The sequence below is a fragment of the Nelusetta ayraudi genome, unplaced genomic scaffold (assembly GCF_046127955.1).
Source record: "Nelusetta ayraudi isolate G7.1 ecotype Tasmania unplaced genomic scaffold, CSIRO-AGI_Nayr_v1 ptg000042l, whole genome shotgun sequence".
Classification (NCBI taxonomy): domain Eukaryota; kingdom Metazoa; phylum Chordata; class Actinopteri; order Tetraodontiformes; family Monacanthidae; genus Nelusetta; species Nelusetta ayraudi.
In genome coordinates, this window is record NW_027466092.1 from 15,537,494 (window position 1) to 15,664,288 (window position 126,795).

Here is a 126,795-nt window from a genome sequence, read left to right on the forward strand (position 1 = left end):
TGGGATGGATGCAAGCGGTACAAACTAGCAAATATGAAAAATCCATAAATAAATTAAGACAAATGTGCCTCGTGCCCCCCAATTGACATGCAATAAATGCAAGGTATGCCAGACTGGAGTGCAGAAAAAACTTCTTTCTTGAGAATTTCTATAGTTTCCTTGCACTTGAAAGTCACACTTTCACAGTTTAAACCATTAAAACATTTTCTCACCCCCAGTTTTCCCTGCAAAATGTCTCATCCAAGTCTGGTTCAGCTGCATGTGTGAATGCAGGAACAAGTCCAGGCTAAATCACAGCAGGTGGGCATAACCCGAATGTTCCATCCTACTCATAATTACTGCTTTGATCAGCTGTTAATCAAAGGTCCAAAGCAGCCTTTCTGTGTGGAGTTTGCATGTTCTCCCCGTGTCTGTGTGGGTTTTCAAGGTACCCCAGATTACTCCTACGCTCCACAGACAAGCACATTAGACTAATTAAGAACTCATATGATTGTGTATGTTTGTCTCTGTGGCCCAGTGATAAAGCGACTACTTGTCCAGGAGGTAAATCTGCCTTGCGACTGGCTCCAGCACCACTGCTGCCAGGAGCAGTAGTAGTGGTTCCGCTCGGTAGTGTAGGTGGTGTTGTGATAAATGGATGATCTATTCAGATTCAAATTTTTCATAAATCACAAGGACCATCAAGTTGCATAGACAAATGACATGATTCACTGCAGGTTATAGCCTTGAGTTAATAACCCTTTATTCATACGATTTCAACATCCAATTTAACATACAAAATTTGCTTTTCTCAAAGTCCAGTTTCAGTTGAATTATTTAAGTTGCCAAATATTTTGTTGAACTACTGACTTTGCAAGAAACAATATACAAAGAAAATATATATATACTTTTAAAAAATATATTAGTTCATTTAGTTGGGTTTTTCAGTCTTCAAAAACCTCTATTACTTCTTAAAAAGATAAAAATTACTTTGTGAATTTCGTTATGCCATACATTTCATTTTAAATTCAACGGTCCGCCTCCACCTGCATATCAAAATGACATAATAAATGCATGATATGGAATTTTCAAGAAAAATAAAAGGAGACAAACAATGGTTCCCTATTCAGCAGCCTTAGGATTGTGCTCTGCCTTCGCTGACAACAATGCAGAGAAAAACAAATCACTGTTTGCCACTTTGTGAGGTCAGTTTGATGCTATGCTAAAAGTTACAAGGATTACAAGCACCCACGTGATGAAAACGCAGTTGGCATATCTGCACACCGACACCAAACAAAATGTCTTGACAACATTGATTGTTTCTGGGGTTTTTTTGTTGTTGTTGTTTTTGTTTTTTTTTTTGTTTTTTTTTACAGTGATTGGATAAGGTAGTACGGAAACCTGCATTATCAAACAATTCCATCAACAATGCCCTGTATACAAATGGATGTCGCACGGTCGAGAAGAAATTAATACAAAACTGGCAAGAAATACACAGAGGAGATTCTCGAAGCAGCAGAGATGATCAATTATCAATATTAGTATTAAAACAGAAGAGACATAAAGACATGAAGGCATTAACGGTATCAATAATAATAATAATTAGAATAAATCTATTTTTTCTCCCATTTAGAAAAAAAACAAAAAAACTCCTGTAAACACATTTTTCAAATAAAATACCTAATCAATAATGTTTCAGATTTCACAGAATTAATCAAGTTTATTTGAACGATTGTTGTAATAATTAAAAAAAATAAAATAAAATAAAATAAAATAAAATAAAAAATCCCACGTCTGGATATGACGAACACATTGGTACTGCAGAGTGGTTCTGCTCTGGCGTAAGGGCGGCCAGGAAGGGGAGGATCTCCAGTGGCACACAGACGACGGTGCACTAGCTTCACGGGTGAGAGACACCATTTACAGTAGATTATCTGAAAACACTCCTCACCTGAGTTATGGAAGCGTCACCTCTCTGCGTCATTCACCCAGTGTGTGGAAAGACGACACCCACTTGCAGTTATCGCCCGCGGAACACCGGACTGCACAGGAGTCCGACCGTCTGAATAAACAGTGAAGCCACCACTACATCGTAATAATAATAAATTAAAAAAAATAAAAATAACAATAATGACATGAATTCATTCAGTTGCCGTTTTCTCTCTTAAGCATTCCGTCCTTCTCCGGTGAGTCTATTCACAGATCAGTAAAGCAGCATCTTCTTACAACAACTTAAAAAAAAACACCCCAGGCAGAGATATATTGCTCAAGAAAAATAATTGATTTAAAAAGGACCCGCTTTTTCTACTATTGGCTCAGGTTGAGATACATTTTGACTTCAAGTCAGTGTTTTGCTCGGGGAAATGGTACTAACATCCACGTACTTTTGCACTTTTTTTCTTTTTTTTTGATGATCTATTTTAGGTTGCAACTTGTAATGGTACCATTTTTTTATTTTTTTTTTTGAACTGGGACAAAAGGATGGGCAAGCACAGCCGGGCCTCAGTAAGGAGTGGTGCTTTGGCAGTAGAACAGTAAAAACAAAAGAAAAAAAATGATGGCAATAGAGAACATCACAGGCAAGGTCATTTTAGGTGAGGTTGTGTAAAAACAGGATTCAATTATCAAGAAAAAAAAAATCCCCATCAAATGAGATTAGCACTGACCATATAAAGTATCTCCTTTCTTTTTAGGAAGAAAACTGAACTTAATAACCACACAGCATAAGATTCACTCCGATGAGATGTAAGGACTTACAGAAATTTTACCTGAGTTAGTTACCTTTAGACAGTGGGTTTGAACAAAAACAAATCACAATAAGTTAAACAAATGAGTCAAAACATAAAATCAAAACACAATATTGAATATTTGTTTTGTTATACGCAGCATAAAGAAAACCTTTAGTCTGTTTAGCCCCCAAGCTGCCACCTTCCACTGCCAATAGACTGTCCTCTCTACCCAGCCCTACTCCCTGGTTGAGAGTAATTACAATGTCTTGATCTGAAACTTTTAAGCAGAAGTTCAGAATGTGCACAAAGGAATAAGTGTGTTGCAGTGGGATCAATTGTGCCATTGCTAATTTATTTGCGCATAGACGGCTCTAGTCAAACCATCAAACAGCACAACTTATCTAAACCAAAAGATCCTATTAAGTCTCCAGCTGATCATGTTTTTTTGGTTGTTTTTTTTTTATAAATAAGCCAAATTAAAAATGCTCAGCGTTACAGCATTCATCCAAAATGCTCTAAATGTTGACGTTCACATCCTCACAAATAAATGTGAACGTACAAAAGATTATGTTATTCAAAGTTCTGTGACTTCAAAAATACTTATGTTCACAGTTGCTCCATGAAGTGATGCAGCTGGATGGCTGGAGTTGCACGTAAGAAAATGGATGGTGGTGGGACTGCTGGAGACTTTGCGCAAGAACGACAAAATGCTGGTGATGTGATGGACTCAGAACTAGCTTCTTGAGTTGGAGTCACCAACACGGATTCAGTTTCAGTATGACACTGTATAGCTCAATTGAGAGATTGATAAAAGGTATAGTGCGTCTCCTGAGGTCAACATTGCCAGCCCTCCCCAAAAAAACAAAAAAAACAAAAACAAAAAAACCCCCCACATATATCAGCCAGTGTTCGATTCATAGAACTTCATAAAACACTAAATATCCCAATTTAGAGGATCACAAATTGGGAGTGAGCGGGACCTGAAGGCTAAACTAGACATTTCCCAGAATTTCTCATGGCGTCTGGAACAGCTGTGCTTCTTACCATCATTTCAGAAGTACAAGGAAACATAGAAAATGTTCTATTGTACCGTTCAAAAGAAAAATCTGGGGGAGAAATCTACGAAATTAAACTTTTCTCCAAACATATTTTATATATATATGTATATATATATACATATATATATATATATATATATATATATATATATATATGTACAGCACAAACCTACTGTGGGCAAAGTCATTTGACACTGCAGAGGTTGGTTGTTAAGGGATTTGTAATGCCTTCATGGGTTTAATGACTGCAGGGAGCGCTGTTGGCCGGGGAGTGGGGGGTTGAACACAGCCTCTCTTGGACACACGCGCCTATATACAGAACCGATGGACAATCACAGGAAGCCAATATGATGATTCTGTCTTTGCTCTTTAAAAGAAGGGAGGTTTGGGGGAAGCTGTGCAGGTCAAGGAGTGTGAGGTCCAGGTCAGGGGCCCAGCGAGGCCTCGCACAGGATCTGCTCCAGCACCCTCAGCAGGTGCCGCAGGCCGAAGATGTAGCCGCGGTCGGGGCTCTCGCTGGGGAAGACGTGAGCAAAGTCGATCATTCTCACCTCCACGCCGGCCTCGCCGGGGTCCCCCCCTCGCCCTGTCAGCGTCTTCCCCTCCTCTTTCCTGCGCCCCTCCCCCGCCCCGTCCGCGTCCTCGTCCCCGAGCAGCTTGTTCCCGTTGCGGCAGGGCGGCCGCTTCCACGCCGAGTTGTCCTGGGCGTAGTGGCCTTTGTCCCCCTGCGCGAGCTTGGCGTAGACGGCCGGGAGGCTGCCATCCCACGCCGATGACACCTGGAAGTTGTTGTTGTTGTGCTCGACCAACTCCTCCTCCTCTTCCTCCTCCTCCTCCTCCTCCTCCTCCTCCTCTTCCTCCTCTTCCTCCTCCTCCTCCTCCTCCTCGTGCCCCGCCACTGTCCTCGTTTTCCCCTCCCCGCCGTGGCACCTGTCGCCCGCTGTTTTGCCCTCGCTGGAGCTGATGGAGCTGATGTTGGAGGAGATGGAGAGCGCCGAGGGGCAGTGGAGGCCCTCGTAGACGAAGAGGAGGGAGCTAGCGTAGAAGTTGAGCTGCTGCTGGGACTCGAACCAGCGGAGGATGCGTAGCACTCGGCGGACGCTCGCCGACACAGCGTCTTTTCTCAGGCAGACGCCGTTGTGGAAGAAATTAGCCAGGCCTGAAAAATCAAGGACAGCGAGCGAGGTGGGAGTGAGAGAGTCGTTGAGCAAAGACCAACACATCCAGTAGCTCCTACAGACAGAGATCAACTAGAGTTCTCTGGCCTGCATCTTCATAATCCAGTGGAAAACTTTTGATTCCTCGAATTTTGTGACATAAATTAGAATGGCGACTTCCAGCCTACTTTCAATAACTTTTAGCTCATCCATCCTTTTTCGGTCCCCACTTCATCCTGAACTCAGGGTTGCGGGGGTCTGCTGGAGCCAATCTCAGCTGTCATAGGGCCATGGCAGGGTGACAAGTTGCCAGTTCATCGCAGGGCCACATAAGCTGCGTTTCCATTACAGTTTTTTTTCCCGCAAAATTAAAGAAATATTTTTACCATTTAAAGAAAGTACAATTGTGATACTAGTGTTTCCACTGAATGGTGTGAAGCGCATAAACCGTAACTCTCATCAAATCTTGTGGAACGAGATTTTACTACAATTACGTTTGCTTTTGTTTGTCTGCGTTTTCTTGCAGTCAAGGTTGTTATATTTTTATCTTTGATTACTCCAGTCTCCTCCTCTGGCCATTTTCACTTGAAGTGAACTGTTCATGTGACCCCCGTGCTTCACGTCCGGTGATGTGTAAATGCGAAAAAAAAATGTTTCCATGACACTTTTGCGATATACCTCTATATCGATACATCTGGAAAAACCACCTCAGGAGTGCATCAAAACCTTTTAGCCATATTTGAGAGGTTTGTCGAAGTTTTGGGGTTTCCATGACCACTTTTTTTATTGCGATATTTAGGTTTTGGGCAATTCTGGGGGTAATGGAAACGCAATTATTGAGACAAACAAAGACAAAGAACCATTCACATACGGTCAATTAGAGTTCCCAATTCACCTCACATGAATGTTTTTGGACAGTGGGAGGAATCTGGAGAACCCGGAGAGAACCCAGGCAGACACAAGGAGAACATGCAAACTCCACACAGTTTGCATGTTCTCCTTGTGTCTGCCTGGGTTCTCTCTGGGTTCTCCAGCTTCTTTTGCATGTTCTCCTTGTGTCTGCCCGGGTTCTCTCCGGGTTCTCCAGCTTCCTCCCAATTTTAGTTCAACTTCCTGTTACTTTTTCAAAATGCTATCAAGTATTTGACAGTGCCACGAAGCAACCATCCGATCTTGGTGAGCTGGATAAACAGGTGAGGCTGACAGCAGTGAGGACTTTGCTCACCCAGTTAGAGTAAACCAGCAACTTCTACATATACTGTATATAAAGGCGAGTCTAATATATTTTATGATAAGTAAAGTACAACTGTCTATTTTTACAAAGCGTTATGATTGGACGAGAGCCATTCATTCCGTGAGCGCTGATAACAGACCCACGCCTCAGGGGGTTTTATCACTGTATGTTTGGCTGGCTGTTTTAATCACTTATTTACGTCAAGCGTCAGCAGCGCAGGCCGGTTTTTTGGAGACTTGCCGGCAGCCGCATGGGGCTGCGATAACGGCTGAAGTCTCTCACGTGTGAGAAAACTAAAGCTGCAGCAACAGCGACAGTGCAGACGGCCGTCTGTGTCCCATTGAAAATTAATGAGGAACTGTTTTGTTTTTCTGCAGCAGAGTCAATGGTTGAAGCTCCAATCCCCATCAGTGGGATTGTTGCTGCAAGTGGAGTCACGTGAATGATTAAATAAACCAATCATAAGGGCTTTTTCTTTATGACTGCATTAGTGCCGATTTTAATACGGTCAACTAAGTGTTGTGTAAAAGCCACATTACACTCCAGGTTATTGTTTATATTGACTGCTTAGGTAGTGCTGATTGTGGTGATTATATATGTTCGGTGAGATAAGTAACAATGCTGAACTACTAAACTACTAAACCAAATCACTGTGTTTTGAGTAGGGTTACTGCTGTGCTATCATTGCAGTACAACCACGTACATGGTCAACATTCTGTATATATACCTGTTAGTGAAGGACCTTATTGATGGGAATCCTGACACAGTTGGTTATTGTGGAAAAAAATAAAAGTCGAATGTGGGTGGGGAAAAAACTGTCTTACAACATAACATGTGTGGTTGGAGGATTCAGGATTCCTGGCAAAGTTTTTTCATATCCTTCAACAGTTTTATTACAATCTAATGAAACAATAAAACATGATATTTAGAAACTGATTATGCTTCTCAAACAGTGTTCTTCTGTATCTGTTGATGTTTAAATGATGTCAACTTCATTTCCCCAAAATATATTTTTTCTCTTAAGAGCACTTGATGGCTTATGTAGTCAAACATTTGTGCATGTCTAAATGTCCAATGTGAAAAAGAAAATGAACATCTAATTGAGTTCACAATCAGATGAAACTGATTTGCTTTCTTGCTGAGCCCCCTTTTACTTGGACAGCTATTTAGGCCCAAAGTCCTACTAGGAATGTGTTGTGTCACTTTCATGGCTCTTTCTGAATTGTTGGCATTCCGACAGCTTCCTTCCAAGGCCAAGCTAAACAGACGCCACTCTCACAACATCTACACACTTAGTTTGAGTTCATGTCACAGTATTACAGTACTACACTATTTTTTTTTTTCCACTATGAGTTGCTGTTTCAGACACTGGTAAATTTCACTGTCAAATGCTGTTCAAAATGCACATTTTTTTCCATTATTTTATTTTACTACAATGGATTTTTACATTTTTTATTAATTTAAAATGATCGGTTGTTGAACTAAAAGTTCAACTAAACTACAACAACAGAAAAGTTCAACAGTAAAAGTTATTGAAAGTCCTGATACTAATTTATGTCACAAAGTCAAGAATTTGAATATATGTTGTTGAAATATCCAGATGTAGACATTAAAGAGATAGTTGCGCTTTAAGCAGGTCACCTGTGAATTATTCCTTCCTTGTTCCTACTAACAGCTACTTGCAAAATATTAACCTTAAACTTGAACCTCTGCCAAAAATGTAAATTAGCAAGGGTTGTTATGTTGTTCTTTAATTATTCCATATTTTCTAAAGACACGCCTGAATAGCCACGTACCATCTTTGATTGTGTCCTTAACCAACCCTCTTCCATAGTGCTGGTCATACGAGTCAAAGGTGTCACTGCACACATTGTAAACCTGCAAAACGAGAAAGCATCTACATTTAAGACTGGTTAGTGAATTTGTTTGTGGGTAAATTACATTTTTTGCACATGACAAATTTAATTATGGCATTCTGAACATTTTTTTCTTTCTTTTGTAGTTGTATTGCACAGTATTTTCCAGGGGAAAATTGCACAATATGCTTCGGTGAATACCTGGATAAGAGAGACTGCACACCTGATAATAGCTCTAGTGTTGTCAACGCATACAGGGGTGCAGCGGCCAATCCTCTACGATACAAGCTAAGCAAACATTTCCTAAGCTGCTGTCTACTCTAGTTGATAAAACTACAAAAGAGCCTCAGTTGAAGCCTTTAGAAATCATCGATGAGTTCATTCAGCAAACTCTGACTTGGATGAAAAGCTCAGTTCACACATTTACTCAAGTTTTCTGCTCTGTTGCTCCTCTGATAAGGCAATAATGGAACATCAAGACAACAACATGTCTGTTTGAAAGCAGAAAATGCGGCATAAATTCCACTCTCAGGATACTCAACTCAAAGATTGCTCTATGAAGTGCAGGAGGTCTCACTCACCCTCATGCCGAGGACCAGGAAGCCCATCTCCTCCATCAGAGGGTACTTTCTGATCTGCTGTTCTCGTTTCTCTTGGGAGGCAAATGGATCGTAGCTCTGTTGGCCCAGCTTCACATCCATGATGCATGGCTTCACAAAGCGTCGCGTGACGTCCTCCAGCTTCAGGTACAGGTCTGTGAGAAAATACGGGCGGTAAAACGGTGAATGGCCATTTTACTAGCACCTCCTAATTTTAGATTAATCCAAAGAATTTGACCAGACGACTCCTAATTTATGTTAATCTTTTTTCTTTTACATTTTCTTTTCGAGAATTCTCATTGACATTACACACACATTTTTGTTAAATAGTTAAATAGTCATTTCCTACATCAAACAAAGTGCAACTGGAAACAAAGGAAGGACTCACACCACCTGTTTAATACCTGTTAAAATAATTTTACTCGTTATTGGATCTGACGCCACTACTAGATTGGGTCAGGCTCATCTCTAAAAGTTAAAAACATACGTGCATTACATATGTAAGGCGACAAATAACACGTTAACCTATAAACATAAAAAGGCAGTAGTGGGGTAGGCCCAAGTGAACACATAAACAGCATTTTACCTTTATGCCCCAATATTTATGATACTCAATTATGACATGCATCATTGCAATAATTTGAAAAGAACCCACACAGACACAAGGAGAGCATGCTAAGTCCACACAGAACAGCCACAGACTCGGGGGTCGAACCTGCGACCTGCTTGCTGTGGGGCAACTGTGCGAGTGCGCCTTGTCAAAAAAGTTCAGTGTCTCACCGTTCGGGCTGTCAGGAGGAGACCAGGTGCCATAGTACTTGGGCAGATGGTTCTGCAACTCCAGGAAGCATGGATCACAGCAGTCCTCTGCATACACCTGCAGGAAACACACACACAGGCACATATCCACATGTAACAGGCTGAAAGGCTCGGCAGCCACCATGTGTTTGCACTGCACTTATAAAACCTCTTTTAAAATTGATCTCATTAGTTGTCGTTAACCGCGGTTATCAAATACGGGCTTAATGTTGCCACATTTGCTCATGTTTGACAAATAAGCACACAGAGGGAATAGAGGGCACACCCTCATTACAGATCTTTCATTATCAGTTCTGCTGTGCAGGATACAATTAAATTTCACGCTAGTTCTTACACTCACGTACGGGATAGTGCTTACTGCTATATTACTTACATCCGTGTTGTAAAGGCACGAGGCGAGGCAGGCTAAGCCAAGAATAAACAGGTGTGTGTCATTCAGAGACGATCCGATTTCTCCATTTCAACCGCCACATTTATCAAGAGGAGGTCATTAGAAAGCTGCAGCTGCAGCCAGACACACAAGTTTCACCAACCACACACTGAATTTGGCATGGATGACGCCTGCTAAACCTGAATCTGGACCATTTATGCCTTTATGTTTGGTAAATGAATTAGAGCGCAATTAGAACCTGCAGAGACTCATCTTGGATCATTACTGTTAAAAGTCAGGCAGGCCTGGCACCGCGCGCGCACACACACACACACACACACACACACACACACACACACACACACACACACACACACACACACACACACACACACACACACACACACACACACACACACACACACACACACACACCTTTCAGTAAGGTGAGCATATTTTCTCTACACATCTTATGAAAATAATCTGGATCAGAAAAAACAGCAAATATTTATGTTAACACTGAGTGATGTCAGTGTTTTTTTTTTATTTTTCACACTTTCATGATGGCTAAAGAACACTAATAAAGCCCCTGTATGACACTGACTCTACTGAATGCTTCTGCAGGTAATCAACAACAAAATGTGTGCAAATCAGACAGTGTTCAATACATTTTAAAAATTAAGCGGAAGAATTTAATTTGTTAGCGAAGATCTTACCATACTGTAGAACTGCAACTCTCTTGGACCTCTGGGAGGAGGCTGGAGCTGCTTCAGGACTGTTCCATCTGGATGTTGTAAGATTCCTGCAAATAAACACAAAGTGAACGCTCAAAGAATGTCCAGCGTTTCACTGATTCTGATTTCGAAGCAGTTAAGCGACAGGAAGTGTGTGTGTGTTTTTTTTTTTTTAAATGTGCGTTTTATTTTGGACTTTTTTTTAATTTTTTTTTTTTACTTTTCCTCTTCCCGACAAGACCAGTTGATTATTAACCATCAAGATTTATTGTAGCCTATTAATTAACAGACAGTACAGAAGGCTGAGTGTGCGGTAGGTCACTTGCCTCACTCCTGACGCAGCAAAACGAAATGCTCTCGTTTCCTTTTTTATAAACGTTCAACCTTTACTTCACTGTTGCATTTTTCTGACCAACGTCTGTCAAACACGCACGGGTACACACACACTTCTGCAAGTTGGTGCATGTGATGCTGCGTCAAGTGCTGCATCCGCCTTTCTGTCATCAGCTGAAAGCACAGCAAATACTTCAAATGCAGAGCTTTTTTTTTTTTTTAGTCACACAATGGACCGCAAAGTGACATCACAGACGACCCCACACGGTTGCGCGTTCTGTTGAAATTCACGGTTTTGACATAAAGGGCCACGCGGCCAGAGAACAAGAGCGAGAGAAAACAGAAACTGACCTTACGTCAGTTTTGCTCTGCTCAACAATGACGCGCATTTTTGGAACAATCTGATCATTTTTGGAATTCCCTACGACCGTAATGGCCCGAATGTCAAGTTGGGGAGGAGTAATTGATGGTAAAAGTTCATGTTTTAGACCTCTGGCATTACCAGTAGACCAGTGACTTCAATCATAGGCCTAAAGGGACAGTTAGTGCTGCCCATGACATCAGGCTCTGGCGCAGTCCTTCCTGACGTTCGTAATTTGCGGACAAATCAGACACGCGGCGTGAAACGTTACTTTCTTTGATCATGTTGTGTTTTGGCATAACCCGACAACAACCGCAATGGCTCTTGCGTCATGCGAGTATGATGTATTACATGGCAAAATTACACGTTGTCAATCTTTCATTTAAAAAGGAATTACAACTTGTGGTTTGGTGAGTGGCTGAGGAACTTATTCAACTGCACAGATGTTTACACAAACATGGAAAATGATAATCCGCTCTTCCAATTATACATATCACACATTTTCTGTGTCCACTCTACTTAGGTTGACTTTACTATAACTAAAATGGGCGTAGTGAGGTTTTAAAATACAATAATTGCCAAGACTTTAAATGGTGGAATGTACATGGTTCTACTTATAACAAATCATCCTACTCAAAAAAAAGAATCTGATTCAGACAAATCTGAGAGGGACATTCCTTAGCGAGGGTGATTGAATCATGTTACTCTGTTACTGTACTGAGAATAAATGTGTCATCAAGTGTTTGACATGACTGTTGGTACGCTGATAGTTTTTCGCAATGTTAATGTATCGTAAAGCAGAACTCAGTGATTAAGCAGAAATGCGTGCGCTGAAATGTTTATACTCCGCCCTGAATACAAGGAGATTTTTGAAATGTAATTTTTGAGAAATCCTCAAACATGACAGCAAGTTATTTTTGGCTGGTTTTCAGTCTAGAGAGGACATTGTGCCAGTCCCTCAATATGCAAAGTCGCTACTTTCTGGAACTGAGAGTGTTGAATGATTTGATCAGGAGTCCCCCATGTAATTTACATAACAGGGCTGCGCTGGGAGAAGCGGGAGGCAGCCACAGCAAAAATACAAAATGTGGCGGCTGAAAAGTTGAACCCGTCTCAACTTCTGTCGCAGCAGAAGTCTGTGTTCATTCTGGATGCCAGCGGTGGGGGAAAACTGCTCCATCAGTAACACCGGGAGCTCACTGAAAATGAATGGGAAATGCTGCAGCGCCAGATTGGGTGTGTGAACCCAGCCTTCATCCATGTAACTTGTTCGAAATGCATACACTTCACGTGAACAGACAATTGAGTTTCATGTTACAAAGAAGGCGCGTGCGTCATCGCCTGCCGCAGAAATCGCAGTTAAGAAACGCTCTTAATCGTCATGTTGCTCATGTAAAAGCTGAAATCAGAGCTGTAATAAATTAATTTGCGACAACATACTATAAAAAACAAGCACTGTTTGTACGTGGGAGAGAAGCCACGTGTCCGCTTCTTATCACTTTGGGTGGGAAGGGCAGGAGATTTGCTTCAGCTTCGTTACTTCAGTTGTATGATGCAATACAGGTAAGAATGAATTTGAATACACATCTATTATCCATTGTCAATAATCCACTCTGATGTCTTCTGTAAAATTGCTAAAATTATATGTAAACAAACTGGACCTGATTATTTCACTGTCAATAAACCAAGACCATATGAGTGAAACAGTGATCAATTCAATGAATAAGAGCAACACCTCGCAGCCTAAAGATTTTGCTCCATAAGCAGTTTAGAAAACTCTCCATGGTGTTTAAAACACTGGTACAGCGACAAAGTCTTACTTCCCTCCATCAGAAAGCATTCTGGGGGGATTCTGAGGAGGGGTGATCAGCCCTTCCCATCCAAAGTCCACAGAAACCCCTGCTACAGGAAAGAAATGCAGGCATTGTGGATGGACAGGTTTGTCCTGGTTGCCTTGAAAGCTGGAAGCCACCTGTTTCAATGGCTTTTCTCTTAATGTGTCTCTTACATAACATTAAGATGGCGTGATTTCAGACGGCCACACCGTCAATTCATAGAGCTGATGCTGATGCTATAATAAAAAAAAAAAAAAGCCTCCTGATGTCTCATGACGTGTCAGCATCACGTCGGTGTGGGTCATCTTCCAGCTGTAGTTTGTTGTTCGGTTTTGATCTACATTTTTTTTTTTTTTTAAACAACTTTGCTGCTCTGACAGGTTCCATCCACCTGATACGTGACAGGTGGATTGGGTGGATCGCGTTCAGTTCCGGTGTTTGCATGGAATGTGGTTAAACATTGAGGAAGGGCTGCGCAGCCTACTCACCCACTTTATCCACGCCGTACTTGTGACCCGCCACCTGATGTGTGAGAGGGACACATCCGTTCAGGTGAGCCTGGCCCTGCGGAGCCAGGGACCTCTGGAGGCATTTCTCTATTGCCGGGGGCCCGCCGGAGATCCGGGGTGCAAGACTGACCCCGATATCAGCTGGACTGGGGTTCACCTCCAGGCGCCCGAGAGATTCCATAAATACTTGACGCTGAGTTGTGGACATTTGTAGAATTTACAAAGGGGCGAGGGGGAGAAAGGCAAAGTCCTTGTCCAGCGATGAACAAAAAAATAAATAATAATAAAAAATAAAATAAGTAAGCGACGCACTGGTGTCGATTTACATCAGTTCCACGTTAACCTGTAACCCCATAAACGGTGTGATTGTCCAGGTGTGCCGTTTCGGGAATGTAGGACAATCCGGACAACAGCGACTTCAGCGCGACCTCGTTCCGGCTAAAACGCGCACGGCGGCACAGGCTAGCATCGCCGTTCCTCCCGTCGTGTTCCTCGGTGAAGACTGGCCCCTCCAGCCGAACCGATTCAATGGTCTTTATGTACCGACTGGCAGCGCAAAGACATCTTGGCCACATCCCTCTTCCAAGCAGTGTCGGAGACATACAACCCGAAACAAGTTCTTCACTTCGGAGCTAACAAAATAAAATGAATGAACCCGGTTGGTAGACCGCAGGGAGGTGACACGGCGATGGGGTAAACTTTGTTCCGGCGCTAATATAAAGAGAAACTGGCGACTGGTTCTAAAGGGAGATTGTCATTTCTCTCCTGACATGAATATCCATTCTGAATTTAAATAGGCGGTACCTTTATTGTGAAGGGAAATAAACCAACGTCCGATCGAAGTTAATCTGGTTCGGCCAGTATGACGCAGCTCCACTTCCTTGCTTCAGAGAAACAAACACCGCCGTCTGTCAATAACGGCGCCGTTACGACACACTCCGGAATGATTCTCACCAGCAGTTCACCCACACAGGATCATAACGCAGGGCAACACGAGACGTCTGCTGAAATAAAACACAATCAAGACACTCGGACAGGTCTTGGTTGCGAACGTTGCACTTGCATATCGATTCCTTGCGTCACAATCCAACAGACCCCAGAGGCATTTTCGCCATAGACGCACAACAGTCGAGGTGCCTGGCGTTGAACGTCAACGCGACGACGATGTCGTGATGAAATCCATGGTTTTCAACGATGCCGCTGGTTCCTCTCTGCGGCCACACGTTATGGTCAGCGGCTACATATCGAACGGCGCCCCCGGTACAATACCTCCCACACATTTCCGACACATGCAACTGCTGTCGCAAACGCTGACAGCCCTCTCTCTCGTTTACGGCAGCCACCCCTGCCTTCCTCAGATTTTCTTCTTCTGTTGCTTTCCGACAGACGAAGGGATGCTAGTACATTGCTGTCACCTGCTGGTGACGTTAACTGTGATTTGTGGCACCTCCTCGAATGACTGTATCGTTGAATGATTTTCCAGTGGGTTTGTTTGCTTGGACTGAGTAGAAGGGGAACTAGTGGGAAGGTTTTATTGTCTTTTAAAGATTATTTGAGTAACACAGAGGAGTGACCGTTAACGGTAAAATACACACGTTTAGATATTTGTTTTTTGAGGGGTAAAATTGTCTAGTAATACGTGCTGCTAGCATAATTATAGCAATTGTAATAATATGTATTAATTGTATAAATGTGTGTGTGTGGGGGAGCTAAAGTACAAAAAGTACATGACTTGCAGACACATCAAATTTGCAACTGTATTCCCCCACTCAAAATCTTTATATAATCATAAAAAATATTTATATTGCTACAATATTATATAATATATGCAACATTATATATTATATAATATTATGTAAGATATAATATTATATAATAATATAAATTGATCCTTCAATGCCACCTTCTTTTTTTTCTTCTTCTTTTTTTTTTTTAGTACAAAAAAGACTCAGCTGAGCAAGATGAGGACATGATGGCAATTCTGGGTCGGGAGCAAAATCTGGGGCATGGGATATCAGACGTGCCCTAAGCCATAAAGAATTGCACACACTGCACACAAATGATGATCCAGAGCCCCATTTTAAATGATGTAAAACTTGAAACCCATCATCAATGTTTTCTTTTTATATTGCTGTTACTGCATCTGCTAACACTCATTTTGTGTGTGTGTGTGTGTGTGTGTGTGTGTGTGTGTGTGTGTGTGTGTGTGTGTGCAACTTTATTGCGTTCTATTTAAAAATAGACCCAGAAAATTGCACTTATCTCTATGTGGCAAGTGGGACATTTTGCAGGAAATGCAGACGTGTATTCTGATTGAGAAATATTTTCAGAAACACACGGAAATACAGAATTTGCATGTTCTGTGAATATAATATAGAGTTTAATATAAGGAAATAACCAAGTGGCTCATTTGGTCATTTGATCTAATGTATTCTAATTTAAATTAACTGTACATAATGTAACTTTATATTCATATATTAATGACTTAAATCTAATCTAATCTTATCTATGACTTATATGACTTAAAACCTATACAACTAAATATTAGAGTGCTGTATCAAATTTGTCATATGTCCATCTTTGTATTGGTATTGAAAATATTTTCCATGTCAGCCTCTCAGCATACTGTCTAAATATGTGTCAGATGTTCTAAAATTCCAATCATTATCATAAGCCTCTGTTCTACTAAAATTAGCGGGATGTCACCATGTTTTTGGACGCAATTATTATTATTATTATTATTATTATTATTATTATTATTATTATTATTATTATCAATAATAATAATAATAATAATAATACTATTATTATTATTATTATTAATAATAATAATAATAATAATAATAATAATAATAATAATAAATTATTATTAAACATAGTTGCAATTATTGTGTCCTTTGCACCATTTCCTTAGACACCTTTATTATTACGCTGTTCTCTGTTTAAACATCCAGAACACACATCAAGCCACTCATGCAATCATAAACCAATTAATTAACACAAAAAACTTAAATCTTTTAATCATGCGTCCATTTTCTGTTACTGCTTCCGTTACTGCCCTGGACAAGTTGCCAGTTTATCGCAGGGGGCCACAATAAACAACCATTCGTACTCACAGTTCCCAATTCACCTCACGTGCATGTTTTTGGACTGTGGGAGGAAGATGAAGTACCATGAGAAAACCCACACAGACACAAGGACAACATGCACCCGAACCTATGACATTCTTGCTGTGAGGCAACCGCGCTAATTACTGCACCACTGTGTTGCCCCCTTCGTTGGATACCACAAAATCATTTTTTTGTTTAAAAAGTCAACATCAATACATACTTGATGCCACCCACCACAGTTGTACCTATGCCAACAACCATTTGTTTGTTTGTTTGTTTTTGTATTTTTTTAACTACAGCAAGCAATATAACTACTGACAGAAATTCTCTGGAATGGAATAATAGTTTTAAGTTTAGGATACTTTTTGTGTCTTATAATCTGTGATCTCTATTCTGTATATGGCTGTATGCATGGGTGTCTCCAGCGAAAGGCGCATGTCATTTAAAGTGCCTGTAGTAACAATGCAACCACACAAACTTTCAGCAATTAATTCCTTGGACCTACATTTTACCCAGTGCTTTCCCCTGAAGGGATCAGGTGGCCAAATGCAGACAACATGGCCAGAGGCAGGCCTAAAGGCTGAGCCACCACACAGCATGAGCAGAGCTCAGTGACTCATGGCACAGCGCACCCTAGAGCAGCCTAGAACAGTATCTGGAACCAAACTGAACAGAAACTGAAGAGCTGAAGACCCACCAAGATGAGTTTCCCTGAGAAAGCGCTGGGCCTTTAGCACAGAGGACACTCACACATCAAGCCTGAGGAGAGATTTACAGGGTCCCCTGGCCAAAGATCCTCTTCCAGTGAAGATGCAACAGACAGGTAGAAGAGAATAAATTCCTCATACAACCACATGCCATACCTCAGTGAATTTACCCCCCTTGTTAATTTCCCCAGAGGCTGAATAAAGAATCTATCCAAACTATCTAATCATCATTCATCAAGCCTCAGGTAAAAACATTTGAAACGGAGAGGGATCGTCTCCCATACTAACCTTGCACAAGACTGGACTTGTTTAGAGCCAGGTAGAATGCAGCCATGTGACAGGTTTTGCAGGTTGAGTCCAATCCCAAGTCAAGTCAGATATTTCTAATGGACAACACTGCGGTTTCACCAGCAGTATCAGGTCCTTTAACCACAGAAGGATATTAGTACCTTTCTACTAATAAAAAAATAAGACAATTTAAAAGGCAATTTTACAATGATTTTACAATGCCCTGAATGTATGTGATGTTTTCAATATTAAAATAATAAATGTGATCTGTGAAATATGTTATATTTATTGTACAAATGCTGAACGTGTAGTCTGTAGTATATTTGAATATGATTTTAGTGAAGCAACAGAAAATATTCACATCAAACTTTACAAATCACACAATTTATTGGCAGCTGTAAGATAAGATTAAAAAAAAAAAAAGCTCTTAAAATAATTTTCCTAAAAATAATTGTTCAACTACTTTTTATTCTTTATCATGTGGCAATATGGAAGCTGGACTTTGCTATAACTGAGGTGACTTTTTTTTCTTTTAAACTGCAGAAACCTTTCACTCTTTAAAATCAATAACTGTTCTACTACAGTAGGTCAAGTGGGTCAGTGGGATTGTTTAAGAACATGGTCGTGCCAGCTAGCCAGGATGATGAACTCAGGTTACCCTCAAAAGTCAGGCGAGCCTCCCTGCTACGTCATCACTTGTGCCCCTCCTATTAATCACCCTATCTCCCAACATCACGTTCCTTACACCTTTATTGGACGAGTAACAGCTCTGCCGCCCCGTGATTGGACGAGCCTGCTGTCACTCAAAGCACCCTAGCCTTCACGTGCGGTACCGTCAGTCTGCTAGTTCTAAAAGGCAGAGTTACGTAATGTCTGAACACGACAGCGGTGCCAAAGTAAATGTTAGCGCTTTGACCCAACAGCATAGAGATATTGAGGAGGTCGGCAGGTCTAAAATATCCATTGGTTCGAAGAGAACAAGAGATAAGAGAACAAGTCATGCGATGGCATGCGGTTCACGCACCAACATCTCTGTCGCAGCTTATCAAGTGAAAGACACTGCATCAGTACTTGCAACAGTGACATAGCTAGCGGTGTAGCGGCATAGTGGGACGAAACAATGGAAGTGAAAAAAGCATAACGCGTTCAAAGACAGCAAATGATATCAACAAATGTTTGTTCGCGGCATGCAAGGAAACCCACAACTGTGTTGGTTTTATTTTAGGGAGTTGTGACGTATGGGCTTTCTGTCTTAGCGCCGGCGTTGTGTGCTGGGCGGAGGAAAAGGTAGGTAGGTAGAGGAGAATTTTTTGAACTCCAATAACCCGGTCGCAACACTTTTTTCCTCTCCCATAGCGGGGCGTTCAGCGAAGCTCTCAATGGCCGGGTAGCTGAGCCCTGCCTCTTCCCTCATTGGACTGTGAGACCATCCCAAGCTGTCAGCCCATGTGGCGTGGCTCGGCATAAAAACACATTTAAATTCATCAGAAGAAAGAAGACTACGAAAGGCACGAAGGCCAATGGTTACCTTATAGACAAGCGAGACGGCGGAAGCGGACCCTTTTCTTTAACAGCAGCGTTGGGAGCATCATCTCCGAGAAAGTCGTGGGAACATATATTGTCAAGAAACACTTGGACGCCTTTTTATTCGAGCAAGTTTGTTGTTTCCAGGAACCAAGCCGGTCCGTGAATCACAAGTAAGTTAATAAGCATGACTGCGGTATTAAGTAGGTGACGTTGTTACTGTTGTGGAACATCCGAATTAAAAGAAAAGAAAATACATATGTAGAGCTATATGAAAATTGTGTTTGCTGTTTGTGTTTTCTAAAATGCCAAATCTGCGTAGGATAATGAGATTTATTTATTTATTTATTTTTAAATATATATATATATGTATAATTTTTTTCCCCTTGATTGTTATTAAAGGCTAAAATCAACTAGTTTTAGTCGTAGTGTGGTTACCGGTATTTGAAAAAAAATAAAATAAATATATATATATAATCTTTTGGAACTATAGTGAAAGATTGAAAGCATGGCTGTACAGGCTCATAGTTAATTTTGTATTTCACAACGTATAAAACAAGGAAATTTGATTTAAATTATGCCATCATAATACCAAACAAGTACGTTAACACTTACATGTCGTGCTATTGTGCAGATCTACTGCACATGACAATTACTGTCTGCAAGCTATAATTTCCTCTTTCATTTTTTTCTAGTACATTTTCACTACACGAACACACATTTAGCAAAATATAAAGTACACATAACAAGGACAGATTATCTGGAAAAAAAAACAACCCAAAAAACAACATTTATATGAAGATGCTTGGTTTACTTTTTTGTTCATGTAGCAAACTGTTCAGAATAGATTCTTCCTGTTAAGATTCTTTATGAGCTAATTCCTACATTAGTTCTTGCACAAGAGCAACAAATTTAACGCTAACTGCATGTGTATGCATGTTCCATCACTTCTTTACAAGCACATGAATGTGTTTCACATCAGGCCTCATGCTAGAGAGACAGCCAGCCTAGCATTCTGTCCAGTCACGGCCAGTTGAATTAGAGGCCTAAGGGAGATTGCAGCCTTGGCACTCAAGAGCAGATTTAAAGGAAAAAAACAAAACAACGAGGAATCCTTTCATAGGAGGACAACATACAATGTACACTATACTGAACGTGCAGTGAAACTTAACAGTTAAATAGTACATTGCTGATAGATAGATAGATAGATAGATAGATAGATAGATAGATAGATAGTAACTGGCATGTGAGGATCTGATTTATGTGCCTTTACTTGTCTTTTAGATTATTTGGCCACTTCTTTTTTTAACCTTCCAAAGCCAATACTTTCATTTACATAGTGCGTTAAAACTCTCTGCTTTAATGAAGAGAATGTTACCTCTTTCATCTGTCCAATTAGTGATAGTCTATGTCAGTCAAAACACTTGATTCTTTTATTATTTAAGTGTCCATTGAACATGAACACACCTCTAAACACACACAGCAAAACATGGTGTCTACAACCAACCACGATAAAAGTGCAAGTTTAGCATTTAATGTAGTACCGTGGTAAATTTAAAAGTGGGGATTGTCTGATGCTTATTTGTATTAACACCTACTCACACTACAATTTTGTATTTTTAATGCATGCAAGCACTAATTGGCCCTTACGTTTTCCCACAGAAATTCAGCATGGAGGAGATAGTAATAGCAGGGATTTCAGGCCGTTTGCCAGAATCAAATAACCTTGAAGAATTCTGGGAAAACCTGATAAATGGAGTAGACATGGTGACAGAGGATGACAGAAGATGGAAACCAGGTAAGAGAGTCCCAATACTTGATGCTAATTGTCCATAGGTCAGAAGTCCAATTTTGGGCTGCTTAAAGGTATTCCTTCTGAGGCGGTTGTGAAGTTATATCCAGTGCCATATATTTGGTCGTGTTCTCATCTGTTACCAGCCACAGAAAGTCGGTACATGTGTGCTGGGATGGGCGATGTTTTGAAAAGCTCTTTCACACGTAACTGTCCTTCGGGGGCCAGTTGGGGGAACTAGAACTCCCCCTACAGTCATTTAACGAGCCATATAGTGTTAAGCATCTCTGTGCTGAAAACCTTTCAGATTATTATTACCAAAGCTTGAGGTCTAGTTTTGCAATACCCACATTTAGTACACATTTTAAAAAAAGGGAAGCAAAGTAAGATATTTTAATGTATATCTTCTCAGTGTGTCTTGCTGAATAGAAAGGTTTTGCAAAATGGCTCATTCAGTTTTGGTGATTGGGCTTTGAGGGCACATTTTTACAGTTTGTTACTTGGAGGCCCAGTGCTTGTTGAGCAGCAGATGCACTTTTCATTGTCTGCATGTCTGCCTGGGAAACTGATGTGAGGCAGCGAGGCAGCTGAGAGCTTTTCCTCCACTCTTCGTGTTGTGCAACAATCTGTTCTAATCAGCTGATGAGCAGATTAGTCTCAGCCGGTACAGAACTATAAACAGTTTTGATCTATTTATTTTCCCTTCTTACACAAAGGAAAACTGCAAATGTTTATTTTTTAGCCAACGCTATTTTACAACTAGCAGTTTAATACTAGTTTGCATTGGTATTGCTGAACCAATTGCTGGTCATTCTCGTGGTGGTGTTCTACCATGAGCATCACCATGCAGAAGAGAGGAGAAAAGTTAATGTTGATATTCTGGCCTGATTATTGGATATTATTTTACACTGCGTGAGTGAGACTGACAAAGTGTGATATAGTATATGAAAAATTCAATCACAGGCCAACATTTACTCTCTTTTTCATCCCTGTCAAAATCAGGAGTGTGATTTTGCGTAACCGTAGACATTTTCCTCATGCAAAAAATGCACATGTAAATTAATCTGTGTTCAAGTGGGTCAAAGTAATTTCACCCAAATAATGAATGTTACATTGTTGGAAAAAGTAACCCTTTTATTTTTGAGATTGAGGTCAATTTTTCCGAATTGTTGCACTGCAAACAAATGCATCAACTAATCACAATGGCTGTACTGTACAGACATATGGTCCATCTCCCACAGCAACAGCTTCAGCAGCAGTGACTCACAAGCTCTTCGTCTTTGTCTTATCTCATTTTTGTTACTTAGCTTTGCTGGTTGGGTTAGTTGCTGACGTCTTTCAAATGACAAAGACATTTTTAGAAGTGTTTCAAACTGTCCCACTCACAAAGGAGGAGCTGGAATAAAACCTTTGGACTTCCTGTCGCGCCCAGTGTTTTCAGTATTGTCAACCGTTTTCACCGAGTTTATACGGTTGACAAGCAACTTGGAGTCTGTGTATTTACTTACCCGTCTCTAGTAGCCCTTCCTAGGTGTCAGTCCTTAACTTAACCCATCCCAAATATTTGTTGTTTATTAAACCAATCTTGAGAAAATAGTTCCTGTCAGTGCATGTACACCATTCTGAATTTGCTCAAGACTCAGAATGGTCTTTATTCGGGGAGGCTGAAGTTACTTACACAGTAATAACCAAATTAATTTCCCTCAGTTTTGTAGCGTTTGAGTGTCTGATTTATATCATGTAGAGACAATGAAAGTTGGCAGTTCTACTTGACGGAGGACTGCATGGCAAACACTGATTAAAGCCACATGAGTCAATGTTTTTAGTAATGTGATTGTTTTGCTGTTCTCTTGGTTTATACAAGCAAAAGGTTAAAAGGTCAGTCAATTGATACTACTCTGCTTTTACTGCTAGTGTGCCTCATTGTTTCTGTAGTATATTTGGAGATTCTATATTCTGATAGATACAATGATGGACTCTCGCTTCCATGCGTGCAACATGTATATGGCATAAATATTTGCATAAAAAGGATTTTAGACAATTATTACAGACAAATATGTCTTTATTATGAATTGAATTGTTTGCCAGTGCGGTATGAAATTGTCAGAGGGTTCCGTTTATCTAGGCTGAGTCTTGAGGTACGCATTATTCATCACATTCTGTTGACCTACATAGAAGTAAATCCTTCTCATGCCTGTTAGCACACACACAAAAGTGTTTTACAAACTTCCTTGCAAAAAAGTAAGCAGTTAATAACCAATACGTTGGACAAAATGTTTAACTGATAACATTTTTATTATTTTATTTATTTTTGGTCTGTTGAGTTGCATGCATGCGCTTTCACTCTCTCTTGCTCATGCTTAATTTACTTAAATACTTAGCTAAGTTTAAGCTACTAAATGTGGATTCTCCTGGTGGTGGCAACCGCCCTGGAAGAAAAGATGCTTTTATTGTGTGATTTCTTCCTTTAAAAATAATCAGTTTCATGGGGTACTATGTTACACCCATTAATTAAATAATGTTTTTTTCATCTGGGACTCATAGAAAGTAGCTGCATATCAATAATGATCTAAAATTGCTTGATTTCTAAAAAAAAAAACAAGCATCTTTACACTTGTTTTAAATCTCTCACCGAAATGCTCACTCAGTTTTAGCTTCCCCCTGAAGCTGGTGTTTTTTTCTTCTTCTAGGTCTTTATGGTCTTCCAAAGAGGAATGGTAAACTGAAGGATATCAGTCACTTTGATGCCTCCTTCTTTGGAGTTCACCCCAAGCAGGCCAACACCATGGATCCCCAGCTCCGTCTCATTCTGGAAGTTGCCTATGAGGCTATTGTTGATGGAGGTAAAAAATAAAATAAAATAAAAAAAGAATACAAAAGCAAAGCAAATATAGCACTTCTTGGGGAGGTGTGATTTCATAAGTCAATGTTGGTAAAACATTATAAAAAAAGAAAATTATAAGAAGTAAGCAGTAAGCAATCTTAAATGTTTAAAGGGGGAAAAGGCTGTCTTAACACAAGAAAAGCCAGTTAAACAAATACAGACTAAAAGCCTTCATAACTTTTTCTTTAATTTTAGGTCTGAATCCAACTGCAATGCGTGGCAGTAAAACAGGCGTCTACATTGGTGTGAGTGGTTCAGAGGCTGCTGAGGCATTTAGCAGAGACCCTGAGGAGCTGCTTGGCTACAGCATGACTGGCTGCCAGCATGCGATGTTGGCAAACAGACTCTCCTACTTCTTCGACTTTACAGGTATGCACACACTTTTATAGTTACATCCTATTCCATAAAACAATACAGAATGATAAATAGTGTAATGCGCTGTTTGTATGTAAAAATAAATATGGTCTGCTCAAAAAGTAAGATTTCCTCCATCAGAAGATAATGTTCAAGTGATTTCAGGTGATTTTTTTCATCAGCACTTGTTTCCTAAGTCTGTTTTCTGAAACTGTTACCACACTTGTTTGCTTGGGCACAAAAGCTCTGCTTGCACACAACAACAATTCTTAACAGGAATCCATCACTAGCAATTGCAAACCTTCCTTTCTCTTGAACATTATAAATGATGTTAATCACATGACAGCATATTTTGTTTCAGTATATAGTCTTTGCTATTGTTTGGTTGTTGAGGCTTTTAAAAGCACTTAAAGTGTTGGTAATGAAGGCAGCCTTCAGCAGTTTCTTCAGTTCTTATTCAGAATATTCCTGCGGGTAGGACGCGTGGCACAGACAATAACCATGTGCCAATTCAAGTCTTTAAGATGTCCAAATCTGAAATCTGCAGGTTGGACAGTATAACAAAAAACTGTGATTTGCCATCAGGATATGCTTATATCCCCTGTGATATCTGTTGGGAAATACTCAAAGCAAAATAAATCCTCACATTTGTTCTCGAGCTGATGGACTTTTGTCAGCTGCGGATGTAGTGAAGTGTTTGCATCCATAAAGGGTCTAACTAAAAGGCACAGTTTCAAACCCAGTCAACTCCTTTGATCAGTCCATTGGGTCAGTTTTAGTGCAAATACTATAAAATGAAATTCTTAAAACTGTTATACATGTGATACATTTACATGTGCAAACATATTCTGTGTTTACCTTCTGATTCTGTTTGTTCTACATATTCTCTATGTCCCTAGATTCTCCCCCCCCACCCTGAACTTGTTGCTTGTCTTTTCCTGCCTCTGCAGGCCCCAGTACTTCCATCGATACAGCCTGTTCCTCCAGTTTATTGGCCTTAGAAAATGCATTCCACGCCATTCGCCATGGCCACTGTGACGCAGCTCTGGTGGGTGGAGTCAACCTGATTCTCAAACCCAATACTTCCGTACAGTTCATGAAGCTGGGCATGCTGAGTCCAGAGGGGACCTGCAAATCCTTTGACTCATCGGGTAAAGTTCTAAACGTAGATTAAAAGCTTAATTTGAAAAACATCAACCAATAAAGTTGTTTTAGAGACAGATAATGTATGAAAACCCTGCTCTTTGTTTAAATGTGTATGCTTCTCTTGCCAGGAAATGGATACTGCCGTTCAGAGGCCGCAGTGGTGGCACTGCTCACCAAGCGTTCATTTGCCAAAAGGGTGTATGCCACTGTAATCAACGCTGGAAACAACACAGATGGTTTCAAAGAGCAGGGTGAGCTGCTTCGTCTTGTCGAGGAGACTGGGTCACCTCATTCATTAGAAAAATGTATGTAAATGTACAAAGGTCCACATCACCAGAAACCTCTAAGTGGGAGAAATGTGACAACATGGCAGCCTGTTTGTGGCATTTGGCTAAATTCTATATGCTAATGTTTACAAATTCAGTTGTTCTTACATTCATTTTGTTCATAATGGAATGAAGATTTTGTAAAGGTTTTGAAAGTATCATCAACGTCTTCACTGCTTGAACTCAGTAACAGTGTACCGTCAGTCCACAGGTTGTACGTCTCCTTTGGCTTTTTCACTATTTTACTTTTTGACAAAAATGTTTTCAGCAAGCTTGCTGCGATTTTGAGTTTTAAAAAAGGTCATCATGGCTCACCCTTGGTCAGTGATGTGCGCCAACTGACTCTTCACAAATAATTTTGGTGCAGGTTTGAGGAGTGACATTTGTCTTAAAGCAGTATTCTGGTGACCCATATTGCACAGGGATGTTTAACTAAGTGCCAAAACCAGTTAACGTTACAACAGTGGTATTTAAAGTAGTAGTTTACAAGCGTTCAGGAAGTTTGTCCTCCTGTCACAGCTCAGCTTTGGCAGTAGCCTCCGTGTCGGTCCTCTTTAAGGTTGTGAAAGCACCATGACTCACTAAAAATCACACAGATTGGGGCTTAACTTGCAAGAGTTCAGACTTCACTGGTGTGACTGTTTCACAAGCTTAAGAGGAATTTGGAATGCCATTGCGAAAGATCCCTTGTGTGTGTCGTATGTTTTTTTTTTCCATGGTTGGTCTAGATTTTAGTATTGACATATGATATATACATAATTTACCATATAGCAGCAGTTCAGAATATACAGTACTACATATACAGAACTTCTGACTGACACAGCAGTTCTGATGCAGCTAATGAGTGCAAAGCGTGTGAGGTTAGCAAGTACAGGAATGAAATGCCATCTCAGGTAGCCCTCCAACAAAATGGGCTCTTTATGATGCCTTTTCAGTGGAAAAACATGCCGGACAGAAGCATGAAGGCTGCCTTTCATGCAGCCCCGCTTGCTTTTTCTGAGAGATGCCCATTGTTCGCTGCCGTTCCCAACTTGCTCGCAGGGTCACAATTCTCTCACATTTTGTTCAATTGATGACCAAACGTTTTGACTTTAAGCCCTGTCCTTATTTTCAACAGCCACAACATTACAGACGCACAGAGTGTTTGTAGACAATTAAATTACATATCTTTAAGACGCCTGAGGAAAACAACATTGATACATTGTTTTAATTCTTTGTTACAGTTCCTAAATATTTTCTCTGTCTTGATTTCATTCCATTAAGGTCACCAGAAACAGTGTCTTTAGTGTATGTATTTTCACAGTAAATTACAGTTGTTAGAAGTGGACCAATGGCAAACTTTTTTTTTGTTGCACATTAACAGAAGATTCATTTAGTTTTTACATAGTCCTCATCTGAGCCAATTCTTGGTATTTTAATCGATATTTTCTACAACTTCATTACGTTTTCTTGCATTCATATCTGCGCCCATTCATTCATAATTTCCCCCAACCCTCTCATTTCTCTCTTTTCTCTCTTTCAATTTTGTATTCATGACTTTCTCTCAACCCACCCACCAAAGAAGATTGACATCCAAGTCAGCCGAAGCATGTCTCTGAGGTTCCTGCCTCCTTAAAGGCAGATTTTCTCTTGCAACAGTTGCTAAGGTCTTTTTAAGGGGTGAAATGTTGAATTTGCAAATCAGAACAGTCTTAACTGAATGAATGTGTGATCTCTACCTTCTCTATAAATTGTGTAAAAATAGCTTGAACATTTTTTTTTAAATTGCATTCCTTGAAACCAGTGGACAGCATTTATATACATGTGCATGTATGTGTATATAAATGTGTGGGCATATTATAATGCCCTCAAAACCCATCATTGTTTTTTTCTTTCCAGAGTTTAATGTAAGTTAGAAAATCGTGTTGTTTTTTTTTTTTTTTCAACCCCTTTCCTGATTTACGGTGCGTTAATTAAATTTCATCTCAAAATTTTAACAAATTTTTTCTCAATTTTAATCTAGTGGACTGAAATCTTTAAAATATACATTTTTTTTTTTTAAAACATTTTTGATTTTGTTGATTTTACATGAAGGAATTAAAATCAAAGGATTCACAATCCAATTCTGAAATCTTCATAAAATATTTGATTTGATGAACAGGACCAATTATTAGTTGAATTAGTATAATTCAATATACTGTGAAGCATACTGACAATGTTTTACTTGCTTTTTCTTCATTGCGCAGGTGTAACGTTTCCTTCTGGTGATATGCAGCAGAGGTTGGTGCGCTCTCTTTACCAAGAGGCCAACGTATCTCCAGAAGAGGTGGAATATGTTGAAGCCCATGGCACTGGGACAAAGGTCTGTGCATATGAAACATGAATGTTTCAGTGATCAATGATAAACACATTATGAAAAGCTACACATGATGGAATCTTATAATGAATCTTATAATAAAAGGTACTGAATACGTCATATTGTCTTTCTCTGCAGGTTGGTGACCCACAGGAAGTCAATGGCATTGTTGGCGTGTTTTGTCAAACGAAGCGAGAACCTTTACTGATTGGCTCCACCAAGTCGAACATGGGTCACCCTGAACCGGCTTCTGGTTTGGCTGCGCTGGCAAAGGTAAAAAGAAAACGCCTTATGCTCTGTTTTTGAAGTTTGCAATATCATATTTATTGGTGTGGGTGACAACATGGAGCAACTCGGCAAGGATACATTTGAATTTAATAAAAGGATACAATGAAGTTGAGTGGCCTCTTTCAGGATTTAGTATCTAAAAAAAACAAAACTTTTTGCCCTCTGTAAACGCTGTAAACGAAATACTTGTTTCCACCAACATTATTCAATCTACATATTAAACTCACAAAATAATGACAAACTCTTGTCATGCAGAAGTTTGTCAGTCAGCATTCAAGGTGGGAGTTGCATTAATTTAATATGAAACATTTAAACAGATATGTTTTCAGGATTAACTACCTTGGATTACTATTTCTAAATTATTTGTTAATGTTGTCTTTTGATTGGTGGATTATCTCATTTTTGCCTTGCAGGTCCTGCTTTCTTTGGAAAGAGGAGTTTGGGCACCCAACCTTCACTTCAATGATCCCAACCCTGACATTCCAGCCCTCACCGACGGCCGCGTTCAAGTTGTTGATCGACCAATTCCCATTAAAGGTGGCATCGTGGGCATCAACTCCTTCGGATTCGGAGGATCAAATGTTCACGTGATCCTTCGCCCGGCCACGAAAGAAGCGGATGCCCCCCCTGCCACTCCCGCTCCTACTCCCAGGGTGCTCCAGGCCTGTGGCCGCACAGAGGCCGCTGTGAACGCGCTGCTTGAAAAGGGCCAGGAACATGCCAACGATGAAAGTTTCCTGTGTTTGTTGAATGATGTGTCTGCAATCCCTCCAGCCAGCATGCCTTACAGAGGGTACACTCTGATTGGCTCTCAGAGTCAGAGCAAAGAGGTGCAGCAGGTGCCATCCAGTGCCAGGCCGCTCTGGTACATCTGTTCAGGTGAGACATCAAAAAAGTCAATAAATTAAAGATTATAGACTTATAGATTGAGAGTTATCTAGTTGCTATTTATTTATGCTGGTGAAATGTCTTTCATTTTGGTAGGGATGTTCTCTGTTAATGACAAACAATTCATACAGTATTTAACAGTCAAATTTACTGAACAAAAAACATAGTTTTACCAATTAGAATTTACAATGATCTCTATTTCACATGATGTTCTTAGTTTAAGCAATAGAATAAGGACATGTAGAAATCCTGGAACAATTATCTTGAAAAGCAACAGAAAATAACACCAAATCCACAGGCACCTTTTTTTTTTTTTTTTACTTTAGTTGTTATTCTTTAAGATGAAATGGGTCTTGTGAGGTTAAGGTGTTTTGGTCTATGACTTGTGTCATAGGTATGGGAACGCAGTGGGCTGGAATGGGCTGCAGTTTGATGCAGATTCCAGACTTCAGAGAGTCCATCCTGCGCTCAGATGAAGCTCTGAAGGACACTGGCCTGGTTGTGTCTCGCATGCTCATGGAAGCAGATGACTCGACTTTTGAGGACACCGTCAACTCCTTTGTTGGCCTTGCTGCCATACAGGTGTGCATTGAATTTAAGAATACTCAACCACAGGAAGGGCACCTACATCAATTGCATTGCATTTTAATTAGAAGTTTATTTAATTTGAACATGATTTGTTTACCCCGAACATGATTTGTTTACCCCGTGACCCGGAGTCTAAGTTCAAATCATCAAAGTAAAACAGTTGGCCCCGGGTTTTGTTTCAGATCGCGCAGATCGACATGCTTGCCAAGCTCGGTCTGAAACCTGATGGCATCATCGGACACTCAGTGGGGGAGCTTGCGTGTGGCTATGCTGATGGCTCCCTCAGCCTAAAGGAGGCTGTTCTTGCTGCTTACTGGAGAGGGCGCTGTATTAAAGAGGCCAGTCTTCCTCCAGGAGGCATGGCTGCTGTTGGTAAGTGAGAGTTTTTTGTTCAAAATTTAAGATCTATTATTTTGCTTAAATATCATAAACGTTACTTACTGAAATATTTTTTTCCCAACCTTGCATGTCTTTCACATTGTGGTGCACTTTTAGCAATTTGTTGTGGCACTGTTGTGTAATTTGACTTCAAGTGATTATTTTCCTGTGCTTAATGTGTTTCTGAAACCCTAAAGGAGAGTTTCCCAGTGCTGATAAAACTGCCTAAAAATAATTTAAAAAAAATCTGTGATTGTTTTGTTTCATTCCGAACCTTTATTTACATGTAATTTAATTTAATAAAATGAATATAACATTTCAACTACACAAACCAGAAACAGAAATGTAGTAATAGTGTGGTAAAATTTTGTAGTTATGTCATTTTTTTCAGTTAAGATATATGTTCACACATTTTGAGCAAATGTTTTGTGTGTCCAGGATTGACGTGGGCAGAGTGTCTGGAAAGGTGTCCCCAGGGTGTGGTGCCAGCCTGCCACAATGCTGAAGACACTGTCACCATCTCTGGTCCTCAGGTCAAACATTCTGTCAAACCTTTCAGAGCACTTGTGACAAAGACAGAGTTAACATAATCTGAAAACAATTATCCTGATTTTTTTTTTTGTTAAATCTGCTGACAGGTGATAATCTTAGTTTTGGGGGTTTACAAATTCTCCAACATAAGATAAAAATTTATTTAGGAAACACATTGTATATGAATTTACAATGATTTTCTTTTTTTTTTTAATTTGGTTTAATGTGTCTTTTTTTATTATACATAATGGTTAGATTTTACTAAGGAAACTTCTCTTTTTGTTGTAGTATTTACATGTGTTTGTTGTGTGTGTTAATTAGGAGGCAATCGCGAAATTTGTGTCTGAGCTGAAAGAAGAGGGAATTTTCGCGAAGGAAGTTCGCAGTGCTGGTGTCGCCTTCCACTCCTACTACATGGCCTCCATTGCTCCGACACTGCTGACGGCTCTCAAAGAGGTATGGCGTCCTGTCGTAGTTTAGCTGTAGCTGAAGCTCTTTTAGCGCCAGCAAACACAGTCCTATTGCTTTGTGTGACAAAAGCTTTTTTCCTGCCCATTTTTAATACCCCGAATAATAGTTTATTGGTTTTCCCTGTACTTCAAGATTGCTAAATGGAATGAAATGTACTTTTTAGGTAATTAAGGAGCCACGGCTGCGTTCGTCTCGCTGGATAAGCACCAGCATCCCTCAGCCTGAGTGGGAATCTCCACTGGCCATGTACAGTTCTGCAGACTACCATGTGAACAACCTGGTGAGCCCTGTGTTGTTCCACGAGGGCCTCTGCATGGTGCCAGAAAATGCTGTGGTGGTGGAGATTGCTCCTCATGCTCTCCTGCAGGTATACATAGCTTTTGTTTACTTATGTGTTTCAAAAATCCCAAAATGAAGAGAGAATTTTCTCTCCTACATAGTCCGTCTGTCTAATTATCAAATTATTATTTGAAATGGAGTGTTTAACTTCTTTTTTGAATCTTTTGGTCTTTTGTCTTTTATTTGTTCTTGCAATACACATTTGATCATGCATGATAACAGTTACTTAAATAATCAATGTCATTCAAATGATAGAAATAAATGCTTAAAATGCTATATTTTGAATACCTGTTGTCTTTGCAGGCCATCCTCAAGCGCAGCTTGAAGCACACATGCGCCATCCTTCCTTTGATGAAGAGAGGTCACTCTAACAACCTTGAATTCTTCCTTTCAAACATTGGGAAAATGTACATGAATGGGTGAGTTTTGCCTTACTTTGTAGGTTATTAAGCGCTGAGGTGCTTTTGAGTAGCTTGACACAGACACAGACACACAACACAAGTGTGGTGGTCGTGTCACTTTTGTTTGTTCACAGTTTCATTTTTTTATTTTTTATTTATCTTTTCAGAATCACCATGGATTGTAACAGACTTTGTCCACCAGTCAAATACCCTGTGCCAGTTGGTACCCCTTTGATTTCACCCTTGGTAGAGTGGGACCATTCCCAGAACTGGGATGTTCCCAAAGTCGAGGATTTTCCTTCCAGCTCTGGAGGATCCAGTTCCGCCACCGTCTACAACATCGGTGAGGAACTGACACGGAAAAACGCTGTTCTTCGCAACATATAAGGAAAAATGAACTTTTTGGATCAGGTCAATTGATGGCCTTCATGGGTTTTTTTCTAATCAACAATAGACATTGGCCCAGAGTCTGCAGACCATTATCTGATTGGACACTGCATCGATGGCCGAGTCCTCTACCCTGCAACGGGCTACTTGGTAATAGCGTGGCGCACTTTGGCGAGGAATCTGGGTGTTGTCATGGAAACCACACCAGTGACTTTTGAAGATGTCACCATTCACAGGGCCACCATCTTGCCCAAAAAAGGTGAGAGCAGTGCAAAAACAGTGGAGGGGTGAGAGGGCGGAACATAATTGACACAAGGATTTGAGGAAATGATTCCTGCTTGACCTCCTTATATTGTTCATAATGCGCATGCCCTTCTTCTGTCTTCCTCTGTTTGTTTCACCTGTCAGGCTCTGTGCAGTTGGAGGTCCGTCTCATGCCAGCAACCAACAAGTTTGAGGTTTCAGAGAATGGAAACCTGACTGTCAGTGGTAAGAACTTGACCGACTTGATGAGTCACCTGATTTTCATTCTCTCCAGACAATGAATACATGAATGAGTTATGCCAGAACCAACATTTGTTTGAGTTTGGCAAACAGTCTAATGCAGTGCATGTTCTTTTAGTGCATGTTCTAATCCACTTGGTGTTCTGCTTGTTACTTGTAAGCATCTGCTGTATGCGTCTCTCCGCTGCCACTGCAGCTCATACCTGCATCGTTTCCTTCACATCCGTGAAGCATAACACACTCCCATGTCCTCCATTTTTAGGTAAGGTCAGCATTCTGGAGGATGCAGTTATGGATTCATCCCAAACCAAATTAAGCGAACAAGCTGCTGGCGACGTCAGCGACACCAAGATGAAGCTAACAACGCTGGATATCTACAAAGAGCTCCGCCTGCGGGGCTACGACTACGGGAAGACTTTCCAAGGCATCTTAGAAACCAACAATTTAGGTAACAGAGTTATGACTGAAATATGATATTACTACCATTACTACCAGTATTTTTTTTAATAACAACTGCAACTTGCAGCACTTTTCTTTCTGTGCGCTAGTCTTGGTTTTCACAAAATGGATTTTCTCATTGAAAATGTGTTCTTCTTGTTTTAAGGAGACCAAGGCAAACTGCAATGGACAGGAAACTGGATTACGTTTTTGGACACCATGCTGCAGATGGTTGTGGTTGGGTTGTCAGGCCGTAGCCTGCGTTTGCCAACTAGGATCCGCTCCGTTAGTGTTGATCCACTTATGCACGCGGGGAAAGTTTGCAAGTACACTGATGATAAACAAGGTTTGTTTGATTATTTGTTTTACTGTCAGTATTCCGTCAGACTTGGTTAGAATAGTACTTAATGTACATCATGTCTCTCTGATCCCTGCAGCCATCGATGTCCATGTTAACCGCTGCCTTGATAACATTGTTGCTGGTGGAGTCCAGATCTGTGGCCTGCACGCCACCGTGGCCCCACGCCGACTGCAGCAGCAGAGTCCTCCAGTTCTCGAGGAGTTTGTGTTTGTTCCCCATGTGGAGACAAAGTGCCTCACAGCCAATGGGAAGCTTGCTGAAAAATGGAAGCTTTGCAAAGGTACATCAAAAATGGCCTCTGTTGTTCTTGCTGTGTTAGCATTGATATTTCAACAGCATTATATCCAATGCACTGGTTTTAGTATCTGAATGCCTTTTTTTGTTTTAATCTGTTTTGTTCTAAGCATGTTTAGATAACAGCTGCCTCTCATGGAAAATAATTTATCTTTTTCTATTTAGGTTTAATCTGCAAACTTAAACAAAAGTTAGCCCCCCACGGCGTTACGCTGTCCATCCCGGGGCTGGAAGGGGAATCAGAGAGCCCTCTTCACACCCCTGAGCTGGCCGAACCCGGCCTGGTGCGGCTGCTGACCCTGCTCTGTGACCTGGAGGTGAACGGCAACTTGCAGTCAAAGCTGCAGCAGGTGGTGGAGAAGGAGAGGGAGTGTCTGCTGCAGGACAACCTACTTCAGGGCCTGCTGGAAAGTGCAGCTCTGAGACACTGTCTGGATACCACCATTGAAAACGTGCTGCACGGGAAAATCAAAGTCTTGGAGGTAAGGCTGCGAGTTGGAGACAAATTACGCCTGACTCAGAGTCACTTACATTTCTCAGTACGTGATGTAGTCCACACCTTTGATCACCGCTAGGCTTTGTCCAACGACGGCCAGTTCTTTCCTCGCGTGGTGCCTCTCCTCAACATTCAGCCGACGCTGAAGCTGGATTTCACCGCCACCGCCACTCACCTGGATCTTTTGGACGTCCATCAAGCAGCCCTTGAAGACCTGGCTGTCGGTTCGGCTCAGTGGGACCCCCTGTCGGGCCCGACCCCTGCAGGCCTAGAAGGAGCAGCGGATCTGGTGTTGTGTAACCATGCCAGTGGACCGCTGAGCACAGACCCTGAAGTATTGATGGCAAACCTGGCGTCTGGTGCGAAGAAAGGGGGCTTCGTTCTCTTGCACACCCTGCTCAAGGGGGAAACCTTAGGAGAAACAATTTCCTTCCTCTCCAGCACCACAAGCAACAACAGCCAGACTGGGCTGCTCACACAGGTCAGAATCCACAGTGTCGTTAGTAGTGTGAAAGACATTTTGTCTTTGTAGTTAAGTGTGCAGGTCTACTATGGCACTGGTATTTGTCACGTGATGTTTTGCATGCATTGTCTCCTCCTTTCTAGGACGAATGGGAGACGGTGTTCTCCAAGGTTTTCCTCAGCCCAGTGGTCGTCAGGAAGTCTTTCTATGGTTCAGCTCTGTTTCTGTGTCGGCGTACATCTGAGGTTAAACAGCCCACTTTCCTGCCGGTGGACGCCGCGGACTACAAGTGGGTGGAGACTCTGAAGGTGAGTTTTACATCATTGTGACGTTGTAGACTGGTGTAGACACCAGTGTAATTTATCATAACGTCTCTGTCGGAATTAACAGGCTTGAAAGACTTGACAGTCACACCTGTGCTTTTTTATGTTGATCTGTGCTTCAGGTGAAGCTGATGGAGTCCACAGACAGCCCACTGTGGTTGACTGCCTCTCAGCCTCACTGTGGCATTGTAGGAATGGTCAACTGTCTACGGCAGGAACCAGGTGGCAACCGAATACGGTACGATTTATTGCACTTCTACGAAACCAGAACATTGGATTCAGCAAAATATAATAAGAAACACGAGGACACGTAAAATATGTCAAAAATGTATTTGTTGTATGTGCAAAAACTACAACATTGCTCCTCTGTGCTGCTACAGATTTGAACACGAGGCTGATTGTATTTTTCTGTTTTTTTCCCCCTCAACCAGTTGTGCATTTGTATCGAATCTAAATGAGTCTGCAATAACACCGAAGCTTCAGCCTGGCCAGGAGGTCATGCAGTCGGTGCTGGAGAAGGATCTGGTTATGAATGTGTACAGAGACGGACACTGGGGCGCCTTCAGGCATCAACTTGTTACTGCGGGTAACATATTTCTTATTATTACACAATAGCATGATTTTTTTTTCTGTGTTCTATTGTATTCTATTATTATATGTATTATACAATATGTGTACTATTATGTTCTATTATCTGTTTGTTGTTGGGACAGTGTGAGTGTCTCAGAAATTGTAAGAACTCTGTATGGAAAAGTTTCTAAATCATGCAGTGGTGCAAGTCCACCCTTGCATCAGTGCCCTATGTGACAACACAAAGAGCACTGAAGCTTCCCTGATACCTCAGATTGTTGTGTAAAACCTGCAGCCTGGTGTTCTGTCTGCCCTCTCAGAACTCTGAGACATAACATGCGTGTAATGTCTGTAAGGGTTTTTGAATGATTAATCCAAAAAGGCCACTCGGTCTGGAAAGAAAAATAAATCATTTAAAGTTGGGGAAAGGATTAAAATGGGATTAAGATGATGAAGAGGTGTCTGCCTCCCAGTGGTCCTGTGTTGCATGGCTTTCAACTAGAAAGACTTCTCACTTGAATTCCTTTCAGTTTGTTGATCATTCTTATACTTCTACTTACATTGACATGTGTTTTTTGGCTTCAGACCTAAATGAGGAGACGACAGAACATGCTTACGTCAATGTGTTGACCCGAGGTGACCTGTCTTCTCTCCGCTGGATTTCATCGCCACTTGGAAAGAATGTGCCCAAGAACTCAAAAGTTCTACGCTGTCGCATCTACTACAGTTCACTTAACTTCAGAGATATAATGCTGGCCACTGGTAAACTGCCACCAGATGCAATTCCAGGTATGGGAAACTGTAAAAGTGTTTGTTAGGACGGTGAAATGATTTGCCGCTTAGAACTTGAATAACTACGTTATCGTAGAAAGTTGTTTAAGGGATATATGTCATTAGTATTTAGGGTTATTACCACAGAGGAATATCATTTGAGCCATTTTTGTTACTTGTGACACACACTGCATGCACAGGAACAAACCCTACACAGGAAGTGATGCAGCGCTTTCTTTGCACTGCTGGTGCAAATCTTTGAATTACGTTCAAAGTTGGATTGTGTGGTGTGTATTCACCAAAAATATTACAATTGTAGCTTGACTCTGCTGTTTATCTCTCACCAGGTGACGTAGCTCTGCAGCAGTGTTTGCTGGGGATGGAGTTCTCTGGTCGGGACCAGGAAGGTAAACGGGTGATGGGACTTGTAGCCGCTAAAGGCTTAGCCACAAGTGTAGACGCTGACAAGCGATTCGTCTGGGACGTCCCTGCTAACTGGTGAGTGTCAAATCTCCAAGGTGATGTGAGGGGTGGAGGAGGTGAGCGTGATTATTAAAAGCTGTTATGTCTCTGTTTAGGACGCTGGAACAGGCCGCCTCAGTCCCAGTGGTCTATGCCACGGCGTACTACTCTCTGGTGGTTCGAGGCAGGCTGCAGCCTGGAGACACCGTTCTCATACACTCTGGGTCAGGAGGGGTCGGCCAGGCTGCCATCGCCATAGCACTGAACATGAGATGCAAAGTCTTCACCACAGTTGGTTAGTACTTATCACACAGTTGTTTTTACAGCATAATGTTTGTGTTTTTTTTTTTATCTTTATTACAGCTTCTAACAGTAACGGTGCACCAAGATAAGCTTTATATAATGGTACCTGCTCTGTCTGACATGTAAAGGTTCGGCTGAAAAGAGGAACTACTTGATGAAGGTTTTCCCCCAGCTGTTAGCTGAGTCCTTTGCCAACTCGAGAGACACCTCCTTTGAACAGCATATCTTACTCCAAACACAGGGCAAAGGTCAGACACCTTGTCCGTGCAAATGTGTTTTATATTAGTAATGTAATTGTTACTTTTTAAACATCTAGTAAACTTTACTCTAAAACTATGAAGATAATGGTAAAATTTACATTACTGTAATTTGTTTTTCCACAAGCTTTAATTAACATTTTTAAACCTGAAACTATCACAGAATTGCTGTATTTTTTCATATTTCACAGTGTAAAATGCATTTGTTTCAGGTGTGGATGTGGTCCTCAACTCTCTGGCTGAGGAGAAGCTGCAGGCCAGTATTCGCTGCCTTGCCAGACATGGGCGATTCTTGGAAATCGGCAAATACGACCTTTCCAACAACTCTCCACTTGGTCAGTGAGAAACCCTGTTCTCAATAATTTGACAGTCTTTGTGATTAAACTATTGTGTAATAATAAAAATAGTATTAATAAAAATAATGAATGATGAGTATTGATGTGCTCCGAGGGCCACACAAACCCACAGAGTACAGAATATTTACAACACCTGACTGTTTCAAGTGGAGGAATCTGACATACCCAAACCTTCAGGCGGGAACTTTATGCAGAATGTTAAGAGAAGTTCTAGAATCACAGCCACTCTCTGCCCCTAAAATTGTAAAGTGCTATTTAAGCCAGTTATGGTTTGATTCTACACCCTGTGTAAGGAACATTGTTTTCTACATGCATAGCTTTGAAATCGTTTGGCTTATGAGCGACTTAAACGGTCGCCATTATTGCAAATTAAGGTATTTTGTCAAAGGTTTTCTAAATGTCAGGACTACTTGAACAAGCAGTAGTAAAAGAAAGTAAATATATATTATTATTTCCAGTAATTAAAAAAAATATAAGAGATATGCCACAAAACATGTTTGGTACAGTTTATTAGTTGCTATCCTGAAGTTTAGATAGATACTGTAGATGGACAGATAGATAGATGGACTTAATTGATCTCAAGGGTTTGCACCTTCCTTTAATAGAGCTTTGCTGTTATGATGTCTCCATAGGCATGGCTGTGTTCCTGAAAAATGTTTCATTCCATGGAATCCTCTTGGATGCTCTCTTTGAGGAGGGCAACCAGGAATGGTCCGACGTCTACCGACTGCTGAAGAAAGGCATTGAGGAAGGTGTAGTGAAGCCTCTGAAGACCACTGTGTTTAAAAGGGACCAAGTGGAAGAAGCATTCAGATACATGGCCCAGGGCAAGCACATTGGCAAGGTCCTTCTGCAGGTCAGTGCCATTGCAAGGCAAATAATGTTGTAAATAAGATAAGATGATCCTTTATTTGTCCCACAGTGGGGAAATTTCCAATGTTACCAGTGTTGCTTTAACTTTTAACAGGTGTCGCCCTTCAGTGGCTTATTTACTGAGTCAAATTGTCTTTACACGGACCTGAAGTTTTTATGCAAATCTATCAGTACTGGTGTATGCGTGCTTGGCTAAGTGCCTCTTAAAAGCATCAGGATTTTGGATTGTCCACCACTGCATGAATAGTACACGTGTTGATGAGTGTATAGGCTTCAAATGAGCTATTTGAATTGAAGGTTTTTTTTCTGTTTGCCATGATTTATTAGGAAGAAAAATAACCAAACCGTGACTTTTTCACAGGTGTGTCCCGAGGAGCAGGGCGGAGCAATGTCTGCTGCCCCCGCCTCTTTCCCAGCGATCTGCCGCACCTCCTGCAGTGCCACTCACTCCTACATCATCACCGGAGGACTGGGCGGCTTTGGTTTGGAGCTCGCTCAGTGGCTGACCGAGAGAGGCGCCCGCAAGCTGGTGTTGACCTCAAGATCAGGCATTAGAAACGGTAAAAGCAAAGTGACCGAATACTTCCGAAATTGCTCATCATTGAGATGAATTAAAAAGCAGCGAGATTAGAAACCATGGCCCAATCCAAAGTGTCTTCTGAGGAACGTACTGTTCCTGTTGTGAGGCTCATTAGGCTATTTACCTCGCTGAAGGTCCCACTGACTGCAGAAACAAGAGGAAAAAGACACACAACCCCTCCTCCTTTTGTCACAGCACTGCAGGCAGAGAAAGAGAGAGAGACACCATGCTGCAAAAATGACAAATAATTCACATTTTCTATAACTAGCCTCCCTTTACAAAGTCCACTTATAAATACCATCAATTATTGTGACACCCATGACTTTTCAACTTGCCAGGTTACCAGCTGAAGCGAGTGCGTGAGTGGCAGAGTCGGGATGTGGAGGTGCTGGTGTCCAAGACTGACGTGAGCACACTGGAGGGAGCAAAGCAACTCATCAAAGAGGCCTGTGCCCTCGGCCCAGTGGGCGGAGTCTTCCATCTAGCCATGGTAACTGTCTGGACGTTGTCATTGTGTTTTTTATAGTTAAAGTCCCTACATTGCAACACTTCCAGAGAGTGTAATTGGAGGTAGGATTTATACGGAGGTACAAATGTACATAGACACAGAAAAAGTTTAGTTTTTAGTCTTAAACCAGTCATTGAGGTTATGAATTGCTCCTTAATTTACTTTTTGCTTGTTGTCTTTGTCATTTTCAGGTGTTGAAAGACGGAATGTTTGAAAATATGACTCCTCAGCTCTTCCTTGAAGTCAACAGGCCAAAAAATGATGGCATTATTCATTTGGACAAGTAAGAAAAAAACGCTCACACTTCTGTTGAAGTATAAGAACTTTATTTAGACTCTTTTTCGAGGCGTCATCTTGCTTCTGCTCGCCACCTAGGGCGACGAGAGACTTGTGTCCAGACCTCCGTCACTTTGTGGCCTTCTCGTCGGTCAGCTGTGGCCGTGGCAACGCCGGCCAAAGCAACTACGCTTATGCCAACTCCGCCATGGAGCGCGTTTGTGAGAAGCGGCGCTACGATGGTCTTCCTGGACTGGCGGTCCAGTGGGGGGCCATCGGGGACGTGGGCGTGGTCCTGGAGACCATGGGTGACAACGACACGGTGGTCGGTGGGACCCTGCCGCAGCGCATCCTGTCCTGTCTCAACGTCTTGGACCTCTTCCTGTGCCAGCAGCAGCCAGTCATGTCGAGCTTCGTGCTGGCAGAGAAGACGGTGGTCAAGAGCGACTCGGGGAGCCAGAAGAACCTGGTGGATGCTGTGGCTCACATCCTGGGTGAGGGCCAAGTCAGGGGAAAAAAAACCAAAAAACCGTCCCAGCCAGCAAAACTGGAACAGTTCATCACTTTTAGCAAGCCGGCTCTTAGATTTTGTCCGTGTGTTCTAGCGATATGTGCTCAACTCCTTCACTGTGTCCTTGGCTCTCAGGTGTGCGGGACATCAACAGCCTGAATTTCGATGCGTCGCTGGCTGACTTGGGCTTGGACTCCTTGATGGGTGTGGAAATCCGCCAGATTCTGGAGCGCGACTATGACGTTGTCATGAGCATGCGGGACATTCGCCAGCTCACCATTAACAAACTGCAGGAGGTCACCAACAACAACTCAAAGGGACCCAATGGTATTGTTAATACACATGAAGTAGTTGGGCAATAAAAAAAGTGCTGCAGGAAGTGTGGATTGAAACACTCGATGAACGTGGTGTGTATGTGTGTCCAACCTTCCAGAGTTGAACAGCGCAACAACAAAGAGAGACGCTGTTTATCCTTTGGCCAATTCTGATCCAACCCAAATGTTGGTCAGCCCCGACGGCCCCACAGTGGTACCACTCAACAGTGTTCAGAGCCAGAAGAGGCCCCTGTTCCTGGTTCATCCAATCGAGGGCTCTGTGACGTCCCTCAAGACGGTGGCTTCCAGCCTCAACATGCCGTGCTACGGCCTGCAGTGCACAAAAGGTATGAAGTGGCCCCTCTTGAAGCAAAGAAAGCAGACCATGCCGATTCTGTTGTTATGTGTCTGTGGGAAACGATTCAAATAGGAGTAGAGCATTTGAAGCCCATGTAATGTTGTCACACTTAAAGTGAAACACAAAACCTAGTTATCACAATTTTAAAAAGCTCTTCCACCCTAAAAAGATTACAAATTTTTTAACACTGATGGCAAAAGGTATTTCAAAATACGGCCGTTTAGCTGTTAAACCAACGGGTGGTGCCATTGCTATTGTGTTGACGGACATGACATCACAGATTTGGTGGCTGAACTTGTCAACCCAGCGATCTTAACTGGAAATAACTAAAGATTGACCTTGCAAGGCAAGAAAATCTCAGCAAAATACTATTTTTTTTTAACCTGCAACTTTGGGGTAATAACTCCAAGTTCAATAATAAATGTTAAAAAAAAAAAAAAATTGGTAAATGATTGCCTTTCCAAGTCCTCAGCTGAGACTGGCCAGTAGAAACATCTCTCATCAGGGCCATTTGTATCCTGATCATGTGCTTCAACCACCTCTTTCCCCCCCAGCTGCTCCTCTGGACAGCATTCAGTCCTTGGCATCCTACTATGTGAAGTGCATCAGAGAGCTGCAGCCAGATGGCCCCTACCGCATTGCCGGCTACTCCTTTGGCGCCTGTGTGGCATTTGAAATGTGCTCTCAGCTCCAGAGTCATAATCAGGCAGTGGAGCAGCTGGTTCTGCTTGATGGCTCACACTCATTTGTATCCGCATACACACAGGTTAGTGACGAGAGCCGACGCACACACAAACTAACTCTCTGTCACTTGGAACTTTCCGCCTTAACTCGCTGGATGCCTTTTTTTTCCCAGTCTTACAGGGCTAAACTGACTCCAGGCAAAGAGTCTGAGGCGGAGACAGAGGCCCTCTGCGCCTTTATCCAACAGTTTACTGGCACCGAGTACAACAAGGTACTTCACACCCCTGACCAATACCGCTTTCAGCTGCGGTGGCTTGGAATTTGGTGGCAGCTGCCAGGTCCAACTCGAAATTGCAGCAAAAGCATTTCTTTACTGAGTAAATCCACATACAGAGGTCCAAGAGCAGAGATTCATATGCACCAAAGAAAGTGTTTTTCCTTTTTTAATCTTAATCTGATCATTTGAGTAGTTTTACTGAGATCTTTGAAAGGTAAATGCAGTTGTCTGCATGGTAGGACGAGTGCATTTCGTTGTGTTCTCTCCTCTTCCATCATGACTGTGTTTCTTGTCCCGCAGCTCTTGGAGACTCTTCTCCCTCTCTCAGACCTGACAGCCCGTGTCAACAGTGCCGTGGACCTCATCATGTCCACCGACTCGTCCATCAACCGAGACTCGCTGCACTTTGCAGCCAGCACCTTTTACTACAAGCTGAAGGCCGCTGATGGCTATGCGCCGACGACAAAATACCAGGGCGATGTGCTGCTACTTCGTGCTAAATTAAGCAGCAACTATGAGCAAAATCTGGGAGATGACTACAAGCTCAACGAGGTACTGCACAATGTGCTTGATGCTGTTACTGTTAAATGAACTAGGGATGCACTGCTGTCAGTGTTGTCGTCTCGACTAAGCATAAAATACTAACAAATACTGTGATAGTGCTGTCCTCTTGTGAAAGTAGGTCTCTGACTGACTGCTGTGTTTCCTTTCAGGTATGTGATGGTAAGATAACAGTCCATATCATTGAGGGAGACCATCGCACTTTTCTGGAAGGAAAGGGACAGGAGTCCATCACCGGCATCGTACACAAGTCACTGACTGAGTAACATGTAACAACAAGCTTCAAAAACACAACTGAAAAAAATGATGACAAAAATATACTGGGAATTCTTGAAAAGTCAAATAAAGGATCAAATATATATCAGTTTGGAACTGGAACCAGTGTAGCAGCAATATAACTAATTGGAGGGATTCAATGGCTAATATTGTACACCTTTTACAGTTTGTTATTTTTTGTGTTTTTCCTCATTGTTTTAGAATCAGTTGTTCAAAAAAAAAGCTTAATTCCTTACAACAGCATAATCATCATTCCTCTTTGTCAGTGAGCGTTTGTGTTGTAAAAACTGCCCCATTGTTCAACATGGCGTGGTTTGGAAAATGTGGCTAACTGGCTATCAGCAGTTCAAGGCAAACTGCTAACCTACTGGAACCTACACTTATGTTAACATTCAAGAGGAAACAAAATGGTTCTTCTGCACTTTTTTCACTATGTCCTGTGAAACTGGATGTATTGTTATCCCCCGAACCCTCATATGCTGTAGTTAAAAACTACTGTTAGGTATGTTATCCTTATGAAATTGCTGGTACCTGTAAGGCACAATTGATGCAACGAAATCAAACACTGCATACCTTAAAAAGGTATGTCGAGGGTCAGGCGAAAGGCTGGATAGAGTGACGGTACAAGAGCAACATTATTTGATTCCAAAGTACGACATAGAGAGAAAATAAACCACAGGAAATTAAAATATCAATCTTTTTAATGTAAAACTGAGTAAGCAAAAAATGTTTTATAGCTACATTCATTGGCCAATCTTACCCAAGGTAAAAATAACAAAAAATAAAAAAAATCAAATGTTGGCAATATTTGCATTAGCTTGATTAAATTAAAATAATTGAACAAAATATAGACTTTTTTAAAATGAGTCTAATACCATTGCAGACTGGTGCTGTACACCAATCTGACTAATATTAAAATTGAAGAGATAATAAATATCTCACAGGAAGGTCAAGCCTTGTTAAAAATAAATATATAATAATATTAATAATGATAATAATACACTTTTATAGTTATTGGTATTAATACATATGGAAATTTGTTGGGAAAAAACTGCATTATTGATATTGCCTAAAAATTAACATAGTTCCTCTTGTTAAAAGTGTTATCTTGTATTGGAGCCGGGAAGAGTTTTTGTAATTTTGTTGTTTTTTGTTTTCTATTCACTTTGAACATAGGTATTTGATAGTCAGTGTTCTTAACCAGCTGCAAAATAGTTCAGCAATTAACTGCATTTATGTTTCATTTGTTTTTTTACTTTGTCTTTTTGATGTCATGGCCCATAATAATGTATAAACCCTATTCTTTGTCTTATTTAAAAAAAAAAAATCATTCAGTTCCAAAACTCAAGGCCACACTTGCACAAAAAGTAGAATTGTATAAATGCTTGGTTGAAACACAGACTTGCTGATGTCTTTTGTTTTGGTTTTATTTTTGTTTTTTGTTTTCTGTGGGATGTTTCATTTGTGTGATTAATAATGTGTGACGGGCCTTAACCTGATTCGTAAAGAAAAGAGGTGGTTTCGGAGGTTTACAGCAACTCGCTCTCCTGTATTATAGCCTCTGTCATCGGCTCTTTGGAAAATAACTGTACAATCGTAGACCTGTCTCTAACTCCCTTTACTGTGACTAGTTTAACAGAGCTTTCCCACTGCAGCTTGACCTCTGAGACCTTGAATATGTTTATGACGAGAGAACGCAGTGTTAGCAAAAATTGTTATGAAAGCATGAAAGGAGAAGAGATCTGTATGTTTTTCTAAATTGTAATATTTTAGGAATGAAAAATAAAGCCACATAGTTAATTAGATTTGACTATTGTGTAATTTTGTGGAAATAAATGTAAGATTTAGTTGGGCATTAAGTGCATCCTCAAAAGAAGCCTCAAAAAAATTGAGAAAACATTTCATTTGGAAGAAGATTCAATTCTTTGTTTTTGGTCTTTGATGTTAGAGCTCCCAGTAGTTCGGTGGAGTTTTGATTAGTTTTTTAGGTTTTGTTTTTTACAAGATTGTTTACAAGATTTCACAAGTAAGAGACATTTCCCGACATCATCTCATTCTAGACAAAGTCGACAGGCCCAACTGTCTGCACATCCCGCCCCCTCTGGGGCTTTGCTGTTAAAGCATCCATTAGTTTGACGGACTGTGCAATGGTGTAACGGGCAGCCGAAATAGCTCAGTTGGGAGAGCGTTAGACTGAAGATCTAAAGGTCCCTGGTTCAATCCCAGGTTTCGGCAAGTTGGTCCGTATTTTAGGTCAGAGCCAACATAGGAATGGCTGTTTTATCCCCTGGCTGAATGAGAAGAAAAGAACCGAATGAACTGACGTGTGTGTGTATATGTGTTTGGAGCGGGGTTCTGTGATTGAAACTGCTGAGAAAAACGTTGAAAAAGAATTTCCAGGCACGCAGGGAAGAAAACAAAATCCGAGTTCAATGTCCAATTTTGGTGCTTCAACATTTTGTGATCCGGACATTGAAATTGTCTCAATGTTAGTGAAGCAAAAGACAGAGTGGAATTCTGGACCTACGTTGGGCAAGAAATACATCCCGAAAAGAACCTTGAAGAAAGGGATGAAACCTTTTACTGCAAGTAGTTGTCGCCATTCTTTTATATCTGGAGCAGATTCCTTGTCCCATGGGCCTGGGTAGCTCAGACGGTAGAGCATCAGACTTTTAATCTGAGGGTCCAGGGTTCAAGTCCCTGTTCAGGCGATGCCTCTTTGCACTGCATGCACACAGTTCTTTCAAAGAACGGTGCAGCGATCGATGTTACCTTTCAGCTGTGTTGGGATTTTTAGGTTTTGTTTTCACGAGAGATGCCATATGTGCCAAGCATGAAAGAGGATTTCACAAGTAAGAGATATTTTCCCACTTCATCTCATTCTAGACAAAGTCAACAGGCCCAACTGTCTGCACATCCCGCCCCCTCTGGGTCTTTGCTGTTAAAGCATCCATTAGTTTGACGGACTGTGCAATGGTGTAACGGGCAGCCGAAATAGCTCAGTTGGGAGAGCGTTAGACTGAAGATCTAAAGGTCCCTGGTTCAATCCCGGCTTTCGGCAAGTTGGTCCGTATTTTAGGTCAGAGCCAACATAGGAATGGCTGTTTTATCCCCTGGCTGAATGAGAAGAAAAGAACCGAATGAACTGACGTGTGTGTGTATATGTGTTTGGAGCGGGGTTCTGTGATTGAAACTGCTGAGAAAAACGTTGAAAAAGAATTTCCAGGCACGCAGGGAAGAAAACAAAATCCGAGTTCAATGTCCAATTTTGGTGCTTCAACATTTTGTGATCCGGACATTGAAATTGTCTCAATGTTAGTGAAGCAAAAGACAGAGTGGAATTCTGGACCTACGTTGGGCAAGAAATACATCCCGAAAAGAACCTTGAAGAAAGGGATGAAACCTTTTACTGCAAGTAGTTGTCGCCATTCTTTTATTTCTGGAGCAGATTCCTTGTCCCATGGGCCTGGGTAGCTCAGACGGTAGAGCATCAGACTTTTAATCTGAGGGTCCAGGGTTCAAGTCCCTGTTCAGGCGATGCCACCTTCTCCTTGCACTGCACGCACACAGTTCTTTCAAAGAACGGTGCAGCGATCGATGTTACCTTTCAGCTGTGTTGGGTTTTTTAGGTTTTGTTTTCACGAGAGATGCCATATGTGCCAAGCATGAAAGAGGATTTCACAAGTAAGAGATATTTTCCCACTTCATCTCATTCTAGACAAAGTCAACAGGCCCAACTGTCTGCACATCCCGCCCCCTCTGGGGCTTTGCTGTTAAAGCATCCATTAGTTTGACGGACTGTGCAATGGTGTAACGGGCAGCCGAAATAGCTCAGTTGGGAGAGCGTTAGACTGAAGATCTAAAGGTCCCTGGTTCAATCCCGGGTTTCGGCAAGTTGGTCCGTATTTTAGGTCAGAGCCAACATAGGAATGGCTGTTTTATCCCCTGGCTGAATGAGAAGAAAAGAACCGAATGAACTGACGTGTGTGTATATGTGTTTGGAGGGGGGTTCTGTGATTGAAACTGCTGAGAAAAATGTTGAAAAAGAATTTCCAGGCACGCAGGGAAGAAAACAAAATCCGAGTTCAATGTCCAATTTTGGTGCGTTCAACATTTTGTGATCCGGACATTGAAATTGTCTCAATGTTAGTGAAGCAAAAGACAGAGTGGAATTCTGGACCTACGTTGGGCAAGAAATACATCCCGAAAAGAACCTTGAAGAAAGGGATGAAACCTTTTACTGCAAGTAGTTGTCGCCATTCTTTTAATTCTGGAGCAGATTCTTTGTCCCATGGGCCTGGGTAGCTCAGACGGTAGAGCATCAGACTTTTAATCTGAGGGTCCAGGGTTCAAGTCCCTGTTCAGGCGATGCCTCCTTGCACTGCACGCACACAGTTCTTTCAAAGAACGGTGCAGCGATCGATGTTACCTTTCAGTTGGGTTTTTTAGGTTTTGTTTTCACGAGAGATGCCATATGTGCCAAGCATGAAAGAGGATTTCACAAGTAAGAGATATTTTCCCACTTCATCTCATTCTAGACAAAGTCCACAGGCCCAACTGTCTGCACATCCGCCCCCTCTGGGTCTTTGCTGTTAAAGCATCCATTAGTTTGACGGACTGTGCAATGGTGTAACGGGCAGCCGAAATAGCTCAGTTGGGAGAGCGTTAGACTGAAGATCTAAAGGTCCCTGGTTCAATCCCGGGTTTCGGCAAGTTGGTCCGTATTTTAGGTCAGAGCCAACATAGGAATGGCTGTTTTATCCCCTGGCTGAATGAGAAGAAAAGAACCGAATGAACTGACGTGTGTGTATATGTGTTTGGAGGGGGGTTCTGTGATTGAAACTGCTGAGAAAAATGTTGAAAAAGAATTTCCAGGCACGCAGGGAAGAAAACAAAATCCGAGTTCAATGTCCAATTTTGGTGCGTTCAACATTTTGTGATCCGGACATTGAAATTGTCTCAATGTTAGTGAAGCAAAAGACAGAGTGGAATTCTGGACCTACGTTGGGCAAGAAATACATCCCGAAAAGAACCTTGAAGAAAGGGATGAAACCTTTTACTGCAAGTAGTTGTCGCCATTCTTTTATTTCTGGAGCAGATTCCTTGTCCCATGGCCCTGGGTAGCTCAGACGGTAGAGCATCAGACTTTTAATCTGAGGGTCCAGGGTTCAAGTCCCTGTTCAGGCGATGCCACCTTCTCCTTGCACTGCACGCACACAGTTCTTTCAAAGAACGGTGCAGCGATCGATGTTACCTTTCAGCTGTGTTGGGTTTTTTAGGTTTTGTTTTCACGAGAGATGCCATATGTGCCAAGCATGAAAGAGGATTTCACAAGTAAGAGATATTTTCCCACTTCATCTCATTCTAGACAAAGTCCACAGGCCCAACTGTCTGCACATCCCGCCCCCTCTGGGGCTTTGCTGTTAAAGCATCCATTAGTTTGACGGACTGTGCAATGGTGTAACGGGCAGCCGAAATAGCTCAGTTGGGAGAGCGTTAGACTGAAGATCTAAAGGTCCCTGGTTCAATCCCGGGTTTCGGCAAGTTGGTCCGTATTTTAGGTCAGAGCCAACATAGGAATGGCTGTTTTATCCCCTGGCTGAATGAGAAGAAAAGAACCGAATGAACTGACGTGTGTGTATATGTGTTTGGAGGGGGGTTCTGTGATTGAAACTGCTGAGAAAAACGTTGAAAAAGAATTTCCAGGCACGCAGGGAAGAAAACAAAATCCGAGTTCAATGTCCAATTTTGGTGCGTTCAACATTTTGTGATCCGGACATTGAAATTGTCTCAATGTTAGTGAAGCAAAAGACAGAGTGGAATTCTGGACCTACGTTGGGCAAGAAATACATCCCGAAAAGAACCTTGAAGAAAGGGATGAAACCTTTTACTGCAAGTAGTTGTCGCCATTCTTTTATTTCTGGAGCAGATTCCTTGTCCCATGGGCCTGGGTAGCTCAGACGGTAGAGCATCAGACTTTTAATCTGAGGGTCCAGGGTTCAAGTCCCTGTTCAGGCGATGCCACCTTCTCCTTGCACTGCACGCACACAGTTCTTTCAAAGAACGGTGCAGCGATCGATGTTACCTTTCAGCTGTGTTGGGTTTTTTAGGTTTTGTTTTCACGAGAGATGCCATATGTGCCAAGCATGAAAGAGGATTTCACAAGTAAGAGATATTTTCCCACTTCATCTCATTCTAGACAAAGTCAACAGGCCCAACTGTCTGCACATCCCGCCCCCTCTGGGTCTTTGCTGTTAAAGCATCCATTAGTTTGACGGACTGTGCAATGGTGTAACGGGCAGCCGAAATAGCTCAGTTGGGAGAGCGTTAGACTGAAGATCTAAAGGTCCCTGGTTCAATCCCGGGTTTCGGCAAGTTGGTCTGTATTTTAGGTCAGAGCCAACATAGGAATGGCTGTTTTATCCCCTGGCTGAATGAGAAGAAAAGAACCGAATGAACTGACGTGTGTGTGTATATGTGTTTGGAGGGGGGTTCTGTGATTGAAACTGCTGAGAAAAATGTTGAAAAAGAATTTCCAGGCACGCAGGGAAGAAAACAAAATCCGAGTTCAATGTCCAATTTTGGTGCGTTCAACATTTTGTGATCCGGACATTGAAATTGTCTCAATGTTAGTGAAGCAAAAGACAGAGTGGAATTCTGGACCTACGTTGGGCAAGAAATACATCCCGAAAAGAACCTTGAAGAAAGGGATGAAACCTTTTACTGCAAGTAGTTGTCGTCATTCTTTTATTTCTGGAGCAGATTCCTTGTCCCATGGGCCTGGGTAGCTCAGACGGTAGAGCATCAGACTTTTAATCTGAGGGTCCAGGGTTCAAGTCCCTGTTCAGGCGATGCCTCCCTGCACTGCATGCACACAGTTCTTTCAAAGAACGGTGCAGCGATCGATGTTACCTTTCAGCTGTTTTAGGTTTTGTTTTCACGAGAGATGCCATATGTGCCAAGCATGAAAGAGGATTTCACAAGTAAGAGATATTTTCCCACTTCATCTCATTCTAGACAAAGTCCACAGGCCCAACTGTCTGCACATCCCGCCCCCTCTGGGGCTTTGCTGTTAAACCATAAATTAGTTTGACGGACTGTGCAATGGTGTAACGGGCAGCAGAAATAGCTCAGTTGGGAGAGCGTTAGACGGAAGATCTAAAGGTCCCTGGTTCAATCCCGGGTTTCGGCAAGTTGGTCCGTATTTTAGGTCAGAGCCAACATAGGAATGGCTGTTTTATCCCCTGGCTGAATGAGAAGAAAAGAACCGAATGAACTGACGTGTGTGTATATGTGTTTGGAGGGGGGTTCTGTGATTGAAACTGCTGAGAAAAATGTTGAAAAAGAATTTCCAGGCACGCAGGGAAGAAAACAAAATCCGAGTTCAATGTCCAATTTTGGTGCGTTCAACATTTTGTGATCCGGACATTGAAATTGTCTCAATGTTAGTGAAGCAAAAGACAGAGTGGAATTCTGGACCTACGTTGGGCAAGAAATACATCCCGAAAAGAACCTTGAAGAAAGGGATGAAACCTTTTACTGCAAGTAGTTGTCGCCATTCTTTTATTTCTGGAGCAGATTCCTTGTCCCATGGGCCTGGGTAGCTCAGACGGTAGAGCATCAGACTTTTAATCTGAGGGTCCAGGGTTCAAGTCCCTGTTCAGGCGATGCCTCTTTGCACTGCATGCACACAGTTCTTTCAAAGAACGGTGCAGCGATCGATGTTACCTTTCAGCTGTGTTGGGATTTTTAGGTTTTGTTTTCACGAGAGATGCCATATGTGCCAAGCATGAAAGAGGATTTCACAAGTAAGAGATATTTTCCCACTTCATCTCATTCTAGACAAAGTCAACAGGCCCAACTGTCTGCACATCCCGCCCCCTCTGGGTCTTTGCTGTTAAAGCATCCATTAGTTTGACGGACTGTGCAATGGTGTAACGGGCAGCCGAAATAGCTCAGTTGGGAGAGCGTTAGACTGAAGATCTAAAGGTCCCTGGTTCAATCCCGGGTTTCGGCAAGTTGGTCCGTATTTTAGGTCAGAGCCAACATAGGAATGGCTGTTTTATCCCCTGGCTGAATGAGAAGAAAAGAACCGAATGAACTGACGTGTGTGTATATGTGTTTGGAGGGGGGTTCTGTGATTGAAGCTGCTGAGAAAAACGTTGAAAAAGAATTTCCAGGCACGCAGGGAAGAAAACAAAATCCGAGTTCAATGTCCAATTTTGGTGCGTTCAACATTTTGTGATCCGGACATTGAAATTGTCTCAATGTTAGTGAAGCAAAAGACAGAGTGGAATTCTGGACCTACGTTGGGCAAGAAATACATCCCGAAAAGAACCTTGAAGAAAGGGATGAAACCTTTTACTGCAAGTAGTTGTCGCCATTCTTTTATTTCTGGAGCAGATTCCTTGTCCCATCGGCCTGGGTAGCTCAGACGGTAGAGCATCAGACTTTTAATCTGAGGGTCCAGGGTTCAAGTCCCTGTTCAGGCGGTGCCACCTTCTCCTTGCACTGCACGCACACAGTTCTTTCAAAGAACGGTGCAGCGATCGATGTTACCTTTCAGCTGTGTTGGGTTTTTTAGGTTTTGTTTTCACGAGAGATGCCATATGTGCCAAGCATGAAAGAGGATTTCACAAGTAAGAGATATTTTCCCACTTCATCTCATTCTAGACAAAGTCAACAGGCCCAACTGTCTGCACATCCCGCCCCCTCTGGGTCTTTGCTGTTAAAGCATCCATTAGTTTGACGGACTGTGCAATGGTGTAACGGGCAGCCGAAATAGCTCAGTTGGGAGAGCGTTAGACTGAAGATCTAAAGGTCCCTGGTTCAATCCCGGGTTTCGGCAAGTTGGTCCGTATTTTAGGTCAGAGCCAACATAGGAATGGCTGTTTTATCCCCTGGCTGAATGAGAAGAAAAGAACCGAATGAACTGACGTGTGTGTATATGTGTTTGGAGGGTGGTTCTGTGATTGAAACTGCTGAGAAAAACGTTGAAAAAGAATTTCCAGGCACGCAGGGAAGAAAACAAAATCCGAGTTCAATGTCCAATTTTGGTGCGTTCAACATTTTGTGATCCGGACATTGAAATTGTCTCAATGTTAGTGAAGCAAAAGACAGAGTGGAATTCTGGACCTACGTTTGGCAAGAAATACATCCCGAAAAGAACCTTGAAGAAAGGGATGAAACCTTTTACTGCAAGTAGTTGTCGCCATTCTTTTAATTCTGGAGCAGATTCTTTGTCCCATGGGCCTGGGTAGCTCAGACGGTAGAGCATCAGACTTTTAATCTGAGGGTCCAGGGTTCAAGTCCCTGTTCAGGCGATGCCTCCTTGCACTGCACGCACACAGTTCTTTCAAAGAACGGTGCAGTGATCGATGTTACCTTTCAGTTGGGTTTTGTAGGTTTTGTTTTCACGAGAGATGCCATATGTGCCAAGCATGAAAGAGGATTTCACAAGTAAGAGATATTTTCCCACTTCATCTCATTCTAGACAAAGTCCACAGGCCCAACTGTCTGCACATCCCGCCCCCTCTGGGGCTTTGCTGTTAAAGCATCAATTAGTTTGACGGACTGTGCAATGGTGTAACGGGCAGCCGAAATAGCTCAGTTGGGAGAGCGTTAGACTGAAGATCTAAAGGTCCCTGGTTCAATCCCGGGTTTCGGCAAGTTGGTCTGTATTTTAGGTCAGAGCCAACATAGGAATGGCTGTTTTATCCCCTGGCTGAATGAGAAGAAAAGAACCGAATGAACTGACGTGTGTGTGTATATGTGTTTGGAGGGGGGTTCTGTGATTGAAACTGCTGAGAAAAATGTTGAAAAAGAATTTCCAGGCACGCAGGGAAGAAAACAAAATCCGAGTTCAATGTCCAATTTTGGTGCGTTCAACATTTTGTGATCCGGACATTGAAATTGTCTCAATGTTAGTGAAGCAAAAGACAGAGTGGAATTCTGGACCTACGTTGGGCAAGAAATACATCCCGAAAAGAACCTTGAAGAAAGGGATGAAACCTTTTACTGCAAGTAGTTGTCGTCATTCTTTTATTTCTGGAGCAGATTCCTTGTCCCATGGGCCTGGGTAGCTCAGACGGTAGAGCATCAGACTTTTAATCTGAGGGTCCAGGGTTCAAGTCCCTGTTCAGGCGATGCCTCCCTGCACTGCATGCACACAGTTCTTTCAAAGAACGGTGCAGCGATCGATGTTACCTTTCAGCTGTTTTAGGTTTTGTTTTCACGAGAGATGCCATATGTGCCAAGCATGAAAGAGGATTTCACAAGTAAGAGATATTTTCCCACTTCATCTCATTCTAGACAAAGTCCACAGGCCCAACTGTCTGCACATCCCGCCCCCTCTGGGGCTTTGCTGTTAAACCATAAATTAGTTTGACGGACTGTGCAATGGTGTAACGGGCAGCAGAAATAGCTCAGTTGGGAGAGCGTTAGACGGAAGATCTAAAGGTCCCTGGTTCAATCCCGGGTTTCGGCAAGTTGGTCCGTATTTTAGGTCAGAGCCAACATAGGAATGGCTGTTTTATCCCCTGGCTGAATGAGAAGAAAAGAACCGAATGAACTGACGTGTGTGTATATGTGTTTGGAGGGGGGTTCTGTGATTGAAACTGCTGAGAAAAATGTTGAAAAAGAATTTCCAGGCACGCAGGGAAGAAAACAAAATCCGAGTTCAATGTCCAATTTTGGTGCGTTCAACATTTTGTGATCCGGACATTGAAATTGTCTCAATGTTAGTGAAGCAAAAGACAGAGTGGAATTCTGGACCTACGTTGGGCAAGAAATACATCCCGAAAAGAACCTTGAAGAAAGGGATGAAACCTTTTACTGCAAGTAGTTGTCGCCATTCTTTTATTTCTGGAGCAGATTCCTTGTCCCATGGGCCTGGGTAGCTCAGACGGTAGAGCATCAGACTTTTAATCTGAGGGTCCAGGGTTCAAGTCCCTGTTCAGGCGATGCCTCTTTGCACTGCATGCACACAGTTCTTTCAAAGAACGGTGCAGCGATCGATGTTACCTTTCAGCTGTGTTGGGATTTTTAGGTTTTGTTTTCACGAGAGATGCCATATGTGCCAAGCATGAAAGAGGATTTCACAAGTAAGAGATATTTTCCCACTTCATCTCATTCTAGACAAAGTCAACAGGCCCAACTGTCTGCACATCCCGCCCCCTCTGGGTCTTTGCTGTTAAAGCATCCATTAGTTTGACGGACTGTGCAATGGTGTAACGGGCAGCCGAAATAGCTCAGTTGGGAGAGCGTTAGACTGAAGATCTAAAGGTCCCTGGTTCAATCCCGGGTTTCGGCAAGTTGGTCCGTATTTTAGGTCAGAGCCAACATAGGAATGGCTGTTTTATCCCCTGGCTGAATGAGAAGAAAAGAACCGAATGAACTGACGTGTGTGTATATGTGTTTGGAGGGGGGTTCTGTGATTGAAGCTGCTGAGAAAAACGTTGAAAAAGAATTTCCAGGCACGCAGGGAAGAAAACAAAATCCGAGTTCAATGTCCAATTTTGGTGCGTTCAACATTTTGTGATCCGGACATTGAAATTGTCTCAATGTTAGTGAAGCAAAAGACAGAGTGGAATTCTGGACCTACGTTGGGCAAGAAATACATCCCGAAAAGAACCTTGAAGAAAGGGATGAAACCTTTTACTGCAAGTAGTTGTCGCCATTCTTTTATTTCTGGAGCAGATTCCTTGTCCCATGGCCCTGGGTAGCTCAGACGGTAGAGCATCAGACTTTTAATCTGAGGGTCCAGGGTTCAAGTCCCTGTTCAGGCGATGCCACCTTCTCCTTGCACTGCACGCACACAGTTCTTTCAAAGAACGGTGCAGCGATCGATGTTACCTTTCAGCTGTGTTGGGTTTTTTAGGTTTTGTTTTCACGAGAGATGCCATATGTGCCAAGCATGAAAGAGGATTTCACAAGTAAGAGATATTTTCCCACTTCATCTCATTCTAGACAAAGTCAACAGGCCCAACTGTCTGCACATCCCGCCCCCTCTGGGTCTTTGCTGTTAAAGCATCCATTAGTTTGACGGACTGTGCAATGGTGTAACGGGCAGCCGAAATAGCTCAGTTGGGAGAGCGTTAGACTGAAGATCTAAAGGTCCCTGGTTCAATCCCGGGTTTCGGCAAGTTGGTCCGTATTTTAGGTCAGAGCCAACATAGGAATGGCTGTTTTATCCCCTGGCTGAATGAGAAGAAAAGAACCGAATGAACTGACGTGTGTGTATATGTGTTTGGAGGGGGGTTCTGTGATTGAAACTGCTGAGAAAAATGTTGAAAAAGAATTTCCAGGCACGCAGGGAAGAAAACAAAATCCGAGTTCAATGTCCAATTTTGGTGCGTTCAACATTTTGTGATCCGGACATTGAAATTGTCTCAATGTTAGTGAAGCAAAAGACAGAGTGGAATTCTGGACCTACGTTGGGCAAGAAATACATCCCGAAAAGAACCTTGAAGAAAGGGATGAAACCTTTTACTGCAAGTAGTTGTCGCCATTCTTTTAATTCTGGAGCAGATTCTTTGTCCCATGGGCCTGGGTAGCTCAGACGGTAGAGCATCAGACTTTTAATCTGAGGGTCCAGGGTTCAAGTCCCTGTTCAGGCGATGCCTCCTTGCACTGCACGCACACAGTTCTTTCAAAGAACGGTGCAGCGATCGATGTTACCTTTCAGTTGGGTTTTTTAGGTTTTGTTTTCACGAGAGATGCCATATGTGCCAAGCATGAAAGAGGATTTCACAAGTAAGAGATATTTTCCCACTTCATCTCATTCTAGACAAAGTCCACAGGCCCAACTGTCTGCACATCCCGCCCCCTCTGGGTCTTTGCTGTTAAAGCATCCATTAGTTTGACGGACTGTGCAATGGTGTAACGGGCAGCCGAAATAGCTCAGTTGGGAGAGCGTTAGACTGAAGATCTAAAGGTCCCTGGTTCAATCCCGGGTTTCGGCAAGTTGGTCCGTATTTTAGGTCAGAGCCAACATAGGAATGGCTGTTTTATCCCCTGGCTGAATGAGAAGAAAAGAACCGAATGAACTGACGTGTGTGTATATGTGTTTGGAGGGGGGTTCTGTGATTGAAACTGCTGAGAAAAATGTTGAAAAAGAATTTCCAGGCACGCAGGGAAGAAAACAAAATCCGAGTTCAATGTCCAATTTTGGTGCGTTCAACATTTTGTGATCCGGACATTGAAATTGTCTCAATGTTAGTGAAGCAAAAGACAGAGTGGAATTCTGGACCTACGTTGGGCAAGAAATACATCCCGAAAAGAACCTTGAAGAAAGGGATGAAACCTTTTACTGCAAGTAGTTGTCGCCATTCTTTTATTTCTGGAGCAGATTCCTTGTCCCATGGCCCTGGGTAGCTCAGACGGTAGAGCATCAGACTTTTAATCTGAGGGTCCAGGGTTCAAGTCCCTGTTCAGGCGATGCCACCTTCTCCTTGCACTGCACGCACACAGTTCTTTCAAAGAACGGTGCAGCGATCGATGTTACCTTTCAGCTGTGTTGGGTTTTTTAGGTTTTGTTTTCACGAGAGATGCCATATGTGCCAAGCATGAAAGAGGATTTCACAAGTAAGAGATATTTTCCCACTTCATCTCATTCTAGACAAAGTCCACAGGCCCAACTGTCTGCACATCCCGCCCCCTCTGGGGCTTTGCTGTTAAAGCATCCATTAGTTTGACGGACTGTGCAATGGTGTAACGGGCAGCCGAAATAGCTCAGTTGGGAGAGCGTTAGACTGAAGATCTAAAGGTCCCTGGTTCAATCCCGGGTTTCGGCAAGTTGGTCCGTATTTTAGGTCAGAGCCAACATAGGAATGGCTGTTTTATCCCCTGGCTGAATGAGAAGAAAAGAACCGAATGAACTGACGTGTGTGTATATGTGTTTGGAGGGGGGTTCTGTGATTGAAACTGCTGAGAAAAACGTTGAAAAAGAATTTCCAGGCACGCAGGGAAGAAAACAAAATCCGAGTTCAATGTCCAATTTTGGTGCGTTCAACATTTTGTGATCCGGACATTGAAATTGTCTCAATGTTAGTGAAGCAAAAGACAGAGTGGAATTCTGGACCTACGTTGGGCAAGAAATACATCCCGAAAAGAACCTTGAAGAAAGGGATGAAACCTTTTACTGCAAGTAGTTGTCGCCATTCTTTTATTTCTGGAGCAGATTCCTTGTCCCATGGGCCTGGGTAGCTCAGACGGTAGAGCATCAGACTTTTAATCTGAGGGTCCAGGGTTCAAGTCCCTGTTCAGGCGATGCCACCTTCTCCTTGCACTGCACGCACACAGTTCTTTCAAAGAACGGTGCAGCGATCGATGTTACCTTTCAGCTGTGTTGGGTTTTTTAGGTTTTGTTTTCACGAGAGATGCCATATGTGCCAAGCATGAAAGAGGATTTCACAAGTAAGAGATATTTTCCCACTTCATCTCATTCTAGACAAAGTCAACAGGCCCAACTGTCTGCACATCCCGCCCCCTCTGGGGCTTTGCTGTTAAAGCATCCATTAGTTTGACGGACTGTGCAATGGTGTAACGGGCAGCCGAAATAGCTCAGTTGGGAGAGCGTTAGACTGAAGATCTAAAGGTCCCTGGTTCAATCCCGGGTTTCGGCAAGTTGGTCCGTATTTTAGGTCAGAGCCAACATAGGAATGGCTGTTTTATCCCCTGGCTGAATGAGAAGAAAAGAACCGAATGAACTGACGTGTGTGTGTATATGTGTTTGGAGGGGGGTTCTGTGATTGAAACTGCTGAGAAAAATGTTGAAAAAGAATTTCCAGGCACGCAGGGAAGAAAACAAAATCCGAGTTCAATGTCCAATTTTGGTGCATTCAACATTTTGTGATCCGGACATTGAAATTGTCTCAATGTTAGTGAAGCAAAAGACAGAGTGGAATTCTGGACCTACGTTGGGCAAGAAATACATCCCGAAAAGAACCTTGAAGAAAGGGATGAAACCTTTTACTGCAAGTAGTTGTCGTCATTCTTTTATTTCTGGAGCAGATTCCTTGTCCCATGGGCCTGGGTAGCTCAGACGGTAGAGCATCAGACTTTTAATCTGAGGGTCCAGGGTTCAAGTCCCTGTTCAGGCGATGCCTCCCTGCACTGCATGCACACAGTTCTTTCAAAGAACGGTGCAGCGATCGATGTTACCTTTCAGCTTTTTTAGGTTTTGTTTTCACGAGAGATGCCATATGTGCCAAGCATGAAAGAGGATTTCACAAGTAAGAGATATTTTCCCACTTCATCTCATTCTAGACAAAGTCCACAGGCCCAACTGCCTGCACATCCCGCCCCCTCTGGGGCTTTGCTGTTAAAGCATCCATTAGTTTGACGGACTGTGCAATGGTGTAACGGGCAGCCGAAATAGCTCAGTTGGGAGAGCGTTAGACTGAAGATCTAAAGGTCCCTGGTTCAATCCCGGGTTTCGGCAAGTTGGTCCGTATTTTAGGTCAGAGCCAACATAGGAATGGCTGTTTTATCCCCTGGCTGAATGAGAAGAAAAGAACCGAATGAACTGACGTGTGTGTATATGTGTTTGGAGGGGGGTTCTGTGATTGAAACTGCTGAGAAAAACGTTGAAAAAGAATTTCCAGGCACGCAGGGAAGAAAACAAAATCCGAGTTCAATGTCCAATTTTGGTGCGTTCAACATTTTGTGATCCGGACATTGAAATTGTCTCAATGTTAGTGAAGCAAAAGACAGAGTGGAATTCTGGACCTACGTTGGGCAAGAAATACATCCCGAAAAGAACCTTGAAGAAAGGGATGAAACCTTTTACTGCAAGTAGTTGTCGCCATTCTTTTATTTCTGGAGCAGATTCCTTGTCCCATGGGCCTGGGTAGCTCAGACGGTAGAGCATCAGACTTTTAATCTGAGGGTCCAGGGTTCAAGTCCCTGTTCAGGCGATGCCACCTTCTCCTTGCACTGCACGCACACAGTTCTTTCAAAGAACGGTGCAGCGATCGATGTTACCTTTCAGCTGTGTTGGGTTTTTTAGGTTTTGTTTTCACGAGAGATGCCATATGTGCCAAGCATGAAAGAGGATTTCACAAGTAAGAGATATTTTCCCACTTCATCTCATTCTAGACAAAGTCAACAGGCCCAACTGTCTGCACATCCCGCCCCCTCTGGGGCTTTGCTGTTAAAGCATCCATTAGTTTGACGGACTGTGCAATGGTGTAACGGGCAGCCGAAATAGCTCAGTTGGGAGAGCGTTAGACTGAAGATCTAAAGGTCCCTGGTTCAATCCCGGGTTTCGGCAAGTTGGTCCGTATTTTAGGTCAGAGCCAACATAGGAATGGCTGTTTTATCCCCTGGCTGAATGAGAAGAAAAGAACCGAATGAACTGACGTGTGTGTGTATATGTGTTTGGAGGGGGGTTCTGTGATTGAAACTGCTGAGAAAAATGTTGAAAAAGAATTTCCAGGCACGCAGGGAAGAAAACAAAATCCGAGTTCAATGTCCAATTTTGGTGCATTCAACATTTTGTGATCCGGACATTGAAATTGTCTCAATGTTAGTGAAGCAAAAGACAGAGTGGAATTCTGGACCTACGTTGGGCAAGAAATACATCCCGAAAAGAACCTTGAAGAAAGGGATGAAACCTTTTACTGCAAGTAGTTGTCGTCATTCTTTTATTTCTGGAGCAGATTCCTTGTCCCATGGGCCTGGGTAGCTCAGACGGTAGAGCATCAGACTTTTAATCTGAGGGTCCAGGGTTCAAGTCCCTGTTCAGGCGATGCCTCCCTGCACTGCATGCACACAGTTCTTTCAAAGAACGGTGCAGCGATCGATGTTACCTTTCAGCTTTTTTAGGTTTTGTTTTCACGAGAGATGCCATATGTGCCAAGCATGAAAGAGGATTTCACAAGTAAGAGATATTTTCCCACTTCATCTCATTCTAGACAAAGTCCACAGGCCCAACTGTCTGCACATCCCGCCCCCTCTGGGGCTTTGCTGTTAAAGCATCCATTAGTTTGACGGACTGTGCAATGGTGTAACGGGCAGCAGAAATAGCTCAGTTGGGAGAGCGTTAGACTGAAGATCTAAAGGTCCCTGGTTCAATCCCGGGTTTCGGCAAGTTGGTCCGTATTTTAGGTCAGAGCCAACATAGGAATGGCTGTTTTATCCCCTGGCTGAATGAGAAGAAAAGAACCGAATGAACTGACGTGTGTGTATATGTGTTTGGAGGGGGGTTCTGTGATTGAAACTGCTGAGAAAAATGTTGAAAAAGAATTTCCAGGCACGCAGGGAAGAAAACAAAATCCGAGTTCAATGTCCAATTTTGGTGCGTTCAACATTTTGTGATCCGGACATTGAAATTGTCTCAATGTTAGTGAAGCAAAAGACAGAGTGGAATTCTGGACCTACGTTGGGCAAGAAATACATCCCGAAAAGAACCTTGAAGAAAGGGATGAAACCTTTTACTGCAAGTAGTTGTCGCCATTCTTTTATTTCTGGAGCAGATTCCTTGTCCCATGGGCCTGGGTAGCTCAGACGGTAGAGCATCAGACTTTTAATCTGAGGGTCCAGGGTTCAAGTCCCTGTTCAGGCGATGCCACCTTCTCCTTGCACTGCACGCACACAGTTCTTTCAAAGAACGGTGCAGCGATCGATGTTACCTTTCAGCTGTGTTGGGTTTTTTAGGTTTTGTTTTCACGAGAGATGCCATATGTGCCAAGCATGAAAGAGGATTTCACAAGTAAGAGATATTTTCCCACTTCATCTCATTCTAGACAAAGTCCACAGGCCCAACTGTCTGCACATCCCGCCCCCTCTGGGGCTTTGCTGTTAAAGCATCCATTAGTTTGACGGACTGTGCAATGGTGTAACGGGCAGCCGAAATAGCTCAGTTGGGAGAGCGTTAGACTGAAGATCTAAAGGTCCCTGGTTCAATCCCGGGTTTCGGCAAGTTGGTCCATATTTTAGGTCAGAGCCAACATAGGAATGGCTGTTTTATCCCCTGGCTGAATGAGAAGAAAAGAACCGAATGAACTGACGTGTGTGTGTATATGTGTTTGGAGGGGGGTTCTGTGATTGAAACTGCTGAGAAAAACGTTGAAAAAGAATTTCCAGGCACGCAGGGAAGAAAACAAAATCCGAGTTCAATGTCCAATTTTGGTGCGTTCAACATTTTGTGATCCGGACATTGAAATTGTCTCAATGTTAGTGAAGCAAAAGACAGAGTGGAATTCTGGACCTACGTTGGGCAAGAAATACATCCCGAAAAGAACCTTGAAGAAAGGGATGAAACCTTTTACTGCAAGTAGTTGTCGCCATTCTTTTATTTCTGGAGCAGATTCCTTGTCCCATGGGCCTGGGTAGCTCAGACGGTAGAGCATCAGACTTTTAATCTGAGGGTCCAGGGTTCAAGTCCCTGTTCAGGCGATGCCACCTTCTCCTTGCACTGCACGCACACAGTTCTTTCAAAGAACGGTGCAGCGATCGATGTTACCTTTCAGCTGTGTTGGGTTTTTTAGGTTTTGTTTTCACGAGAGATGCCATATGTGCCAAGCATGAAAGAGGATTTCACAAGTAAGAGATATTTTCCCACTTCATCTCATTCTAGACAAAGTCCACAGGCCCAACTGTCTGCACATCCCGCCCCCTCTGGGGCTTTGCTGTTAAAGCATCCATTAGTTTGACGGACTGTGCAATTGTGTAACGGGCAGCCGAAATAGCTCAGTTGGGAGAGCGTTAGACTGAAGATCTAAAGGTCCCTGGTTCAATCCCGGGTTTCGGCAAGTTGGTCCGTATTTTAGGTCAGAGCCAACATAGGAATGGCTGTTTTATCCCCTGGCTGAATGAGAAGAAAAGAACCGAATGAACTGACGTGTGTGTATATGTGTTTGGAGGGGGGTTCTGTGATTGAAACTGCTGAGAAAAACGTTGAAAAAGAATTTCCAGGCACGCAGGGAAGAAAACAAAATCCGAGTTCAATGTCCAATTTTGGTGCGTTCAACATTTTGTGATCCGGACATTGAAATTGTCTCAATGTTAGTGAAGCAAAAGACAGAGTGGAATTCTGGACCTACGTTGGGCAAGAAATACATCCCGAAAAGAACCTTGAAGAAAGGGATGAAACCTTTTACTGCAAGTAGTTGTCGTCATTCTTTTATTTCTGGAGCAGATTCCTTGTCCCATGGGCCTGGGTAGCTCAGACGGTAGAGCATCAGACTTTTAATCTGAGGGTCCAGGGTTCAAGTCCCTGTTCAGGCGATGCCTCCCTGCACTGCATGCACACAGTTCTTTCAAAGAACGGTGCAGCGATCGATGTTACCTTTCAGCTGTTTTAGGTTTTGTTTTCACGAGAGATGCCATATGTGCCAAGCATGAAAGAGGATTTCACAAGTAAGAGATATTTTCCCACTTCATCTCATTCTAGACAAAGTCCACAGGCCCAACTGTCTGCACATCCCGCCCCCTCTGGGGCTTTGCTGTTAAACCATCAATTAGTTTGACGGACTGTGCAATGGTGTAACGGGCAGCAGAAATAGCTCAGTTGGGAGAGCGTTAGACTGAAGATCTAAAGGTCCCTGGTTCAATCCCGGGTTTCGGCAAGTTGGTCCGTATTTTAGGTCAGAGCCAACATAGGAATGGCTGTTTTATCCCCTGGCTGAATGAGAAGAAAAGAACCGAATGAACTGACGTGTGTGTATATGTGTTTGGAGGGGGGTTCTGTGATTGAAACTGCTGAGAAAAATGTTGAAAAAGAATTTCCAGGCACGCAGGGAAGAAAACAAAATCCGAGTTCAATGTCCAATTTTGGTGCGTTCAACATTTTGTGATCCGGACATTGAAATTGTCTCAATGTTAGTGAAGCAAAAGACAGAGTGGAATTCTGGACCTACGTTGGGCAAGAAATACATCCCGAAAAGAACCTTGAAGAAAGGGATGAAACCTTTTACTGCAAGTAGTTGTCGCCATTCTTTTATTTCTGGAGCAGATTCCTTGTCCCATCGGCCTGGGTAGCTCAGACGGTAGAGCATCAGACTTTTAATCTGAGGGTCCAGGGTTCAAGTCCCTGTTCAGGCGGTGCCACCTTCTCCTTGCACTGCACGCACACAGTTCTTTCAAAGAACGGTGCAGCGATCGATGTTACCTTTCAGCTGTGTTGGGTTTTTTAGGTTTTGTTTTCACGAGAGATGCCATATGTGCCAAGCATGAAAGAGGATTTCACAAGTAAGAGATATTTTCCCACTTCATCTCATTCTAGACAAAGTCAACAGGCCCAACTGTCTGCACATCCCGCCCCCTCTGGGTCTTTGCTGTTAAAGCATCCATTAGTTTGACGGACTGTGCAATGGTGTAACGGGCAGCCGAAATAGCTCAGTTGGGAGAGCGTTAGACTGAAGATCTAAAGGTCCCTGGTTCAATCCCGGGTTTCGGCAAGTTGGTCCGTATTTTAGGTCAGAGCCAACATAGGAATGGCTGTTTTATCCCCTGGCTGAATGAGAAGAAAAGAACCGAATGAACTGACGTGTGTGTATATGTGTTTGGAGGGTGGTTCTGTGATTGAAACTGCTGAGAAAAACGTTGAAAAAGAATTTCCAGGCACGCAGGGAAGAAAACAAAATCCGAGTTCAATGTCCAATTTTGGTGCGTTCAACATTTTGTGATCCGGACATTGAAATTGTCTCAATGTTAGTGAAGCAAAAGACAGAGTGGAATTCTGGACCTACGTTTGGCAAGAAATACATCCCGAAAAGAACCTTGAAGAAAGGGATGAAACCTTTTACTGCAAGTAGTTGTCGCCATTCTTTTAATTCTGGAGCAGATTCTTTGTCCCATGGGCCTGGGTAGCTCAGACGGTAGAGCATCAGACTTTTAATCTGAGGGTCCAGGGTTCAAGTCCCTGTTCAGGCGATGCCTCCTTGCACTGCACGCACACAGTTCTTTCAAAGAACGGTGCAGTGATCGATGTTACCTTTCAGTTGGGTTTTGTAGGTTTTGTTTTCACGAGAGATGCCATATGTGCCAAGCATGAAAGAGGATTTCACAAGTAAGAGATATTTTCCCACTTCATCTCATTCTAGACAAAGTCCACAGGCCCAACTGTCTGCACATCCCGCCCCCTCTGGGGCTTTGCTGTTAAAGCATCAATTAGTTTGACGGACTGTGCAATGGTGTAACGGGCAGCCGAAATAGCTCAGTTGGGAGAGCGTTAGACTGAAGATCTAAAGGTCCCTGGTTCAATCCCGGGTTTCGGCAAGTTGGTCCGTATTTTAGGTCAGAGCCAACATAGGAATGGCTGTTTTATCCCCTGGCTGAATGAGAAGAAAAGAACCGAATGAACTGACGTGTGTGTATATGTGTTTGGAGGGGGGTTCTGTGATTGAAACTGCTGAGAAAAATGTTGAAAAAGAATTTCCAGGCACGCAGGGAAGAAAACAAAATCCGAGTTCAATGTCCAATTTTGGTGCGTTCAACATTTTGTGATCCGGACATTGAAATTGTCTCAATGTTAGTGAAGCAAAAGACAGAGTGGAATTCTGGACCTACGTTGGGCAAGAAATACATCCCGAAAAGAACCTTGAAGAAAGGGATGAAACCTTTTACTGCAAGTAGTTGTCGCCATTCTTTTATTTCTGGAGCAGATTCCTTGTCCCATGGGCCTGGGTAGCTCAGACGGTAGAGCATCAGACTTTTAATCTGAGGGTCCAGGTATCAAGTCCCTGTTCAGGCGATGCCTCCTTGCACTGCACGCACACAGTTCTTTCAAAGAACGGTGCAGCAATCGATGTTACCTTTCAGCTGTGTTGGGTTTTTTAGGTTTTGTTTTCACGAGAGATGCCATATGTGCCAAGCATGAAAGAGGATTTCACAAGTAAGAGATATTTTCCCACTTCATCTCATTCTAGACAAAGTCCACAGGCCCAACTGCCTGCACATCCCGCCCCCTCTGGGGCTTTGCTGTTAAAGCATCCATTAGTTTGACGGACTGTGCAATGGTGTAACGGGCAGCCGAAATAGCTCAGTTGGGAGAGCGTTAGACTGAAGATCTAAAGGTCCCTGGTTCAATCCCGGGTTTCGGCAAGTTTGTCCGTATTTTAGGTCAGAGCCAACATAGGAATGGCTGTTTTATCCCCTGGCTGAATGAGAAGAAAAGAACCGAATGAACTGACGTGTGTGTGTATATGTGTTTGGAGCGGGGTTCTGTGATTGAAACTGCTGAGAAAAACGTTGAAAAAGAATTTCCAGGCGCGCATGGAAGAAAACAAAATCTGAGTTCAATGTCCAATTTTGGTGCGTTCAACATTTTGTGATCCAGACATTGAAATTGTCTCAATGTTAGTGAAGCAAAAGACAGAGTGGAATTCTGGACCTACGTTGGGCAAGAAATACATCCCGAAAAGAACCTTGAAGAAAGGGATGAAACCTTTTACTGCAAGTAGTTGTCGCCATTCTTTTATTTCTGGAGCAGATTCCTTGTCCCATGGGCCTGGGTAGCTCAGACGGTAGAGCATCAGACTTTTAATCTGAGGGTCCAGGGTTCAAGTCCCTGTTCAGGCGATGCCACCTTCTCCTTGCACTGCACGCACACAGTTCTTTCAAAGAACGGTGCAGCGATCGATGTTACCTTTCAGCTGTGTTGGGTTTTTTAGGTTTTGTTTTCACGAGAGATGCCATATGTGCCAAGCATGAAAGAGGATTTCACAAGTAAGAGATATTTTCCCACTTCATCTCATTCTAGACAAAGTCCACAGGCCCAACTGCCTGCACATCCCGCCCCCTCTGGGGCTTTGCTGTTAAAGCATCCATTAGTTTGACGGACTGTGCAATAGTGTAACGGGCAGCCGAAATAGCTCAGTTGGGAGAGCGTTAGACTGAAGATCTAAAGGTCCCTGGTTCAATCCCGGGTTTCGGCAAGTTTGTCCGTATTTTAGGTCAGAGCCAACATAGGAATGGCTGTTTTATCCCCTGGCTGAATGAGAAGAAAAGAACCGAATGAACTGACGTGTGTGTGTATATGTGTTTGGAGGGGGGTTCTGTGATTGAAACTGCTGAGAAAAACGTTGAAAAAGAATTTCCAGGCACGCAGGGAAGAAAACAAAATCCGAGTTCAATGTCCAATTTTGGTGCGTTCAACATTTTGTGATCCGGACATTGAAATTGTCTCAATGTTAGTGAAGCAAAAGACAGAGTGGAATTCTGGACCTACGTTGGGCAAGAAATACATCCCGAAAAGAACCTTGAAGAAAGGGATGAAACCTTTTACTGCAAGTAGTTGTCGCCATTCTTTTATTTCTGGAGCAGATTCCTTGTCCCAAGGGCCTGGGTAGCTCAGACGGTAGAGCATCAGACTTTTAATCTGAGGGTCCAGGGTTCAAGTCCCTGTTCAGGCGATGCCACCTTCTCCTTGCACTGCACGCACACAGTTCTTTCAAAGAACGGTGCAGCGATCGATGTTACCTTTCAGCTGTGTTGGGTTTTTTAGGTTTTGTTTTCACGAGAGATGCCATATGTGCCAAGCATGAAAGAGGATTTCACAAGTAAGAGATATTTTCCCACTTCATCTCATTCTAGACAAAGTCCACAGGCCCAACTGCCTGCACATCCCGCCCCCTCTGGGGCTTTGCTGTTAAAGCATCCATTAGTTTGACGGACTGTGCAATGGTGTAACGGGCAGCCGAAATAGCTCAGTTGGGAGAGCGTTAGACTGAAGATCTAAAGGTCCCTGGTTCAATCCCGGGTTTCGTCAAGTTTGTCCGTATTTTAGGTCAGAGCCAACATAGGAATGGCTGTTTTATCCCCTGGCTGAATGAGAAGAAAAGAACCGAATGAACTGACGTGTGTGTGTATATGTGTTTGGAGGGGGGTTCTGTGATTGAAACTGCTGAGAAAAACGTTGAAAAAGAATTTCCAGGCACGCAGGGAAGAAAACAAAATCCGAGTTCAATGTCCAATTTTGGTGCGTTCAACATTTTGTGATCCGGACATTGAAATCGTCTCAATGTTAGTGAAGCAAAAGACAGAGTGGAATTCTGGACCTACGTTGGGCAAGAAATACATCCCGAAAAGAACCTTGAAGAAAGGGATGAAACCTTTTACTGCAAGTAGTTGTCGCCATTCTTTTATTTCTGGAGCAGATTCCTTGTCCCATGGGCCTGGGTAGCTCAGACGGTAGAGCATCAGACTTTTAATCTGAGGGTCCAGGGTTCAAGTCCCTGTTCAGGCGATGCCACCTTCTCCTTGCACTGCACGCACACAGTTCTTTCAAAGAACGGTGCAGCGATCGATGTTACCTTTCAGCTGTGTTGGGTTTTTTAGGTTTTGTTTTCACGAGAGATGCCATATGTGCCAAGCATGAAAGAGGATTTCACAAGTAAGAGATATTTTCCCACTTCATCTCATTCTAGACAAAGTCCACAGGCCCAACTGCCTGCACATCCCGCCCCCTCTGGGGCTTTGCTGTTAAAGCATCCATTAGTTTGACGGACTGTGCAATGGTGTAACGGGCAGCCGAAATAGCTCAGTTGGGAGAGCGTTAGACTGAAGATCTAAAGGTCCCTGGTTCAATCCCGGGTTTCGGCAAGTTTGTCCGTATTTTAGGTCAGAGCCAACATAGGAATGGCTGTTTTATCCCCTGGCTGAATGAGAAGAAAAGAACCGAATGAACTGACGTGTGTGTGTATATGTGTTTGGAGGGGGGTTCTGTGATTGAAACTGCTGAGAAAAACGTTGAAAAAGAATTTCCAGGCACGCAGGGAAGAAAACAAAATCCGAGTTCAATGTCCAATTTTGGTGCGTTCAACATTTTGTGATCCGGACATTGAAATTGTCTCAATGTTAGTGAAGCAAAAGACAGAGTGGAATTCTGGACCTACGTTGGGCAAGAAATACATCCCGAAAAGAACCTTGAAGAAAGGGATGAAACCTTTTACTGCAAGTAGTTGTCGCCATTCTTTTATTTCTGGAGCAGATTCCTTGTCCCAAGGGCCTGGGTAGCTCAGACGGTAGAGCATCAGACTTTTAATCTGAGGGTCCAGGGTTCAAGTCCCTGTTCAGGCGATGCCACCTTCTCCTTGCACTGCACGCACACAGTTCTTTCAAAGAACGGTGCAGCGATCGATGTTACCTTTCAGCTGTGTTGGGTTTTTTAGGTTTTGTTTTCACGAGAGATGCCATATGTGCCAAGCATGAAAGAGGATTTCACAAGTAAGAGATATTTTCCCACTTCATCTCATTCTAGACAAAGTCCACAGGCCCAACTGTCTGCACATCCCGCCCCCTCTGGGGCTTTGCTGTTAAAGCATCCATTAGTTTGACGGACTGTGCAATGGTGTAACGGGCAGCCGAAATAGCTCAGTTGGGAGAGCGTTAGACTGAAGATCTAAAGGTCCCTGGTTCAATCCCGGGTTTCGGCAAGTTGGTCCGTATTTTAGGTCAGAGCCAACATAGGAATGGCTGTTTTATCCCCTGGCTGAATGAGAAGAAAAGAACCGAATGAACTGACGTGTGTGTATATGTGTTTGGAGGGGGGTTCTGTGATTGAAACTGCTGAGAAAAACGTTGAAAAAGAATTTCCAGGCACGCAGGGAAGAAAACAAAATCCGAGTTCAATGTCCAATTTTGGTGCGTTCAACATTTTGTGATCCGGACATTGAAATTGTCTCAATGTTAGTGAAGCAAAAGACAGAGTGGAATTCTGGACCTACGTTGGGCAAGAAATACATCCCGAAAAGAACCTTGAAGAAAGGGATGAAACCTTTTACTGCAAGTAGTTGTCGCCATTCTTTTATTTCTGGAGCAGATTCCTTGTCCCATGGGCCTGGGTAGCTCAGACGGTAGAGCATCAGACTTTTAATCTGAGGGTCCAGGGTTCAAGTCCCTGTTCAGGCGATGCCACCTTCTCCTTGCACTGCACGCACACAGTTCTTTCAAAGAACGGTGCAGCGATCGATGTTACCTTTCAGCTGTGTTGGGTTTTTTAGGTTTTGTTTTCACGAGAGATGCCATATGTGCCAAGCATGAAAGAGGATTTCACAAGTAAGAGATATTTTCCCACTTCATCTCATTCTAGACAAAGTCAACAGGCCCAACTGTCTGCACATCCCGCCCCCTCTGGGTCTTTGCTGTTAAAGCATCCATTAGTTTGACGGACTGTGCAATGGTGTAACGGGCAGCCGAAATAGCTCAGTTGGGAGAGCGTTAGACTGAAGATCTAAAGGTCCCTGGTTCAATCCCGGGTTTCGGCAAGTTGGTCTGTATTTTAGGTCAGAGCCAACATAGGAATGGCTGTTTTATCCCCTGGCTGAATGAGAAGAAAAGAACCGAATGAACTGACGTGTGTGTGTATATGTGTTTGGAGGGGGGTTCTGTGATTGAAACTGCTGAGAAAAATGTTGAAAAAGAATTTCCAGGCACGCAGGGAAGAAAACAAAATCCGAGTTCAATGTCCAATTTTGGTGCGTTCAACATTTTGTGATCCGGACATTGAAATTGTCTCAATGTTAGTGAAGCAAAAGACAGAGTGGAATTCTGGACCTACGTTGGGCAAGAAATACATCCCGAAAAGAACCTTGAAGAAAGGGATGAAACCTTTTACTGCAAGTAGTTGTCGTCATTCTTTTATTTCTGGAGCAGATTCCTTGTCCCATGGGCCTGGGTAGCTCAGACGGTAGAGCATCAGACTTTTAATCTGAGGGTCCAGGGTTCAAGTCCCTGTTCAGGCGATGCCTCCCTGCACTGCATGCACACAGTTCTTTCAAAGAACGGTGCAGCGATCGATGTTACCTTTCAGCTGTTTTAGGTTTTGTTTTCACGAGAGATGCCATATGTGCCAAGCATGAAAGAGGATTTCACAAGTAAGAGATATTTTCCCACTTCATCTCATTCTAGACAAAGTCCACAGGCCCAACTGTCTGCACATCCCGCCCCCTCTGGGGCTTTGCTGTTAAACCATAAATTAGTTTGACGGACTGTGCAATGGTGTAACGGGCAGCAGAAATAGCTCAGTTGGGAGAGCGTTAGACTGAAGATCTAAAGGTCCCTGGTTCAATCCCGGGTTTCGGCAAGTTGGTCCGTATTTTAGGTCAGAGCCAACATAGGAATGGCTGTTTTATCCCCTGGCTGAATGAGAAGAAAAGAACCGAATGAACTGACGTGTGTGTATATGTGTTTGGAGGGGGGTTCTGTGATTGAAACTGCTGAGAAAAATGTTGAAAAAGAATTTCCAGGCACGCAGGGAAGAAAACAAAATCCGAGTTCAATGTCCAATTTTGGTGCGTTCAACATTTTGTGATCCGGACATTGAAATTGTCTCAATGTTAGTGAAGCAAAAGACAGAGTGGAATTCTGGACCTACGTTGGGCAAGAAATACATCCCGAAAAGAACCTTGAAGAAAGGGATGAAACCTTTTACTGCAAGTAGTTGTCGCCATTCTTTTATTTCTGGAGCAGATTCCTTGTCCCATGGGCCTGGGTAGCTCAGACGGTAGAGCATCAGACTTTTAATCTGAGGGTCCAGGGTTCAAGTCCCTGTTCAGGCGATGCCTCTTTGCACTGCATGCACACAGTTCTTTCAAAGAACGGTGCAGCGATCGATGTTACCTTTCAGCTGTGTTGGGATTTTTAGGTTTTGTTTTCACGAGAGATGCCATATGTGCCAAGCATGAAAGAGGATTTCACAAGTAAGAGATATTTTCCCACTTCATCTCATTCTAGACAAAGTCAACAGGCCCAACTGTCTGCACATCCCGCCCCCTCTGGGGCTTTGCTGTTAAAGCATCCATTAGTTTGACGGACTGTGCAATGGTGTAACGGGCAGCCGAAATAGCTCAGTTGGGAGAGCGTTAGACTGAAGATCTAAAGGTCCCTGGTTCAATCCCGGGTTTCGGCAAGTTGGTCCGTATTTTAGGTCAGAGCCAACATAGGAATGGCTGTTTTATCCCCTGGCTGAATGAGAAGAAAAGAACCGAATGAACTGACGTGTGTGTATATGTGTTTGGAGGGGGGTTCTGTGATTGAAGCTGCTGAGAAAAACGTTGAAAAAGAATTTCCAGGCACGCAGGGAAGAAAACAAAATCCGAGTTCAATGTCCAATTTTGGTGCGTTCAACATTTTGTGATCCGGACATTGAAATTGTCTCAATGTTAGTGAAGCAAAAGACAGAGTGGAATTCTGGACCTACGTTGGGCAAGAAATACATCCCGAAAAGAACCTTGAAGAAAGGGATGAAACCTTTTACTGCAAGTAGTTGTCGCCATTCTTTTATTTCTGGAGCAGATTCCTTGTCCCATGGCCCTGGGTAGCTCAGACGGTAGAGCATCAGACTTTTAATCTGAGGGTCCAGGGTTCAAGTCCCTGTTCAGGCGATGCCACCTTCTCCTTGCACTGCACGCACACAGTTCTTTCAAAGAACGGTGCAGCGATCGATGTTACCTTTCAGCTGTGTTGGGTTTTTTAGGTTTTGTTTTCACGAGAGATGCCATATGTGCCAAGCATGAAAGAGGATTTCACAAGTAAGAGATATTTTCCCACTTCATCTCATTCTAGACAAAGTCAACAGGCCCAACTGTCTGCACATCCCGCCCCCTCTGGGTCTTTGCTGTTAAAGCATCCATTAGTTTGACGGACTGTGCAATGGTGTAACGGGCAGCCGAAATAGCTCAGTTGGGAGAGCGTTAGACTGAAGATCTAAAGGTCCCTGGTTCAATCCCGGGTTTCGGCAAGTTGGTCCGTATTTTAGGTCAGAGCCAACATAGGAATGGCTGTTTTATCCCCTGGCTGAATGAGAAGAAAAGAACCGAATGAACTGACGTGTGTGTATATGTGTTTGGAGGGGGGTTCTGTGATTGAAACTGCTGAGAAAAATGTTGAAAAAGAATTTCCAGGCACGCAGGGAAGAAAACAAAATCCGAGTTCAATGTCCAATTTTGGTGCGTTCAACATTTTGTGATCCGGACATTGAAATTGTCTCAATGTTAGTGAAGCAAAAGACAGAGTGGAATTCTGGACCTACGTTGGGCAAGAAATACATCCCGAAAAGAACCTTGAAGAAAGGGATGAAACCTTTTACTGCAAGTAGTTGTCGCCATTCTTTTAATTCTGGAGCAGATTCTTTGTCCCATGGGCCTGGGTAGCTCAGACGGTAGAGCATCAGACTTTTAATCTGAGGGTCCAGGGTTCAAGTCCCTGTTCAGGCGATGCCACCTTCTCCTTGCACTGCACGCACACAGTTCTTTCAAAGAACGGTGCAGCGATCGATGTTACCTTTCAGCTGTGTTGGGTTTTTTAGGTTTTGTTTTCACGAGAGATGCCATATGTGCCAAGCATGAAAGAGGATTTCACAAGTAAGAGATATTTTCCCACTTCATCTCATTCTAGACAAAGTCCACAGGCCCAACTGTCTGCACATCCCGCCCCCTCTGGGGCTTTGCTGTTAAAGCATCCATTAGTTTGACGGACTGTGCAATGGTGTAACGGGCAGCCGAAATAGCTCAGTTGGGAGAGCGTTAGACTGAAGATCTAAAGGTCCCTCGTTCAATCCCGGGTTTCGGCAAGTTGGTCCGTATTTTAGGTCAGAGCCAACATAGGAATGGCTGTTTTATCCCCTGGCTGAATGAGAAGAAAAGAACCGAATGAACTGACGTGTGTGTATATGTGTTTGGAGGGGGGTTCTGTGATTGAAACTGCTGAGAAAAACGTTGAAAAAGAATTTCCAGGCACGCAGGGAAGAAAACAAAATCCGAGTTCAATGTCCAATTTTGGTGCGTTCAACATTTTGTGATCCGGACATTGAAATTGTCTCAATGTTAGTGAAGCAAAAGACAGAGTGGAATTCTGGACCTACGTTGGGCAAGAAATACATCCCGAAAAGAACCTTGAAGAAAGGGATGAAACCTTTTACTGCAAGTAGTTGTCGCCATTCTTTTATTTCTGGAGCAGATTCCTTGTCCCATGGGCCTGGGTAGCTCAGACGGTAGAGCATCAGACTTTTAATCTGAGGGTCCAGGGTTCAAGTCCCTGTTCAGGCGATGCCACCTTCTCCTTGCACTGCACGCACACAGTTCTTTCAAAGAACGGTGCAGCGATCGATGTTACCTTTCAGCTGTGTTGGGTTTTTTAGGTTTTGTTTTCACGAGAGATGCCATATGTGCCAAGCATGAAAGAGGATTTCACAAGTAAGAGATATTTTCCCACTTCATCTCATTCTAGACAAAGTCAACAGGCCCAACTGTCTGCACATCCCGCCCCCTCTGGGGCTTTGCTGTTAAAGCATCCATTAGTTTGACGGACTGTGCAATGGTGTAACGGGCAGCCGAAATAGCTCAGTTGGGAGAGCGTTAGACTGAAGATCTAAAGGTCCCTGGTTCAATCCCGGGTTTCGGCAAGTTGGTCCGTATTTTAGGTCAGAGCCAACATAGGAATGGCTGTTTTATCCCCTGGCTGAATGAGAAGAAAAGAACCGAATGAACTGACGTGTGTGTGTATATGTGTTTGGAGGGGGGTTCTGTGATTGAAACTGCTGAGAAAAATGTTGAAAAAGAATTTCCAGGCACGCAGGGAAGAAAACAAAATCCGAGTTCAATGTCCAATTTTGGTGCATTCAACATTTTGTGATCCGGACATTGAAATTGTCTCAATGTTAGTGAAGCAAAAGACAGAGTGGAATTCTGGACCTACGTTGGGCAAGAAATACATCCCGAAAAGAACCTTGAAGAAAGGGATGAAACCTTTTACTGCAAGTAGTTGTCGTCATTCTTTTATTTCTGGAGCAGATTCCTTGTCCCATGGGCCTGGGTAGCTCAGACGGTAGAGCATCAGACTTTTAATCTGAGGGTCCAGGGTTCAAGTCCCTGTTCAGGCGATGCCTCCCTGCACTGCATGCACACAGTTCTTTCAAAGAACGGTGCAGCGATCGATGTTACCTTTCAGCTTTTTTAGGTTTTGTTTTCACGAGAGATGCCATATGTGCCAAGCATGAAAGAGGATTTCACAAGTAAGAGATATTTTCCCACTTCATCTCATTCTAGACAAAGTCCACAGGCCCAACTGTCTGCACATCCCGCCCCCTCTGGGGCTTTGCTGTTAAAGCATCCATTAGTTTGACGGACTGTGCAATGGTGTAACGGGCAGCAGAAATAGCTCAGTTGGGAGAGCGTTAGACTGAAGATCTAAAGGTCCCTGGTTCAATCCCGGGTTTCGGCAAGTTGGTCCGTATTTTAGGTCAGAGCCAACATAGGAATGGCTGTTTTATCCCCTGGCTGAATGAGAAGAAAAGAACCGAATGAACTGACGTGTGTGTATATGTGTTTGGAGGGGGGTTCTGTGATTGAAACTGCTGAGAAAAATGTTGAAAAAGAATTTCCAGGCACGCAGGGAAGAAAACAAAATCCGAGTTCAATGTCCAATTTTGGTGCGTTCAACATTTTGTGATCCGGACATTGAAATTGTCTCAATGTTAGTGAAGCAAAAGACAGAGTGGAATTCTGGACCTACGTTGGGCAAGAAATACATCCCGAAAAGAACCTTGAAGAAAGGGATGAAACCTTTTACTGCAAGTAGTTGTCGCCATTCTTTTATTTCTGGAGCAGATTCCTTGTCCCATGGGCCTGGGTAGCTCAGACGGTAGAGCATCAGACTTTTAATCTGAGGGTCCAGGGTTCAAGTCCCTGTTCAGGCGATGCCACCTTCTCCTTGCACTGCACGCACACAGTTCTTTCAAAGAACGGTGCAGCGATCGATGTTACCTTTCAGCTGTGTTGGGTTTTTTAGGTTTTGTTTTCACGAGAGATGCCATATGTGCCAAGCATGAAAGAGGATTTCACAAGTAAGAGATATTTTCCCACTTCATCTCATTCTAGACAAAGTCCACAGGCCCAACTGTCTGCACATCCCGCCCCCTCTGGGGCTTTGCTGTTAAAGCATCCATTAGTTTGACGGACTGTGCAATGGTGTAACGGGCAGCCGAAATAGCTCAGTTGGGAGAGCGTTAGACTGAAGATCTAAAGGTCCCTGGTTCAATCCCGGGTTTCGGCAAGTTGGTCCATATTTTAGGTCAGAGCCAACATAGGAATGGCTGTTTTATCCCCTGGCTGAATGAGAAGAAAAGAACCGAATGAACTGACGTGTGTGTGTATATGTGTTTGGAGGGGGGTTCTGTGATTGAAACTGCTGAGAAAAACGTTGAAAAAGAATTTCCAGGCACGCAGGGAAGAAAACAAAATCCGAGTTCAATGTCCAATTTTGGTGCGTTCAACATTTTGTGATCCGGACATTGAAATTGTCTCAATGTTAGTGAAGCAAAAGACAGAGTGGAATTCTGGACCTACGTTGGGCAAGAAATACATCCCGAAAAGAACCTTGAAGAAAGGGATGAAACCTTTTACTGCAAGTAGTTGTCGCCATTCTTTTATTTCTGGAGCAGATTCCTTGTCCCATGGGCCTGGGTAGCTCAGACGGTAGAGCATCAGACTTTTAATCTGAGGGTCCAGGGTTCAAGTCCCTGTTCAGGCGATGCCACCTTCTCCTTGCACTGCACGCACACAGTTCTTTCAAAGAACGGTGCAGCGATCGATGTTACCTTTCAGCTGTGTTGGGTTTTTTAGGTTTTGTTTTCACGAGAGATGCCATATGTGCCAAGCATGAAAGAGGATTTCACAAGTAAGAGATATTTTCCCACTTCATCTCATTCTAGACAAAGTCCACAGGCCCAACTGTCTGCACATCCCGCCCCCTCTGGGGCTTTGCTGTTAAACCATCAATTAGTTTGACGGACTGTGCAATGGTGTAACGGGCAGCAGAAATAGCTCAGTTGGGAGAGCGTTAGACTGAAGATCTAAAGGTCCCTGGTTCAATCCCGGGTTTCGGCAAGTTGGTCCGTATTTTAGGTCAGAGCCAACATAGGAATGGCTGTTTTATCCCCTGGCTGAATGAGAAGAAAAGAACCGAATGAACTGACGTGTGTGTATATGTGTTTGGAGGGGGGTTCTGTGATTGAAACTGCTGAGAAAAATGTTGAAAAAGAATTTCCAGGCACGCAGGGAAGAAAACAAAATCCGAGTTCAATGTCCAATTTTGGTGCGTTCAACATTTTGTGATCCGGACATTGAAATTGTCTCAATGTTAGTGAAGCAAAAGACAGAGTGGAATTCTGGACCTACGTTGGGCAAGAAATACATCCCGAAAAGAACCTTGAAGAAAGGGATGAAACCTTTTACTGCAAGTAGTTGTCGCCATTCTTTTATTTCTGGAGCAGATTCCTTGTCCCATCGGCCTGGGTAGCTCAGACGGTAGAGCATCAGACTTTTAATCTGAGGGTCCAGGGTTCAAGTCCCTGTTCAGGCGGTGCCACCTTCTCCTTGCACTGCACGCACACAGTTCTTTCAAAGAACGGTGCAGCGATCGATGTTACCTTTCAGCTGTGTTGGGTTTTTTAGGTTTTGTTTTCACGAGAGATGCCATATGTGCCAAGCATGAAAGAGGATTTCACAAGTAAGAGATATTTTCCCACTTCATCTCATTCTAGACAAAGTCAACAGGCCCAACTGTCTGCACATCCCGCCCCCTCTGGGTCTTTGCTGTTAAAGCATCCATTAGTTTGACGGACTGTGCAATGGTGTAACGGGCAGCCGAAATAGCTCAGTTGGGAGAGCGTTAGACTGAAGATCTAAAGGTCCCTGGTTCAATCCCGGGTTTCGGCAAGTTGGTCCGTATTTTAGGTCAGAGCCAACATAGGAATGGCTGTTTTATCCCCTGGCTGAATGAGAAGAAAAGAACCGAATGAACTGACGTGTGTGTATATGTGTTTGGAGGGTGGTTCTGTGATTGAAACTGCTGAGAAAAACGTTGAAAAAGAATTTCCAGGCACGCAGGGAAGAAAACAAAATCCGAGTTCAATGTCCAATTTTGGTGCGTTCAACATTTTGTGATCCGGACATTGAAATTGTCTCAATGTTAGTGAAGCAAAAGACAGAGTGGAATTCTGGACCTACGTTTGGCAAGAAATACATCCCGAAAAGAACCTTGAAGAAAGGGATGAAACCTTTTACTGCAAGTAGTTGTCGCCATTCTTTTAATTCTGGAGCAGATTCTTTGTCCCATGGGCCTGGGTAGCTCAGACGGTAGAGCATCAGACTTTTAATCTGAGGGTCCAGGGTTCAAGTCCCTGTTCAGGCGATGCCTCCTTGCACTGCACGCACACAGTTCTTTCAAAGAACGGTGCAGTGATCGATGTTACCTTTCAGTTGGGTTTTGTAGGTTTTGTTTTCACGAGAGATGCCATATGTGCCAAGCATGAAAGAGGATTTCACAAGTAAGAGATATTTTCCCACTTCATCTCATTCTAGACAAAGTCCACAGGCCCAACTGTCTGCACATCCCGCCCCCTCTGGGGCTTTGCTGTTAAAGCATCAATTAGTTTGACGGACTGTGCAATGGTGTAACGGGCAGCCGAAATAGCTCAGTTGGGAGAGCGTTAGACTGAAGATCTAAAGGTCCCTGGTTCAATCCCGGGTTTCGGCAAGTTGGTCCGTATTTTAGGTCAGAGCCAACATAGGAATGGCTGTTTTATCCCCTGGCTGAATGAGAAGAAAAGAACCGAATGAACTGACGTGTGTGTATATGTGTTTGGAGGGGGGTTCTGTGATTGAAACTGCTGAGAAAAATGTTGAAAAAGAATTTCCAGGCACGCAGGGAAGAAAACAAAATCCGAGTTCAATGTCCAATTTTGGTGCGTTCAACATTTTGTGATCCGGACATTGAAATTGTCTCAATGTTAGTGAAGCAAAAGACAGAGTGGAATTCTGGACCTACGTTGGGCAAGAAATACATCCCGAAAAGAACCTTGAAGAAAGGGATGAAACCTTTTACTGCAAGTAGTTGTCGCCATTCTTTTATTTCTGGAGCAGATTCCTTGTCCCATGGGCCTGGGTAGCTCAGACGGTAGAGCATCAGACTTTTAATCTGAGGGTCCAGGGTTCAAGTCCCTGTTCAGGCGATGCCTCCTTGCACTGCACGCACACAGTTCTTTCAAAGAACGGTGCAGCAATCGATGTTACCTTTCAGCTGTGTTGGGTTTTTTAGGTTTTGTTTTCACGAGAGATGCCATATGTGCCAAGCATGAAAGAGGATTTCACAAGTAAGAGATATTTTCCCACTTCATCTCATTCTAGACAAAGTCCACAGGCCCAACTGCCTGCACATCCCGCCCCCTCTGGGGCTTTGCTGTTAAAGCATCCATTAGTTTGACGGACTGTGCAATGGTGTAACGGGCAGCCGAAATAGCTCAGTTGGGAGAGCGTTAGACTGAAGATCTAAAGGTCCCTGGTTCAATCCCGGGTTTCGGCAAGTTTGTCCGTATTTTAGGTCAGAGCCAACATAGGAATGGCTGTTTTATCCCCTGGCTGAATGAGAAGAAAAGAACCGAATGAACTGACGTGTGTGTGTATATGTGTTTGGAGCGGGGTTCTGTGATTGAAACTGCTGAGAAAAACGTTGAAAAAGAATTTCCAGGCGCGCATGGAAGAAAACAAAATCTGAGTTCAATGTCCAATTTTGGTGCGTTCAACATTTTGTGATCCAGACATTGAAATTGTCTCAATGTTAGTGAAGCAAAAGACAGAGTGGAATTCTGGACCTACGTTGGGCAAGAAATACATCCCGAAAAGAACCTTGAAGAAAGGGATGAAACCTTTTACTGCAAGTAGTTGTCGCCATTCTTTTATTTCTGGAGCAGATTCCTTGTCCCATGGGCCTGGGTAGCTCAGACGGTAGAGCATCAGACTTTTAATCTGAGGGTCCAGGGTTCAAGTCCCTGTTCAGGCGATGCCACCTTCTCCTTGCACTGCACGCACACAGTTCTTTCAAAGAACGGTGCAGCGATCGATGTTACCTTTCAGCTGTGTTGGGTTTTTTAGGTTTTGTTTTCACGAGAGATGCCATATGTGCCAAGCATGAAAGAGGATTTCACAAGTAAGAGATATTTTCCCACTTCATCTCATTCTAGACAAAGTCCACAGGCCCAACTGCCTGCACATCCCGCCCCCTCTGGGGCTTTGCTGTTAAAGCATCCATTAGTTTGACGGACTGTGCAATGGTGTAACGGGCAGCCGAAATAGCTCAGTTGGGAGAGCGTTAGACTGAAGATCTAAAGGTCCCTGGTTCAATCCCGGGTTTCGGCAAGTTTGTCCGTATTTTAGGTCAGAGCCAACATAGGAATGGCTGTTTTATCCCCTGGCTGAATGAGAAGAAAAGAACCGAATGAACTGACGTGTGTGTGTATATGTGTTTGGAGCGGGGTTCTGTGATTGAAACTGCTGAGAAAAACGTTGAAAAAGAATTTCCAGGCACGCATGGAAGAAAACAAAATCTGAGTTCAATGTCCAATTTTGGTGCGTTCAACATTTTGTGATCCAGACATTGAAATTGTCTCAATGTTAGTGAAGCAAAAGACAGAGTGGAATTCTGGACCTACGTTGGGCAAGAAATACATCCCGAAAAGAACCTTGAAGAAAGGGATGAAACCTTTTACTGCAAGTAGTTGTCGCCATTCTTTTATTTCTGGAGCAGATTCCTTGTCCCATGGGCCTGGGTAGCTCAGACGGTAGAGCATCAGACTTTTAATCTGAGGGTCCAGGGTTCAAGTCCTTGTTCAGGCAATGCCTCCTTGCACTGCACGCACACAGTTCTTTCAAAGAACTGTGCAGCGATCGATGTTACCTTTCAGCTGTGTTGGGATTTTTAGGTTTTGTTTTCACGAGAGATGCCATATGTGCCAAGCATGAAAGAGGATTTCACAAGTAAGAGATATTTTCCCACTTCATCTCATTCTAGACAAAGTCCACAGGCCCAACTGTCTGCACATCCCGCCCCCTCTGGGGCTTTGCTGTTAAAGCATCCATTAGTTTGACGGACTTTGCAATGGTGTAACGGGCAGCCGAAATAGCTCAGTTGGGAGAGCGTTAGACTGAAGATCTAAAGGTCCCTGGTTCAATCCCGGGTTTCGGCAAGTTTGTCCGTATTTTAGGTCAGAGCCAACATAGGAATGGCTGTTTTATCCCCTGGCTGAATGAGAAGAAAAGAACCGAATGAACTGACGTGTGTGTATATGTGTTTGGAGGGTGGTTCTGTGATTGAAACTGCTGAGAAAAATGTTGAAAAAGAATTTCCAGGCACGCAGGGAAGAAAACAAAATCCGAGTTCAATGTCCAATTTTGGTGCGTTCAACATTTTGTGATCCGGACATTGAAATTGTCTCAATGTTAGTGAAGCAAAAGACAGAGTGGAATTCTGGACCTACGTTGGGCAAGAAATACATCCCGAAAAGAACCTTGAAGAAAGGGATGAAACCTTTTACTGCAAGTAGTTGTCGCCATTCTTTTATTTTTGGAGCAGATTCCTTGTCCCATGGGCCTGGGTAGCTCAGACGGTAGAGCATCAGACTTTTAATCTGAGGGTCCAGGGTTCAAGTCCCTGTTCAGGTGATGCCACCTTCTCCTTGCACTGCACGCACACAGTTCTTTCAAAGAACGGTGCAGCGATCGATGTTACCTTTCAGCTGTGTTGGGTTTTTTAGGTTTTGTTTTCACGAGAGATGCCATGTGTGCCAAGCATGAAAGAGGATTTCACAAGTAAGAGATATTTTCCCACTTCATCTCATTCTAGACAAAGTCCACAGGCCCAACTGCCTGCACATCCCGCCCCCTCTGGGGCTTTGCTGTTAAAGCATCCATTAGTTTGACGGACTGTGCAATGGTGTAAAGGGCAGCCGAAATAGCTCAGTTGGGAGAGCGTTAGACTGAAGATCTACAGGTCCCTGGTTCAATCCCGGGTTTCGGCAAGTTTGTCCGTATTTTAGGTCAGAGCCAAAATAGGAATGGCTGTTTTATCCCCTGGCTGAATGAGAAGAAAAGAACCGAATGAACTGACGTGTGTGTGTATATGTGTTTGGAGCGGGGTTCTGTGATTGAAACTGCTGAGAAAAATGTTGAAAAAGAATTTCCAGGCACGCAGGGAAGAAAACAAAATCCGAGTTCAATGTCCAATTTTGGTGCATTCAACATTTTGTGATCCGGACATTGAAATTGTCTCAATGTTAGTGAAGCAAAAGACAGAGTGGAATTCTGGACCTACGTTGGGCAAGAAATACATCCCGAAAAGAACCTTGAAGAAAGGGATGAAACCTTTTACTGCAAGTAGTTGTCGTCATTCTTTTATTTCTGGAGCAGATTCCTTGTCCCATGGGCCTGGGTAGCTCAGACGGTAGAGCATCAGACTTTTAATCTGAGGGTCCAGGGTTCAAGTCCCTGTTCAGGCGATGCCTCCTTGCACTGCACGCACACAGTTCTTTCAAAGAACGGTGCAGCGATCGATGTTACCTTTCAGCTGTTTTAGGTTTTGTTTTCACGAGAGATGCAATATGTGCCAAGCATGAAAGAGGATTTCACAAGTAAGAGATATTTTCCCACTTCATCTCATTCTAGACAAAGTCCACAGGCCCAACTGTCTGCACATCCCGCCCCCTCTGGGGCTTTGCTGTTAAAGCATCCATTAGTTTGACGGACTGTGCAATGGTGTAACGGGCAGCCGAAATAGCTCAGTTTGGAGAGCGTTAGACTGAAGATCTAAAGGTCCCTGGTTCAATCCCGGGTTTCGGCAAGTTGCTCCGTATTTTAGGTCAGAGCCAACATAGGAATGGCTGTTTTATCCCCTGGCTGAATGAGAAGAAAAGAACCGAATGAACTGACGTGTGTGTGTATATGTGTTTGGAGGGGGGTTCTGTGATTGAAACTGCTGAGAAAAACGTTGAAAAAGAATTTCCAGGCACGCAGGGAAGAAAACAAAATCCGAGTTCAATGTCCAATTTTGGTGCGTTCAACATTTTGTGATCCGGACATTGAAATTGTCTCAATGTTAGTGAAGCAAAAGACAGAGTGGAATTCTGGACCTACGTTGGGCAAGAAATACATCCCGAAAAGAACCTTGAAGAAAGGGATGAAACCTTTTACTGCAAGTAGTTGTCGCCATTCTTTTATTTCTGGAGCAGATTCCTTGTCCCATGGGCCTGGGTAGCTCAGACGGTAGAGCATCAGACTTTTAATCTGAGGGTCCAGGGTTCAAGTCCCTGTTCAGGCGATGCCTCCTTGCACTGCACGCACACAGTTCTTTCAAAGAACGGTGCAGCGATCGATGTTACCTTTCAGCTGTGTTGGGATTTTTAGGTTTTGTTTTCACGAGAGATGCCATATGTGCCAAGCATGAAAGAGGATTTCACAAGTAAGAGATATTTTCCCACTTCATCTCATTCTAGACAAAGTCCACAGGCCCAACTGTCTGCACATCCCGCCCCCTCTGGGGCTTTGCTGTTAAAGCATCCATTAGTTTGACAGACTGTGCAATGGTGTAACGGGCAGCCGAAATAGCTCAGTGGGGAGAGCGTTAGACTGAAGATCTAAAGGTCCCTGGTTCAATCCCGGGTTTCGGCAAGTTGGTCCGTATTTTAGGTCAGAGCCAACATAGGAATGGCTGTTTTATCCCCTGGCTGAATGAGAAGAAAAGAACCGAATGAACTGACGTGTGTGTATATGTGTTTGGAGGGGGGTTCTGTGATTGAAGCTGCTGAGAAAAACGTTGAAAAAGAATTTCCAGGCACGCAGGGAAGAAAACAAAATCCGAGTTCAATGTCCAATTTTGGTGCGTTCAACATTTTGTGATCCGGACATTGAAATTGTCTCAATGTTAGTGAAGCAAAAGACAGAGTGGAATTCTGGACCTACGTTGGGCAAGAAATACATCCCGAAAAGAACCTTGAAGAAAGGGATGAAACCTTTTACTGCAACTAGTTGTCGCCATTCTTTTATTTCTGGAGCAGATTCCTTGTCCCATGGGCCTGGGTAGCTCAGACGGTAGAGCATCAGACTTTTAATCTGAGGGTCCAGGGTTCAAGTCCCTGTTCAGGCGATGCCACCTTCTCCTTGCACTGCACGCACACAGTTCTTTCAAAGAACGGTGCAGCGATCGATGTTACCTTTCAGCTGTGTTGGGTTTTTTAGGTTTTGTTTTCACGAGAGATGCCATATGTGCCAAGCATGAAAGAGGATTTCACAAGTGAGAGATATTTTCCCACTTCATCTCATTCTAGACAAAGTCCACAGGCCCAACTGTCTGCACATCCCGCCCCCTCTGGGGCTTTGCTGTTAAAGCATCCATTAGTTTGATGGACTGTGCAATGCTGTAGCGGGCAGCCGAAATAGCTCAGTTGGGAGAGCGTTAGACTGAAGATCTAAAGGTCCCTGGTTCAATCCCGGGTTTCGGCAAGTTGGTCCGTATTTTAGGTCAGAGCCAACATAGGAATGGCTGTTTTATCCCCTGGCTGAATGAGAAGAAAAGAACCGAATGAACTGACGTGTGTGTGTATATGTGTTTGGAGGGGGGTTCTGTGATTGAAACTGCTGAGAAAAATGTTGAAAAAGAATTTCCAGGCACGCAGGGAAGAAAACAAAATCCGAGTTCAATGTCCAATTTTGGTGCATTCAACATTTTGTGATCCGGACATTGAAATTGTCTCAATGTTAGTGAAGCAAAAGACAGAGTGGAATTCTGGACCTACGTTGGGCAAGAAATACATCCCGAAAAGAACCTTGAAGAAAGGGATGAAACCTTTTACTGCAAGTAGTTGTCGTCATTCTTTTATTTCTGGAGCAGATTCCTTGTCCCATGGGCCTGGGTAGCTCAGACGGTAGAGCATCAGACTTTTAATCTGAGGGTCCAGGGTTCAAGTCCCTGTTCAGGCGATGCCTCCTTGCACTGCACGCACACAGTTCTTTCAAAGAACGGTGCAGCGATCGATGTTACCTTTCATCTGTTTTAGGTTTTGTTTTCACGAGAGATGCAATATGTGCCAAGCATGAAAGAGGATTTCACAAGTAAGAGATATTTTCCCACTTCATCTCATTCTAGACAAAGTCCACAGGCCCAACTGTCTGCACATCCCGCCCCCTCTGGGGCTTTGCTGTTAAAGCATCCATTAGTTTGACGGACTGTGCAATGGTGTAACGGGCAGCCGAAATAGCTCAGTTTGGAGAGCGTTAGACTGAAGATCTAAAGGTCCCTGGTTCAATCCCGGGTTTCGGCAAGTTGGTCCGTATTTTAGGTCAGAGCCAACATAGGAATGGCTGTTTTATCCCCTGGCTGAATGAGAAGAAAAGAACCGAATGAACTGACGTGTGTGTGTATATGTGTTTGGAGGGGGGTTCTGTGATTGAAACTGCTGAGAAAAACGTTGAAAAAGAATTTCCAGGCACGCAGGGAAGAAAACAAAATCCGAGTTCAATGTCCAATTTTGGTGCGTTCAACATTTTGTGATCCGGACATTGAAATTGTCTCAATGTTAGTGAAGCAAAAGACAGAGTGGAATTCTGGACCTACGTTGGGCAAGAAATACATCCCGAAAAGAACCTTGAAGAAAGGGATGAAACCTTTTACTGCAACTAGTTGTCGCCATTCTTTTATTTTTGGAGCAGATTCCTTGTCCCATGGGCCTGGGTAGCTCAGACGGTAGAGCATCAGACTTTTAATCTGAGGGTCCAGGGTTCAAGTCCCTGTTCAGGCGATGCCTCCTTGCACTGCACGCACACAGTTCTTTCAAAGAACGGTGCAGCGCTCGATGTTACCTTTCAGCTGTGTTGGGTTTTTTAGGTTTTGTTTTCACGAGAGATGCCATATGTGCCAAGCATGAAAGAGGATTTCACAAGTAAGAGATATTTTCCCACTTCATCTCATTCTAGACAAAGTCGACAGGCCCAACTGTCTGCACATCCCGCCCCCTCTGGGGATTTGCATTTAAAGCATCCATTAGTTTGACGGACTGTGCAATGGTGTTACGGGCAGCCGAAATAGCTCAGTTGGGAGAGCGTTAGACTGAAGATCTAAAGGTCCCTGGTTCAATCCCGGGTTTCGGCAAGTTTGTCCGTGTTTTAGGTCAGAGCCAATTTAGGAATGGCTGTTTTATCCTCTGGCTGAATGAGAAGAAAAGAACCGAATGAACTGACGTTTGTGTATATGTGTTTGGAGGGGGGTTCTGTGATTGAAACTGCTGAGAAAAATGTTGAAAAAGAATTTCCAGGCACGCAGGGAAGAAAACAAAATCCGAGTTCAATGTCCAATTTTGGTGCGTTCAACATTTTGTGATCCGGACATTGAAATTGTCTCAATGTTAGTGAAGCAAAAGACAGAGTGGAATTCTGGACCTACGTTGGGCAAGAAATACATCCCGAAAAGAACCTTGAAGAAAGGGATGAAACCTTTTACTGCAAGTAGTTGTCGCCATTCTTTTATTTCTGGAGCAGATTCCTTGTCCCACGGGCCTGGGTAGCTCAGACGGTAGAGCATCAGACTTTTAATCTGAGGGTCCAGTGTTCAAGTCCCTGTTCAGGTGATGCCACCTTCTCCTTGCACTGCACGCACACAGTTCTTTCAAAGAACGGTGCAGCGATCGATGTTACCTTTCAGCTGTGTTGGGTTTTTTAGGTTTTGTTTTCACGAGAGATGCCATATGTGCCAAGCATGAAAGAGGATTTCACAAGTAAGAGATATTTTCCCACTTCATCTCATTCTAGACAAAGTCGACAGGCCCAACTGTCTGCACATCCCGCCCCCTCTGGGTCTTTGCTGTTAAAGCATCCATTAGTTTGACAGACTGTGCAATGGTGTAACGGGCAGCCGAAATAGCTCAGTTGGGAGAGCGTTAGACTGAAAAACTACCAGTAACCTCTGAGTTTTTGGCTAATGACCTACATGTCGGACCAGCCAAGTAACATGTACGCAAACTCACGTAATTTGTAAGTTTTTTTAGTGTTTTTTTTTTCTTTTCTATGATGAAAGGTAGCATTTTTAACAGGTGCACACATTTGATTTATTGGCTACAACCATAATATATGTAACAAACCAAACCGTTTTAAAATGAACACGCACACTTTGTTTAAATCGCTGTTTTTCTGACTACAGGTTTCTCTCGTCAATTCATCGTCCATTTACCGTCACCGACACAACATGGCCGCTCGTGAGATTGTGCTGTTTCGTGCTTTCCTCCTCCCTTCCGCATGATGGCGCCAGCATTCCCTCTGCTTTTACCAAGCACCAGCAAGAAGACGAAGAAGAAGAAGAAGAACCAGCAGCAGAAGAAGAAGAGGAAGAAGAAGAAGAAGAAGAAGAAGAAGAAGAAGATCAGGAAGAAAAACAGGAAGAAAACAGACAACAGTGAACTATGGCAGCTGACAGCGATGTACGTTGACACATCACCGTTACACTGTTATTTGCGTGACTGTTTCCTCCCGTAAATCGAATTAAAACCGGACATTTTTGTTTCTCTTTCAGCCCGAGTCGGAGGTGTTTGAGATCACCGACTTCACCACTGCGTCTGAGTGGGAACGGTAAGCGAGTTTGCATAAACACATTAAAATCTCATTACATGTCCATTACGTATCCATTAATTTTAATGCAACTTCAAAAGCTGTAAGTGGTCGTTAGCATTTCGAGGGCTTGCATTGGGCAATGGCTTTAGTGTGACGACAATGTAGATAGGCTGTGAAAATGCCGGACGTTTTGACGCAGAGCAGATCATGACTGGTTGTTGACATCATAGATGACATGATATTTACATCACAAGGGTGTCAAGAAACATCTTTTTACTTGAATGTAAACCTTTACCAACTGACAGCAAAATACACGCCATCGGGCCGTTTTTCATAACTGAGGCCACAGTGCTTTAAAAGTTCCTGGTACTTTTGTCAAAAGGTGGCCTACATATGTCTGTTAAATGAAAAATGTGAAAGATCTTTTGGTAAACATGCATTTGTATAATCAAGTATAAAGTTTTGCAAAGAATGTAATAAGTTAATACATGTCGGTAACGGCATCTGAGCAAAATTAGAATGAATCAGTTAAAATCCACTGGGTTGACGTTGCTGACTTCACAACAAAACAGCAAAACGGATCCAACCCTTCAAGGTTTGACTACTGATGTCATCACTGGCACTTAGACCACCTGTTTTACCTCCTTGTAGGTTTGTCTCCAGAGTGGAGGAAGTGATAAGTGACTGGAAATTGATTGGGAGTTCTCCCAAGAAGTCACCATCCGCAAAGGTATTTATGTTTCTTTAGCTCCCAAATGTTAGCCCAGATTTAACAAGACCTGTATATTACCTGTAAGCCTCAATTTGCAATTGTCCTAAAGTGTGCTGTCACCACTTGTTTTATTCACAGGGTGAATACACAAGCGGCACATGGGAGGAAAAGTCTCAGGATATTAATTTTGCAGACTTTAAATTCTCCATCACCCACTACTTCTTGAAACAAGAAGATGATGAAAAAGAAGATCAAGACAAAGTTGAAGGTCAGGCAGACAAAGTCGAGGAAGGTATGTAATGTATTGACATATATGTTAATCATGGAAACCATGTTTTCACCTGGATTTTCCTCTACATCCATTGACAAGGAAGTATTGGGAGTGGCAAGTGGCATATTGTAGTTTGTTTATATCTGCTTTGCAGTTTGTAGGAGGATTTTTTATTTTTTATTTTTTTTTTACTAAGAATAACTAACTGAAAAAAAGCTGTTTAGCTTCCCAGACTAACATTTAACACCACACTCATCTATCGAGTCAAAACTGACCTAAACAAATGGATGAACAAAGTCTTGTGTGACAGTGCTTTGGCATCCACTTAGTCTAATGTGTTTTGACTTTTCAAGTTATTTTGACATCTTCCTTTCTGTCCTGTAAAACTGTTTAATTAAAACCATCTGAATGTTGTTGTCATAACAAAAAAAACAGGTGAAAAATACTTGCTGAATATTTGACTTTGCCTTTCATGTAACTTCCTGTCCAGATTCCTTCCCCCTGGCAATGCAGGACCTTTTATGCATGAACAATGACTTCCCTCAGCGAGCCCACTGCCTGGTTAGATGGTGAGTTGTTGTTATTATAATTTTTTATTATAAAATGTAATGTCTTTTATGGAAGAAAAGGTTTTTGCTTCTTGCCATCAACCATGTCTCACTGCGACAGGTACGGTCTTCGAGAGTTTCTAGTCATCACCCCTGGTGCTAACTGTGAAGCCATCATCAGCGAGTCCAAATGCAGCCTGCTTCTCAGCTCCGTCTCCATGTGTCTGTCCAACAGTGGCTGGCAAGTCTTCTCTGTTATTAATTGTCTCATTAATATACGTAAGTGCCTCCTGCTTCCTCTCAAAGACCACCAGGCCAAAGGCGAACTGAACTTGGCCTCAGTAACTAACGCAGTCATTCACTGTCAGTATGTAGCTGTGCCGCTGCTGGGAGAGGGGGAACCTGGGACACCATCACTATTATGTAGTTGCCATTCCCAAAGAACATTGTCATTTACTTGAGCTTAGGAAGGAATAACCAATTTTAATTCTCTATAGCAGCATATGGTCTCACAGTTGAGGTCATAGATGGTACAATTTTAATTCTCCTCTCCTCTCCCCTCATCTTTTCTATTTCCCCCTCTCACATTTCCCTTTCAGCTTCCAGCTTCTTCTACAGGAATAAACTGTTGTGTCTTGCTTTCCTTTGGCCTAAATTCTACTTTCAAAGGAGTAATTTCTCTCGAGTAACGACTGCTCCTCTTTTTGTGCATTCAGCCAGGTGCCCATGTTTGTTCAGGTCCAACAGAAGTGGAGGCGTATGTACGCTGGGGAGTGCCAAGGACCGGGCGTGCGCACTGACTTTGAGATGGTCCACCTCCGCAGGGTGCCGAGTCAGTACACCAGACTGTCCGGTCTGCTTGACGTCTTCAAGTCTAAAATAGTAAGTATGGTGGAGCAAGCAGCCTTCACAATAAAGGTGGATTCAAAACGTGTACTGTCACTTGGCTCTTGGTTTAACACACTGCCAACATGCAAATAGAATCCACCAAATGTGTACAAAGTGATAAAGGATAAACTAGGATTTGTGCCTTAATGGCTTGTCATGTGAATACATGTGAATAGTTTAAGATCTTGTCAGTGTGTGGGATGGGATTCAATGTCAAGATGTCATCCTATTGTGCTCAGTATCCGTTTTGGAGTGTTGCTACTCACTAAATGCATGATTCCAGAAATGAAACATGTTCGTAAATGCTAAATATTTTTCTCAAATCATTTCCCTCTTCCCAGGGTTTTTCAATGTCTCCTTCACCTCCTGTCAGTATCGCCATCCGTTTCACCTATGTTCTCCAAGACTGGCAGCAACACACATGGCCACAGCAACCACCAGGTAGGATGTGGACATTTTTAATTAAAAAATATTCTGCTTTCATTTTTAGACCAATACTATTTTGTAATATATATTTTGCTAAAGGCAGCTGTGTTTGCTCAGTCCTGTATTGTCTGTATGCCCAAATGCCTTTATGTTTGATGACTGCCAATGCATTGCCTTCCCCCTCAGAGCCCTGCTAAACAATGACAAATGACAATAAACCCTGCATTTGTCATTTTTATGATTCTTTTTGGCTTCCTAACAGATTTTGACACACTTATTGGAGGTGAAGTGGGAGGGGTTGAGTTTGGGAAGCTTCCATTTGGGGCGTGTGAAGAGCCAGTCAGGTAAGATTATCAAGATGACAGTAGGTTGCATCTAATGGAGGTTTACAAGGTTTACTGGACTTTTGTTCCAGTTTAAACTGTAAAGGGGTGTCTAGAATCATTTAGTCATGAAAAAAGTGATTGGATTGACTCCACTTTGATCTGAGGTGTTAATACTTATCCATGAACATCCTACAGTACTACTGTATATAACACATTAATAAGTAATATGCTAGTTAAAAGAGTAAGTAGCAGCCTTGTGAGGTTTAACAGGTCAATAACATCATGGAATTCCCGTGTTTTTCTTGGCATTCTTTCTTTTTATATGCATTTTTGTTTCTATTCTATACCACATAAAGTACAAAGAAAAATAAAGTGTTAATTATTATTTATTTATTCATTTATTTTTACAGTGAGCTTCACCTTGCAGCCACATGGCCTCAACTCACAGAAGGAATAGTTGTGGATAACGATGTCTACAGGTAAGAGAGATTTCTCATGTGCATTCTCATATACACATATATTGTACCTGTCTTTCCCAAAGATGCATTTTAAGACATTTAAGAAAAACTAAACATCTGTAACATCTTTATATTCACATATGAAACTTACTGTAAAAAAAATATATATAACGTGATTTTCAACAACAATTCTAATCCAAAAAATGTTGCTGGTTTTGTGACTTTCCAGTGACTTGGACCCCCTGCATGCGCCTCACTGGTCCGTCCGAGTCCGCGCAGCTGAAAACCCTCAGTGTTTACTGGGTAAGAAGGCCGCTTGGCTTTCACACTGCAACACTGGACGCACTCAGTTTTCTAGAATTATTATCATGATCATTATTATTGTTGTTATTATGGAACCTCACAGTCAACCTTTAGAGTTAAGATCAAGCGTCCACCTGGCGAGGAGCTAATAGAAAATGTTTGTAAAAGAGATGGATGCTGATTGGACGAACGGTCTGATTCGCTGCAGCTGTTTGAAGCAGCCACTAGAACTTGTGTGAGGACTCAAACTGTTGACACATCAGCGCTGTGGAGCCACTGCACACCGCAGTGTTTAATCAAACTCCTGCAAAGCCAGTTTGTGAACATAGCAAAGCCACGTTGTCTCCTGAAAAACCAGCCACCTTTATTAAAACCTGTTCCAATCGTCTCCAACATTTCTCAGATTCTCCTCCTTCTCCTCACACAGGTGATATTTTGACAGAGTTCTTGAAGCTTGGCTCCACTAAGGAGTCAACAGAAGAGATTCTTGGAAGAGGACTGATGGAAGAAGAGGGCAAAGGTCAGGAGAGTTCTTCCCTCCATTGCTTTTGAACATCAGCAACATGGTTCCATTGAAGCCGTAATTTTGTTGTCCCATCAGAAACATGAGTTCTGAAAAATATTCGATCTTGATAAATATTATTTTGAGGTCGTAAAATGAAAAGTGCCTCATGTGATGATAAATTGTGTTTTTACCTTTGCAGAAAACGCTGATATCAGCTCTGCCTTATCAAAGCTGACAGAGCCAGCAGCAGCGGTGCCAATCTCCAAACTGTCTGTTTCCAACATGGTTCACAGTGCACGGAAGCACATCCGACGCCATCGGCGAGACGAGTCGCCGCTCAATACAAACCTGCTCAATTCCATCTTGCTGGTGAGGATCATTAGTGGTAACTATTTTCTTTCTGGGTCGTACTGGCGTTTTTGCGGATGAGTAAACAGTGTTATGGTGCTTGTGCTTAATCACATCCTTGGATTGTTTTTTTCTGGGCCAGTGAGTCAAGTAGAGTTTGGAAATGTTTGTGTTTTACTACTCACCATTTGTAACACTTGCATGTTTTTCTTTCTGGTGATGTTGTTGATGTTAATGTTGATTATTCCTATGTCATTGTACATAACTATGTGTCCCTGCTTCAGTATCTTTTCCCAGATGCCGGTGTGGAGAAGTCATCAGAAAATGACAAGACTAAAGCTGCACATTCCAATGCCAGTGGAACAGCAGGACAACAAGGAAACTCTGATGATGTATGTCTGCGTTTTTTTATGACCATATGAACACACATATGTGCGGTGATTCTTCAGAGTCAATGACCGAGGTTACTAAAAGTAACTTTACATTGGTTTGTGTACACCAAAGAAATGTACGCAACAATGCAGATAACTTCATTCCTTTTAGTCTCTTCATCTCACACACTTTAAGTCTTGTAAAGGTCATTTTATCCAAACACCAAATTAATTTCCACATTCATGTGAGTTCCTCGCTCTGCTGTGTCCTCCCCCATGTAGAACTTATTCCTCCACATGAAGTCTGCACCCAGTGACAGTCTAACCTACAGGCTGGCGCTGTGCTTGTGTCTGGTCAACTACAACCACGGTGGGCTGAGGGCCGTCGCTCAGGTTTGGCAAGAGTTTGTCCTGGAGCTGCGCTACCGCTGGGAGAACAACTACCTTATATGTGGGTGAGTACAACCAAACCACATTGAGCCACACTGCAGTTTTTCCTTAAAATTGTTGATTTTCGAATTTCACGTATGCACATGCATACATACATTGTACAACTGACTGACATGCCTCTTGATGTGTAGTCTGGCTGGTGGAGCTCCTGACCTTCGCTGTTGTCTCCTGCATCAGAAGCTCCAGGTAGCCCCTCCCCCACATCCCAGCCTCGTGTTACTGCAAGTGAAGCTTCTCTGTTTCTAATCCCCACTTACCTCTTGCTCGTTGGTGCCAAGGCAATATCCTCACTGCATGAGGTGACAACCACTCTCTATGCAAGGCTGATTTGCTCTCCACAGAACTCTGACAGATCTTTACTGTTGGTAAACAGACAAATTCTACGGTTAGAATCTCGCTCTTTTGCGAGGTTGCACAGATTTTTATTTATTTTTTATTATTATTATAACTCGTGTTGAGAAGCAGAAGCGGTGAGCCATTGAGCTGTTTGAACAGAGTTTGCCCTGGAATGACTCAGCAAGACTGGCAGTCTCAGTAAAGCAGTTTGTCCTTATTTTAAAAACATGTTGTTCTATTTCCATAAGATGTCTCACAACTCGCTTTCAGTTATTCAAATATTCAACAGCCGGCAATTAAAAAGAGAGATTAGGAAAATTTAAATAGCTGTGTCTGATAAATATGTTACAACATGTGACAATAATAGATGTCTTACAACTGGCTTTCAGTTATTTAAAAAGTCAGCAGCTGGCAATTAAAAAGAGAGATTAAGAAAATTTAAATAGCTGTGTCAGATAGATATGTTACAACATATGTTACAGCAATAAATGTGTTACAACTCGCTTTCAGTTATTCAAAAATTCAACAGCTGGCAATTAAAAAGAGAGATTAGGAAAATTGAAATAGTTTCATGTTGACAAATGCATGTTGTATAGCTTTGCATCACACATAACAGCAGCTTAAGCAAAACAATAGGAAATACTACGGAAAGTTCAATTAGCTTAGATTGTCTCTTTTGCCACCTTCTGTCTTTGGTCAGTGATGGACCCCGCAGGGCATGGGATTGAAAACGTCGAGGCAAGCAATAAGTCATAATGTCTTTCACAGATGATGAACTGCTGCATTGAGAGGAAGAGAGCGAGAGATGAAGCTCGCAAGGCGTCGGACGGAAGCAGAGACGCCGCGGCTTCACCGAAGCCGTCGTCTGATGCCGCTGCCAAGAAGTCGTGGGAGTCGTGGAGTGACAGCGAGGAAGAATTCTTTGAGTGCCTGACTGACCAGGGAGAGATGGACGCTGTGAACACTGGGGAGGAGAAAGCAGGCAGGAAAAGCAAGGCGGAGGGTCGGCTCCACCGCCACTACGACATGACGCTGCTCAACTCTGAGGAGCCTCTCTACGTCCCCGTGACGCAGGTCAGAGCCTCGTCTTCATCACAGAGCAATACACAAACTATACACTGCTGTGGAGAGCAAATGCAGCAAACAGATGGAACACATTTCATTAAAATATCTGCACAAGATGCAGCAATAGTCACTTGATCAGGCTATTATCATCATCATCAAATGTCAAATGTGCTGTAAGATATATCAAATATTTTCCCTGTATGTTGATGTCCTCCTATTGCTGTCTATGATCAATGCCAAACAATGTAAAGGCCAGGTATAAAAAATAACAACACAGTAAGCCGTGTGTGGAGTCGTAGCAAGGAAAAACGACAATCGAAAAGAGCTGATTAAAAACAAATGTTTGATAATGACCGCTGTAAATCTCATATGTTGGCACTACTCTTCAGACCGTTTAAGTATTGACTTTGCTGTTTCCTCATCAAGTTTAATGGAGAGGAATTTTAACAACTCGTCTTTTAATATTCCAAACCAATAGCCTGCCCGTCCTTTGCACGGCCTTGTCAGTCTTGTCAAACTTGAGCAGCAGAATTAAAGGTCCAGGCCTTGATTTAAAATGTTTATGTTGGTAAAAGCTCAACATCCTGCCCATCAGTACTTTGATAAACGTGTATACCCGCAGTTGTATAAAAAGTCATTTGGTTTACCTATCCTTAAAGTGGTTCTCGTATATAAGAATATACTGTATATAGAGCAATGGTCTCGCTCCTAACTTCCCTAAATATGAAAGGTGCTGTCAGGCAGGCGGCTACCTTAAATACGGGGCTTCCTTAAAACTTGTTGCACGCTGGACCTTCATAGGTCTAACAACAATACTCCAATCATTGTTGGTCTCTCAGGAGCCTGCCCCCATGACGGAGGACACGCTAGAGGAGCAGTCAGAAGTTCTCGCCAAACTGGGCACCTCGGCTGAAGGCTCCCAGCTGCGAGCTCGAATGCAGAGCGCCAGTCTGCTCTCCGACATGGAGTCCTTCAAGGTGACCTTGTTGTCGTGTGCAGTTTCATAGTGCGTTTGGTACGTCAGGATTGTGTACTGACAGAAGCCGCGCTGCGCCTCCGCAGGCAGCCAACCCCGGCTGTGTCCTGGAGGACTTTGTGCGCTGGTACTCCCCCAGGGACTACGTGGAGGAGGAGGAGCAGACTGACGGAGGGGAAACGGTGGTGAAGGGCTCGCTCAGCCCCAGGATGAAGATCCCGGGCAACATGTGGGTGGAGGCCTGGGAGACGGCCAGAGTGGCGCCCGCACGCCGCCAGAAGAGACTTTTCGATGACACCAAAGAGGCTGAGAAGGTGGTGATGATGATGATGATGATGATGATGATGATGATGATGATGATGATGATGATGATGATGATGATGATGCCGAGTTTGAGTTTGGCCAGCGTGCAAAGCAGATTTTTAAGAGGAGACAGAATGGCCTTGCATTTTTAAATTATCATTATTATTATTATTATTATTATTATTATTATTATTATTATTATTATTATTATTGTTTTACTACAGTTTTGCTCTCACCATGAGTTCCAAGCTGCAGCAGCCCACCAGGAAAACAAGTTTATTTCTTTGAAATGTGAGGCTACAGTTGTTACTCAAAGAAAAATACATGCAGCTTATTTTCATTCTGTCAAGGCGAAGTTAAGCTAGAAGTGAGTGAGGAACAAAAACATATGAAGTAGATTTAATGTCAATTGAAAATGAACAAAAGCACAAAAACATGTCTTTAAAGCCCCACTGTGTGTTTAGCTCTTTATTGAAATGACTCTTATACCACTGAAAAGACGGACGAAATACAGCTATTTTATGACCTACTTAATATTAATATCATTTCTTGAAATTGCGGATTAAAAAGCTTAACAGGCCGCATACGGCCCCCGGGCCATAGTCTGATACTGCTATATCTTTATGTGGAAAATCCAAAGATTTAAGCATGAATCTATGTGTTTTCATGTTTCAGGTCCTGCACTATCTGGCAATGCATAAACCTGCCGATCTGACCTTCCACCTCCTTCCCTGTGTCCTCCATGCAGCCCTGCTGAAGTTAAAGGAGGAAGGTGAGTCTACTTTGTTCAAGGATGGCAATGGATGGACAGAATAGAATGGTATGGAGTATTTCCACACACTGTGGTGCAGTGGCCAGCACTGTCACCTCCCTGCTGGGTAGTTCACGGTATCTTTGTTCTCCCTGCACGGCTTCACTCCGCCAACTCTAAATGGTCCTTCAGTGAGAATGTAGGTAGTCTCTCTGTGTTGTCCTGTGATGACCTGCTCAGGGTGTTTTGGTCGTCAGCACTACGGCAGCTGCAGTTTGCTCTTACCTGCGTCATCCCGCTGTGAAGAATAAGCAGTGATAGCAGACTGAACGTTTGCACATATTTTTGACATTTACATACAATAGTTGTGGCAAAAATAATCAAACATCACGTGTCAAACAGACACCAACACATGCAAATTATTATTTTTTTCAAAAATCTTCAGCACGGTCGTTATCCTGCTGAAATTTCCAGTTTAACCTCCATGGAATTGTGCTCTAAAGGGATTTGCACTTGGCCGCTTTGGGGTGACTCTTAATGTAAGATGTCACAGCTGCTTGGAGCATCTCTCGCCTCTCATCCCTCTTTGGGACTATTTGATGTCTTCCTGTAAGAATTCGCTACCTGCCTACCGTCTCATTTAAAATCTTTTGAGCCATCTTTTGCTCTTGCTTTCCTCTCACATTCTTCCAGAGTCCACGGAGGGAATCCCATCAGTGAATAAAAGTCTTCAGCAAGCTTCCAGTCACGCCAGCAAGCTTCTGCACCCGCTCGCATATGACTACAAGAGGTTAGAGGTCAGTGGCATGAAGGAGAAAACTCGCCTAAAGCTGTTCAGGATGTGTCCCTCGTGTTTTCTCTTGTGTTTACCAGCAAACTGCCGCCTTTAATCTCAGACCACAGTGAAAAATAAATCATTCAAATGCCTTTTTAACAACACAACATTTCCACAGTGTGTAATTGTGATTGCGGTCGATGTGCAGGATTTCATCAACCAGCTGATCGCCATGGAGACGGTCATCACCCAGGCTCGCTCGCTCAGGGCCAAGTTTGCCAACTGTAAGAAGGACGAGAGAGACACGGCGGAGGTGGACGAGTGAGTGACACTCATTCTACTCATTCTGCCATTGAAAGGCAGTTGCTTCATTATTCTTCTTCCAACCAGTCAAGGGAAGAAAAAAAAATAAATTCCTGAATTCCTCAAAAACAAACAAAGAGGTTTTAAAAATAAAAAGATATAGTCAAATTTAGTGTTATGGCTCATAATTTAATTCAAAGTAAGTGAATTATTGTTATTTACAGATGTATTATTGCAGATATATATTATTTACTGTTAAAAAGAACTAATGGTGAATATAAAATATTATATAAATTATACTGTACAAGTTAAAATTATTCATGTTTGATTTATATTCTATCTTACTGTAGTGAGTAATGCACCAGACTACAACTCCCAGCAGGCTTTGCGCTGGAGTCTAGAGGAAGAGAAGCACGTTTGTTCGGAAGGGAAAAAACATGAAAGTTTGCCTTTCCTCTGTGTAACATTGGCCAGTAATTAGTAGGGAGAAATGCCTCAACCTGTAAGACTGCAATCTTGTTCATATTTAAAAGAACACTTTCCTTTCATAAACCCGTTTCCTCTTTTGGTTTCCACCATTGTAAGAAGGTCATTTTAAGTCATTTTAAGACACTTTACACCAGTGTCTTAAAAAAAAGAGTCCTTTTCCACTGAGCCATTCAGACCAGCGAAAGGAGATTTAAGAGGAACTGCAAAAAAAGAAAAAGTCCAGTGGGAAAGTAAAAAAGTGACAGGCAGCCCAGTGATCAGATGGCAGTCGCAGGTGAGGTTATTGGTGATTGATGTTTTTTCTCCCTCTTCCAGGTTCGTGAGCGCCCTACTGGAGAAACCGGAAGTGGAGGTGATGGGAGCGAGTCAGGGGCCGACTGGCAGCATCATCCACAGTCTGTTTGTCAGCGCTCAGAGGGTGAGAGTTCACTGTGTCTGCTTCTCTTTCCTGCACTTACAGTCAGTCCTCAGTCAATGTGTTGACGTGGCTGCCAGTGGCCCTCCTCTTGACAGCTAGAACCCACCTTCTTCTTGAACCTTATTCGGCTTAATCATTTGGTTTTTTTTTTAAATCAAACGTTGCACCGTAAGTTCTGTAGCTGTTGACTCGGCAGCGACCATCGCTGATGCTCCCTCTGATCGCAGGCCACCGCCGTCCCGCCGGTGGAGGATGAGTTTGGGATGGAGAGGAATGTGACGGCAGGCAACGCCAAGGTCCCCGACTTCCCCAGTCCCACGGGGAGAGAAATCCTCCTGCGCACCTGCGTCCCCCGGCCGGCGCCCTACTCCAAAGCGCTACCTCAGCGGCTCTTCTGCGTCATGTTGGGCGAAGAGTTCAGGCTGGCCGGGGCCTTCTCCTCAGACACTTCCTTCTTCTGAACTCCTCCCCGTCATAGCGCTCTCCTGCCGCTGTGTGATAGACATCGAGCCAGTAGCTGGGTTATGACACTCTTAGGTTTTTGATTTGACAGAGCCCCGATGTTCTGAAGCGCTTCTTTTTTGCGTGTGTTCGCACAAGAATATTGCTTGCGAGTTGTTGTTTTAAAGGAGATGTCTTGTTTATGTTTTAACAGCCTCCGATGCCACCAAATCTCCATCACATTAGGGGTACAACGCTAGAGAGAGCGCCAGCTGATGCCGAGGAGTTTGGGGGGGGGGGGTTTGCTGCTCTTCTGGCTGCTGCTGACGCAGGAGATATTGTTTCAGGAGCTTCTCCACACTTTTCAGCCGTATGTGCGTCATATAAATCTGTTTATTCATGGAGTCATGCTAGGTTTGGTCACATAAGAAAGGCTCAAATGTGTTTTTTTGGGTCAGGTTAACTGTATTAGTTGAATTTCTGATCCCTCTTGCACGGAATAACAAATTGCTGAATGTAACAGCAGTAGGATTCAGTTCATGGTCAGAGAGGGAGACTGATCAGTGGCTTTCACATAGAGAGAAACAGTTTCTTGTGCCAAAACACTAGAAAAAGAAAATATCTCTGTGTACATACATGCATACATACATATCGCCTTCCAGGACTTCAGGGGCTCTGTAGTTTATTTTTGTTTTCACAGTCTTGCTTTGTGGCCACTTTTACAAAATCTTAACTTACTGTTTCTGCTCGAGTGTATGTTTCAGTCCCTGTCATTTTAACCATCGTCATTTCACAAAATGTACCCATCAATGCTGCGGTTAAACAACCAGGACCAGTAAAAGCTTCTCCTCCGAAATGAAGTACTGACATCGGACATTAATGTGTGATTTTTTTCCCCCCCTGCTGTTTTCTGTCCTGACTTCGGCGTACTATACAAAAACAACCACATTGTAACTGTTGGATATCAGACAGTAAAAGTGCAGACACTGTAGGTAAATTTCTTGTTTGCACCATCTTGGTAATTTTGCTTCAGAATTTGAACTGGTGACTTGTCCAGGGTGTCATCCTGCCTTCGCCCTAAGACAGCTGGGATAGGCTCCAGCAGACCCCCGTGACCCTGAGCTCGGGACTAAGCGGATATGGAAAATGAATGAATGATGAATGAATTTGACACCTCCAACATAGATTTATTTGAATTAATTGCTGACCCCTCTCTAAGGGTTTGCTGGTCCCCAAACACTAAAGCATGGCTTGTGTCAGCTAGCACATCTGGCTTCAAACCCTCTGCCAAACTCAACTCTCTGTGGCGCCCCCTGAAGGCAGCAGCCGAAAGGATTTGCCTCCTTTTTACAGAATTCTCTTCGACCCATTTTACAAAGCACCTCGAATATGAATTATAACTCGTCATGTGAACAATGTTTTTGTTTGCAAAAGCTGCGCAGATCACGCTTACAATAGACCATATTCTATCCATGTACAAATAAACACTAATTGCACTCATGGCTTATTATTTTGTGTCCAAAGTATCAGACAAGCTGATGGTGTGAAAAATTGTGTTTTGGCTCAAAAGTAACAATATAATAAAGGCAAAAAAAAGAAGCATTTTTATAGAAAAAAACGTTATATTTATTTGGTAAGTACATAACACACAAAACCAGTGTTTGCAGGCTAAATGCAGCAACGACAGTCTACAAGCAAAACCAAAGGACAAACACTGAAGCCAGTGTTGAAAGAAAACTTGGGGTTGGAGATGATTTACTGGCCAGACTCATGAAACCACCAGAAAAGAAATAAAGGACGGTTCGTGTGGACTTGAACAGCTTGGATTGAATTGAAGAGTGTGGATTTTATTGCAGGAACTACTTGGTGAAAGAGCGAGGTCAGCTGGAGCACCAGCTCACTTGATTCACAGAACAAGACGCATCTCACCGGATGCCTAAATACTTCATTTAGATGAAAAATGTGTGAGGAGAATAAGTGTCAGTCATGGATGACAGTTTTTTGCCATTTAAGGCCTCGATTGAGGCTGCAAATTGTACAAACGGGAAACAGGAGGCGAAGTCAAGTCAGTTTAGGACGCGGGCAGAAGGTCTTTGTAGCAGAAACGTGAAAGAGACACTTCCTAAAAACACTTCCCAACATTCTTACGTCTAGAAAAACGTTCACCTTATTTTTGCTTGAAGGAAATGGGCAGACCAGCGAAAAGAATGTAAAGGTTGGTTGTGATGGAACGCAGACTGGAACGTGTGACCATTTTCTGCAGTAACAGGGTCTTTGTTGCATTTGCCAAAACAGATGTGTTCTGATGCTGTCAAGTGGTTGCCCTCTAGAACTCACTGGTAGCGCACAGGAGAGCGCGGCGCTGCCAGCGGGGCTCCAGTGATCCCGAGGAGTCGTTCCATTTTCTACAGTAGATCATCACGTCGCTCTTCCTTTAGCTCCTTCTTATCGTCTTCTTGGTTGTCTTCGGCTTTGTCTTGCCAGCGCCCTTTGCCGCCGACTTACTCTTGGCTGACTTTGTTGCTACTTTAGCCACTGACTTCTTGGTGGCTAGCTTCTTTTTGGTCGCCGTCCGCTCTCGAATGAGGTCTTCTCGGCCAATTTCCACCATGTGATCCTCCCACGATTTCATTTCGTTTTTGTAGCGGATTTTGTCGTCTTCGGCCAGCTGTGTGTAGACCTGGCGTGTGAAACAGACAGGATGGAAATGTGGCCACGTGTGCAGCGGGTGAAGTGGGTTAAAGCTTTGCATGTGCGGCGGCTCTGAGGCAAACCTGCTTTTGTTGTTGGCTCAACAGATTCCTCCAGTCTTCCATCAGTGACTTCATCTTGGCCTGAGGGGAGGAAAACGCAGCAGATTTCCATGGTCAACCATCAAAATAGCTGAATACAACCATTATGTATATCAACCTCAACTTATGTCACGAGAGGAAATAAATGACAACTGTGTCAAAAGCCAATGGTTATAAATGACTCTGTGCTAAGTGCTAACCGTCTTTGAACGGGAAACGCACTCCATGCTGAAGGTACCGACCTGTGTGGTGGTTCCTCTGGCCTCCTCAAAGTGCTCCGATATGAAAATGTTGAATGGAGAGCGCGGACGCTTCGGCTTCCCCAGGCTGGTCAACTCCTAAGTCAGATACAGTCAATGAATAGGGTTTAAAACAATCAGTATTTGTTCATGCGTCGATCAGTGCACTGCTGTGTGGTGCACTCATCTTTACGGGCCACTGGTGTCCTGAACTGCACGCTGCCTTTTTGCACTTACTATTATTATCATCATTATGATTATTATGATTATTATTATTAGAAATTATTTTAATATAATTTATTCATTATCTGTTGGTTTGGTTCTTTACACTTTAGTAATGTATTTGGTAAGTTTAATCACACTCTGATTCTCAGTGTGAACACACTTTGCAAGCCTATGCACTCCAGCAGGACTCTAGGTGCTTAACTTGAGCCAAAGATCAGACAGCTGGTTGTGTGTTGGTGTTTGTGTCTGGGTGCCGGATTCCCTGCATACTCTTTTTTTGCGGATGGCCTTCCTTTTGGCCAACCTCTGCCTCTTCTCCAGGGCTTGCTGCTGCACTTGAGCAGGGCTGAGCTGGGCCTGGTACTGCTGGAGATCGATCTTGAACTTCTCCCTGTCTCGCAAAGACGCCTCTTGAAATGGCTAACATGGAGGGAGACGAACACAGCCAAGAAGACGCAATCAGAAATGACAGACAACAGACGAGTGTCAATGGTGCACGTCAACCGCTTCCTTCGTGGCTGAAAAGCCAATCTGGGCTAAAAAAAAGAAAAAAGAAAAGGAAAAGTGAATGACTGGTATACCCGCTTTTCATCTGGGCTCATTGTTCTCCACTGCTGGGCGATCTTCCTGATGATGTCTACGGACTTTATATCTAGAGGAAGAGGTTGCAATATGATACTCGCAGAGTTACGAACATTGAAGTATGGACTGGCAATGTGTTGTACACATACCTGGGTACTGTGTGGATATGATGGGCTGCTGCTTGAGAACATATTTCATGTAGCCATTCAGAGGCCTTTTCGGAGGGCCGCTGGGCTGCGAGCTCAGATAGTTCAAAGGGTTTATGTATGCGGCTGGGAGGACGGTGGTGTACCTGCATGTTGGTGCACAGAGATGAATGTGATTGAGGAGAGCGTCCGTCATTTGTCATCTACAAGTTACAACCCATCGATGATCAATGAGCATTTTCCCCCGTCACTGTTATCAATGGACAGTGCGTTGCCTATTGATGGGGAGACTTACCTTTAAAGTACAAGGAGATGATCACAATAAATTGCTACAGGAAAGCACCTACTTATTCATTCACAGTAAACAGTACGATGAGCGCTTAACTACACATTAAAACCAGCAATCAGAAACCAGAATAGAAGGCAAAAGCACAAACTGCAGAACTATGTTCCCACCATTGAAAACTGGTGTCCAGTGTACCAATCACATTTTAGCACTTAAAAAAGGAAATTAAGGAAAAATGACTAGTTCAAGCTAATATTTTCAGTTTAACCGTTTTGAATCTACTTTTCAAAGGCAACATCTTATATGTAATGTCTACCATTGAAATATTAGATCTTCAGTTTGGAATTTCAGTTTGGCCGTTTTGAATCTTGTTCTCAAAGGCGACATATTGTATAATATGTAATGCTACGTTTTGGTCCTGCATTTGATACATACAAAACCGGACGTTGCTGTAACGGTCCTGGTTAAAATCAATGAACTTGAGGGACAACAGTCAAAATCAAGGAATTTCTTTTTTCTTTCTTTCTTAAATGCGTTCAGTAACACAAATCAGACTTTGGGCATCAAACAGTAAGAGGCTTAGATGCGGCGCAACTTATCGCGAAAGAAAAACTACTATGGCGAAGAGTTCCTGGTAAATTCTTTGACCTACAAACTTTAGAAAACCGCACACAAAATAAACGACTGTCAAAATGATATAGACGGGGCATGAAAACAAGAGCTCGCCCTGGCCAGTACAGTGTGTTTTCCTGACTACAGTTGACTCCATGAACCCGAGCTGAGCCATGACAGCGAGGTGCGGACCGACTGAGAGTGGAGCTACCTTGGCAGAGGACTAGTTGTGCAGGAGACGACACTGAGGGACCTCCGAGCAAAGCAGCCCACGGCTGCAGCCAGGAAACTGAACGGCGCCATGTCGATGTCGATGTCGATTACCTTCAGTCAAAACGCGTACTCTTAAAAATAATAACCGTTGTATTTCATGCAATCGCCGTTTTGAGTCAAAACATAGCCAGATTTTTCTTGCTAGCTGTCACGCAGGGCATGAACTGCCGCCTTCTTCTGCTTCTTCTTCGTCTTAGTTTTCTTCTTCTTCTCCTCCTCGTTGATTGGCTGGTGGCGACCAGCCGCCATCGACATCGTCTTCTTCTCTATATAGGTTACGCAGTTTAGTCGCGGAAAGGGCAGATTACTGCCACCCGCTGGTCATCATTCATACATTTTTCGTTTGGTGTGTCCCCCTCCCACCGCAGAAAATGCAAAGGTGTCTTCAGGGTTGGAACTTCCTGCTTCCTGCTCCAACTAGAATATTTTTCGTCCCAGGAATGATTTCAAACGAGTGTACCCTCGTACAAGTGCCCAGAGTTGGCCAAGGAATTTGCATTCTGTACTCAAGTATAGGTTTTCACACTCAGTACTGTAAGTCCGGAAACTTGTGGAAAAAATACGATACTAAATGTAAAAGTACTGATTCAACTCTTTTACTCAAGTGAAATTAAGAAAGTACATGTTCTGAAATGTACTTAAGTCAAAACTAAAATTATTTTGTTGCAAGTATTGAAATAATATATTGCTTGATGATTTTGCAAAAATACTATAGTTTTTCCCTCCCTCTATTTACTGTAACTCAACCAAACTGTCATCACTAATAGTTATGACAAAGGAGCCATTATCGAATGTTGCTGTTTTTCTACATTTTTATTTTTCTATGTACTGAAAAACATACAGGTACTCTAAAACCATCTTCCTGTGAAATATGATTCATATTTAACTACACAAGAGCAGAGTTCACAGCTTCAAGCAACAACTATAATAAGTAAATTACTTTAAACAATATTTATGTCTTTCAAACACTTTTAAACATAACAAGCATGCTTTTCCCATGTAAATAGTAGAGAAGACCGATATTTGTGTACAAATGTAGGGAGTAAAAATGAAAAGTTCAGAAAAAGAAAGTCAATTAAAGTACATATACCTATAAAATCTACTTTATTACAGTAACAAAGTATTGGTACTTCATTACTTCAAACCTTTGCAAGAGCCCACTCCACAGCTCCAAGTGTTCATTTCTGAATGTGCTTACAATGACAGAACCGTTAGCTTCGTGGCTAAAAACACTGCCTTTGTCACTTTGCACACGATGTTTGTTCTCGTTGGTATTGCAACAAGAGAGAAAATCCATTCTAAATTATTGTGGCTTGCACTGACGTGCACCAGTTTTTCTTTTCTAAACAACAGCACCAGGTTAATGTATATTTATGTGATATCTTCTGGCGGAGGGGTGCTGGTACCGCAGCCCTGGTGGTCATGCCAACGTGCAAAGGAACTCACGTGTCTGAGTTTCACCTCTTAGGTTGAATACACACAAAGACATGGATGCACTGTCAGCACTTTAACCGCACTGCAAACACAGTACATTTGGAGGATTCTCTATTAAAGTGCAGGGTTTAAATGTTTTAAGTAAAAACAATTTTAAGAGTAATACCAAAAAAAAAAGGAAGAGAATGGAACTCTTGTGATTCATAAACACAAGAAAGTTTGTACTTCTTCCTGCTCCTTTTCGTTCATGTAATCTTAAATGCAGATTCTATTTTGTTTGATTTTTTGTGTTTTTTTCTTTTTAACCGTTTTCTTTTTTCTTTTAGCTGTTCTTTTTGTTAGAATTTACATGATCGAAATAAAGTATTCAAATCAAATCAAATCAAATCAAATCAAATCAAAATGAAAACTGAAAGTGGAAAAGATGCAAAAGCATGCATAAAGCATGCATAAAGCATGCATAAATAGAATCTGCAAATACAAAGGTTCTTTAGTTGTTTAGTTTTACCCTCACTTGAAGACTCAAGATTTTGAGAGCAGCAAGCTAACCCAAAAAAGAAAGAAAGAAAAAAAGAAAATTCAGTTTTGGTCCGTGTTTTGTTTTTGGGTCAATTTGTGGCCCAGTTTATGAGAAGCTAAAGTAAGTTTCCCCATGAAATGGCTTTCATTCAGGATGTTGTGTGTGTGTTTGTGTTCTGCAGAAAACAAACAAAAGGACAAATATTGAATGTACTGGCCTGGCCTCATGTGCACTGGCTGACATAGAAACATCATGGTGACGTACGTACATTTTTGTCACTGCTGTGCGTCAGGTTAAAGGCCATGGCTCTGCTACAGAGTTAATGATTTATTGGCCACAACATATCTATGTTGTGGTCTATGTCTATCTCCTTTAAAAAACAGACAAAATGGGAGATCTGAAATCTGGAATGGGGTCAGCTTTTGTATGTGTGTGTGTGTGTGCAATCAATGCAAGAAGTTAGCTTTTAACTCTTCCTGAGTGCACATTTTTTGTTGACATGTTGAGAAAAAATGATGGATGTGATGATTTTAATAGCTGACTTTTATATATATCTTATCATATGTAGTGAACAAGTGTTTTCCTTTTAGTAATTTTCAAATGTTTAAAACCTTGTTTGCTGATTATTGCTTGCTATGCTGTTTTTTCCTGCTCTTATCCCACAAATTTATATATTATTTTTTAAAGTTCCATATATATATATACATATATATATATTTAATACCACAGATTCCTTGGTACAGGGAAAACCTTTTCCAGCGCCTGGCAGAGCAGATGTGCAGAGACATTGCCTCTACTTTCTGGTCTAGGTGGAATTTTCCAAAGTGCTTTGGGGCCACTGACGGCACACACATAATATCACAGCACCACCAAAATCTGTGGGTCAGTACTTCTATTACAAGAAGACATTTTCCATCGTTCTGCTGGCACTGGTAGCAAACTACCGCTTCACCAACGTCTGTGGTGGAGGTGTCCACAGTGGATAGGACATTGGAATTGGCATGGAAAACCAAATGCTGCATGTTCCTGCTTACTGTCCTCTGCCAGGAGCAGACCAATAAGGGCCAGTGCCATACACCATGGTGGGAAATGCTGTCTTCCCTGCCTTCATTAAGAGGCCATTCCCTGGACACCACCAATGCACGACGCGAGCCACGAGCAATTGGCTCCTATTGCCATCAGGGAGGTCCTAGACTAGAGTCATCAAACAAAAACTGTTAGTCTCATCAAGGCCTACAATTCACACATGACAACCTTCACTGAAAACAAACAGGAAGTGCACAACTTGCATAATTTGCTTATGCATATGGTTAATGAGACGTCTTCCAGTACATACTGTATTTCACCCTCTAAACATGCTTTGAAACTCATGAAATTTGCCACACATGTCCAGACTGGTGAAACATTTCACAAACCCAGATGCATGTGAGGTCAGTGAGGTTAAATGTTGCAATAAAAATGGAGCCATTCTTACATTCAAAATATTTTTTTATTAAAAAATATTCCACACATATTCAAAAAAGAAAAACAAATACACAGAATTCTACATCAAAAACACATCGCAGTGGACACATCAGAGTTGCTGTTCTTGCCTTGAGTTTTAGAGCACCAACATCATTTTGTCCGTCGACTGAAATAGTTGTAATTATTTTGTTCATCCTGGATTGTGCTTAACGTGGTGCCACACAGTGTTCAAGAGTTCATTGCTCTGGTTTCAGCAGTTTCCCTGTCGATTCCTTACAATTCCAGCACAAGACGATCACTTGGACAAAGAAATGCGCTGAGCACCGACATGACAGTTTCTGTTTCCATCCGGAGGCGGCTTTGCCGCTCCAATATCTCTCTTTTACATTTACAGTCTGTGCGATCTGAGCTCGGCGCTCACACTCCCTTTTTGCTCGGCAGGCTCAGAGCCCCGCTCACGCAATAGGGGATAATGCTGACGGTGACCAGCGGCACAGCGGCACTCTTGCAGAAGGACAGCAGGTAGAAGAGGACGGCGGTGTGCGTGGGGGGCTTGAAGGAGTCAAAGAGGTGCAGCAGCACCAGCGAGCTGACGACGCAGCCGGCCTTCACCAGGCGGCTGCGGCTTGGCTTGGTCTCAGTGTACAGGGGTGAGTGCAGGCCCAGGCCCAGGCCGAACAGGGTGCCCATGTTGCGCAGGAGGCTGGCGAAGGGCGTGGTGTCCAGATGGACCCACTCGGGCCGCACGCACCACCGCTGGGCTTTCTCAAGGGTCCACAGCAGGTCCACTCCCACCGCTTTGAGCAGGAGGTAGAAGCCCACGGCAAAGGAGGTCAGGAAGACGGTGGTGTAGCAGTACTTCTTCATGCTGGCGTTGTAGATCCACTCGGTTCTGTTGAAGGCTTCTGCCACGATCATACCTGGAACCCATGGTGAGGTCGCCATCAGTATTAGAAAGTTATGACTGTTGATGTGTCCCTGAGGTGTGGTGCTCACCTGTGATCACACCTGCAACCACCTGGTGGGGGAAATGTGCAGCGATGAAGACCCGGGAGAGGCAGACGCACACCTGCACGCCGCAAAACATGGTCCACAGAGCAGCTTTTAGATACCTGTCAAAATGAAATCACAAATGAAAAAAGATTCATTTTTTGTAGCTTTTTGATCAGAATTCCTCAAAGTGTCTTGGAAGAAAATGAAGTCGGAGTCAATAAAATAATTATCAGAATTATTCTAAGTTTCCTGGAAGTCAAAACAACTCTTGAATAGTCAGTTCTTACTGGGCAACTGCTCTCAGAGGTCAATCATCAACCTAGTGAAGCATGCAAGATAAGCTCTCAGCGGAGGACGGTAAACAACGGCAGCGTACAGTCAGTACGAGGCACGAGGGGATTCTCAAGGCACTCACCAGCCCCTGTTGGTGTTTTTCTTGCTCCCTTGCTTCGTCTTGCTGACGGCGAGGGCGAGGATGGACGTCACCAAGGTGTAGTAGACTCCCGCAGCACCCATGGCGTGGCCTGATGGGCTGCCTAATTGAATAAAACAAATGAAAATAAATTATTTTTGCCATGCAAAGTTCGTTTTACTAATGCAGATCAACCATCAACCATCCACCAAAACCATTTAACACTTAAAAGTGACTTGGTTGTAAATATCGGCATCGTTTGTGATCAGGACCATCAGGTAAATGCAAAAAAACAAACAAAACAAAACAGTGAAGTGTAATTAAAAGCCTTAGATTAATGGTTTAGTAAGTGCTAAGTGCTTTTTTGTTGTTTTAGTCAGTGTATGAGGTTCCATTTATTTTGACAGGTCTTTTTTCAGCAATTTATATGTCACCGATGCAAGATTTCAGATTAAATATTGATGCAGCAAAAACGCAAGTGTTTATCCCTTACCTGGTCCGGTCTCGCAGGTCATGGGGTACTGCTCAATGTGAGGACGGCCAGAGTCTGAATAGTAAGGTGTCTCATGGACCCACCAGTAGGGCCTCTCCCCAAATAGAATCCTGAGGAGGATAACAAAAAAAATGCCTCAGTCTATATTTCAATCAGGTTTCAGTTGTATAGCCCAAGTTTGCCACAACAATTTATCTCAAAGGCCCTCACATTCAGGGTGCACATGCATCATCTCTCGACCCTGAGTCGAACATTTACAAAATCTAAATCTGTCAAAAAAATTAAAAAGATAAAAAGATAAACTCACCACTTGAAGACCAAGTTGAGCCAGTCCCCAATCACAGCCACCCAGATGAGCTTAATGCCCACTGAGGGCCGCAGTTGGAACCAGAGCGGGAAGAAGATGAAGAAGGTGTTCCTGAGGTCAGCGGCCCAGGACACCCACAGGAACAAACCCTGGGCGTCCTGGTAGTTGGTCTGCAGGTAGTGGGTGGTGCTCACCCCGAAGCCCTGCAGGGCATCCATGACAGCGTCCATCTTTGGGGCTCTGGAGACTTATGATTGAGTTAGACAACAAAAAGGGGATGCAGACTGAGGCTGTGACTGAGTCAGCTGCTTGGTTTTTTATACCAGGAGGACCCACTGTCCAAACGCATGCTCACGCTGATCTTTGGACCTTGCACATGTGTAATAAAACAAGCGGGAGCCAGGAGCGCTCTCCCGTGGTCTGTCACACAAACAAGGCGCACAGATAGCGGCGAAAACACAACGTCAATCAGTATCTCACCCAGCCATCTGCTGAAACGTAACGCAGACGGGAGGTCGTGCACTCTCACCTCGCAAACAAACAGCCTGCACACTATTTTTTTTTTATTTTTTTTTTTTATCAAAATTGAAGAGATTGAGTTTGGGGTATAAACTGGGTTTGAAGGTTATTGATGTCACCTCACTATGACCGTTATGTAATTGGGTGGATGTTTTTGATGATTTGGTGAGAATGTAGATTACATAAGGGGATCAATGATTAGGTGAGTTGTGAGTTGGGAGATAGTCGCTGATAACAGGCCGTGACAAACACGTTGGTGATGGGGTTCAGTGGAATCTCGTGCGAGGGTCAAGGATGATAAGAGTCTCTTACATTACGTTTGTAGGTTTGACAGTTACTTTAAAGGCAAGCGTGCTTTATTCTTTGACAGAAAAACTTGCAGGTGATTTTTGTTACCAAAAAAACCCACGTGTTCATCCATGTCTTTCTGTGTTAGCCACGGTGTAAAAACACTTCTACTTTAATTCTTTCAGTCATAACGATATTCAATGTATCTTTGAAGTGAGATTGCAGCAACAGTTTGTCTCTTTTAGTGTTTCCTGTGTAGAGAGCTGTTACGTGTCTAGCAGCTTGCCTGTCACTAGTTAAAAAAAAAAAATATCACTTCAAATCTGTTTGAAGGAAAGTCTGCAAAACTGTTGTTTGGAAAATGTAACAATATGATTCATTAAATTAGTTCAACAAGTCCTGCCACTGTTTTGTCAATATGTTCAATTCTGTTGCCTCCTAAAGAAGGCGGGGTTTTGTCAAAACTCATGTGACTAAGATCAAGGAAATCTGGACAGTTTCTGGTTATTGGTCAAGGCTTACCCGGGACCAACGGAAATGGATGTTAAGGACAGTCTCCTATTAACTTTTGACAGGATGTTTTGTGCCAAACTCTACTCTGATGCCAGAACTTTTGTACTTTTTAGGGAATTCACAGGACATCAGCACATTTTTTTAAAGAATCAGGGAGCCAAGATCAATGGATTTCACAAGCACCTGGCTCAAAATGACTTCATTTTCACAAATTACCAAACTTTCCAAGAAATATGTGATCCATTGGCGGAGCGTCGGCTGATTTATCCAGCGATGATTTTTGAGCTGGGGCAAGGGGGAGTAAAGGTTGCTACATCTGTCTGCTGCTATCCTGAAGGCAAACAAAAATGTCTAGCCTTGAATAAAGTCCACCGTGGCTCAAGCAGCGGCCGAGCAGAGGGGACAAAATGAGCCAGACCACCTCGGAGACGGTGCGGCAGGACTCGGCAACATGGATCTCGTCCACAGCTGGGGGGTCGAGCTGGCGGTCCACCTGCAGAACAAGTACAGCGGCTACCAGGATTGGTTGAGCTTGGCGTCGACGGTGGCCGATCTCCACACCACCTTCTTTGTCTTCTTCCCGGTCTGGTTCCACCTACGCAGGGACACGGGGCTCAGGCTCATCTGGGTGGCGGTCCTGGGAGACTGGCTCAACCTGGTGCTGAAATGGTAAGGATGGAGGACACACGCACGCACAGGGTAAGAGTGTCTCATTCTTGCTGCTTTGTGTCTTTGCTCCATCAGGGTCCTGTTCGGAGAGAGACCCTACTGGTGGGTCCACGAGACCCGCTTCTACGGAGCAGGACCGGTACCTGCTCTGCAGCAGTTCCCCATCACATGTGAGACTGGACCAGGTAGAGTTCTTGACACAGCGCTTAAGAATGACTCATCTGGCACAGTGAACTATCAGCCTGGTTAATGCTAAAGGGGGTCACTGCTTAGTAGCACCAAACTCTTTCAGTTGTATCAGTACCATCTGGGTTGTTAGAAACTCCAGCACACTTAAACCTTTCTTGATGTTTTCAATGATCTAACATCCACTGCTGATTGCACAAGATTAAGCAATGGACCAATTCTGTTTTGCTCAGTTTCACTCTGACTGTACAATTCCACTGTAAAGCTACTTTCATTTGGGTAATCAGAATCACGGAATGTTTTCTGTATACTACAGTATAAGTATGTATATATATATTGTGTGTGTGCGTGTGTGTGTGTGTGCAAGTCAGATTCATTCGTTCATCATTTTGTAATTTTTCAAGTGTGAAATCACAAGGATCACAATCACAATTTATTGAATGTGAGAATTTTCATTCTCACAGTGTTTCTTCTGCCTTCCTTTGTTATCTGCACAGCTCTGATATTACTTGTGAATTAACGTGTGTGTGTGTGTGTGTGTGTGTGTGTGCCTGCAGGGAGCCCTTCAGGTCATGCTATGGCGGCTGCGGGTGTCTGGTATGTGATGGTGACAGCGCTGCTCTCCATTGCCACAGAAAAGCAATGCCCACCTTTACTGTACAGGTGAGCCTCAAATTTTCTAATACTGAAATAAGTTAAAGTATTATTGTAAAAATGCTTGTGTGGTTTCTCTTCAGGTTCTCCGGGCTCTTCCCACAGTGCAAAGACAAACGCTAAGCTAATTAGCAACTCTATAGTGAGTGTGAGCGTGAATGCTTGTTTGTCTCTCTGTGTAGGCCTCACCATGAACTGGTAACTTCCCAGCTACCTCCACAGCCAGACTCCAGCGTCATCCTTGTGCTCACCAAAGCCAGTGATAGAAAAACTTCCCTATCCTGTCTGTCCTGTCTCAGCAGCTTATTTTTGTTTCTGTTTTTTACAAGATGCCGGTGTGGAAACGTCAGTAAATGAAAAGACTAAATCCGCAAAGCTGGAAAAACCATCCGTCCATTTTCCATTGTTATCTTCATAGTTTGGTAGTATTAGTGTCCTCAGTGTTTTCTCTGTGGCAGATTCCTGCAGGGGGCACTGTGGATGCTGATGATGCTGGTGGAGGTGGTGGTCTGTATGTCCAGGGTCTTCATGGCAGCCCACTTCCCACACCAGGTCATTGCCGGAGTCATTACAGGTTTGTCTTCTGAAATAGTATATTCTGTTCATTATGTTTGTGCAAGAGGTATTTATAATCACATTCCTGCCTAGATTTTCAAATGTGGATAATTTGACTGAGCTTCCTCTATTATTTTTGCCCCAGGTGTTCTTGTTGCTGAGGTTGTCTCCAAGCAAAGATGGATCTACAGCGCCAGCATGAAGAGATATTTTTACACCACACTCTTCCTGACCTCCTTTGCTGTGGGCTTCTACCTCCTACTCAAAGCAGTGGGAGTGGACCTGCTGTGGACCATGGAGAAAGCCCAGCGGTGGTGCGTGCGCCCCGAGTGGGTCCACCTGGACACCACGCCCTTCGCCAGCCTCCTGCGCAACATGGGCACCCTGTTCGGCCTGGGCCTGGGCCTGCACTCACATTTCCATATGGAGACACAGAGGCAGAAAGCAAGCACCAGTTTTAAGCTGGGGTGTATTGCTCTCTCCGTCTTCGGTCTTCAGCTGCTAGACAGATGGACATTCCCACATGAAAATCTCATGCTTTTCTACCTTCTGTCTTTTGTGAAAAGTGCTGTTGCCCCCCTAATCCCAACCACTCTTGTTCCCTGCGCTCTCCACTGGATTTGCATTGGAAAGCAAAAAGACAAGAAGTTGTGACTCAACTCCAAGTTGTTAAACGTCAAGTACAGGCTTTGGTTTAATCACATCCTGGACTTGTTTGTAGCCATAGAGAATCCTATAGGATTGTTTTTCTAAAGTTACTGTGCTCATCTGGATATTCATCCCTGAAGAATAAACTGTATGTACTGTCTGATTTGGCTGGGAAAAAATCTCATTCAGTTGCACTGATGGATGATTCAAATTAGCTTAGCTCAAAAAGCTAAAGCATTATAGCAGCAGCCACCTACCACCACGTGCAAAACGTTGATCTAATGTGTAAAATGTGCATCTTAAAAAAGAAGTGACCCTGTTCTTGATGTTTTGCTGTATTATGTTGAGTGTCTCCGTGTTCAAAGTTGGTGTATGAATGGCTGAAATTGATAGTAAAATTTTGATTTGTATATTTTTGCTTTTATGGGCCTTTGGGAGGAAATGTAGAACTAATGAGATGCCAATTGATCCTTCACATGTAAATTTATTATTTATTCATCATATTTTCTATTGGTTGGTTCAACTTCTGTACAAGTAAGATACAACAATGAACAACATTAATATAACCTTTTTTTTTTTTTTTTTAAAGCTGCAATCGTACATCCTCACTTTTACTTGTCTTTTTTCCTAGAATATCTCAGACTGATTAATTATCTAGCAGGAACAACCATTAAATATTAACCAGTGCATGCTCCTCTCACTCACCCTCATCACTATGTGGGACTTTCAAAAGGGACATGGAGGTTCAAGGGGCAGACTGCATCACAGACAACACGTGTGTCCCTATGCAGCAGAACATGGCCCGAAGGCTCGGTCTACTCTTGCACTACCACCCGTTGATTCGGACTGCACAGACATCAAAATGATGATTCATGTAAAAATCGATCTTGTCACAACCTTAGATTTCGTTAAACTCTCCCAACACTTTTCATAAACATCTACATACATGTGTCGTTATCTCTTTGTGGAAGGTTAATATTTAGTGCATGCAACACTCTGGATCGAGACGAGCCAACAGGAAATAGGTGAAGGCCCCTCCCCTCTGCCGGTGACATAATGAACTTGACTTTGTGACATTAACCACCCGCAAATCACAAGTCTTCTTTGAGGCCTACTTATCTCCAAAGCAGTCTGAACTATTCCTACTCTAATCTAGTTAAGCCTTATCAGCATATAATGCTGCATATGCAGAGCGGAGGCGGTGGTAAAAAGGTGGTACAAAAGGAGCTTTGACTGAACAATATACTTTAAATGTGATATGCCCTTGCAATATTTGTTTGTTTTGTGCTCTTTGCTGAAAACGTTTATTGGTAGAAAGTCTTCAATAATGATAATAATAATGATACAATAATAATAATAAATCACTATTTCTCCTGCACACCATGGTTTATTGAGCTGTTTGAGGCACATTTTCACAGTATAAGTGACCTAACTTCTTTGAAGTCTTTGATAATGTGTAATTCATACATTATAATTTTACCATATTATATGACAAACCTTTTTCCAGAAAGGAATACAGGGAAATACAGTTGTGCGCTTTCCTGACCAAAGTTTCATTTTGCATTCAGCCTTTTCCATTTCCAGATACTCCTGTTTCCTCATTGTATCACATCTTTGTAATAAGTTCAATTGTCTGGACATAATTCACACTTTCAGAGTGAACAAATCACCCAGTGAATGATTTGAATACTGGAATTTATTTTATTTTCAACTGTTGACAAAACAGCTGGAAGTACAAGTTCGGCGAACTGAGGATCAACAAAGGGTATATCAATGCATTATGATTATGATTCATCGCTTGTGCAGGAGCCAACACGTGGTCTTGGTGACATCTGCTGGCCATGGAGAAAATAATTCTCAAACTTCTATGTGCCAGTCTTATACACATAGAACCCTAAACTCATGCACATTTGATTTAAAACTCACTAACTAGACTAGAGTCCAATAAACAAGCTCTGCAAACACAAAATAACAGTAAAAGAAAGTTCAGTATTTAAAAATGCTTTATTCAACAGAACCAATGGCCCATCATAAATGTTGTGTAGGTGCTTGAATTTCCACTGAAAACTTATAAGCCTATGGTCCAAAACCTGTTTGATGTATATGAAATCTATGGCTGAAATGTATAAAAATTTGTGGAAACAATAAAAACTTTTTAAAGTCATCTTGAACCACAACAGTATGGATGGAGAATGAGTCAAATAAAGATAGAAACAAGTAAACATTCAGTCATCAGTGGGCAGGGGGAAAAAAACGTTTAAATGACACAACTTCACAGAATTCTGAGGACAAATGTTTAATTAAAATGAAAAAATACAAAGCGCTTTTTTTTTTATTCCCATGGTCTCTCTCCCCATATGTTGGGGATTATTTATGTTTTCAAAGGGTTTAAAATAAGAAAAAAATATTTTACAATGAAAACAAAAACATGTGTTTTGTGTCCATCTATGTAGGCTATTGTTGATTGTACTGAAGTGAGTGAACGACGTCTAGATGTAGTCCTGCTCACGAGGTCAGGCTGTGGTAGCAAGGAGACGGGGGGGTATGAAGATGGGAGGTGGAGGCTGCCGTGGCTGAATGAACATCAGTACAAGGCATCGGCGTTACTGCTTCGAGGCCTCTTGATTTTCTCAATGTTCTTCAGGATCATGTCATGTAACGTTACCTTTAGATAAAGAGAGGAAAACATTGCATTGAGTAATACATATAATGAAGTTGCAGCATAGATGTGAGCAACAACGGTCATGACATACATATTGATTTCTGAGCTCAGAAACTATTATCTTCAGACTGATGTATTCCTTCTCATCGATTTCAGTTACTGTGCGCCGATAGTCCTCCTGAGAGCAACAAAATAGAGCAGCTGTAATTACTCACAGTGAAAAAGTGGAAATATACATAATAAACATTATGACACGGCAGTAGATTACGATTAAAATTAAAGAACAAACAGTGATTAAGCCAACTTCATGGTTCATAAAGATGAGACGCGCATGGTCATCGACATTGTACGGTAACGGTTTGACTGCCCCCTAGTGGTGGCTTGCACACAGATCAAATTATTTTGGAAACCCAAAAATTTAAACAAATCTTTTTTATTGAGATTTTACAAAACCCAAAAAACCCAAAGCATCACAGCTTGTTTAGAAAAAATAAATAATCAAACGCTCCCTTGACACCAACGATACTTTTGTCTAAGTAAAGTGAGATATATACGTTTACAGTTTCTGGAAACAGTCACTTACCACATGTGGGTATTTTGCTATTTTCGAAACAAGCTTTGCCCGTGTGATGTAATATCTAAAAGTGAAAAAGATGAGATGATTAGCAATCCGAGCAAAATAGATTTTCAAGTGCAAAAAAAAAAAAAGTACATAAATCTAGTGAATTAAACCTTGATATTTGGTCGAGGTAAGATGCAGCTTCCCCTTCAACTGTTCTGAGTTCAGCTACCGTTTCTTCCTGGATGGACACCCCAAAGTTGTTGCCATCCTCTATCCTAGGGATCAGCAGCTGAACCCACATTTTGACCTGCGCAAGAACAGAACAAAAGGTCTGGGATTAAACCCATCTCTGCATCCACCATCCATCATCATTTTGAATTGTTGTCCTTTTGACCACTTACTGTGTTACATTTCTCTATGAGCGTCCTGATCTCTGGTTTGACCTTTTCAATAAGTTCAACAAGATTTCCATTGCTTTTCATCATACCACCGGGCATGACAAAGACCTTGGTGCCACTCACTGTTAAATAGCAACAATGATTACACATCAATGATAAGTAATTCAAGATGATGCATTACATGTAGCTGTTCTGACACTCACCAATGTCCTCATCACCTCCATCCTCTAACTTTCTCTTTTTGGCATTTTCCTGCTAATACAAAAGCAGAAGAGAACTTCGATGTCACCTCATAGATTTTATTGAATTTGCTCTACGCATTTATTGTCCAAATTGGAACCTTACAGATTGTAGTCCATCATGCAGGTTTGGCAGCAGGATGGGTTCTGGCACCGTCAGATTGATCTCTGAGTGAATCTCTTTCAGCTCAGTGATATTTATGGCTGGATCCTGGATAAAACAGATTATTTTTTACTTATGTGTCGGGGTCTATCAAGATTGTGGGGTAAAACAATTGCACACTTGCAGAAAAATGAGTGCCACAGTGATCTTCAGATGTTTTTTTTTGTTTTTGTTTTTAAAAACACACAACCAGACATTCAACATCAAAACCTCATTTTATGAAAACAAACAAACAAAAAAAATCAAACATGGGAGTTCATACCTACGGAAGCGTATTGCATTCACTTGGCAAATAAATAAATTTGTTTTTCAGTGTAATTATTTTTTTTCCAGCCCATTTTTTCGTGCTCATTTTTTTTTCCTGCCCTGTTTTTCGTGTAAATTTTTTTCCATCCTGGTTTTTTATTTTTATTTTGAAATACCGCAAGAAAACAGTAGACGGGTGACTCTACGGCATGGATGTGCTCTACGGTGGTGACATGTAACCAGTCTGAATGCACTTCAAATGCATCATTTTGTATCCATGGAGCATGCCATATTTATCAAATTGATCCCGGAGAAACATTGCGATGTCGAGAATATCTGAATGGGCTTTCCTTCGAAACAACCGCAAAGTCCTCAGATGCCTACGTAAAGTTGATAAACTATGTCACTTAAAGACAGGACTATTTCCCAGTGTCTCAAACCCATGTCAAAATAGAATTTGATTGAACTGAACAAGCTGGCCATGTTTGCTTCCATTATATGGAGCTCTCAATGAAAGAATGGAACTCGGGGAAAGTAAGGCGAAAAAAAAAAAAAATTCACGTTTTTTTTTTTAAATTTGCCAAGTGAATGCAATACGCTTCCGTACATACCAGGATTCATTATGAATTGAACATAAAACTGACCTTGAGAAATTGATCAAGTTCCAGTAACTTCTTTGGGAAAAAAGTAGCAACAAGATCTTCTGCCTGCAAGACATCAAAGGTGTTGTTGAAGGTCTTCCCTCTAAAACCAAATCTTTACTGCACCGTAGTTTACAATACATTTTGGTCAAATTAAAAAAAAAAAAAAAAAAAAAAAAACTTACTTCTGAAGTTATACGTTCTCTGAAAGCATCAACCTGCCAAGACATCAACCAGAAATCAGATCGGATAAAAACGTAACATCAATTAAATGCCCCATTATCGGTTTCAACTCAAGAAAAACCAGTTCTGCCCACACCTCAAAAATTCTTATAACACATCAGATCATCCGCAAGGATCCCTGACTTTCAATGTGGAGCTCTGCTTTCATCTACTTTGCGGAGTGATGAAGTCATGAATCAATGACACAGACAACATTGACAGCAGTGAGCGCTCAATATGTTGACCAATCTGCGAACCATGCACCGGACAGGTGCGCACTGCCCCCCCCTCAAAAAAAAAAAAAAAAAAAAAGTAATATAAGTATATATAAATATATATATATATAGAAAGAAAAAAGAAGAAGTAGTGAATGCGCATGATCAGCAAGAGCCTCGTTTTCAGGTCGGAAAAGTCGAACGTTGCGACCTGAATCACGCCCCCGATTAGGTGACGAATTCTTAGGATTCACCACACACCCGATTACAATTTATATTTGCATTATTTAAGTATAGTTGTGCAACTTGATTGTGAGGTTTTGGATATAGTGTATAAGCAATATCATGAGGCAACGCGATGCTATCACGACGGCAGCTTGTTGACCCAGCAGCTAAGGCCTTTCTTTTGTTCGCATGCCCGTTTAACGCCATCTTTACAATCACCTGGTACATCTAACATAAACTTCGCCTCACTTTTACAAAAGCTGGATCCGCCGGGAAGCAGAAGCGCCGAGAAGGTTTGGCAGTGGCAAGCGGGAAAGAAGCCGCTTAGCCAGCCGGCAGTTAGCCGTCATTAGCCCCGGCCTTATCATCGCTCTGCCATCAAGATACACAACGTGGCTAACATGCTAGGAAGGAAAATAGCAACAACACGCTGTCATATCGTCGACTGGGATTCCCGATGAAAAGGCTTACCTTGGTTTTAATTCCACTGTCCACCTTAAGGAGTGAAGACATCTTATGAGGTCAGAACGATTGTCCTAACAGCATTAAAATCCCGCTCCTGGATGTGTGGCTTATTACTACTCTGCCACACTTGTGAGGTGAGCTTAGAGATGACGTCGTCGACGTGCGACCGTTCGAGAGCGACGTTCCCCGTGACCGCATGCGCGAAACGTCACAGTATTTTTCTCGACGCAGCTGACGATGTAAACAAGAGCAGACAAGACGAGGGCAACGGGCATTACACAGGCCGGCGTCGCCGCAAATCATAGCCATTTTGTCCGCGTAAACGGCTGATATGGGGCTGCCTGTGACCATTAAAGTGAACTTCCGGGGAAACGTGAAGAGATTTCTGGCTCAGGATCTGGAGAAGTTGGAGTGGGAATCCGTGGAAACCTGGGTAAGCGGCTAACCGAGCCTGCTGAAAAGCGCTGGCGCAGTTAAGCGAAAAGCAGGCCCAGACACGGCCCGAGCACGTAAACAATAGACCACCCAAAGGACAGAAGAGGAAATGTCAACACAAATGCCGATAACAAACCCCACGAGGTCTTGACCTGAGGACAGGGAAACCCGTTCACTTCTCTTTGAGGTGTTTGTGCGGTGGATAGCGGTATATGTGTCCGCCAGACAGTCATTATGGATGTTTTCATAACACGCGCGCTGATATCGAATCAAGTTCCTTGGTAATAAGATATTCTCTAACTTTGTTGGCAGATCAAAGCATCATTCGGCATCAACCACTTTCAAGTCAAATACTTCGATGAGGAAAATGAAGAGGTAATGACGTGTATTAAGGCATTTTAAAACACCAAGCTGGCCTGCGAGGATGAATGTGTTGGCTAAAGTGCGTCTTTGCTCTTTATTTCAGGTTTGCATAAACAGTCAAGGTGAGACTGAACATTTGGCACTTGATAAACATTGAAACGAATGTCTCCCTGAAATGTTAAACACGACAACTAAAGTGAAATCACTTATACATTGCCTTATTTCAGATGAATACGAAGAAGCCATGAAGGTAAGGGGCACTGCTTGCTATATGCTAATACAGGAAATCTGTTTCCATATTATAACAAAGGTCGAAAATAATAGAGTAATAAGACAGTGAAAGGACAATAAAACAATAGCCACTTAAAACGACATGACTAAAAATGGTCTCAAATGTATAATTGACTGTATAAAATGCACTTAGCTCTGAGTCCAATTCAGCTGTATGTGGATTGCGCCATAGCATCATAAAGTTGTCTCAGGGGAATTTGATGAACGTGGCTATATCAAATATCAAACCAGTAGTTACAGTAGCAGATGTTATTAAACATAGTATTATTACTATGTCAGGAATATTTGTATTATCAGGTGTTCAGTGGTACAGGCGATATTCTTCTTAAGTATAAACTTCATCAAAGAAGGAGACCTTTTAAAGAAGAAGAGTGTGTCTACATTCCGAATGCAGACAAGGACCAATCAGGAGTGAACATGTCAGGAATCATGCGTAGATTCACCCAGAGGTGTGTCTGACTTCAAAGCATGACACATACAACATATGCACACTTTTTCCAGTGTGACAGCAATCTTCACATTACATTGGTACACAGTAGCACGTATGTCTTAACATTCTGTAAACTGTTTCAGTGTGAATAAATATTTTAACAGGAGGTATGAATCCCCCCCCCCCCCCATATGTCACATGTATGTCACTTGTTAAGTTTAATGTTGGATTCTTACAGAGTGCTGAGAAGCAGGGGAATCAGCTGCACATGAACGTGTACAAGATGAAGGGGCAGGCCTGCGGAGGCCCGCTGAAGACGGAGGTGAAGGAGCTGAAAGGAGACCTCCGGCCCGCTCCACCGTATCCTTCCAGGGTGAAAACGGTGGACAAGGGCACACAGGTCACCCCCGAGAGAGAAGCTGTACGTAACTAGGCCCATTCTCTTCACCTCTCCCTTGAAACATTTGCGTGTGCTTACTGCGGTTCAGGCTTTTATGTGCGCTTACTCTGCTTTGACATTTTGTTTTTCTCAGGAAAGGAATGTGCCACCCTGGTCAGTGTACTTGGCCTAACTAGAAGTTTGGTTTGATGCCTCTCTGAATTTATTTTTGATACAGGTAGCAGTCAAGGACACTAAAGGGAGCAAACCTGAGGATGAACCGCCTCCCATGTGGTTCAGATCGTACATGGAGAAGGTGAGAAACATTTATTTTCTTTTTTCTAGTTAGTCAAATAACATCCCCACCTTTCGCCTCCTGACACCATGCAAACCTTTACAGTTTAAAGATGAGGTGGTAAAAGAGGTGGTGGAGAGGATGTGCAGCGACTTCTCCGGCCAGTGTTGCACCCACAAGTCATCCGATGAGCACCTTGAAGCCAGTGGGCTGAGTGACGGTCCAATAGGCCCCCGGCCAGGCCCCTCCACGTCCAACGGATCACTCGGCTACACCCCCAACTGCAGCAGCTGCAACAAACTCACCTCTGAAGGAGCTTACAAGTGCAGGTAGACTGGAGTCTTAACCAGTGAATCCTGTCGTAACAACTTTTTTGTTTATTTATTATTTTTGTTCTCTGTGCAGATTTGAGTTCTCCTTTTTTGATCTCTTTGCTTTTCAGTGTGTGCCCGTCCTGCATCCTGTGTGAGATGTGCAGACATAGCCATGACCCCAGCCACAACCTTGTGAGAACCAAGACACCTCTGTCCATCCCTGAGCATGGAATGTCAGGAGAGCTGAGGTAAACCGTCTGTGACATAAGAAAACATCTAACTGCACCTTCTTCTTTCAATGGTGCGGGGAAAAATATACAAATCAGGTATATTCAAAGTAGGAAATGTGTCAGTAGCTACGTACCTGAAAGGGTTGATTTGTTGTGTGTATGTATGTATTTTTCTCTTTCAAAAAGTATTTTTGATAGTCGACAAATAGGTGTTCCTGATGACATTTCAAACCAGGTTCCCAAGGCGAGGAGACAGGACAGTGCGTAAGGCAGAGCGGCAGCGCCTCAAAGCTGAACGGAGGCAGCTGAGAGCTGAAGTGAAGGAAATCAAGAAGAAACTGAGACTGGAGAAGAGAGGGCTACAGTGGAGCGCTCCTTTTACCTCTGGCAGAGGCAACCTGACAAACATGGCGTCCGCGTCAACCCAGGTCCCAGCCCTGCCCCCTCCTACTGCCTCAGATACAGCCTCAGGTCCAGCCCCAGTCCAAGGCCCCATCCCTGCCCCGGCCCCTGATCCCCAGGCCTCCAGTCCAGAGTAAGCGCCACCTCGGAAGGGTGTCCAACAGTGCTGGGTACCTCGAAACCCAGCATGGATGCAATAAAGTCTTCTTCTTTTTTTTCCAAGACAAGAAATCAAAAATATGCCATCTTTATAATCTAGTCTGTATGAGTGTTACACTGGCTGCTCTGGGGTGGTGGAAAAATGTTGGAACTACCTCAATTTGAAAACTGCTGCTGCTGCTTCTGCTTCATAGATTTTCTAAGAAAATGCTTTTCAGCTCCCAAAAACAAACAAACAAAAAAAAAAGTTTGGGGTCCTTTTTTTGATTCGTAGAGAACAAAAAGATGGATTTTTTTTTTAATCACGAACCAGGGCTCTTTTCAACAATGCTCTGTACACTTGAAACTAGGGGTCCTGGGGTGGCACACACGTCCTTGGTGCCCACTATGGCTGCCTTGTTTCTGGATGAAAATCTGCCGGACTTCACCCGTCTGGAGCCTGACACCAAGTTCATCAAATACTGGAAGATGAGGAACTCGGGCACTATCAGCTGGACCCCAGAGACTAAGGTACTCCTCCTGTGCTTCGAGAGGAGAGGCTCCACACTCTCTGCCCCCCAACACCAACCACCAAACCACCACTACTCTTGCTTCACTTCCACTCTTTAAGTCCCCACTAACACCAGCTAAGATTTCCTGCCCAGCCTAATTCAACTAATGGCCCGTTATATCAGGGATGTTTATTATTGTTTGATTCAGTTAAATCTGTGTCGTGCTTTTAAGTTTTAACTCCTGTCGTCAGCTGAATGAGCGTGCGAGTGTTGGCGAGTGTGTGTTGCGGCTGCACGTTCTTGTCTTCGTGCCCCCCCTTTTTTTCCGCATGTGTTTTCCCATATTTGTTTTTTTTTTGTTTTCCTTTTTATATTCTTTTATATGTGCGTGTGCGGGCACCCAGCTGACCTTCATGTGGGGGAACCTCGACCTGGCGTCAGAGGCGAAGAGGGAGGTGCCAGTCCCCTCGCTGCTGCCCGGACAAGTGGGCGTGGTCAGTGTGGCTTTTGTCGCCCCCATGATGGAGGGGACGTACACCTCCCACTGGCGACTGGCGCACTGTGGCTGTCAGTTTGGCCCACGCGTGTGGTGCAGCATCGTGGTCGAGCAGGGCGACGACCGCGATGCGCCGGGACATCCAAGCAACCGACTGGCAAGTGTGCAAACCGGTGACACGCCGAGAGCTTCTGCTGTTGACACGTGTATTCATTATGTCATTTATTTTCTACACGTTAACAAAGAGTTTTTTTTTCCAAGCCTGTTAATTAGTTAAAAGAAACAAGCAGATATATATAAAAATAACCACACACCTGCAGAATAGTTCTATAATATGTTATAATGTAATGCAACAGTCATCGGTATACAAGGTTGGGAAGACTACTTTGCAAATGTAATTGGTAACAATTACAAGTTACCCTATTGAAAATGTAATAGTTTCAATCAGTTTGTCAAAGTAATGTAACTATTTACATTTGATTACATTTTGATTACTTTTTTTTTTTTCAAATTTTCAATACATGTTCTCAGCTGCTTAGACCTTACAGTGTTAAGCGTCCAACAGTACCCAAAACAACAACAACAAAAAGTAACAGCCATAACAAGGTCAAACTGCAGTACCTCTGGTTGCAGTGACATCATTCTAAGATCCAAAATCAGAGCATCATAAACTACTATCTTTTGAATCAGCAAAATGAATCCAATTTTTGAAAAGATTCTTATAAACATTGGTCAGACATTTTCCAGTAATGTAGCTGATTACAATGATCTTACTTTTTGACGTTATGACTTGAAACTTGTTACTCCCCAACACTGTAGGCATGTTATTTCTCACATATAGATTTTTTTTGTTTTAAGTTGAGAGCTTAAGAAGGAACAAATAGATTTCTTTATCAAGAAACATATGCATACATAGGTAAGTACACTAAGTACAATATATGCTTACATAGGTAAGGTCTACGTGACTGCTGTTTTAGGTGTGTGATGATTAATTGTAAACAGCACATGTGAGCAGGATTTTAATAATAATAATGATAATAACTTCATTTGTCATTGCACATTGTACAACAACATTTTTAAATGGATCTTCAGTCAAGCCACCAGCTACGTTCCTTGTCTTACAGTATCAGCTGTGGTATTAACAGAATAAAGGGTCGGACGCTCCATGTCGCTCCACTAACAAAGGCGTTGTTGTGTGTGATTCAGAAGGATGAGCTGAGGCCTCTGGGTAAGCAGAAGGAGGTAAGGGACAAGGACAGCTTCTGTGCCGACCTCAACCATGAAGACTTGTACTTCCCCTCGGTCGACCTGCTGACTGCACAGGTGCACACTTTCATCCCCTCCCCAAAACTGTATTTCACCCTGCAGATCTACTGTGTTGCTCCAACCTTTGCTGGATAAGAGAACAGTGATGTTTGATCCAGTTTGGTCCAGTTTTTTTTCTTTAAAAAAACAAACAAACAAAACTATTATTTCAGGATCTGCTGTCATTCGGGCTGCTGGATATAAATATTGTGCAAGAATTGGAGAAGATTCCCTACAACAACCCAGTGGGTAAGGAAAGCGCAACTACGCTTACATTTCTACTTCACAAAGCCTCTCTCTGTAGAAAAGAAACACGCCTTCAGTCATGAAAAATCACGTTTGCTTTCTGTCTTAATTATATCGTAGATTTGACTCCATGCATATCACCCGTGCCCCATGATACACCAGCACTGGAGAAAGATGGAGAAGCTGCTTCACCGATGAAGGAGGACGATGAGGTGACGGGGGTCAGGAAACTCTTTGGTAAGACACTTTGTATATGGTGGGCTTATAATAGTTTGCATGTGATCATGATGTTATAATCATTAAGGAAATGTAATAATCATCGTGATTCGACAAGGAAAGGTTGCATGAATGGAATTAGATCACGTCAGACTCTCAGACCTAAATTTTTAAGGAAATGAGCAAAAGTTTTTATGATGTTTTTTTGTAGGTGTGGTGAATGTCAATGACTGAATCTCATGCATATGGTTAAATGATTTTCTGATATTTTAATGAATACAACGAAGTTTTCTACATTTTTAGGAATAATAAAAGAAATCATTAAATTTCTCATTTGTTGTGTTTCTCTCTGCAGTGAAACTGAGGCAACAGAGGGAGCTGCTGGAAGCTGCCGCCCAGGATGAGGACAGGGAGGAGGAAATCAGTGGAGCCCAGTTCCTGTGCGAGACAGTCATCCGCTCACTCACCTTGGAGGAGGCCCCTGATCACAGACCCCTGCGCAGTTTGCAGCAGAGCGCTCGCAAAGCAAAGCGTGAGTGTCACCGGGCTCCTCCTGAGTCCATGTGAGCCAGATATCAGAGAGGAGAAATCTCATCCATAACATTTTTCATATTTTACTCCTTAAAAACCCAACAGTAGTCTCACGTGGTCCCAGCTTTTGCTTGGAGAGCGCTGCTCAGACTCCGAAAAATGGAACCGAAACGCAGCAGAATGGAAGTGAAGAGCTCTGTGCCGTCAGACTGGAGAGTTCCGCTGTGCTGCCCAGCTCAGGTCCTGACCAGAGCAGGCAGGAAGAAGATGTAAAGCCAGGTACGCCGGTGTTATTCCCATTTTCCCAGAGGTTTCAAATGAGGTTTTAAGGTTCTTTAATTACAATTTCTGGATGTTCCTTTTACTCCAAAAGATGTTTTGCTGGAATCAGCCACGGAAAGCCTGCAGAATTCACCCCAAGGTCACGAGAGTGACGATGTCGTAGTTATCGATGTCATCCAGACCATCAGGAACGAATGGGAGGCTGAAACCAGAGGAGATGACTGGGAGGAGGTCAGTTTTATCTACCCGTGTTCTTCCTGACACGTATGTTATGCTTTTAAGGTAACAGCCACGTCTAAGCGTTCCTCTCCATGTTGCAGGTGAGCAGCCAGACTTCCTCTATTTCCTCTTGCGACGATTACATCATTGTGCTCCCAGACTGCTTCGACACCAGCAGGCCTCTGGACAAGTCGACGTACAGCTCCACCACGCCGCTGCCCGATGGCGACGCTACAGCTGCTGTGAGCTGTGTCGAGGCAGACGTCGTGCTGGAGAACGAGGAGGCGGAATCGACTTCAGTAGCGGGACAGGATGGTCTCAGCCAGGTCAGGCAGGAGGGGCCAGAGGACACATGGCCTCCCACTGTCGCTCCGACCAGCAGCAGCAGCAGCAACAGCAGTAGCAGCAGCAGCAGCGTCAACCACATGCTGTGCGCCTCCCAGACGCTGGACACTGTGACTCTCACCCCTGAAGTAGTGCCACCACCGGGGGCGCCGTTGCCCACTGAACCCTTGGTGTCACCACCGGCCCTCTACTCACCCAGGTTAGGCTCCCAACATGGATAAATAGCAAAAATATGCTGTGTCTCCTGCTCGGTTTGGGCAGAATTTCTTTTTCTAAGAAGAGAAAAACAGCTAACCAGCAGATGAGAAAAAAACTCAAAATTTGTTACAGTTAAAGCAATTAAAATGGTACAGACATTTATTTAATAATAGTATCTGTCAAAATATTAGCCCACCTTGTATTATAATAGAAAGGCAGATTTGCGCATTTTATGAAATAACAGCCTTTGAATAAAGTCCAGCAGAAAGGCCAATAATCACTTTTTTATTGGATGCACATGAAAAATGCATTTCCACCACATCTCAACTCAACTGTCACTGCCTGTAAATCTACTAGGGATTGC

The 126,795-nt window shown here is 43.0% G+C and overlaps 8 protein-coding genes and 98 non-coding genes across 107 annotated transcripts in view; 102 read left to right on the top strand and 4 right to left on the bottom strand.

The window, feature by feature from the left end:
• Positions 1–713: 713 nt before the first annotated feature.
• ipmkb (inositol polyphosphate multikinase b) lies at positions 714–14,905 on the bottom strand. Its single transcript, XM_076034853.1, has 6 exons — positions 13,553–14,905; positions 10,518–10,603; positions 9,393–9,489; positions 8,595–8,767; positions 7,954–8,035; positions 714–4,925 (listed from the first exon to the last, which is right to left on the bottom strand). Exons 1-6 carry the CDS (start codon positions 13,779–13,781, stop codon positions 4,192–4,194), a joined length of 1,401 nt encoding a protein of 466 aa, XP_075890968.1. The 5' UTR covers positions 13,782–14,905; the 3' UTR covers positions 714–4,191.
• Positions 14,906–18,614: 3,709 nt separating this feature from the next.
• fasn (fatty acid synthase) lies at positions 18,615–44,929 on the top strand. The gene is made up of 42 exons (XM_076034854.1): positions 18,615–19,375; positions 20,865–21,000; positions 23,685–23,837; positions 24,074–24,247; positions 25,183–25,383; positions 25,507–25,629; positions 27,930–28,045; positions 28,178–28,312; positions 28,741–29,206; positions 29,610–29,797; positions 29,986–30,175; positions 30,620–30,714; positions 31,034–31,168; positions 31,347–31,550; positions 31,826–31,941; positions 32,091–32,266; positions 32,378–32,569; positions 32,719–32,799; positions 33,077–33,262; positions 33,419–33,598; positions 33,690–33,893; positions 34,073–34,389; positions 34,483–34,884; positions 35,010–35,174; positions 35,312–35,427; positions 35,621–35,775; positions 36,345–36,548; positions 36,878–37,028; positions 37,109–37,287; positions 37,424–37,543; positions 37,765–37,887; positions 38,541–38,764; positions 39,143–39,341; positions 39,700–39,851; positions 40,061–40,152; positions 40,245–40,639; positions 40,792–40,983; positions 41,090–41,317; positions 41,883–42,094; positions 42,185–42,283; positions 42,590–42,841; positions 43,003–44,929. The coding sequence occupies exons 2-42, from the start codon at positions 20,874–20,876 to the stop codon at positions 43,114–43,116; spliced, it is 7,533 nt and encodes a 2,510-aa protein (XP_075890969.1). The 5' UTR covers positions 18,615–19,375; positions 20,865–20,873; the 3' UTR covers positions 43,117–44,929.
• A 359-nt stretch (positions 44,930–45,288) lies between these two features.
• Positions 45,289–45,361, top strand: trnaf-gaa (transfer RNA phenylalanine (anticodon GAA)). The gene has a single exon. It is a non-coding gene; the product is annotated as a tRNA-Phe (tRNA).
• Positions 45,362–45,764: 403 nt separating this feature from the next.
• Positions 45,765–45,837, top strand: trnak-uuu (transfer RNA lysine (anticodon UUU)). Its single transcript has one exon. It is a non-coding gene; the product is annotated as a tRNA-Lys (tRNA).
• A 277-nt stretch (positions 45,838–46,114) lies between these two features.
• On the top strand, positions 46,115–46,187 carry trnaf-gaa (transfer RNA phenylalanine (anticodon GAA)). Its single transcript has one exon. It is a non-coding gene; the product is annotated as a tRNA-Phe (tRNA).
• Positions 46,188–46,590: 403 nt separating this feature from the next.
• Positions 46,591–46,663, top strand: trnak-uuu (transfer RNA lysine (anticodon UUU)). The gene has a single exon. It is a non-coding gene; the product is annotated as a tRNA-Lys (tRNA).
• A 283-nt stretch (positions 46,664–46,946) lies between these two features.
• On the top strand, positions 46,947–47,019 carry trnaf-gaa (transfer RNA phenylalanine (anticodon GAA)). Its single transcript has one exon. It is a non-coding gene; the product is annotated as a tRNA-Phe (tRNA).
• Positions 47,020–47,421: 402 nt separating this feature from the next.
• trnak-uuu (transfer RNA lysine (anticodon UUU)) lies at positions 47,422–47,494 on the top strand. The gene has a single exon. It is a non-coding gene; the product is annotated as a tRNA-Lys (tRNA).
• A 271-nt stretch (positions 47,495–47,765) lies between these two features.
• On the top strand, positions 47,766–47,838 carry trnaf-gaa (transfer RNA phenylalanine (anticodon GAA)). Its single transcript has one exon. It is a non-coding gene; the product is annotated as a tRNA-Phe (tRNA).
• Positions 47,839–48,239: 401 nt separating this feature from the next.
• trnak-uuu (transfer RNA lysine (anticodon UUU)) lies at positions 48,240–48,313 on the top strand. Its single transcript has one exon. It is a non-coding gene; the product is annotated as a tRNA-Lys (tRNA).
• A 283-nt stretch (positions 48,314–48,596) lies between these two features.
• trnaf-gaa (transfer RNA phenylalanine (anticodon GAA)) lies at positions 48,597–48,669 on the top strand. Its single transcript has one exon. It is a non-coding gene; the product is annotated as a tRNA-Phe (tRNA).
• Positions 48,670–49,071: 402 nt separating this feature from the next.
• trnak-uuu (transfer RNA lysine (anticodon UUU)) lies at positions 49,072–49,144 on the top strand. The gene has a single exon. It is a non-coding gene; the product is annotated as a tRNA-Lys (tRNA).
• A 283-nt stretch (positions 49,145–49,427) lies between these two features.
• Positions 49,428–49,500, top strand: trnaf-gaa (transfer RNA phenylalanine (anticodon GAA)). Its single transcript has one exon. It is a non-coding gene; the product is annotated as a tRNA-Phe (tRNA).
• Positions 49,501–49,904: 404 nt separating this feature from the next.
• trnak-uuu (transfer RNA lysine (anticodon UUU)) lies at positions 49,905–49,977 on the top strand. The gene has a single exon. It is a non-coding gene; the product is annotated as a tRNA-Lys (tRNA).
• Positions 49,978–50,245: 268 nt separating this feature from the next.
• On the top strand, positions 50,246–50,318 carry trnaf-gaa (transfer RNA phenylalanine (anticodon GAA)). Its single transcript has one exon. It is a non-coding gene; the product is annotated as a tRNA-Phe (tRNA).
• Positions 50,319–50,720: 402 nt separating this feature from the next.
• On the top strand, positions 50,721–50,793 carry trnak-uuu (transfer RNA lysine (anticodon UUU)). Its single transcript has one exon. It is a non-coding gene; the product is annotated as a tRNA-Lys (tRNA).
• Positions 50,794–51,070: 277 nt separating this feature from the next.
• On the top strand, positions 51,071–51,143 carry trnaf-gaa (transfer RNA phenylalanine (anticodon GAA)). Its single transcript has one exon. It is a non-coding gene; the product is annotated as a tRNA-Phe (tRNA).
• A 402-nt stretch (positions 51,144–51,545) lies between these two features.
• trnak-uuu (transfer RNA lysine (anticodon UUU)) lies at positions 51,546–51,618 on the top strand. Its single transcript has one exon. It is a non-coding gene; the product is annotated as a tRNA-Lys (tRNA).
• A 283-nt stretch (positions 51,619–51,901) lies between these two features.
• Positions 51,902–51,974, top strand: trnaf-gaa (transfer RNA phenylalanine (anticodon GAA)). Its single transcript has one exon. It is a non-coding gene; the product is annotated as a tRNA-Phe (tRNA).
• Positions 51,975–52,376: 402 nt separating this feature from the next.
• On the top strand, positions 52,377–52,449 carry trnak-uuu (transfer RNA lysine (anticodon UUU)). The gene has a single exon. It is a non-coding gene; the product is annotated as a tRNA-Lys (tRNA).
• A 272-nt stretch (positions 52,450–52,721) lies between these two features.
• On the top strand, positions 52,722–52,794 carry trnaf-gaa (transfer RNA phenylalanine (anticodon GAA)). The gene has a single exon. It is a non-coding gene; the product is annotated as a tRNA-Phe (tRNA).
• Positions 52,795–53,198: 404 nt separating this feature from the next.
• Positions 53,199–53,271, top strand: trnak-uuu (transfer RNA lysine (anticodon UUU)). The gene has a single exon. It is a non-coding gene; the product is annotated as a tRNA-Lys (tRNA).
• A 268-nt stretch (positions 53,272–53,539) lies between these two features.
• trnaf-gaa (transfer RNA phenylalanine (anticodon GAA)) lies at positions 53,540–53,612 on the top strand. Its single transcript has one exon. It is a non-coding gene; the product is annotated as a tRNA-Phe (tRNA).
• A 402-nt stretch (positions 53,613–54,014) lies between these two features.
• On the top strand, positions 54,015–54,087 carry trnak-uuu (transfer RNA lysine (anticodon UUU)). The gene has a single exon. It is a non-coding gene; the product is annotated as a tRNA-Lys (tRNA).
• Positions 54,088–54,364: 277 nt separating this feature from the next.
• On the top strand, positions 54,365–54,437 carry trnaf-gaa (transfer RNA phenylalanine (anticodon GAA)). Its single transcript has one exon. It is a non-coding gene; the product is annotated as a tRNA-Phe (tRNA).
• Positions 54,438–54,838: 401 nt separating this feature from the next.
• Positions 54,839–54,912, top strand: trnak-uuu (transfer RNA lysine (anticodon UUU)). Its single transcript has one exon. It is a non-coding gene; the product is annotated as a tRNA-Lys (tRNA).
• Positions 54,913–55,195: 283 nt separating this feature from the next.
• Positions 55,196–55,268, top strand: trnaf-gaa (transfer RNA phenylalanine (anticodon GAA)). The gene has a single exon. It is a non-coding gene; the product is annotated as a tRNA-Phe (tRNA).
• A 402-nt stretch (positions 55,269–55,670) lies between these two features.
• Positions 55,671–55,743, top strand: trnak-uuu (transfer RNA lysine (anticodon UUU)). The gene has a single exon. It is a non-coding gene; the product is annotated as a tRNA-Lys (tRNA).
• A 272-nt stretch (positions 55,744–56,015) lies between these two features.
• trnaf-gaa (transfer RNA phenylalanine (anticodon GAA)) lies at positions 56,016–56,088 on the top strand. The gene has a single exon. It is a non-coding gene; the product is annotated as a tRNA-Phe (tRNA).
• Positions 56,089–56,489: 401 nt separating this feature from the next.
• Positions 56,490–56,563, top strand: trnak-uuu (transfer RNA lysine (anticodon UUU)). Its single transcript has one exon. It is a non-coding gene; the product is annotated as a tRNA-Lys (tRNA).
• Positions 56,564–56,846: 283 nt separating this feature from the next.
• Positions 56,847–56,919, top strand: trnaf-gaa (transfer RNA phenylalanine (anticodon GAA)). The gene has a single exon. It is a non-coding gene; the product is annotated as a tRNA-Phe (tRNA).
• A 402-nt stretch (positions 56,920–57,321) lies between these two features.
• Positions 57,322–57,394, top strand: trnak-uuu (transfer RNA lysine (anticodon UUU)). Its single transcript has one exon. It is a non-coding gene; the product is annotated as a tRNA-Lys (tRNA).
• A 283-nt stretch (positions 57,395–57,677) lies between these two features.
• Positions 57,678–57,750, top strand: trnaf-gaa (transfer RNA phenylalanine (anticodon GAA)). Its single transcript has one exon. It is a non-coding gene; the product is annotated as a tRNA-Phe (tRNA).
• A 404-nt stretch (positions 57,751–58,154) lies between these two features.
• Positions 58,155–58,227, top strand: trnak-uuu (transfer RNA lysine (anticodon UUU)). Its single transcript has one exon. It is a non-coding gene; the product is annotated as a tRNA-Lys (tRNA).
• Positions 58,228–58,495: 268 nt separating this feature from the next.
• trnaf-gaa (transfer RNA phenylalanine (anticodon GAA)) lies at positions 58,496–58,568 on the top strand. The gene has a single exon. It is a non-coding gene; the product is annotated as a tRNA-Phe (tRNA).
• A 402-nt stretch (positions 58,569–58,970) lies between these two features.
• On the top strand, positions 58,971–59,043 carry trnak-uuu (transfer RNA lysine (anticodon UUU)). The gene has a single exon. It is a non-coding gene; the product is annotated as a tRNA-Lys (tRNA).
• A 283-nt stretch (positions 59,044–59,326) lies between these two features.
• Positions 59,327–59,399, top strand: trnaf-gaa (transfer RNA phenylalanine (anticodon GAA)). The gene has a single exon. It is a non-coding gene; the product is annotated as a tRNA-Phe (tRNA).
• A 404-nt stretch (positions 59,400–59,803) lies between these two features.
• On the top strand, positions 59,804–59,876 carry trnak-uuu (transfer RNA lysine (anticodon UUU)). Its single transcript has one exon. It is a non-coding gene; the product is annotated as a tRNA-Lys (tRNA).
• Positions 59,877–60,144: 268 nt separating this feature from the next.
• Positions 60,145–60,217, top strand: trnaf-gaa (transfer RNA phenylalanine (anticodon GAA)). The gene has a single exon. It is a non-coding gene; the product is annotated as a tRNA-Phe (tRNA).
• Positions 60,218–60,619: 402 nt separating this feature from the next.
• On the top strand, positions 60,620–60,692 carry trnak-uuu (transfer RNA lysine (anticodon UUU)). Its single transcript has one exon. It is a non-coding gene; the product is annotated as a tRNA-Lys (tRNA).
• Positions 60,693–60,975: 283 nt separating this feature from the next.
• On the top strand, positions 60,976–61,048 carry trnaf-gaa (transfer RNA phenylalanine (anticodon GAA)). The gene has a single exon. It is a non-coding gene; the product is annotated as a tRNA-Phe (tRNA).
• Positions 61,049–61,452: 404 nt separating this feature from the next.
• On the top strand, positions 61,453–61,525 carry trnak-uuu (transfer RNA lysine (anticodon UUU)). The gene has a single exon. It is a non-coding gene; the product is annotated as a tRNA-Lys (tRNA).
• Positions 61,526–61,808: 283 nt separating this feature from the next.
• trnaf-gaa (transfer RNA phenylalanine (anticodon GAA)) lies at positions 61,809–61,881 on the top strand. The gene has a single exon. It is a non-coding gene; the product is annotated as a tRNA-Phe (tRNA).
• A 402-nt stretch (positions 61,882–62,283) lies between these two features.
• Positions 62,284–62,356, top strand: trnak-uuu (transfer RNA lysine (anticodon UUU)). Its single transcript has one exon. It is a non-coding gene; the product is annotated as a tRNA-Lys (tRNA).
• A 268-nt stretch (positions 62,357–62,624) lies between these two features.
• trnaf-gaa (transfer RNA phenylalanine (anticodon GAA)) lies at positions 62,625–62,697 on the top strand. The gene has a single exon. It is a non-coding gene; the product is annotated as a tRNA-Phe (tRNA).
• Positions 62,698–63,099: 402 nt separating this feature from the next.
• trnak-uuu (transfer RNA lysine (anticodon UUU)) lies at positions 63,100–63,172 on the top strand. Its single transcript has one exon. It is a non-coding gene; the product is annotated as a tRNA-Lys (tRNA).
• Positions 63,173–63,455: 283 nt separating this feature from the next.
• trnaf-gaa (transfer RNA phenylalanine (anticodon GAA)) lies at positions 63,456–63,528 on the top strand. Its single transcript has one exon. It is a non-coding gene; the product is annotated as a tRNA-Phe (tRNA).
• Positions 63,529–63,930: 402 nt separating this feature from the next.
• Positions 63,931–64,003, top strand: trnak-uuu (transfer RNA lysine (anticodon UUU)). Its single transcript has one exon. It is a non-coding gene; the product is annotated as a tRNA-Lys (tRNA).
• Positions 64,004–64,275: 272 nt separating this feature from the next.
• Positions 64,276–64,348, top strand: trnaf-gaa (transfer RNA phenylalanine (anticodon GAA)). The gene has a single exon. It is a non-coding gene; the product is annotated as a tRNA-Phe (tRNA).
• A 402-nt stretch (positions 64,349–64,750) lies between these two features.
• Positions 64,751–64,823, top strand: trnak-uuu (transfer RNA lysine (anticodon UUU)). Its single transcript has one exon. It is a non-coding gene; the product is annotated as a tRNA-Lys (tRNA).
• A 277-nt stretch (positions 64,824–65,100) lies between these two features.
• Positions 65,101–65,173, top strand: trnaf-gaa (transfer RNA phenylalanine (anticodon GAA)). The gene has a single exon. It is a non-coding gene; the product is annotated as a tRNA-Phe (tRNA).
• A 404-nt stretch (positions 65,174–65,577) lies between these two features.
• Positions 65,578–65,650, top strand: trnak-uuu (transfer RNA lysine (anticodon UUU)). The gene has a single exon. It is a non-coding gene; the product is annotated as a tRNA-Lys (tRNA).
• Positions 65,651–65,933: 283 nt separating this feature from the next.
• trnaf-gaa (transfer RNA phenylalanine (anticodon GAA)) lies at positions 65,934–66,006 on the top strand. The gene has a single exon. It is a non-coding gene; the product is annotated as a tRNA-Phe (tRNA).
• A 404-nt stretch (positions 66,007–66,410) lies between these two features.
• On the top strand, positions 66,411–66,483 carry trnak-uuu (transfer RNA lysine (anticodon UUU)). Its single transcript has one exon. It is a non-coding gene; the product is annotated as a tRNA-Lys (tRNA).
• A 283-nt stretch (positions 66,484–66,766) lies between these two features.
• On the top strand, positions 66,767–66,839 carry trnaf-gaa (transfer RNA phenylalanine (anticodon GAA)). Its single transcript has one exon. It is a non-coding gene; the product is annotated as a tRNA-Phe (tRNA).
• Positions 66,840–67,243: 404 nt separating this feature from the next.
• On the top strand, positions 67,244–67,316 carry trnak-uuu (transfer RNA lysine (anticodon UUU)). Its single transcript has one exon. It is a non-coding gene; the product is annotated as a tRNA-Lys (tRNA).
• Positions 67,317–67,599: 283 nt separating this feature from the next.
• trnaf-gaa (transfer RNA phenylalanine (anticodon GAA)) lies at positions 67,600–67,672 on the top strand. Its single transcript has one exon. It is a non-coding gene; the product is annotated as a tRNA-Phe (tRNA).
• A 404-nt stretch (positions 67,673–68,076) lies between these two features.
• Positions 68,077–68,149, top strand: trnak-uuu (transfer RNA lysine (anticodon UUU)). Its single transcript has one exon. It is a non-coding gene; the product is annotated as a tRNA-Lys (tRNA).
• Positions 68,150–68,432: 283 nt separating this feature from the next.
• trnaf-gaa (transfer RNA phenylalanine (anticodon GAA)) lies at positions 68,433–68,505 on the top strand. Its single transcript has one exon. It is a non-coding gene; the product is annotated as a tRNA-Phe (tRNA).
• Positions 68,506–68,907: 402 nt separating this feature from the next.
• On the top strand, positions 68,908–68,980 carry trnak-uuu (transfer RNA lysine (anticodon UUU)). Its single transcript has one exon. It is a non-coding gene; the product is annotated as a tRNA-Lys (tRNA).
• Positions 68,981–69,263: 283 nt separating this feature from the next.
• trnaf-gaa (transfer RNA phenylalanine (anticodon GAA)) lies at positions 69,264–69,336 on the top strand. Its single transcript has one exon. It is a non-coding gene; the product is annotated as a tRNA-Phe (tRNA).
• A 404-nt stretch (positions 69,337–69,740) lies between these two features.
• On the top strand, positions 69,741–69,813 carry trnak-uuu (transfer RNA lysine (anticodon UUU)). The gene has a single exon. It is a non-coding gene; the product is annotated as a tRNA-Lys (tRNA).
• A 268-nt stretch (positions 69,814–70,081) lies between these two features.
• trnaf-gaa (transfer RNA phenylalanine (anticodon GAA)) lies at positions 70,082–70,154 on the top strand. The gene has a single exon. It is a non-coding gene; the product is annotated as a tRNA-Phe (tRNA).
• Positions 70,155–70,556: 402 nt separating this feature from the next.
• Positions 70,557–70,629, top strand: trnak-uuu (transfer RNA lysine (anticodon UUU)). Its single transcript has one exon. It is a non-coding gene; the product is annotated as a tRNA-Lys (tRNA).
• A 277-nt stretch (positions 70,630–70,906) lies between these two features.
• On the top strand, positions 70,907–70,979 carry trnaf-gaa (transfer RNA phenylalanine (anticodon GAA)). The gene has a single exon. It is a non-coding gene; the product is annotated as a tRNA-Phe (tRNA).
• A 401-nt stretch (positions 70,980–71,380) lies between these two features.
• Positions 71,381–71,454, top strand: trnak-uuu (transfer RNA lysine (anticodon UUU)). The gene has a single exon. It is a non-coding gene; the product is annotated as a tRNA-Lys (tRNA).
• A 283-nt stretch (positions 71,455–71,737) lies between these two features.
• Positions 71,738–71,810, top strand: trnaf-gaa (transfer RNA phenylalanine (anticodon GAA)). Its single transcript has one exon. It is a non-coding gene; the product is annotated as a tRNA-Phe (tRNA).
• Positions 71,811–72,212: 402 nt separating this feature from the next.
• Positions 72,213–72,285, top strand: trnak-uuu (transfer RNA lysine (anticodon UUU)). Its single transcript has one exon. It is a non-coding gene; the product is annotated as a tRNA-Lys (tRNA).
• A 283-nt stretch (positions 72,286–72,568) lies between these two features.
• Positions 72,569–72,641, top strand: trnaf-gaa (transfer RNA phenylalanine (anticodon GAA)). The gene has a single exon. It is a non-coding gene; the product is annotated as a tRNA-Phe (tRNA).
• Positions 72,642–73,043: 402 nt separating this feature from the next.
• trnak-uuu (transfer RNA lysine (anticodon UUU)) lies at positions 73,044–73,116 on the top strand. The gene has a single exon. It is a non-coding gene; the product is annotated as a tRNA-Lys (tRNA).
• A 283-nt stretch (positions 73,117–73,399) lies between these two features.
• trnaf-gaa (transfer RNA phenylalanine (anticodon GAA)) lies at positions 73,400–73,472 on the top strand. Its single transcript has one exon. It is a non-coding gene; the product is annotated as a tRNA-Phe (tRNA).
• A 404-nt stretch (positions 73,473–73,876) lies between these two features.
• trnak-uuu (transfer RNA lysine (anticodon UUU)) lies at positions 73,877–73,949 on the top strand. The gene has a single exon. It is a non-coding gene; the product is annotated as a tRNA-Lys (tRNA).
• Positions 73,950–74,217: 268 nt separating this feature from the next.
• Positions 74,218–74,290, top strand: trnaf-gaa (transfer RNA phenylalanine (anticodon GAA)). The gene has a single exon. It is a non-coding gene; the product is annotated as a tRNA-Phe (tRNA).
• A 402-nt stretch (positions 74,291–74,692) lies between these two features.
• Positions 74,693–74,765, top strand: trnak-uuu (transfer RNA lysine (anticodon UUU)). Its single transcript has one exon. It is a non-coding gene; the product is annotated as a tRNA-Lys (tRNA).
• A 283-nt stretch (positions 74,766–75,048) lies between these two features.
• trnaf-gaa (transfer RNA phenylalanine (anticodon GAA)) lies at positions 75,049–75,121 on the top strand. The gene has a single exon. It is a non-coding gene; the product is annotated as a tRNA-Phe (tRNA).
• Positions 75,122–75,525: 404 nt separating this feature from the next.
• Positions 75,526–75,598, top strand: trnak-uuu (transfer RNA lysine (anticodon UUU)). Its single transcript has one exon. It is a non-coding gene; the product is annotated as a tRNA-Lys (tRNA).
• A 283-nt stretch (positions 75,599–75,881) lies between these two features.
• Positions 75,882–75,954, top strand: trnaf-gaa (transfer RNA phenylalanine (anticodon GAA)). Its single transcript has one exon. It is a non-coding gene; the product is annotated as a tRNA-Phe (tRNA).
• A 402-nt stretch (positions 75,955–76,356) lies between these two features.
• trnak-uuu (transfer RNA lysine (anticodon UUU)) lies at positions 76,357–76,429 on the top strand. The gene has a single exon. It is a non-coding gene; the product is annotated as a tRNA-Lys (tRNA).
• Positions 76,430–76,712: 283 nt separating this feature from the next.
• On the top strand, positions 76,713–76,785 carry trnaf-gaa (transfer RNA phenylalanine (anticodon GAA)). Its single transcript has one exon. It is a non-coding gene; the product is annotated as a tRNA-Phe (tRNA).
• A 402-nt stretch (positions 76,786–77,187) lies between these two features.
• On the top strand, positions 77,188–77,260 carry trnak-uuu (transfer RNA lysine (anticodon UUU)). The gene has a single exon. It is a non-coding gene; the product is annotated as a tRNA-Lys (tRNA).
• Positions 77,261–77,532: 272 nt separating this feature from the next.
• Positions 77,533–77,605, top strand: trnaf-gaa (transfer RNA phenylalanine (anticodon GAA)). Its single transcript has one exon. It is a non-coding gene; the product is annotated as a tRNA-Phe (tRNA).
• Positions 77,606–78,007: 402 nt separating this feature from the next.
• On the top strand, positions 78,008–78,080 carry trnak-uuu (transfer RNA lysine (anticodon UUU)). The gene has a single exon. It is a non-coding gene; the product is annotated as a tRNA-Lys (tRNA).
• Positions 78,081–78,357: 277 nt separating this feature from the next.
• trnaf-gaa (transfer RNA phenylalanine (anticodon GAA)) lies at positions 78,358–78,430 on the top strand. Its single transcript has one exon. It is a non-coding gene; the product is annotated as a tRNA-Phe (tRNA).
• Positions 78,431–78,834: 404 nt separating this feature from the next.
• trnak-uuu (transfer RNA lysine (anticodon UUU)) lies at positions 78,835–78,907 on the top strand. The gene has a single exon. It is a non-coding gene; the product is annotated as a tRNA-Lys (tRNA).
• A 283-nt stretch (positions 78,908–79,190) lies between these two features.
• trnaf-gaa (transfer RNA phenylalanine (anticodon GAA)) lies at positions 79,191–79,263 on the top strand. Its single transcript has one exon. It is a non-coding gene; the product is annotated as a tRNA-Phe (tRNA).
• Positions 79,264–79,667: 404 nt separating this feature from the next.
• Positions 79,668–79,740, top strand: trnak-uuu (transfer RNA lysine (anticodon UUU)). The gene has a single exon. It is a non-coding gene; the product is annotated as a tRNA-Lys (tRNA).
• Positions 79,741–80,017: 277 nt separating this feature from the next.
• Positions 80,018–80,090, top strand: trnaf-gaa (transfer RNA phenylalanine (anticodon GAA)). Its single transcript has one exon. It is a non-coding gene; the product is annotated as a tRNA-Phe (tRNA).
• A 402-nt stretch (positions 80,091–80,492) lies between these two features.
• Positions 80,493–80,565, top strand: trnak-uuu (transfer RNA lysine (anticodon UUU)). The gene has a single exon. It is a non-coding gene; the product is annotated as a tRNA-Lys (tRNA).
• A 283-nt stretch (positions 80,566–80,848) lies between these two features.
• Positions 80,849–80,921, top strand: trnaf-gaa (transfer RNA phenylalanine (anticodon GAA)). The gene has a single exon. It is a non-coding gene; the product is annotated as a tRNA-Phe (tRNA).
• Positions 80,922–81,325: 404 nt separating this feature from the next.
• On the top strand, positions 81,326–81,398 carry trnak-uuu (transfer RNA lysine (anticodon UUU)). Its single transcript has one exon. It is a non-coding gene; the product is annotated as a tRNA-Lys (tRNA).
• Positions 81,399–81,666: 268 nt separating this feature from the next.
• trnaf-gaa (transfer RNA phenylalanine (anticodon GAA)) lies at positions 81,667–81,739 on the top strand. The gene has a single exon. It is a non-coding gene; the product is annotated as a tRNA-Phe (tRNA).
• A 404-nt stretch (positions 81,740–82,143) lies between these two features.
• On the top strand, positions 82,144–82,216 carry trnak-uuu (transfer RNA lysine (anticodon UUU)). The gene has a single exon. It is a non-coding gene; the product is annotated as a tRNA-Lys (tRNA).
• Positions 82,217–82,493: 277 nt separating this feature from the next.
• trnaf-gaa (transfer RNA phenylalanine (anticodon GAA)) lies at positions 82,494–82,566 on the top strand. The gene has a single exon. It is a non-coding gene; the product is annotated as a tRNA-Phe (tRNA).
• A 402-nt stretch (positions 82,567–82,968) lies between these two features.
• On the top strand, positions 82,969–83,041 carry trnak-uuu (transfer RNA lysine (anticodon UUU)). The gene has a single exon. It is a non-coding gene; the product is annotated as a tRNA-Lys (tRNA).
• Positions 83,042–83,324: 283 nt separating this feature from the next.
• On the top strand, positions 83,325–83,397 carry trnaf-gaa (transfer RNA phenylalanine (anticodon GAA)). Its single transcript has one exon. It is a non-coding gene; the product is annotated as a tRNA-Phe (tRNA).
• A 404-nt stretch (positions 83,398–83,801) lies between these two features.
• Positions 83,802–83,874, top strand: trnak-uuu (transfer RNA lysine (anticodon UUU)). Its single transcript has one exon. It is a non-coding gene; the product is annotated as a tRNA-Lys (tRNA).
• Positions 83,875–84,142: 268 nt separating this feature from the next.
• On the top strand, positions 84,143–84,215 carry trnaf-gaa (transfer RNA phenylalanine (anticodon GAA)). The gene has a single exon. It is a non-coding gene; the product is annotated as a tRNA-Phe (tRNA).
• Positions 84,216–84,619: 404 nt separating this feature from the next.
• On the top strand, positions 84,620–84,692 carry trnak-uuu (transfer RNA lysine (anticodon UUU)). Its single transcript has one exon. It is a non-coding gene; the product is annotated as a tRNA-Lys (tRNA).
• Positions 84,693–84,969: 277 nt separating this feature from the next.
• On the top strand, positions 84,970–85,042 carry trnaf-gaa (transfer RNA phenylalanine (anticodon GAA)). The gene has a single exon. It is a non-coding gene; the product is annotated as a tRNA-Phe (tRNA).
• Positions 85,043–85,444: 402 nt separating this feature from the next.
• Positions 85,445–85,517, top strand: trnak-uuu (transfer RNA lysine (anticodon UUU)). The gene has a single exon. It is a non-coding gene; the product is annotated as a tRNA-Lys (tRNA).
• Positions 85,518–86,230: 713 nt separating this feature from the next.
• On the top strand, positions 86,231–98,825 carry rab3gap1 (RAB3 GTPase activating protein subunit 1). The gene is made up of 24 exons (XM_076034855.1): positions 86,231–86,363; positions 86,456–86,511; positions 87,145–87,223; positions 87,344–87,497; positions 87,967–88,045; positions 88,146–88,269; positions 88,745–88,906; positions 89,254–89,353; positions 89,601–89,682; positions 90,075–90,143; positions 90,352–90,425; positions 90,853–90,945; positions 91,130–91,299; positions 91,563–91,670; positions 91,932–92,104; positions 92,231–92,285; positions 93,204–93,509; positions 94,340–94,477; positions 94,563–94,790; positions 95,455–95,551; positions 96,224–96,327; positions 96,514–96,626; positions 97,413–97,515; positions 97,743–98,825. The coding sequence occupies exons 1-24, from the start codon at positions 86,346–86,348 to the stop codon at positions 97,974–97,976; spliced, it is 2,919 nt and encodes a 972-aa protein (XP_075890970.1). The 5' UTR covers positions 86,231–86,345; the 3' UTR covers positions 97,977–98,825.
• A 733-nt stretch (positions 98,826–99,558) lies between these two features.
• tfam (transcription factor A, mitochondrial) lies at positions 99,559–103,347 on the bottom strand. The gene is made up of 7 exons (XM_076034859.1): positions 103,050–103,347; positions 101,944–102,086; positions 101,794–101,864; positions 101,483–101,632; positions 100,991–101,086; positions 100,731–100,790; positions 99,559–100,636 (listed from the first exon to the last, which is right to left on the bottom strand). The coding sequence occupies exons 1-7, from the start codon at positions 103,139–103,141 to the stop codon at positions 100,391–100,393; spliced, it is 858 nt and encodes a 285-aa protein (XP_075890974.1). The 5' UTR covers positions 103,142–103,347; the 3' UTR covers positions 99,559–100,390.
• Positions 103,348–106,532: 3,185 nt separating this feature from the next.
• Positions 106,533–109,040, bottom strand: g6pc1a.2 (glucose-6-phosphatase catalytic subunit 1a, tandem duplicate 2). The gene is made up of 5 exons (XM_076034857.1): positions 108,735–109,040; positions 108,428–108,537; positions 107,938–108,058; positions 107,526–107,641; positions 106,533–107,449 (listed from the first exon to the last, which is right to left on the bottom strand). Exons 1-5 carry the CDS (start codon positions 108,962–108,964, stop codon positions 106,947–106,949), a joined length of 1,080 nt encoding a protein of 359 aa, XP_075890972.1. The 5' UTR covers positions 108,965–109,040; the 3' UTR covers positions 106,533–106,946.
• A 1,156-nt stretch (positions 109,041–110,196) lies between these two features.
• Positions 110,197–113,176, top strand: g6pc1a.1 (glucose-6-phosphatase catalytic subunit 1a, tandem duplicate 1). Its single transcript, XM_076034858.1, has 5 exons — positions 110,197–110,723; positions 110,799–110,908; positions 111,467–111,572; positions 112,022–112,137; positions 112,264–113,176. The coding sequence occupies exons 1-5, from the start codon at positions 110,506–110,508 to the stop codon at positions 112,770–112,772; spliced, it is 1,059 nt and encodes a 352-aa protein (XP_075890973.1). The 5' UTR covers positions 110,197–110,505; the 3' UTR covers positions 112,773–113,176.
• A 1,575-nt stretch (positions 113,177–114,751) lies between these two features.
• psme3 (proteasome activator subunit 3) lies at positions 114,752–118,948 on the bottom strand. Of its 2 annotated transcripts, none has more exons than XM_076034861.1 (10): positions 118,811–118,948; positions 117,863–117,895; positions 117,681–117,743; positions 116,734–116,838; positions 116,592–116,640; positions 116,392–116,510; positions 116,161–116,297; positions 116,012–116,066; positions 115,520–115,606; positions 114,752–115,431 (listed from the first exon to the last, which is right to left on the bottom strand). In XM_076034861.1, the coding sequence occupies exons 1-10, from the start codon at positions 118,850–118,852 to the stop codon at positions 115,351–115,353; spliced, it is 771 nt and encodes a 256-aa protein (XP_075890976.1). In that variant the 5' UTR covers positions 118,853–118,948; the 3' UTR covers positions 114,752–115,350. The 2 variants fall into 2 exon arrangements, with proteins under 2 accessions (XP_075890976.1, XP_075890975.1); XM_076034860.1 differs by having other exon boundaries at positions 116,592–116,643.
• Positions 118,949–119,097: 149 nt separating this feature from the next.
• Positions 119,098–126,795, top strand: part of nbr1a (NBR1 autophagy cargo receptor a) — a 12,017-nt gene continuing 4,319 nt past the window's right edge. The window contains exons 1-18 of the mRNA XM_076034862.1: positions 119,098–119,237; positions 119,552–119,614; positions 119,706–119,724; positions 119,830–119,852; positions 120,562–120,744; positions 120,941–121,018; positions 121,103–121,326; positions 121,440–121,559; positions 121,777–122,076; positions 122,453–122,612; positions 122,998–123,246; positions 124,296–124,412; positions 124,568–124,643; positions 124,761–124,877; positions 125,212–125,388; positions 125,493–125,666; positions 125,761–125,900; positions 125,990–126,432. Coding sequence (XP_075890977.1) covers positions 119,136–119,237; positions 119,552–119,614; positions 119,706–119,724; positions 119,830–119,852; positions 120,562–120,744; positions 120,941–121,018; positions 121,103–121,326; positions 121,440–121,559; positions 121,777–122,076; positions 122,453–122,612; positions 122,998–123,246; positions 124,296–124,412; positions 124,568–124,643; positions 124,761–124,877; positions 125,212–125,388; positions 125,493–125,666; positions 125,761–125,900; positions 125,990–126,432 — 2,765 coding nt within the window. The 5' untranslated portion in view covers positions 119,098–119,135. The remainder of the gene's footprint in view (positions 119,238–119,551; positions 119,615–119,705; positions 119,725–119,829; positions 119,853–120,561; positions 120,745–120,940; positions 121,019–121,102; positions 121,327–121,439; positions 121,560–121,776; positions 122,077–122,452; positions 122,613–122,997; positions 123,247–124,295; positions 124,413–124,567; positions 124,644–124,760; positions 124,878–125,211; positions 125,389–125,492; positions 125,667–125,760; positions 125,901–125,989; positions 126,433–126,795) is intronic.

Excerpts from the sequence above, each read along its gene's own strand:
- tfam (XM_076034859.1), bottom strand. The coding sequence starts at position 103,141 with ATGGCGCCGTTCAGTTTCCTGGCTGCAGCCGTGGGCTGCTTTGCTCGG. Across the intron at positions 101,087-101,482 it reads AGGCCATCCGCAAAAAAAGA|GAGTTGACCAGCCTGGGGAA; the intron begins GTATGCAGGGAA and ends TATCTGACTTAG. Across the intron at positions 100,791-100,990 it reads CCAGAGGAACCACCACACAG|GCCAAGATGAAGTCACTGAT; the intron begins GTCGGTACCTTC and ends TCCTCCCCTCAG.
- g6pc1a.2 (XM_076034857.1), bottom strand. The coding sequence starts at position 108,964 with ATGGACGCTGTCATGGATGCCCTGCAGGGCTTCGGGGTGAGCACCACC. Across the intron at positions 108,059-108,427 it reads GACCTGCGAGACCGGACCAG|GCAGCCCATCAGGCCACGCC; the intron begins GTAAGGGATAAA and ends TTATTCAATTAG. Across the intron at positions 107,450-107,525 it reads GGTTGCAGGTGTGATCACAG|GTATGATCGTGGCAGAAGCC; the intron begins GTGAGCACCACA and ends CATGGGTTCCAG.
- fasn (XM_076034854.1), top strand. The coding sequence starts at position 20,874 with ATGGAGGAGATAGTAATAGCAGGGATTTCAGGCCGTTTGCCAGAATCA. Across the intron at positions 31,551-31,825 it reads CTCCTCATGCTCTCCTGCAG|GCCATCCTCAAGCGCAGCTT; the intron begins GTATACATAGCT and ends TTGTCTTTGCAG. Across the intron at positions 42,842-43,002 it reads ATGACTACAAGCTCAACGAG|GTATGTGATGGTAAGATAAC; the intron begins GTACTGCACAAT and ends GTTTCCTTTCAG.
- g6pc1a.1 (XM_076034858.1), top strand. The coding sequence starts at position 110,506 with ATGGATCTCGTCCACAGCTGGGGGGTCGAGCTGGCGGTCCACCTGCAG. Across the intron at positions 110,909-111,466 it reads CACATGTGAGACTGGACCAG|GGAGCCCTTCAGGTCATGCT; the intron begins GTAGAGTTCTTG and ends GTGTGCCTGCAG. Across the intron at positions 112,138-112,263 it reads CATTGCCGGAGTCATTACAG|GTGTTCTTGTTGCTGAGGTT; the intron begins GTTTGTCTTCTG and ends TTTTTGCCCCAG.
- ipmkb (XM_076034853.1), bottom strand. The coding sequence starts at position 13,781 with ATGTCCACAACTCAGCGTCAAGTATTTATGGAATCTCTCGGGCGCCTG. Across the intron at positions 10,604-13,552 it reads GTACGGCGTGGATAAAGTGG|GAATCTTACAACATCCAGAT; the intron begins GTGAGTAGGCTG and ends GTTTATTTGCAG. Across the intron at positions 8,036-8,594 it reads TCCTGGTCCTCGGCATGAGG|GTTTACAATGTGTGCAGTGA; the intron begins GTGAGTGAGACC and ends CTCGTTTTGCAG.
- psme3 (XM_076034860.1), bottom strand. The coding sequence starts at position 118,852 with ATGTCTTCACTCCTTAAGGTGGACAGTGGAATTAAAACCAAG. Across the intron at positions 117,896-118,810 it reads ACAGTGGAATTAAAACCAAG|GTTGATGCTTTCAGAGAACG; the intron begins GTAAGCCTTTTC and ends ATGTCTTGGCAG. Across the intron at positions 116,839-117,680 it reads AACTTGATCAATTTCTCAAG|GATCCAGCCATAAATATCAC; the intron begins GTCAGTTTTATG and ends TGTTTTATCCAG.
- rab3gap1 (XM_076034855.1), top strand. Across the intron at positions 88,270-88,744 it reads TGTCCAACAGTGGCTGGCAA|GTGCCCATGTTTGTTCAGGT; the intron begins GTCTTCTCTGTT and ends GCATTCAGCCAG. Across the intron at positions 96,328-96,513 it reads ATGACTACAAGAGGTTAGAG|GATTTCATCAACCAGCTGAT; the intron begins GTCAGTGGCATG and ends GTCGATGTGCAG.